Raw genomic sequence first — 144,179 nt, 5'->3', positions numbered from 1 at the left:
TGATCATGTTCTACCCTGCTTCTCATTCACACATTTTTTTCTGGAACATTGCTGATGGGTGTGTAAAATGTTGAAGCTGATATGAAAAGCTGTATAGGTGTTCCTCGTAAAATTAAAAATAGAGGTATCATAGGGTCCAGAAACTCAAATCTGGCTATATGTCCAAACTATTTTAAAAACAGAGACCCAAACCAATAGATGTGTACCTATACTCATAGCAACATTATTCACAATAGCCAAAAGACGGAAGCAACCAAAGTGTCCGTTACATACATACAGTGGAATATTACTGAACATTCAAGTGGCAGAAATTCTGACATTTTAAATCAAGGATAAAATTATGCTAAGTAATATAAGCCACTCACAAAAGACCAAATACAGCATAATTCCACTTATATGAGGCTTGAAGCAGTTAAATCACAGAGATAGAAAGTAGAGTGGTGGTTTTCAGGTACTGGGGTGGAAAAGAATCAGGAGTTACTGTTTAATGGGCACAGAGTTTTAGTTTGGGGAAAGAAAAAAATTCTGGGTATGGATGGGAGTGATAGTTGCATAACAATGTGAAAGTACATTTGAAAATGGTATATTTTATGCATTTGCATTCATGTATGTATGTATATATGCATGTATATTCATATCATATATGTGTGTATGTATATTGACAAAAAATGTCAGGAACAAAATATGTTGGGTAGCATTAGCTTAATGTTAGGAGGATATAATTAGAGTTAATGTAAGGGAGGTAAGATATGCATGCTAAAATCGATTAAATATGCATGATAATATTTCAAGAGAAGTTATTAAATGATAGTTTTAAGGGCTTTGATTTCCAAACCACTATAAAAATAAAATAGGAAAAAAGAAATTTAAACTAATCCAAGGAAAATAACAAAGAAAAAAAATACCAGTATAGAAACTGCAAAATAGAGGAAATGTAAACTGTAAAATAGCACAACAAATCCAAATGTATCAATAGTTACCTAACTGTAAATTATTTAAAGTTGGTACCTAAAAGAATAGAGACTATCACACTGGAGTAAAAAAAAAGTAAAACAAACTTAGTTAGATGGTATTTTAAATACATGTTTAAATAATAAATTATTAAAAATTTAAATATATAGAAAGGGACATACCAGGAAAATTTAACCCAAAGAATCCTGGGAAAGGTAAGTGAATATCATCAAACAAAACAGACTAAAAAAAAAAAAATCAATGTTATGAATAAAAAGGTTACCATGTTATGATAAACGTTTCAATTCACCTGGGAGATAACATTTGAAACATGTATAGATGTTAGGAATTAGTCTCATTCTCTACAGTGCAAATCTGAAAGATTTACTAGCCTATTATGAAATTTTAAGACAGATTAAAGGATCAAGAAGAGCTAAGATGCTCCTGAAACATGATAAAATAGAGGGACTTTCCCATTGAAATATCAATATTTAGTGTACACATTTTAATTAAAATATTATGCTAGTGGGCAGGGATAGAAATGACCATTAGACTGTATCACAGTGTGCACTTATTAATGCAGTGATAGAAATATATAAAACAGATAAAATTAGTAATCAGTAAGGGATGAGAGGAGTGATCAATATGTGGTACTAAGGTACTTGGATATTCATATTATTAGAAAAAGAAAATAACTTCCTGCTTCATGTAATGATTTCCTACCTCATACAATCCTAAAAATCAATACTAGGTAGAATAAAGCATTAAGGTTAAAAACAATATAAGCATCCCTTGCTTGTGTTGTTATATAGAACCATAAAGATAACTAAAAAACTGAAACTGTGTAGAATTATCTTCATAATCAATAGACAATATTATCATTGTTCTATGACCTTTACATTTCTTTCCAAAACGTTGAAACTCTTACTGTTGCTTATACATGTATATGGAAGAAAAACACAATAAAATTAAAATCTATTTAGTACAATGTTAATGTAAAACATCAGGAACATTGTGAATACAGTGTTTTATTTCATTGTAAAAAAATTAATAGTTGACTAATGTTTTCCTCTTCATTGAGTGTGTCCAGTCTTTCCTATGTGTTGGTGAATTGCCAAAAGTTTGGATTAGTTTCCAACACAAAATAGTATGTTTGTGCTTTAAAGACTATGAAGAGTCTCCAGGAGTTCCTTTAATGTAGGTATTTTGTTAGTGTCATTTTTTCTGGGTCATCATTTTTGTCATCCCTACTGCTTCCCTCATTTACGTTGATAAGTTGGCTGTCATTAACTTCCTGTGGCTGCTTATCTAGTCTCTAGCATGACAGCATGTCAACATTCCATGTCAGCTATTTTACCTGTAACTCCATTGCTGTTCAATTTGAATTTCACTGCCAGTGTCATCACTTTCTCTCCTTTCCCACATTTGCATCGTTTTTGGCCATTTCCCTTGATCGGTTATTCATTCTTATAAAATATCACAAGGATTTATTTCTGGGAGACAGCACGCCTGTCTGCTTTGTTGTCTGTGCCTGAGCTGAATAAGAGGCACATGCTGACCAGTCATCAACAGACTTGGAGAGCCATGACATGATTATCAGTGATCATGGTATACATTTTTTATTTATATAGCAGTTTGTGGACTAAGTAACTACAGTGAAGTTTGTGCAATTCTTCACAGTTAATATGCCATATAACTGAAATTTGAACCATGTTGGGGGGGATTAGTGCTAGTTAACTGAGCCATCATAACTGAAATTTCTGCATATCAGAGCCATGCAAAGCAAGGATGTCTGTGTTTTTAAATATTTTTTTAATTATAAAGGATATTTTTATGCTTTTTGGATAGAAGATTATTTTATAAAAAAAAACTCTAACATACCAAAAAAAAAATCAGCAAATTTTCTACATTAAGATAAAAAACTATCATTACTCAATAGCCACCATAAATCAGAGACATAATAGCCATAGCTAGAATAGAAAAAGCTTGTTTTAAAACATAAAATAAAAAAGCATTATTGTCCTTTTGAAAGAGAGTCTGCAGGATAAACCTATGCTCATTTGACAGTGTTGTTTGTTCTTTTTTCCATAGTACTCTGAAGATGTTCTTCCATTATATCCCAGCATTCACTTTTTTCTGATGAGGAAACAGCAAACACCTTCCTACTTTTTCCTCTGTACAAAATATGACTTTTTCCTCTCCTAATATTTTCTCTTTACCACTGACTTTAAGCATTTGGTTATGCTGTGCTTTGGCGTAGTTTCCTTTATGCTCCCTTTGTCTGGGGTTTAGTGAGCCTCTGGGAACTGTGGGTTTATACTTTTCATCAAACTGGAAAATTTTTAGTCATCATTGTTCAAATATTTTTTATTCATTCCCCCTTCTCTTCTCTCCTTTGGGGATATAATTATATATAATTACATATATAATTAACCACTTTAAATGGCCTCTCAGCTCACTAATGGTCTGTTTGTATTGCTGTTTGTTTTTTCATGTACTTTCCCTCCTGTATTTTGTTTTGAATATTTTCTATGTCTATGTGTTAATATTCACTAATTCTTTCTTCTGAATTTTCTAGTTTGATATTAAATATATCCAGTGTCCTTTTAAAAGTCTTGGATATTGTAGTTTTCACCTCTAAAAGTTAGATTTGGCTTTTTTCTTTTGTATCTTCTATACCTACACATAACTTACTCGATTTTTTTCCTTAGTTTCTTGAGTTATGTTGCACTAATAATACCTGTTTTAATGCTATTAACTATTAATTCTCTCACATGTCATTTCTAGGTCATTTTCTAATGATTTATTTTTCTCCTCATTATGGCTTGTACTTTCCATTTTGCATTATACGTCATAATTTTTATTAGATACCAAATGGTTCTGGATATTTTCATTTTCTTAAATATATGTAGAGCTTTGCTGTAGGATACAATTAAGTTACATGAATTCAGCTTGGTTCTTTCAAGTTGTGCTTTTAAAAAGGCTTCTTAGGTCATATTAGAGCAGTATTTATTCTAGGGATAAATTTTACCCCCTGTAAGGGAAGATCCTTTTTTAATACTCAGATATTATTATTAAGTGCCGTTACAGTATTAGATACTGATGCTTCTTAAACTATAAAATTGTCTACTTTGCCTTGGGAAGCTGCATGATCCCTGACTCTGTGTGATCTATCAGTCTTGTTTCCCTTAATCTTTTGGCCACCCGCCTCCCCTTCCCCAGCTCAAGTGATGTCCTCCTGTATGTGCTGATTCATCAGCCCTCAACTGAGCGCGTGAGAGGGACTCTGCCCCTGACAGGAGTCCTCTTGCTGGGTAGCTCTTTCTTCAACAGCAGCTTGGCTTCTTCAGGTCTCTGACTCTAATCCTCCCTGTGTATGATCTGAGCACTCTCCTGAACGTAAGATGGGCTTTCAGAGGTGTCACCTCATTTAATTTCTGTCCCTCATGAATCCCCCTTTTATTTTCTTGCCCAGTGATCCATGTTCTCATTGCCAATGTTTTTTTATTCTTCTTTTCTCTCTCTCCCTCTCTCTCTCTTTTTTATTGCTTGTTTCACATGAGAGTATATCCAGTCCCTGTTACTCCAAGTTGATTCAGTGTGTCGATTGTTGATTACAGAGGTTTGCTCTGTTTTTATTTACTACGTAAAATGTTATAGGGAACAGCGTGCCACATAACTCAAAATATGCTGCAGTGGCTTAGCAGTCAGGCAGCTCACAACAAGGACACAGACATTGCAGGTTGGATTGCTACCTAGCTATGTCAGAGAAAATATTTTCTGAAATTGTCACTTTTGATAACTTGGATAAGTTTGCAGATCTAGAGAAACATTTATATATTATCAGAATGTCGATATGTATCAGTGGTTCATGGAAGATCATAGCAAGGCACTATAAAAACAGAGATGAGTTTAGGAGAAGTTGAATGCTTTACAAGCAAGCAATAGGAAGAGTTCTTAATTTCAAGGTCTTTAGAACTGGAAAGCTAAATGCAATGGCATTGCCTCCTGATTAGTGTTTCCAGGAGCCAGAAGATATACCCCTGAGTGTGTGTTTGTGCGTGTGTGAGAGAGGGGAAGAGAAAGTAGGGCCTAAAAGTAAATAAATACAGCAGGCATAAGTGTCATGTCTAGAAAAGATTTTGATGTGATTACTAGCACAAAGATCTCACTGTAATCAAAATTTTTTTCAGAAAACTATTCTATTTTTCAGAGAATCACATTACTGGTGAAACTTCAATCTTGGCCTAAAAGGTCTATGCTTACTTGACACAATATAATTCTTTGGATCCCAAACTTACACTGCTTGAAAGTAGGCTATAAAAATTTTTTATATCCCCCAAAAGGCATATTGTCCTGTGTCTATTATATTGTGGTATTAGAAGGTTATGGACGAGTAAAGAACATCTTAGAAGGTGAAGTCAGAGCTAAGAGGAGTGATAGATTTTCATTGTTCAAGGTACTTTCTTCATTGATAGGGAAGAATGTATTCCCCAGACCTGTCCAACAGTATTCTATTATTGTCATGATTCAGTTCTTTCTTTGTTTCACATGTTCTCTTTCCTACCTGAAAATTATGTTGCTATTAATAACATTAATTCTTTGTTGGTCTTATACATTGGCAAATATTTTTACTTGACTTTATTAAATTTCTGAACCATAAAAAATTCCCTTCCTGACCTGGTGGAAAAGAACTGAACGTCACCCAGAGATCTTGAATATTGAACTGAGTGCAATGCCCCCATTGGATTCTGGGTTGGCTTTCTTCAAGGAGAGAGTTTGTTCTAAAGGTGGGAAGAATGCAGATAGGCATTGGGTGGCCAGAGAGCATATGGTGGCAGGGACTGCTGGCTGACAACCAAATGCATCCTTGCTTTTTTGAGCACACAGATAGGCTACTCTTTCCGGCTTCCCTTGCACTTAATTTAAACTCTAGGCAATGGAATGTGGTTACAAGTGATGTGTGTTAATCTGGGTTATGGTTTTTAAAGCACAATCATTTTCTGACATACTTTCCTCTTCTGAAAAGGCACATAGACAAGACATTAGAAGCTGGAAGAACTGTGTAACAGAAAGAGGCTCGGTTCTTGAATCACCACTTGGAGTAAATCTATTTGCCTCCTAAATTCGTGATCCCAGTTTCTCATAAGAGAACCTCTATGATATTTGAGCTTTTATATTTTGTACCTATTTGTTATAGTGGTTTAGCTTGTAACCATTTTCTCTAACCTCTAACAATTTCTCACCTTTGAGAATCTGTGGCATATGTGGACCAGGTCATACATGTAAGAATATTCATAGTACAGTGCATAGAGCAAAAAGCTAGCAACAATTCAGTGTCCTCTACAAGAAAGTAAATAACCAGTGGTATATTGTTAAATAAAATATGCTATATCTAGGATAAAAAACAAATTTGAACTAAATATGATACCTTGGATACATCTGAGATATATTGTTTAATGTGATGAAAGTCAGACCCAGTTTGCAGTATATTATTTTTAAATGTTCAAAACAACCATGACTAAATTTCTGATGTTTAGTATTACATACATAATTTAATAAATTGAAATATAAAAAAGAAATGAGTAAACACAAAATTCACATGCCTATAGAAGGAGACAGGACAGTGAAATAGTGGAAAAAAGCCTATCGATCTAGGTAATTTGTGAGGTTATAGTTATTGGGTGATGTATCGGTTTCATGGGTATGAATTATATTATATTTAATAATTCACATACATGTTACATATATTACTTAGTGCTTAATCAGATATTATTTATAAAATTTAATAAAGAAAAATTAATTCAAAAATTTATTGTAGATGCAACAAACTAGAAGTTTTTGCCACCAATTTGCCCCCCATTTTGCTGCCTCACAATTCCAGTGTGGAACTGGGCGGTTACCCTACACAAACACACCAAAGCTAATAGGCGGGAAAAACGGAGGTGCACAGTGATGATCAGGCCATCATCTGTGAACAGTGTGGACAGATGTAGAAGAAAGCACACTGTGGTGAATGAGAATCGAGTCAGAAAGTCCATCCAAGTCCTAATTCTGTTCCAGAAAAATTATATCTGCCTCCTTTTCCACTCTTAAAGATTGTGAAATAATAACAAAGATATCTTAATGGAATAAGTTTATATACACACTGTTAAATTAAAAGAGTCCCATGAACAAATCATACATTTGAAATTCCTGGAAAAAGGAAAACCGACTATAACAGGTGGGGTAAAAAATTCGTGCAAAACACAGACAAGTCTAGGGTGAAGGAGGGACCGATTCTGGAGGCACTCCAGGTATAGAATCAGCAGGCGCAAAGCAAGGGGAGCCTTTGAGCAATCTGGAGCTGCCCCACAGCCTCTGGGGGCCCCCCTAATTCCTGCCACCATTTGCATTAGGCAGAAAGCGGTAATGTCTTTACCCACGGTTAATTCAGTGTCTTTAGACCCTGAGGCCAGCAAGGTAGAACATTATTATCTATCTTCTTTTTAAGTAGGGATTTCCTCAAGGAAAGGGAACAGGGAAAGTCTATGTGAGAGAGACAAGGGACCGTCATGGCTGGTTTAACAGCTCATCGTACACCGGGCTGGGAGTAGAACTTTCGTTCTCAGTCAGAAACATAAAGTTTCTCAAGCATGAAAATGAGCTCATCAAGCATTTAAGCTTTTAACATTTAAACAGAATAAGTGCCAGAGAAAGACCTACTTACACTCATTCAAGAAAATAGACACAGTAAGTTGGTTGAAGGGGAGCTTCTTGAACTGGACTATTTATTTATTTATCTAAAACACATAACCAGGGGTAAAAAAAATAAAATAAAAGTGTGGAGATAAATCTAAAAAGAAATCAAGCCTCCAGATTGAGAGGGCATACTTAGAACTGAAAAGGGTAAAAGGAAAACAGCCTACACCAGACAAATTACAGTGAAAAGAGGCATTTTAAAGAGCCCTGACCCATGTGGCTCAGTTGGTTGGGTGTTGTCCCACAAAGTGACAAGTTGCCAGTTAAAGATAAGAAGACCCTAAAAACTTTCAGACCATAAAACACACACCAATGAGCTCCTTGCTAAATAAAAAGAGAAAGAACTAAACACTTCAATGACAAAAGTGTGAATGTAAGAAGCTCTAAACCTTTAACGATCTCTTATAAAATTGTATTTGGTTCAAACAAAGGATGCGCTCGGAAGTAAGACCTCAACAGACGGAGAAAATAATGCTCCCTAGAATAACAGTTTGTAGCTTATTTTATGCATTTGGAATTAAGGAGGGAATGTAAGGAAGCTCACGTGAAGGTGGAGAAAGCAATGCTGGTTTAGCAGGAGATAAGATGCCATAACTTTTGAATATTTTCTTTCCCCAGCTTAAAAGCATTGTTTTGTGCTTAGTGATCTCCATGTATGGGCAAAAAAGAGCGGGTGTTGTCCGGGGGTGGGGAGGAGGATGAATAAAAGCAACCTCATAGTGTGATCTGATCATAAATTCCTAATTGGGAAAGGCCATGGTAGGTTGTCATACCCCAGGCATATGACTTCTTTAGTACTGGGCTTCTCTTAAGCAAGCCATGTCCACTGTTTCTGTGTATCTAGGCTAATGCATCTTTAAAATGCCTCTTTTCAGACCTCTCCTTCCAAAGCATAACCACCCTCAAGAGAGCAAGCACATCATCTTGTTAACTATCCTGGAATCCAATCCCCACCTTGGTTATGTGTTTTAAATAATGTATCTGACTTCCTTATCTTTTAAAGACTTGAAAAACATAGAAAATGAAGTTATAATATCACTGACACCCATCTAGGATGATAGATTATTATATGTGAACTAGCCTATCTCCTTCTGTTCCTGGCAAATCCTTGTGGAAATTAATATCTCCCAACCCCATTGACTCTGAGTTCACCATATAAATGATTTTATTCAGAGAAAAGCTAGTGAAAGCAGTAGTGTGCCAGGAAAAGATGATTGTAGAATGCATTGTATGGTTTTGCTTGCCCTTTTTGGGACCACAGTCTGCATTACCAAGAACATTGCCCAGGTAGCTCTTGCGCCGTTAGCCTGGGTCCCGACACCAGACTCTTGGAGTAGACTTGAACCTAACCAGCAGCTGTCTGGATCCTCAATCTGAGTTGAGCCAAGTTGTAGCTGACCCACCAAACCTGTGGCAGGAAAACAAATGTCTGTGTTTTACGCCACTGAGTAGGGTATTGTTTGTTATTCTTCTTTGTTGTGGCAGTAGCTGACCAATACACTCACTGAAATCCAGGACCTAGATGCGGTATTGCAGGCACATGTTTGTTTCCACAACCCAATACTTAATAAAAATAGTGTTTCCAAACAGCAGAGCTGACACTTAGTAATTCCTAAATCAGTAGATAAAATGTGCCAGTTTGTGGACTTATATGGATGCTGTTCAGTTACATCAACTGTCCCATACCCACATTTATGTAGCTAATTTGGGAAAATACTCCTTCAAAAATTTTATTATAGTATAATTTTATATTTTTAAGATAAAAATTCTCTTATGTAAAACGTCATCTTTTACATAGAGTGGCATTTGAGACATTGCAGCCCCGTTACAAAATTTAAAGTTTTCATTGATGACAGCTCTGTGCCATGGGTCTTATCTGACATAAAATTCTCTCCCATTCAAATCATGTAAACCACTTAATTTCATTGTCCCTCTTAAGCCCAGTGTTTCTGGAGTCCTAGTGTTTGTTGGGAACAGTAAAAAGGACATCTTGTTGTTGTAGCAGAGGTCATCATCTTTCACCAAAAGCCATTACCTATCAGCCTGCTGACATTCCCTCTTGGTAAGGAGCACATCCTGGAACTGTTTACTTTTCTCTCTTTTTGCCCTCCCCCCACTTTGCTCTCTGCCCTTGGCGTTATTTTTTTCTCCTAACATATTAGTTTTGAGTCTACCAAAGCATATAAACACCATTCCAATAAGTCTTATTTTTCGTTATCTTTCTGAGTCATAATTCTACCCCCAGGAATATTTCCCCAATGATCAGATCTTAAGTTAATATGTTTTGTAATTCCTGACACTAAAAAGCTTTCTATTGATCCATCTTCCCTTAGAGTTTAAATTTCATGAATTATCTCTCTCAAGCCCCTATAATAATTACATCATCCTGAAAGTTACCAAAAGCTCTTGTGATTATTTCTATTTCCAATTCTTGAGCTTTTGGAAAGGTCAGATAAATGCAGTGATCTTCGCCTCAGTCCTCTCATGGAGAATGCAGATTGGTTTCTCCATGATCCCATTCAGTCCTGCTTCCCCAGGTCTGCCATTGGCCATGACAGTTAAGCTGCAGTTTGAAAGTAACAAATTCTGTTCTTGCCGCCAATGCCTGAAATATCTCTATTAAAAAAAGAAAAAGACTTTTCCAACCTATACCTGCCTCAAAATTTTTGCTTTTTACATGTTCTCTTTCCTATCTGTTTCTCAAAGCACTTGGCCCTCTGCACCAGATAATAGTTTTTGACTAAATTTAACCGATCCCTAACTAGTTAGAGGCTGTAACTGGGAAACTTATAGTACGGAGAAGGTCAGGGGGTAGGCTCGCTGTGTGACTTTATACATGTTCTGTGTTTCTCCTAAACTCACCAGTAAGATAATGCCCTTTCTTCTGGCGGTAATAAGAGTATGTTGGGTGTGTTGGAGCAGCTAATTGGAGACTCTAATAAATACAGTCGGGAAGACTGCAGGCTGGAGATCCCTTTGTCAAGGGCGACATGGTTAAAACAAAGCTGCGCATATCTTTCAGGCCAACACTGATTCAAAGAGGCTAACTTAGAAAATTATTCTGAGTGCGTACCAGAAGTATTTACTAACACAGCTCATTTGAGCATTCCTTATTTGAAAAATCACTCCCTTCCCCTGCGACCACAAACCCCATTGAATAGATATGTAAGTTCAGATGTAGGAAGATCTCTAGAGCTGATTTTTTTTTTTTAAGGCATGCTCTCATTTCTGCAAAGGAAAAAAAGAGGGGAAGGGAGCTTTGTATGGAGAAGTACAAGCATGTACGAGTGTGCAAATGTGCGAAGAAGAGCTTGACACAGCCCGTCAACTGCAGGTGACTCAGCCCTACTAGAGCCCACATTATGCACCCTGAGACTTCTGGCTTTTCCCAAAACTAAAAGCACCTTTGAAAGGGAAAAGATTTTAGACTGTTGATGAGATTCAGGAAAACACAATGGGGGAGCTGATGGTGACTGGGAGAACTGTGTGAGATCCCAAGGGGCCTTCTTTTAAAGGGACCGAGGCATCATTGTCCTGCATATAATGTTCTTTGTATCTTGTATCTTCTTCAATAAATGTCTCTCTTTTTTCATATTACATGACTGGATACCTTCTGGACACTCCTCATATGGTGATTCTGTATACTATAGCTTTCCAGTCAATATAGCAGAGGGAGCATCTACACCTCATATACTAAAGAGATACCAAACGGGATTTCAAGAATGAGTATATTTCTCATATATTATATATGATCACTGCTGTTTGTTGTGAATATTAGTATATTTGAAGTCCTTTAGTGAGCTGAAAAGTAGGTTGCTGAATGAATATGACTATAGTTTCAACTAAATATACTCAGAATGTCCCAAAAGGCTTATTTTGTTGAAAAATGCTGTGACATAGCAGTCTAACCCATTGGCAACAATTGCTGCTGTGACCAACCATGCCCCCCTTACTTCAGCAGTCAAGCGTGACATAATCCAAATGAAGGGTCAGCAGGAGAGCTGTAAAATCACACTGGTGTCCTCAAATATATTAATTTTTAAAAACTGCATGCAACAATAAAAATAAGCATTTAGTTATAAGACAATGAATGGCTATTAAAATGCTTACCTTAAAGTTTTAAAAATATATGAATAGTAAAAGGCAAATTCTTTACAACTTTTTTGTTATATATCATCCTTTAAAAATCTGTGTAACTGCCTGTTTTTGAAATAATTTTTAAAAATCAATGCAAAAATCCTTTTGGTGAATTGTGTTTTGATAATCTCTACAAAAGCTGTTCTGGGCATTCTTCACCACTTGCCTGTGTGCATTATCTGTAATTGTCTTTTAATAGACCGAGACTAAATTATTAGAAAAAAAAATGCATCTCCAGGGAGGAAGGGTTGTCAGATACTGCTGAGATGTAATACATCAAATGCTCAGGTGTTCAGCTTTATCTCCTCGGCTGTTTGTTTTTAGGACGCACATTAAAAAAAAAAAAGTTTTCAATCTTTCTTACCTGTTCTGATTTCAAATGAGCAAAGTAATGAGCAGTAATAACCAGGAGAACAATAGAATTAATGAATCCTGAACATAAACAACATATTAGATACAGGATTTCAGACTAAAAGGAAGATAATCAAGCCATTTTTTTAAACCAAAGAACAAACAATTTACCCTCAAAACTAATGAAAAGTTCTCAATGAAAGCGTTTTCTTAAATAGTCAGGATTTACAGTAGCTTCACATTTTTTCAAGAAAATATGACACTTCGTAAATGCAAAATTGTGTAATTATCAAAAATCCATTTTTTGTCTTACTCGTATGTGGTATAACTGTAGACATTTATTTTTATTTGATTATTTTCCTTTGGTTGAAGACTACCTACCTTGATTATATTTAATCCCTCGGACATTTTCTACTACTGATGTGAGGAGCAAGTGCCTGACCATAACTTTTCCTCCTTCATCATCTATTAGAATTTCATTCATAATTTTTTATTAATTTTCTCATGTTTGATCTAGTTCTATTATTTATTTCCATGACCAGAATCACTTCTTTGTGTATATCAGATGACAGCTTCCTTGTCCTTTAAAACACAGATCATCTTTCAGCCACTCAGTCTTGTAAGGAGTCTATTCCAATCCACAATCTCTCGCCTCTGCTTTAAAAAATGCTAATATGAAAAGTCTCAATATTTATATTCTCCTTGAGCCCGTAATTCTACTTTTTGGAGCTTTCCTTATGAAAATGTATGCAAAGATGTTATTAAAGTGAGTTTCATAACATGGTGTTATTAAATAGGAATAACTGGGAAACAAATATTTAACAAACATAGATAGGATAAATGGGATGATTCATTAATTTATAAAACTAAGTAATGAAAATAATTTTAAAATAGTTTTTACCTGTAAATATATTTTAACTGATTAAAGCTCAATGAAAATAAATTTGACATTATGCTATTTCCGCTAAAAACACAAGTTTTCAAATAAGTATATGTTTCTAGAGAAAGATTGCAAAGTATTTCATCATACTCTATATATTCTTCAGTGGGATTAAATGATACTTTTTCTTTTGGTTTTTCAAGTTCTCTATTATCAACAGCAGATATATTTATATGGACAGAAAGTGATATTTAAAAATATATGCATTCTAGATTGTTTTCTTTTTCCTCCTTTTAACAAAAGCTTTTATTTTTAACCAAAGCTCATCAGTATAGAACAAACTCTTGATGACTTTTTTTTTTCTTGCAAAGGACGTAAGTAATGTATGCCATGGATGAATATTTCTGTGCATATTAATCCTCTTAAGTCTACATTTGGACTCGAAAACCTGAGGTAGAGGAACTGTAGTGCTCTTAATTTTTATTTTAGTGATTTTTTCATTGTTTTGAATATTAATTTAACAAGAAGGATTTTAAGGTTGTTTTCTAGACCTACCCATTTAAGAAAACCCAAAGATCAACCCTGTGTGTTGCTCTGTCCATCAAATTATTAAAGGCAAAGACAAACTGCTTTTATGTTCAATCTCATACCCAGACTTATGAGTAGTAATGTGTGTTTAATTTAAAATATTAAGGATATGATTAAATTTATGCCAATAATTTTTCATTACAGAATTATTAGATATTTTAAAAAATCATGTGTAATGCTCCTACCCTGAGTAATAACTTCTACTATTCTTAATGTTTTGGTTCGTAAATTGCCAGAGACTTTTCTATATTCATTTATAAAATTCTATGTTTAATATATTAAATGCCTTTATAGTGTTTAAAACAATTTAAACAATATGGTGTTTTCAATTTTTGTGTGGTGGAATTCATTTTCCTCTCATCATTTCTATAGGGGATTGGGATCATGCTTAGAAAAAAGAAAAAAAAATCCTTATATGGTCTATTATATTTGTGTAATTTTCCCTTTCATAATAAAACATATAAGTTTATAAATGTTTCCATACATAGGAAGTAGCTATGACTGTTTATTTTTTATTTTAAATAGCTACCTTACTAGTATTCATTGAATTATCAATGTTATAAACAGTTTCCTTAACCTCATCATCCTGTACTTTCTCAAAAAAAATGTGCTCATCTACTTCTTCATCCCAAACAGTGAGTTTATCAAATAATCTTTTTCATACTTCCTCCCAGACATATGTTATGAATGGACATGGGATAGATATTCATACCCACTTATTGCTTACCTCCATCAGTTTTGGAGGGTGGACTCTTTAAACACTTGAATGGCATGTACCATGAATTCTCTGGCAGCAATTCAGCAGTCAGTTTTCAACTTTTAGTTAAGCATGTTTCTAATTTTCTTCGTTTTAATGAAAAGAAAAAACTGGAAATACAGCTTTTGAAAATATATGCTTTTTTAAAAAAAAAGAAAAAATTTAATAAAAGAGATCTCTTGCATGAAGTCACTTCTCTTTAAGAAGTTTAAGAGTAACTAACTAAGTGACTGATCAAAGATACATCTGAGAAATGTGAACTCCGTTTGGTAACTCAGATGCCTCAAAAGCTTCAGTCTAAAATGGCAGACACTGTAACTCAGGGAAGGCCAGGCTATTTCTTTGATTCATCAAAAGAATTTTCATAGCAAATTATACAATCACAGATTAAACGTGGACAAGAAAAGGGGCCACATACTAAACCTGACAAGCTCAGGGAAGATCTGTGTGGTGGCCTTACAAACTCAGAGACCTAAACTAACCACATAGGATAGTCCGAAATGAAAACGTTCTAACTAAAAGCGGGTCAAGGCAGGTAGTCATGTCCTAGGCCAGTAATTTTCCATAACAAGGGCCAATCTTTACCTTAACGGAGACTGTCTGCTGTCTTTTTGCCTCTAGGATTACAAACCTTTGGAATGTCAGATTCCCTTTATCCAGATCCCTCAAACCACAGGCACCGCACCAGGGGGGGCCGTGCATCTCCTCATTGTTTTTGTTACCATGTCAGTTGCTCACTGTTAACTATCCTCTCCCCACCTGTGTAGAAGTGAATGTTTATCATTTTACTTTCTGCCGAATCCCAGGGATTCCCCCGCTTTTGTTCCCCCCCCCGCCTCCTTAATCTACCACCAATATATTTCATGTAAATCCCTCACACCTCTTTTGACTGCAATGTATAAAATAAGGTGCCAAACTGCTACTTTCCAGAGCAGTTTCTCAATTCATTGAGGTTTTGTTTCCCAGCAATTGTTGTTAGCTTGGTTCAAATAAACTCATAAAAATTCTTATGGATGTGGACGTTCCTTATGTTGACCAAAGAAATGATGAAACTGGAGTAAGTTTCTTCCATAGACTAAAAAATTTATATATTTCCTTCTAAACAATGATAGTTCATAAAATAAGTTATAGGGGAGTCTATTTACTCTATCAATCTTGAGGCAATGCCAATGGCAATTTTTTTCTTTTAATAGACTATTCTATCAGCGCAATTAAATTGTTGAAACTCACAGAAAAAATACAGACATATTTCTCCACTAATAATTTTGCTTTTAGTTTTTCATCTTTTATTATCCCATACATAAGTGCTTCCATTTTTTTCAGTAGATTTTTATTAGTGTCGTCGGCAGCCGTCCGTCTCGAGAGACGATGGTGTAGCTTCTTAAGAGTCTATCTGCACCGCCGAGAATGGCTGTGCAGTCCGATTCGGGAGTGACATGGTATCTGTCTCCTCCCGTGTTGAATCGACATCATGCGATGACGCTGAAGCTACAGAGCCTGGGCAGGGTAATATGGAGGGTCTGCTGTTGCCCATGCAGCAGACCCCCCCTCTCTTCGCAGCTGAAGGGTCCAAGGGAAAGACGGAGTCAATACAGCTTGGGTTCAGGTGCGCCGCAGGAGTTGCCGGTGTTGACTACAATGTCAAACCGCCTTAGGGACTCCGGCTCCGGATTTTCTGTCGGGGTTTACTCCCTTAGCCTTTCCCCTGAAGAGGTATGCCACAAGGCAGCGGAGGTTTTTTGGAGTCAGAGTTTTCCTTCTCTGTTTTATTAGTGTAATATTGATATATTAATGGATTGATTTTAATTCCTGACTTTTCATTTTTTGTGCTCCTGGCCCTTCCACCAAAATAGACCTTAAATTGAAATATTCTGATGATAAATAATATTTTCTTTGAGTACCAAAATAGATTCTTGAAATTCAAAGCAGAGGAAAGAGGAAATAATCTCGAAATTACAAGATTTTAACTTTCAAGAGTCCTACATTAAATCACAAAAACATAAGCCAAAGAGAAATCCAGGAATAACATGTGACATAATCAATAGGTTGATAAGAGGGTATAAATATGGATGGAACAGGAGTGATTACATTTTGACCACCAACAGTTGTATATTTACTCAAAAAGTGCCCCCATATAATAATAGGATAAAAAAGGATGTTTGAAAGCTGCGTAAAGTAGAGAAAGAGAACAGAGAGAGGATGCATTGGATTTCTTCTGGGTGGATTTATACCAAAACCAATCTTACTTTATTTAGAAAAGCCAATTTCATCTGTTTACTATGAGACTATTAAATGGTTGTATTTACATGCTATACAATTGAAATGTGCTGAAACCCAATTTGACAAATTATAGTTTTGGGTTAAATCAACCAAAGCAATCACGCTATGTAACTGGAATCTCTTTCCATTACTTGTGAAAAGCACAAATGTTTGATTTTATTTTTTTTAAATCACTTGTAACTATTTGAAAATGATTGAACTATAACTTATTTAAGCATATTATAAATCAGAATTTGGAAAGCTGAACACTTGAAATTGTACAAAATAAGAATCAATGATTTCTGCTTTGTGATTTCCTAGAAACTAGAGAGTTTCTATGAAATTAGGACCCTGAACATAAGTGATTGATTATATAGCACTTCAGATTTCTTTCTTTTTCTCTAACAATTGTGAAGAGGGGCAACATACTATTAATGAGATATATAAATTATTTCACAGGATAAGATGACTAGTCCTCCTGAACTATCTGAAGAGTTCTCAATGTTATGAACTAATAAATGCCCTTCACTGTTAGGATAACATTAAACTTAACCAAGTGCTGTTATCATTTTACTTTAAACCGTTATGTTAGAAAACATATTTAATTCTGCCAATAGTTCCCCAAATATTTAAAAACAATCAAACGTAAGTATAAAGTGTACTTGGGGTGTTATAATATGTACTATGTCAGAAATTGTGTATGAAAATGAAGTTTGAGTATTCATTATTATATTATATAAGAATTCATAATTTAATTTACTATGGAATGGTTAGTATCTATCTTAAAGAAAAGATGATAAATATTTGGAAGTTGCAAAAACAATTTTTGCTAAGTGACAGATGCATGGTTAGAAAACTAGGCCCAACATGCTACAAAATATTTTCCAAATTAGTAATTGAGCTTGATTTTTCAAGCATGTAATTGTCACTTCATAAACTCTGCACCAGTGCACTGATGATGCTCTGGCCTTCTGAAAGAGTTAAAGCAGCTTCCAAAACTGACTAATTGGCTCCCAAGTTATAGCTTATGCTTTGGGAAAAATCTGGATCATGATGCACCCCAATGACGAAGTTATGTATTGCCAGAGCCAATGATGGGTCATTAAGTTCCCTCTTTTCCCAACATGGCTATATTGTAAGAAAACTAGAAGGAAAACTTTCAATAAACCAAAAATTTCTTTTTTATTAATAAGTAAAAATATTTATTAACCCATTTACATTTCCAATGTAATAAAAATAAAAGTTTATTATTCTTGCAACATTTTACTGACCCTTGCAATTGAAGTATATATGAATATCTGCTTTGTTAAGAATTATAATACCTGATATTATAGTGAAAGCAGAGTGTAAAAGAATTTCATTTCCAGTTTCACATTTCTTTGTAAAGGAGCACCAGAGTAAATCATAGCTAAAGTTGTAATTCCAAAGATATAGTTGCCAACTGCCATTATGTTTTGATGATGGTCATTAAATTGATGGGAACAACATTTTATCAAATATTGCCTTAACTCAAAAATGTTAAGTTAAATTCTGCCCTATTTTAAATGTATAGCAATTAGCTTATGGCATATAATGGAACATAATATTCAGAAGCAAATGAAGCCTTTACCCCTTGAATCAACTTGCTGTTTGCAACTAATTAAGAGAATTCAAATTCAAAATGTATTTTATGTGAGAATTTCTCAGAAGGTGGCCAAAGGTATTAGAGATCAACATTTCTAATTTCCCCATCAAAATATTATGGAATGACCAGAAGCCAAAATCTAAAAATACACATAATTTTATGAAAGACTATGAAATGTAATAAAGCAATTATAAATATATTAAATGTTCTGTGCAGCACATGGAGCAATATTGTGTTTTATTCTAGGCAAACAAATAAATAAATAAAAATAAAAATTTCCACTTGATGACTAGTGCTTCAGGCAGGCTTGTATGGATTTTGATGCCACAGAGATTTTGATCACATCCAGGCTCCAGAATATGACGGCTACCTGACATGGAATTAATTAATTGCCTTCTCTGAACATTGTGCTTCATCATTACAATAGGAACACCCTATCTCCCTTCTAGCTTCCTGGTAGGAAAGAACTGAGCTTCCAAGTGCACTGCACCTAATACAGTCATTAGACACAATAATATTGAGTTGTAATTAGTATCAATCCTCTTTTTTTGCCTCATAGACCAATGTGAGTTTTTTGTGTTATTGAAGAAATTTTCATTCTGTTAGAAAAAATACCCTGGAAAACAAACCAAGATAGATGTAAAATGTTAAATATAGTTAATGAATACTAATTAGGTAAGTAATACCTAGTATGTGAACATAGACAAGATTTATGATAGATGTTATATATAAGAAGTAATCTAGTAGCTAGTAAGATATGATAAAGATAAAATAAATGCAATATAAGTGAGAACAAACAAACCTTTTCATTCTAGATGAAAAAGGGATAAAAAGACTAAGTTACAAGCATGCCAGCTCTGAGTGTCTAAATTAACCACCTATGGGTAACAAAGAGTATTGTTCCTTCTGGCTCCAGATGTGCTCTGCCCAAAACGTTCGGATAAAATTTCTGCCTGTGAGCAACTCCAGCTACAACCCAGTGCAATTGCCTTTATAACTCTCTGATATGTTTTGGCCAGAGTCATGTTCCTTCAGTTGGGCCCTCTTTCTCACTTCCTCCAGACCACGTTCCCCCATGTAGTAAAGGTAGAGAAGTACAAGGTCAGACCATGGCCCTCCTTCTGTTCCAAGCCACAGATCAGCTCTGCACTAGGGAAATGGTTAGAGCTCTAAATATGATGTGAGATTTCTAAAAGTTAAGATGAGAAATTTAAAATGATGGAATAATTATAAGTTTGAAACTCTCTGCTGCTAAGAGACCAAGTACGCAGCAGTGAAGGAAGTATCAACATTGTGCATTTGAGAGTAGCAACTGATAAACAGTAGAACATTTCATCTCTATATGTAAGGAGTTGAGACTCCTGTAATCATTAGTTACACAGGGAACAAAACCATGATTAACCAAAGAACCAACAATAGCGACACAGGTTCTTAGAAGCTTGCGAATTAAATTTCTGAGATTCACCCATGTCATTGCTTATATGTGGGTCATTATTTTTGCTGTTATATAATGTTCCATGGTTATGGCACAATTTATTCCTTTTACTGTGTGCCAATGCTAATGCAGATGCGGGTTGTGCCCTGTCTGGGGACGATTACAACTGATGCTGCTCCGAACACTTGGGTGCATCTCTTTTGGGTTACGTATCCACGTATTACAGCTAGATATAATCCAAGAAGTAAAGTTACTGGGATAAAGGTCATAAACTTGTTCAATTTTAATAGAAAAAAATATTAAACTGTTTTCCAAAGTGGTTGTTATCAAGTGAAACTGGCCCTCCAACTGTTTGAAAAATTCTATTGTTTCACATGACTCCTAACATTTATATTGATTTCTCATTCAGAAAATTTGAATAAAACAGAGAAGTTCTTAGAAAAAATAAGTTCGTAATACTGACAAGAACAAAATTGAGTAAGCGAATAATCTCATAGCTATTACAGAATAAATGTGAACTTAAAAACTTCCCATAAACATACAAAACACTTCAGTTTCAGATAGTTTACTTGTGAATTCTAGCTTTCATTAAGAGGTACATAATCCCACATAAACTCTTTCAGAGAAGAGAAAGTAGGAACTATTCTACAAGTCATTTATGAGGCAAGCAGAAGTTTGATACTAAAAACAACAAAGCTACCAAGAAAATTGGAAGCGAATCTTACCCAGGAATGCAGGTACAAAATTCCTATACAAAGTATTAGCTAGTTGAATCCAACAATTTATTAAAAATAGTAACATGCTAAGACCAAATATGGTTTATCCAAGGATTACAAGGCTGATTTAACATTTGAAAATCAATCAATACAGTTCACCATATTAAAAGAGTGAAGGAGCAAATTCATATGGTCAAACCTGAAATGCAAAAAAAGCATCTGATAAAATTTAACATCCATTCATAATAATGATTGCAAGAAGACCTCTTAGCAAAACAAATTAAAAAGGCACATCATTAACACAGTAAATAGTATGAACAAAAAAATCCTCAACAATGATCACATTGAATGGTGAAATACTGAAAGCTTACCACTGAGCCTGTGAACAAAACAGTAACGCCTACTATCACTGCTTCTGTTCTTTCTTGTATCAGAAATCTTCAGAAATGCAGTGAAGCCAGAAAAAAAAAACCATTTAATATAAAGATAGGAAAGGAAGAAATAAAATTGCCATTACTGCAGATTATATCATTGTGTTAAGTAGAAAGCCCAAATAGATATTAGGCTTGATTCTATTATTATCACCATTATAAAGCTTTGAAATATTACTATTCAGTATTATTATCCACCAATATAAGTGGTGAATCATACCTAACTATGGCAGCTAAGAATCCTATGCCCAGAGGGTTTACTGATACTCATTTATCTTATTTAAATACTTATTTATCTTATTTTTGCTTTGGATTGCAAAATGTTTTGAAACCTTATTGACAGCATATAGTTTCATTTAATCTTTCCCACATTTGTACAAACACATTATTAGTGGTAACTTTTTAAGGGAAGGTACAATTAGACACAGAGCATTGCCATAATTTGCAGTATTTAGACTGACAATTTTATTTGTTTAACAACAAAAATAAAACAATTTCATTAATTCATAATGAAAAATGCAATTGTCACAGAGATTAAAACAATTGAGTCATCATGATCAACACATTTTATCTATACCAGGAGGTTATATAAATTCCTTGGTGAGTACAGATTGAGAACAAAACAGGTTAGATGGATCAAATGATGAATGATACCTAAGATAATCAGATCCTCTGTTTAACAGTGGGAATGAATGATATTCCCAACAGGACAGGACATAGTTGAAATGGATTATATTCTCTCTTCATTGCTACACTAGAGGCAGTCTTGCGGTGGGGTCCATAAATACCCAGACTCTTACTGCTAAGATTTCTCCCTTAGGAAAGACTTAGATGTTTTCAGTGTTTGTCTTTGGTGGTCATGTAGGTATACAGTACTACTGAAGATTGAAATACAGTATTTATTTTTTTATTCTTAATCTTCCAACCAGTCATAGCTATTGTACCTTAATGGCAGAATGGGAACATAAATGGCTTTGCATTTTAAAGTGTAGGACATGCATTCTTATTAAAGTAACACAGATTTACTTGCATTTGTACTTTTTTGTCATGGTTGAGACTTACCCGTCATGATCTTTTTAAATGCAACAGGACTGGTCAGCCTATGAGAAACTGTAACCTAAATTTGGATGGTCCATTATGCACTGACAAGGCCTGAGTAGAACTGGATGTATTAGTACCAGGAGAAAAATTATGGTGATACTTAGAATGTGACACCATAGGTACATAAGTTTATGACCAGTCTATTAAAGGTGGTCATAACTAGTAAAATCTCTGAAAATGATTCAGTCTGAAATCCTCATCCTCATTTTTGACAAGAATGCTAAACGTGCACCTGCTCGTCAAAGGTGCATGCCACCAAGCCTGAGGAAAGGTATAAGGGAGCAGGTATCCTAGCAGGAATATAGTGTACCCCAAGGGCTTGATGGGAACATACCTGTGGCAAGTAGGAATTCCAGGGCAAAACACGTATTAGTTGGTAGTGAAAAGAAAATGATGAAGTCCATGGGATGCCAGATTTGCAAAATCAGAACAAAATCTCCATATAAGTAGTTGAGAGAAATGTTCAAAGACTAAAATAGGAAGATCTTTAAGCTCCTTAGTTATCAAATCTGAGACTCAAAATGGATTTGGAATGCTGCAAGGTGACTTGGTAATACACCCTAGAACCCTTATGTAAATTTAAAGGTAAACTTGGCAGGACTTAGTTTTCATGTTTGGGATTAGACTAGATGTGGTTTTAAGAAGTCTTTATAGAAAATTTGTAGCGTGTCTGTTTAATTGAAAAATTCATTTCTGTGACAAAGTACAAGTATCAGCCAGGGCTGCTTGAACCTAGTGAACAAGTATGAATTAATTCAAACCAAATATTATGTGGAGAGAATACAAATCTAAGACATTTGATCAAACCAAACAAAACCATAACTAAACAGTGATTATTTCTTCATGGTGAAATTATAAGTTGTTCTTGTTTTCTTCTTTCTATGTTTTCTATGATTTGGATTTTCCTAAAATATAAATAATTCTTTTCCTCATTGATTTTACATGTTCTATCACATACCAAATTCTTATCTTTAAATAGTTTTCAGACATTTTATTATAATTTTTTATATTTCTTGTCTATCCTGAGCAAATAATATTAGCTAAGAAAAGTCTTCCTTCATTATTTTTATTGGTTTGTGGTTATTGGTTTTATTGGTTTGTGGTTCTTATTCTACTAGACTACATTATGATTACTTCATGAAGTTTTAAGGAAAACAAACTATACACAAACAAAACATTCCATTTCTAATATAATTAGAAAAGTATTACAAGTGTTGGCATCTTGCACTATTTAATCTCTTCATCTAAGTATGTGGAATATTTGCATAATAATTCAGTACACCTTTGAATAAGTTTTATGAATACTTCTTGCAATTTTGTCAATTTTTAAAAACAATGTTCTCATTGCTATTGTGAATGGAATCATTTGCTTCCACATTTTTCACTCATCACTATGGAAAACATATTTGGCTTTAACATAAAAGAGAACAATAGTGCAAGGCTGTTTTTTACAGAAATGGCTATATTTAGATATATTGTCATAACCCTCCCTCCAGTTCTGTCTGTGAAGAATTAAATCCTAGAAAGTTATTTGCTCGTAGCCACATATATGTCGCTGCCCACTATTAGTAGACCATAAACATTTACCCCTATATATAGTGTTTAATACTTTTTAAAGCAATCATTGGTTATCAAGACAATCTTAAGGTACTTGTTTTTAGTTTTGTTAGTTTGAGGCTGTTATAAAACTGTGAAGAATTACTACCGTCTCAATTTGAGGAAAAGAGAGATGCATGGCCAGAGGGGAGAGAACCGAAAAGCCAGAAGAGGCAGCACGTTTGTTTGGCTGCTGGGGCGCCTTCACTTCCTCAGCCAGTGAGCTGCCAGCCAGTGTCATAATGAAGCATGCCGGTGCCTCCCAGGGCCTTACGTCGCAGACATCTTCTTCATCTGGCTTTCCACAGTTTTCAGCTGGCACGAGACAAATAGTTCGGGCTTTTGTGTTTCCATTGTATTGTTAATGTGACTGTTACATTTACAGAGAAAACGACCTTTGATATAACATAAAGCACTTTTTTTATTACTTTCAACTAATGTTTTATTTGTTTTGAAGGCCATTCATCCTAAATTGACTATATAGAGCCTCAAGTTCAACTGACAATATAATTTTGCCCATTTGCTGATTAATCAGGAGTTAAAAACAATTGAGGAGAGAATTGGCCAAGCCCTCCAGTCAGAGAAAAGAGGGACCTTCCCTATCATATAAATGAAGACATTTTCCATTGAAGAAAAAGAGTCAGGAAATGAATAGGCATTATTGTCATATTACCCAGGTCATTTAATTTTGTTTTCTCCCTCATAAAATCTGTCACAAAACAAGTAGGTGACACTGGGTGAACATGCAACTTGCTGGTAACATAACTCCCAGAATGCTTTAGAGATTCTTTTATAGCAGGGTGTGTCTTTTCCTTTGATGCTTAAAATGTTCAAGCAGATTCTGTCACCTCTCCCGAGTCATAGTCATTTGCATTTTAGTTTTCTCTCCTCACTTACGCAAGTTTAGCAGGGATATGATTTCCAAGTTCAAGGAGAAACAGTCTCTGTCAAGATGTGATGTTGCATTTCCATAGAAATAAGTTGATTTTAACATTGGTTTACAAGCAGAACAAAAACTGTGGGTAAATTGAGATGTCACATTATACTATGGGATGAATGTAGCCACAATCTTATTATAAGTGCAAATAGAATTGATATATGCCTTCAACAGCGAGTGTCTTGTCTGCCATTAAACTCTGTTCTCCTATAATCAAGAAGAGTATATATATCTTTCCAGTGTCATGAAGGCTGTAGTGACTTTACTTCTCTCTTGGGCACTTGAAGAATATTTTTGAATTTAAGATTTTTTTTTGGAAAAACGGTCCAAAGCAGTGGGATAGAGGTAAAAGGATTACTGTCCTTTATCAATAGGATGCATACTATAGATAACGTTGCTGTCAGTATGTGCGGGTCTGGTTAAAAAGGCCAGCCATGGCTGATCTGCAGCTGCATACAAATGAAGCCTGAGTTTGTCCAATTGTCAAACAAGTGCTTAGAGTCTCCTTTTTGTTTTCTTATTCTCCAAGATTTACCCATCGTGAGCTGCCAAGTCCTCTGATAGTTACGTGTTTTCCTGTCTGCTGCTATTCTGCCCCAGCTTCTTTGCATCCGTTAGACGTAGCTTCTTATGAAAGCTGACACTGTGACTTGCCTTATAGCCTTCTGGGGCTACTCATGCCCACCCCGTCTCAAGTAATTTCATTTTACCTGCAGTAAAGCAGCTGCTGGTGTCTCCTTTTGTCAGCCACCTCCACACATGAGCACGGCTGTATATTTCAAAGGAATAAAAAGTGACTTTACTGCTAATAGGAAGGCTGTATTCCAGGAATACATTTGTAAGGGACCTACCCGAAACTTAAAAATTACTAGAACTTACAAAGGACTTCTGTGTTATCCTAATTGTCGCCGTCATCATGAACAGCGATGTCAGAGACATAATAGAGCAGTTACTTCTTGTTTTTGCCAGACACCGAGCTTAGACATGGAGGGTTTTCCAGCATCATCTCTTGCCATTTTCTCTTTATTAAAAAAAAAAAAAATTTAAGGTGAGAGAGGAATGATGAAAAAAACTCATGATTAGAGCACATAAGTATCTTCCCAGGAGTCATAAAAACTGGTAAGCATGTGGCATCGATCTATGTGCGAGTATTAAGTCACCTTTTGAGTTATTAAAAATACAAATAAAATTATCACTGGAAGCAAATATTTCATTTTTCTATGCCTAAGTTTTCTCTTCTTTAAAATGCATATAATGTAATGTTTTCTTCATAGACTTGTTTAAGATTCAACTTAGTTAATATATTTAATAGGTTTATAACAGTTCCTGGTGCATTTTATAAATGTTAGCAATTTTAATGGTTTGGAACTTTATAATGATGTAGTTATCTTTCAGATATCTAAAGGACAACACAAATCACAATAATTTTCTCTAAGTAATATATTTTAAGTTTTATTAATTACTTTTCATTGGTGCATTTATTCAGCAGAGGTTTTGAGTGCCATGATGGATTAAAGTTTAGGTGCAGATTTTTCATATAAGTGTAATAGCTCTCTACATCTCTTTATGGTCAGATTTATTTTCACTGTCACTTGTTCAACTGTATCTACAGAGTGGTGTATTATAATCTTGATAATGCCTCTTTAAGTAAATGTTACACTGATCATCAGCAACAATTGCCATCTTGATAAGAAGTTAAAGGCTTGTTGAAAATATGTGTGATCCACAAAGTCATCATCAGAAATTTAAATTAAATTACTTAGCATCTAAAGTATTGTTGTTTTGACAAAGCACATGGATAAAATATTCTAAGCTTACATTATTCTGATTTACTTTGTTGGAGGCAAAGAATGCAGCAGATGTGAATGAATTTGAATGGTGAGTAGCTTTCTGATACATCAGAATATAATGGTGCTTTCAAGTTTGTTTGCAAATTCCAGCTCTGCTGACAGTATCAAATATTTCGGTAGTTCATTTTAAATCAAATGTGGATAGTTATGTGGAAGCAAAGGGTGCAATAACACAGAGTAAAGATAAATGCTTTATTGTGAAGAAAAAATTCATTCCAACAATCTTACTATATTATGCTCCTTTTCTTTATAATAATAAAAATGAAATGCTAGATATTAATTTCTACAGTTATGCCCATTAATATAAAAATATTACTTAAAACACTCACAATTAATCTTCCTTGCTGCCATCATTTATTTTTTAAACTATATATTAATCTTCATACTTTTGGATAAATAATTATTTAAGATAATAATACTACCATACTTAGATTGATAATTTTTTAAATTTCCTTTTTTCATGTGTTTGAAGCAATAGATTCATGTTTTTAAAGTGAAATTAGTTCAAACAATATGATTAAGAGTAATTTCAGTGGTTTTGGAAAGCTCTCAACCATTTTCCTTTCATTATTGTCTCTTTCTTCTGAAACTCCCATAAGGTGGATATTAAACATTTTATTTTCAATATCTACTGACAATTTTGACTGCCTTTATAATGCATCCCTGTACTGAATTCTTCTTAATTTTTCAAATAAATCTTTGTGTTCAATAATTCTCTGTTCAACTGTGTATTATCTTCCGTTTAACCTATCTATTGAGGCTTCATTTTTAATTCCAACAATTACAGTTTTTTATTCTGGACTTCCATTTGATTCTTTTTGTATATGCCACCTCACATCTCTTCAATCATTTCCTACTTCATTGTTCTGTGTTCTCTGACACTTTCATTCTCAAAATTCCTTTGTGGGCCTAATTGGTTGTTTACTGTTTGTGGTGATGCTTGCTCTTGGTGACTTGCCTCCCTGTGTTCTTGCTGATGCTTGTGAACTCTTATTTGCTTGTTCTCAATCTGTGTGAGTAATGAGTAGAGTAGCAATATCAGAAATATTTTCTTACAGAGAAATTTCATGTCCAGCTTTTGCTAGAAGTTGGGTACCTCAAGTCAGAGTATTTAAGGAAGGAAAATGGCAGCACCTTATCCTTCTTCAAGTGCCTTTGCATAATGTGGGCTTTTAGACTGAGTTCCCATTTCTGGATGCTGTCCAAGGCCCAATGTTTGGGTTGGAGCATTGTCAGTAACATTTGTCATCAGACAATCTCTGTTCTCTAGCTTCTTTGTTGCTGACCGCTACTATTCTAATTTGGGTGCATAGTTTGTTTCCTATTTTATATCTATCCAGAGGAGGTCTTTGGAGATTTTTCTGACCAATTCTGGTCTCCATTTGTTAGCAAAATCCTTCTATAATAGCACGCCCATTGAACTTAGGTCTCTAAGTCCCCTGTGAAACATTGGACATTGTACCCTTGATAAATGCCTACACCGAAAAGGCAGGACTAATTTCTTCATGGCTTTCTTTCCTGGTTCTCTCTTTCTATTTGCCCCATCCACCCATGTTTCCTTGCAGTTGAGACTGTGTAAGTCATGACAATAGACTGTGGATTAGTAGAGACTAGTTCTTGCAATAATCATGATAAATCAATATTTCCATTTGGTGGTATTCCACTGGTCCACCTTGGAATTAAATTTCTAAAAGGGCTATGGTATAAGCTAAATGTGCTGATGTTGGCACAATATTACAATATTACTGGGTAGTTCACAAAAAGTACATTACCTACCCAAGGAAGTACAGGTTATCTAATTATTTTTGGAATGAAGAAATACTTGAACTTCTGTTTGGATTATGCTCTGCTCCAATCAGGATAGGAGGAGCAGCATATTAAGGCAGGGATGAAGGGACAGTTCTCAACTTCTCATGTATGTATTTGAGAAAATTGAAGTTAAATTGAATAAGAATGTCATATTTATTTTATATTAAATTGTTTGGATACTGATTTTATTTTTTATATTTTTACATTTATTTGTGACCCCATGGCAGGAAAAAAAACTAATAAAGTGAAAAATCAGCCTCACTGATGATTGCCTAAGAGAAAAAGCAATTATTTATAACCCTCTATAGAGATTTTCAGAATCCTTCTTCCTCTTTTTAATTTTTCAAAGTTTTGAAGACATTAGTTTTGCAACATGCATCACATCTTGGTAAAATAAATAGTTTAATAAAAAGATATATGTCATATTTCTTTAAGAAATGATAATGAATGGGATATCAGTTACATCTACCTAAGGATAAAATAAATAATGAAATACCTGTCAGAATATGAAGGGAATAAAAATATGTATTTTTGTAGCAATTCTGAACACCATGTTGAATTAATGAAAAGTAGAGAACTAGCTTAGAATAAATGCATGTTCTTTTAAAACAACATCTATGATACCAAAAAAGTACATGTGTTCCTGTCTGAAAGTTTTCCAGTATTTAAACTGTACAGACAGTTTAAAGACAGCTGGGTGTAGAATACAGATTAATTTCTTTCCTTGGAAAATGTGGTACCTCCCACCAAGTTCACATTTCTTCCAATCGCTTGTAGGTGACAGAATAGTGATAAGTGCCACGGGTTGACTGAAACAAATATGGCGCTGTGAAAACCAGGAAAGCAGAGCACACTCTCCCCTTTCATCCCTGAGGAGTTCATCACCTGCAGACGTAAGTGTATGTTTTATCGTATCCATGGAACTTAGTGCTATTAAATGGATGATAAATCACATGCATAGGGAAACTTGATATTGAGACAGTAGATAAAGGATGAACTGGCAAAGGAGACCAGTGAAATTGTGCCAAAGTTGTTGAAACCATGGAAAACATAGGGTCAAGAAGTCAACAAAAGTGTTAGAACTGGTAAACGGTGCAAAATATTCTAAAATTACAAATACGATCATGACTGGAAGGTTTGAACAGAGAGTGGCTGAATGCAGGCCACATGGACGTTATGGAGCATTTAGGTGGGTATGGAGGATGGGTGCCAGACAGAATTTGGCTGCAGAGGGACATGAAGGTAAGAAAGTAGAAAACATGCCTGTGTCTTCAACTCTTCCAAGGAATTTGAATCTCAGTTAAAGCAAAAAAAAAGTGGGAGCATGACAACAAAAAACACAGAGTTAAGAAGAGCCCTCCTTTCATCAATACAGTCAACAAATATTAATTAGGTGTCTCCTATGTTTCAGGCCCCCTTACGGGAAATGGGGACACAAGACTGAGAAAGCCTGTTTTCTCACGGAGCTCGTTTTCAGGTTGTGGGAGACAGAAGTAAACTAGGTAATGGAGTAAAATAGGTAATGTGTTATCTGGTGATTAGTACTAATGAGAAAAATGAAGCAGAGAATCAGAGATGGGTAACATGAAATGCCTGCGGAGATGGAGAACGGTCTCACTGAGAACATGGCTTTGGAGCAAGAGAGCTCTCTGCGGATACAGGAGAAGAGCACCCCAGTCAGAAGAAAATTCAAGTACAATGTCACTAAAGAGAGAGTGTGTTTGATGCACCAGCAACATAAAGGGGGCTGAAGGGAGGAGAAAACAGAAGAGGAAAGATTGAATAGATAATAAGACACAGAAAAGGCACATTTTAGCATTCTGGTGAGTCACAGGGGAGTTTTTGTCTTGAACTCTGAAACAGGAGGACACTGGAGGAGTGACATGCCAAGACTTAATTTTAACAGGATCACCATGGCCTGGTGTTGTGAATACTCTCCATGGGCAAGGGCAGAAGTGGGGAGATCAGTTGGGAGCCTGTTTCAATAACTGAGGAGAGAACATGGTGCTCGGATCAGGGCAGTCAGTGCCTGCTGGGTTAGTAAGAAATGACAGAATTCTGTGTTTATTTTTAAGGTAGAGCTGACAGGGTTTGCTGGTAATATGGGGGAGGCTTTTGAGGGAAAAGAAAAAGTCAAGGTAGACTAAAGGTTTTTAGCATCAACAATGGAAAGAATTGAGCGACCATTAAGTAAGAGGCGCATGGTTGAAAGAGGAATGTTCTGTAAATGAATAGGGAATATCAGGAGATCAGACTTCATTAAATTGATGACGATCCTTAGGCATCCATGAGACAGCTGTTAGATTATTATTGGATATGTGGACCTGGAGTTCAGGGGAGACATAATAGCTGGAGATATAAATGGAGGAGTTCTCAGGTTCTGTGTGATACCTGAAGCAGTGAGATTGGATGAGATTGCCCGTAGAGTGAGCACAGATAGAAAAGAAAGGACTGTAACTAGGACCACCAGGGTTACACCGAATTGAGAGGTTAACACATGAGAAGCAAGTAGCAAAGAGGTGTAAATAAGAATAACCAAAAATGTAGGAGAAAATCCGGGTGACGCAACCATCCTGTGTAGGAAGTGTGTCGAAAAGGGCAAAAAGATCAATTACATGAAATGCTGCTGTGCTGTATGAGACAGAGACAGCAAAATGACACTGGCTAGAAGAGCAGGGACTGGGGAACTGTAAGTTAAAATCTTACAGCATTTTAAACAAAAGAAAGGAAGCCTTTTTTGGTTGGGTTGTCAAAGATTCCTCACATTTGAGGTGGACCTGAATGAGGAAAAGGAACCAATCAAGCAAAGATGGGCAAGAACAACAGCTCAGAAGGAATAGGAAGAGATGTGGCCAGAATTAGCTCAACCAATTCAAGGCTAAAAGGCCGTATGGCTAGAGCAGTCTTAGTGACAGCAATCAAGGTAAGAGAGACACAGACAGAATGGATTGTGTAGGTTTTACAGACCTCATGAAAAATTAGGACTATGTCCTAGTTGCAGTGAGGTGCCATTGAAGAGTATTAAGGAGGGAAATGACATGTGCAGAAGGGATTCTAAAGGCACAAAAGAGGAAAAGAGTACTGTAATCACATTTGTGGGAAAGGGTATCAGAATGACAATGAATCCTGGTTTGTTAGGGATCCTCCTGGTTTTATCCATGTTGTCCCAGAAAAATCATTAATATTTCCCATGTTGGATAATAAATTCTCTGGCCTTTCTTTTATCAGTTTCCATATTGGCAAGACTTTCTAAAATACTTATTAAAATGTTGCAACACAATGTATTTTCATCTCCTTCTGTTTCACGGAAGATAAGAGAATAATTTCGAGGAGGATAATTTTGGCATCACCCCACCTGGATATAAGACAAGACTTTGTACTAGGCCTTCTGAATGCTGCTCCGGTCTTAGGATTTTATGAGTTATAGTCTTTCATATTAGGCTGAGACTTACGAGACAGTTCTAAACCTGCTTCAAGAAATTATTCAAACGTATTACAAGTCATCTTTTTATTACCTTCACAGTTGCTGCTGAATTGTTTAGATAGGAAAGAGATATCAGACTCTTTTATTAGCTCAGACAAAAGTGGAAAAGCAATAAAATGCCCAGAAATGTGCCACACAGAGCAATAAAGTTGTGATAAAATTGACTAGAAATTTGTTATTCATATTTGCTGTTTGACAGCCAGTGCTCAGAAACAAACAAGGGGGAGCCTATTTTATAGACAATAACTTATTCAAAACCATTGGGTTGTAAAAGTTAAAGCACGGAAGTGCTAAGTATTCTTTTATTTTCTGCTCCTGCTCTTTCCTACTTTCCTTCACTATGTGACTAGAACTGTATTTAACATGGAATCTGAGAAGGAAAAGCAAATAAAGCATCTAGCAGCTTGCTTCCACCAGAGCAATGAAAGATAACAAAACTCTAGTCATTAAAACCTAGAGGTTTTTTTTTTTGAATCTCAGAAATCCCATCCAATGAAAATTTCCTAGCAACCATGCCACCTTCTTGCTCTTGGCAATTTTGGATGTTTTGCTGTTTACATATCTACGGCAGTCAGAGTAACAGAATGTTTCTTCCGCATTTTTAATATTTTATCTGCATTGTTGTAAAGAGTCTATCTAAAACACAGAACATGGATGTAGGGACTAAAACACAATAAATAAATTGTGAACACAATGGTAAACAAAAGGGAAAGCATAAACGTCACACTCAGCCTATACATCTTACAAATACCTCTTGCACTTTACTTGGAAATCCCTATTCTGGTCCCACGTGGGACCCATTAGCCTCACCAATTTCCTCCTAGGAACCCACCTTTTCAGGACCATCGGTTAAGTTCTGAGATGACTTTACTACTATGAAATGACTGACTCTAAGGGATTATTTTAGAATTCACCTGAGGTGGGAATGATCTTTCTAAAACATTTTGCAGCTACTCCAAGGCAAAACCTCGTAATATTCAATACATTGTATATCATAAAAATGTTATTTCACAAAATAGTCATGCGTCTTCCACCACTGTCCCCACAGTCAACTCTAAATTCAGTCGCACTTTGTATACATCCCACTTTAGCCCCTTTTATTCCTTATGATGCTGTATTTTTAAGGCCACATTAAATGCCTCCCATCCTTGATGCCTTCCAAATCTGTGAACCCCTGGCAAAATTGAATAAAATCCAATCTCTCCCCCTGTCATTTTCCATAGCGCCCAAATTCAGGGAAATAGCATAATCTGCCATGAGCACTATGCCTGGATGGGCGGCACTGGCTTTGTGACGGCATTAATCCTCAGACCGCATCGTGTGGAGTATAGTTTCCACCATCTCACAGTGAAAGCCGTACAGGCTCACCAAGCCTAGGAGCGCTCAGATCGCTCAACAGAGCTACGTGGAGGACAAGCCACGGTCCACTACCAGCCGTGACCTACGCCAGGCACTGTACACTCCCCATGATGCAGTTCTTCCCTATCCTATTTCATTACAGTTCTCTTTCTACTCACCTCAGTTGGCTCATTGAACGTTAGTGCGAGCCAAGAGGCCCACATACTTATGTCCTAAGTATTTAAAGTTCTAAGTTATCTCCAGTGTCCAGCCTAGGTTTCAATTCAGGGCCCTACCCTCAGCTCAGCCAGCATCACCCTGTCACCCCCAGGTCACTGCTCAAGGAGCTGAGTTCTACCCTTCCTGGACTCCCTGTGGCCCCTGCTGCCTATGACCCTAGGGTTACCCGTTACCTGCTGGGGCAGGGCTGGCCAGAAATGGGCTGACCCAGCACCAGGACCAGATCTGCCTGAACCAGAATGGTGAGCCAGGAGATGACGGGTAGTTTTCCTTCCCTAAACTTTCCCTTTTTGAACAAGTTCTCCAGGCAATGCTAAGTGCCTCCACTTGGGCGGAGAGGAGGGAGGTACATGATAATTATGGAACTGGTCTGGTCTGCTTAGATATTGCTTTGGGTGATTTTGGGTGAACATCTAGAAAAGAACAGTCTTTTTCTGGGCTGAGCTCGACCACTCACCCAGGTATTGTGTATCCTCCTTTCCCTGAACTTAGTACCTAATCTTATTGCGGGGGGCCGGGGGGGCACTATTGCTCACTGCATTTTCTCCTGGCGCAATGGGTTGCAGAACTCTCACATAACTTTCTCATGAGACCAAATTCAGTGGACAGAATGCCCTAGGTTTCAACGAGAAAAAAGCGACCCTCTGACGCGAGGCGCAGGGTGGGCGCGCTCGCGAGCTGCCTGAAGGTGGCGCTGCTCTCGGCTAGACAGTGATGGCAAAGATGGGGCTTGATTCACCTTTTCTCAGAGTCTCTAGAAAAATTAGGGGCTGAACGATTGTTTGTTAAATGAATTTTAATGAGGTAAAATATGTTTTCTATTTTAATCATCATTAACGGAGAAGCTACATTATCCTCAGGGACACACACATACCAGATGTATAATTTCAGAGAAGTGTAATAGTCAATTAAAAATTCACACGCTGCTAATGCTGATTCATACGACTTGTAAGTTAATGGTGTATTTGGGTCATTTTCTTGCTCTCTTTTTCTGTTTCTTTCCTTGTGTGTATTTTATCAATATGAGTTAAGTGAGGTTGCTCAAATCACAATTTCACATCCCCAGAAATGTTTATTACTCATGCAACTCACAGAGATATTTGAGACTACATATTTTAAAGGTACACACCTTTAAAAACTGTTCCTTTTGAAACACGATTCCACAGATTCCTTTTACCTGTTCTTTGTAACCTGGGAATTTACTCATTTCTTCACTTAACAAATCCGGAGCACCTATTATCTGCTAGATAGACGCTGAGAGGAGAGCAGTAATAAGACAATCTTCTAATGATTTCTATCATTACATTTTTCCTCCTTACAATCCATTCATTCCGAGCAGTCTGGGTGAGATTTTAAAATCACAAATCAGGGCCCCGACCAGGGTGGCTCAATTGGTTGGTTGATGTCTCACAAACAGAAAGGTCGCTGGTCCGATTCTGGGCAGGGCACATGCCTGGGTTGCGGGTTCAGTCCCAGTAGGAGTGCGTGCGTGAGGCAACCGATCTGTGTTCTCTCTTACATGGATGTATCTCTCCCTTGCTCTCTCCCTCCTTTGCCCTCTCTCTAAAATAAATAACTGAAACCTTAAAAACAAAACATAAATCAGGAAATGCCATTCCTGTTTCTAAGCCCTCCAGTGGTTTTCTTCTGTGCTAACCCTGGCTCTTGGCCGACATGGTGGAGGTCCTTCCTGATCTCTGTTTCTTTGAAGCCTCCGCTACACATTACGAGTTTTTCACCACCCTCCAGACACCTGGGTCTTGCACCCCTTTAACACACCGAGTCTGTTCCTACCTCAAGACCTTTCCATGTGAGGTTTCCTGGCCTGAGAGCTCTTCTCCCAAACTGTCACAGAACCCCAGGTTTAACCATAAAGCCACCTCCTCAGAGACATCATAATGCATGATCCACCTTTCAAAAGTCGCTCTCCACCCACACCTTAGCACCCCCCTTCACTCTGTAACACGTCCCGTGTTCTGCATAGCAATTATACATATATGACACTATATTACTTATTGACGATAATTGTACATAAATTCATTGTGGTTTCTTCCACACTGGCCTTGTTTCTAATTCCAGACAAAATAATCTGTGCAATGGAATCTGCTATTGTGCTTGCTTGATATACAAACGTGGAATTGAAGTCTTCACAGTGAGACAGGATTAAGGATGCCTTCTACAGGTATGTGCTATGGCGACATTGCCATCACTTCAGGTAATGACATTTTATACAGTGAAATGATTTCAGCTCTGCTTTTCTCAAGTCAGTTCCTCTGAATATGAGGATATGTTTTGTTTCTTCTCTTTGCTGTCTTTGTCTTCCTGTGTTAAATGCTTTTTTAGATATCACTTGAGGTTGTGTGCATTCATATATATATAATATATATATAATATATATAAATATGCATAAATATTTTTAAAATATTTAGGCTACAACTCAGTGTTATTTGAAATATCATTATCTAACTTTCAAAATGAAAGCAGCCTGCTGAAGATCTCTAATATACATTTACTGTTATCTGTTATGGTTTATTAAATAGATATATCCTGCGGGAAGGCGGCCGTAATACTCAAAGGTACATAATGTGCTAAGATTATGAAATGAAAATAGCTTTGCTGGCTTCCTCAGGAGAATGTTACATTTTGAATTTAGTTGCCCTTGGTTATGTTTTTCCTTTTCTTTTTTCTTTCTGTTTGTAATCTTACCTTATGGAATGCTGTTGTTGTTTATTTCTTCTTCTCAAAATGCTTTGCTTACTTATGTATTTATAAGAAATTAGTCATGGATGATCCATATCTTTCTATCTAATCATGTTTCCAAATTTCTTTTTGAATACTGGCCTCATTTTAAAGGAAGACATAAAATAGTAAAATAATATATTTCAAAAACATTAAAATATTTGGTAGCTTCAGTATGAAAAGTGTTTATGTCTGAAAACTGGTGAAAAATTCTTTAATAAAAAACCAATGTATCACGTATAACCTCCGGGAAAAGTTTATATTGGCTGTTTCAGTTTGCTAGGCCTGCAGTGACAATGGATCACAAAGTGGGTGGCTTAAACAACAGAATCTATTGTCTCAAGTGCTAGAGGCAAGAAGTCTGCAGTCAAGGTATCCACAGGCTTGGTTCCTTCTGAGGGCTAGGAGGGAAGATCTGTTTCAGATCCTTGGCTTGCCCATGGCTCCCTTCTACCCATGTCTTGTCACATTGTCTTCCATTTCTATCTCCAAATTTCCCCTTTCAGTATGATCACCTGTCATACTTGATCAAGCCCACCCGAATGACCTTGTTTTAACTTGATTACCTCTATAAAGATCCCATCTCTAAATAAGGTCACATGCTGGGTTACTGGGAGTTAAGAGTTTATCATATGAATTTGGGGGGTACATAAATGAACCCATAATGTTACCTTTTTACAAAGTTCTAATTTTAACATCAATGGACTTTGCTTAAATTAGTAATATTGTTATGCTATTTTAGATGTATTTCACATTAATTTATATTTTATTTCCTCAATATAAAAATAGAAACAGATTCTTGCTAACACAGGGACTTCTCAATGGTTCTATATGGAAAGAACCTTCACTGAAATAAGAATGTGATGTGAACAGTTTGGTCAGTGAGAAGTGAAGCATCCCTTGCTCACATTATTTCACTCCATTGCCCTCTATCTGGTCTTGTAGTTGTCATGTCTGTTCTAATAGAATGTCTTCCTTATTTACATGAATTATGAAAATTCATTTGCTAACTAAAATTTGTAAAAATTCTCTTAGTGACATAGTAGAGACATGAAGATTTGGTATCAAATTCCATTAAAATCAACTTACACGGTTTTGTTTGGTTTTGTTTTTTGATCACAAATTGAAAATGTTCAATTTAGTAGATGGCAGAGCAAGCAGCTTTAGATCCAGCAACTGGGATTCACCTGAAGTCATCCTTATCTCCTTCCACTGAAAGACCTAATGGAAACAATTTAATCTAATGTTAGAGTTTTTATTATTTTATCGTCGTCGGCAGCCGTCCGTCTCGAGAGACGATGGTGTAGCTTCTTCAGAGTCTATCTGCACCGCCAAGAATGGCTGTGCAGTCCGACTCGGGAGTGACATGGTATCTGTCTCCTCCCGTGTTGAATCGACATCTTGCGATGACGCTGAAGCTACAGAGCCTGGGCAGGGTAATATGGAGGGTCTGCTGTTGCCCATGCAGCAGACCCCCCCTCTCTTCGCAGCTGAAGGGTCCAAGGGAAAGACAGAGTCGATACAGCTTGGGTTCAGGTGCGCCGCAGGAGTTGCCGGTGTTGACTACAACGTCAAACCGCCTTAGGGACTCCGGCTCCGGATTTTCTGTCGGGGTTTACTCCCTTAGCCTTTCCCCTGAAGAGGTATGCCGCAAGGCAGCGGAGGTTTTTTGGAGTCAGAGTTTTCCTTCTCTGATGTACCCTGACTGGAAGATCGAACCAGCGACACTTAGCTCGCAGGCCGACGCTCAATCCACTGAGCTAAACCAGCCAGGGCAATTATTATTTTATATATATATGATTATATACTATATATAAAAATTTATTTTTTCTGGGGTCTTTATTCTTTTTCAACACTTTACAATCAATTTATAGTTTAAGGATATTATTTTGGTCTTTATTTTCTGTCCATTTAAGAATCTTCCTGGCTTTCTTTCCTTAATTTACATTTTATGTTTTAATATTTTTCATAAAGGTGACAGATTTTATTTCCAAATGTAAAGGATAATATTAATGATGGAAGTTCACCCCACAAGTAAAAGAAGAAAGTTAAAATCATTCTAAGTCACCTAGAGGCAAATACTGTTAACATTTAGATGAACATAATTTTAGATATTATCTGCTTATCTATCTACCCTCTGTCTCTAGCTTTATATCTACAAAATCGTAGTGGCTAAAAATACAGTTTTATAACTAAGCTTTTTTCCTCTAACAATATTCCATAAAAAGGTTGCATATTAATAAATATACATACATATACAAGCATATAGATACATATGTACATACATATAGATATATATTTTTATTTCAACAATTGCCAAATACATATATACACATACATGCTTATGGATAACTTGTGAAATATATAATAAATATGTAATAATGTGTCTAATGAGTAGAGTTTAAGTAATTATAATAAATTATATAATGCGCCCCTATGTTTAATAACATTATTATTTATAATAGCCCACACTTCGATGAAATCAAGATCAATGCTTTCTGCCATTCTCCTATGCAGGAGATTAGATAATCCTAAAAATCTGTACTTAATCAAGATTAACCAGATTGATATTGCTGCCAACTCTGTGGGTCAGTCCTTTGATAGAACTTGATGGCCTTCTCTAGAGGCTCTGGGTTGTTGGATTTCCTAAAAAAGTCAGGAGGCTTTGGTTAAAACAAATGATAAAGATCTATTCATGGGACTTATGGACTGCAAATCAGAAACACGACTAGGCAATGCCCAGAGTGTTCTAAAGAAGAAAGAAAAACTAAGAGCTCTCATAGTAAGAAGTACATTCTTGAGGAGAGTCACTCCTGCATTCTTAGCCTCTGGATTGGTCCACGTTGGTCATCCTCCAGGTAACTAGTAGTTTAAATAATAGATGTCAGGGGATCTGGATAAGTAAACATTTGCTCCTTAGACCTTTACAGGGTAATCAGAGGGTTATCTGGAGGTCCCATATACATCCAGGCATTAACATAGGACTGAAAAGTTCAAAGGTTTAAGTTAAAACAGGCTAATTAAAACAAGAATACAATAGTTCTCTCATTCCTCAGATTACTGGATGTTAGTAAATTAGCAGCTTGACCATAGTGACTCCATTTTATTTCTTCACTCTATTCCTCAGGGTAAAAATTAATGACAAGAGTGAGGTGACTGCTCTAGGAAAGGAAACCAGTAAATGATTATTCAAAAGGAAAAGCCTACATTAACTTGGTGTCCTTTGAGAGGCTAGAAACAGAATGATATTATCTCTTAGCTATACTTACTGATGCCCACTGGGATGAAGCTTACAAAACCACCTGATTTGTTTGGGGCTGAAGATCCAATATGGGCTGCAATTGATTTAAGAGTCATTCGCTCTGGCACCATCCATCTTTATGGGCCAGTAACACTTAACAACACCTTGTGAAAGAACACTTAAACTCATTCTAATGTTGCTTCATCTGCCCAAGGTCAACGGCCTGAGGTTATGGCAGCAAACGCACAAGAAATAATTTTATGAGAGGCTTATGGTCCTCTAACTTATAACAATTCATAATTGGACAATGTAATTTGCATAGATGCTCTCTAACTGCCAAGGTCCAGTTATTATATATTCATATTCAATAGTGCAGTTAGTTGGAATTGGAAATTTATCAAACTTGACTAGGATTTTACCAGTGAAGAAAAATGGGCATTACTTAAAGATAAGGCTCATTTGGAACCCATATTAGCAACTTTATAGCATGAAAAAAGATATATGACTATGCCTGTAAAGGGATTTGGAATTCAAAATTAGCTGAAATTTCACTTTTTGATTTATATCCTAATCCATGACATTTCTCATATGGATAAGAGCTGCTTTTGTTGGAAAGGATGATAAAATGATATTATATTTAAAACTAATTTTCTGATAACATTATTCTAAATCATAATGCAACTGCTTTCCTTCATAATACTTGTATAGCTAGTACAATTAAATTGGATCAATAGTATTAATATCAGTGATCAGATGTAATGAGAAATTGAATTAAAACCTCCACAAAATGTTCTTCTGTTGGAAGCTAGTTCGATATAGGAGCAACTAGATTTGGTGAATGTGTAAATAATTATTACTTCTTTAATCTGTTGATACCATTGCCAAAGTTCAAATTTTGATGGTGATAGGAGGTAAAAAAAAAGTTGTCAAATTTTGCAAGGTTACAAATGAGTTTCAGTTGGAATATTGGAAATGGAAATGTTTCTTTGAAGCATCACCATGCTTCATTGGCTAATACAGATAATTAGTATCTTGCTTATTCTTTGCCTTTTCTATTTTATAAAAGGTGAAAAATATACAGAAAATATGCTAATGAAGAGTTTGTAATTTTAAAAGTTTGAACAGGATCAGCAGTAGAAAATGGATAAGTGACAGCTTCCATGCTCATTTTGGGAGACACCTATAATCCTGGTAGTACCCCTTGGCTAAGGGTAGGATGAGATGTCCTAACAAGTGATTGAGGAAGTGCTGTTCCCCTTCAAAACTATCCTTAAGACACCAGAAACTACTCTTTTGACATTATTTTAGGATATATGAAGTGATGACTTACACCTGATTTTACCTATTTTACAACCTGGCTCAGCTACGTGACCAGTGGGGTAGGAAAGATCCCATTGGAATTTTTTTGTCCAGGGTTTTTCATAATCTGATGATGAATCGCATCCTCTGTGCCCAAGAAAGGGCTGCACCTGAAAGTCTCGCTGATGCCAATGCTGCCCTCAGTCCCTATCCCCTCCTTAACCCATCCTTTGCCTTTGTTAAGAGCCTTACGTGTCTCAGTTCACACTGAAGAGTCTGTGAGTCCTTTTCAATTCTCCCACCCAGAGTAATTGACACACTTTAGCACAACTTTCTCTACAAAATGTGTTTTTGTAGTCTATACGATTACATCTATTAACATCTTATGCTTTCTGATTTTGTTAATATAAGTAATAGCACATATTTACTGAATGCTTATTATGTGTCAGAGCCTATTCTACAATAGATACTTTAAAATATATTAATTCACTTGATCTTCAGAACAGCATTGCTTGAAGGTAAAAACACGTTTTCTTCCCAATTTTCACATGAGAAAACTGAAGTGCTACAGCTCTGGGAACTTAGTTCTCTCAGGACACTCTTGTTAGTTAAGACATGAACAGTGCAGTTGGGCCAAAAGTCTCTGTTCTTCCCATCCATTTTTGTTGCCTAATATGCTGTGCTGATGTCAGAATTAGAAAGCTTTTCTCAACCCAGAATTATAAAAAAATATGTTATATATTTTCTGTCTTCCTTGTTTTTTCCATACAAAGTTATTTGCATCTTCTTAAACATTTTATAGTTTTTATCACTATCATATTTTGATTTTGTCTTTCTCTCCCCACAGAAAACCTTTTTCTATCCCATCATCTTCTTTGATTTAATTCTGTTATCTAATTAGGACTCTCCTCTTCCCATCGAGTGTGAGCTCAGCGTCCCTGTTACACCTTCCAGTCACGAACGCTGCACTCCTGTGCTTTAGAATGCTTAATGATAGATGTTAATTTTCTTTGTTCCCTAATGGGGATATGTTTTTCTAATGTGCATTTTAACCACAAAATGTGAGCTCCAGCAGTCAGGATTATGCCTTACTTTTTACGTCTGCAGGGCCCAACACAGTTTCTGAGACATAGTAATTTAATAAATATGTCAAGGTCTATATTTTTCTGAAAACATTTCTGTCCTTTTGATGAGTTTTGCTGTTTACCTTTATTATTTGGTCATTTGCTTTCCGTGGTTTACACTTAATCAAATAATAGGACTGGTTTACATCTGTTCCTCTCTATGAAGATGCCAACCACTGCACCATCATAATCCCTTCACGTTTTTGTTGAAACAAATGTGGCATGCGATAATATATAAAAATAATTTTACCAAAAGGTTAAGCAAAAAATAGCAGGACATAAATTGGTATTTAGTATATGTTAAAATTATAATATTTTAAGAGAGAAAAAAAACATATTCTATGTCCTTCTTTGGAGGAAACGCTAAACTTCCTTTTCTCTTCCAAACTCTCAGATGCATCTTTTAGCTCATTCCAAGAACATACACTTTGAATTCTCCAAAAAATATTGTCAGTGATCTCTTCTTTAAGAAAGGTAAAATGAGAATCCTCATGAACATGATTAATGTCACTTATATTGTTGCTTGACTTAGGATGCTAGGTCTTAAATTAATAAGTTAGAGGTAACTTTGGAACTACCATATTTCCTGCTCCCAGTCCATATCCATTAGTAAGGAGAATCATCTGCCAAAATTTAGGAAGATTTAGACCTTGAATATCATGGCCTCTGTTAGATGTAGCTGTGTGGTGCCCAGCAGAAAATGCCACTGACTGAGGTAAAAAGATTATGATTCTACTTTACTTATCTAAGTGTTCCACAGTGACAGATCCATTGATTGGGAAACCCATACTTCCTTAATGTCACCTTGATCTTTTGTTCAATTTTATTAATCTGTTTCATAGGTTGGAACAGATCACAACATGAATTCCCATATGCTGGTAGAAACCTAGGCTTTCCTTCTACCCATTTGGGGCACTGAAGCCAAAATTCTCAGTCAGAATTCCTAAATTAACAAATTAAGTTTTTAATTATACTTGAATAGTAGACTTTATTTCAAATGCTACCATGTGTCCTATAGAATTCAGTGAAATTTATTTTTATATTTCTTCTTCATTCATATAATCTAAAATTTCACTTCATCTTGATTTAATGTTAGATAGAGTACAGCATTCCATAGACAGAATATCTGACATCATTTAATGTGAGAAATGGATCCATTTGCTTAGATTTCCTCATTTATTCTTATCACAAACTATATTTTCTGAAAGCTAAAAAATGTGGATAAATACTCAATTGATGACATAATAGAATGTAAAATTACATTGCAAATTTCCATTTTAATAAAAGTATAAAGGAACAAATCCAGATTCTTCTATTCCTTTGGATCAGTTCATTTTTCCAAATCAGTTCTCTCAATCACCAATTGCTTTTTCTTGATTATAATGGGAAGGGAACATATAAATGTATAATCCCATACAAGATTGTCATTTTCTGAGAACATAAAATAAAATTGCATTATGAGTCACTGTTATTTGCTTTTTTATATCTAGACCGTCATACTAATGGTTTTCACACAGAATCAATCAAATAGTTAATAGACACTCTAGCCCAGAAAGTATGTGAAGACATGCTTTGGTCTAAATAACAGATTTTTATGAAAGTTTTAAAAGGCATTTCTATATTTTTCTTTATATAAAATTTCGCAACAGTGTTAAAAGCAGACACACAAAAAAAGGGAAGGGCACCATTCACAAAAAGAGAAGGTCACCATTCAAAAAAAATTTTTTTTCCAAATAAGGGAATTTTCAAGAAAGAATTATTGGTGGGTCAAGGATGTGACATTAAAGAGCAGGCCTTAACTGTATTTGGATACAGAGTAAAGAAGCAGCAGCATCAATAACTTCTTGCTCTCCCCACTCCAACTCAATATGTTACAGTCTCTGCTGAATTTACAGGTTGCATAGTGGGCTCTGCTTTGGGTCAAAGCACCCACGATTCTCCCTGTACTTCATCCGAACAACAGCTGAGGCAATCGAGGGGCTCGTCCTGCAGGCCCCCTGTCTCGGGATTCACTGTCTTGTGCTAGTTTGTGTCTAAAGTCTGAAATCGTTTTCGTGTATTTTACCCAGTTTTATCATTATTCTGCGCAGGAGAAGAAATCTAGTTCCTGTTACTCTATTAGGACTAGAAGTTCTATTTATCAGTATTTTTTCATCTTAGGAAAAGAAAAAGACAAGAGAAAACTAAAAATTACTCTAACATTTTATATTCATATTGAAACTGACAGCTTCCTTTGACCCTTGTGTCACATACAATATTGGGAGTTTTTCTGAGATTAAAGTCTAAGTTTCTTAATGCAAGGGTTTGGTAGTAACATCTTTTTCTTTTCAGAGTATTGAAATTAACATAATATTCCTAATTAAACATATATCATCTAATTTTAACTACAATGAATGGTCACGTGTTCTAAAAAAACATCCACCAGGACAAACCTCATGTTCAAAATAATTAAGAACGAGAGAATGATAAGAGAATTATTTAATTGTTATGTCTAGATATGAATTCTTCATCAGCTAAATTGTGAGGCAAAAACCTTGACAACATAAACATGAGAAGTTTTTAAAAAATTAAATTATCGACTATTCTGAAATACAAAATCACATTCATTACTGTGAAAAATAAATCATATTGTAAATGGAGTCTATGAAATATTAACTAATAATACTGTGAAAAAAGACTCATGATTAACAAAACACTGAAGGAATAGGACAGAAAGACCAATAGCACAGAACAGGAGCCCAGAAGCAGACCTGTACATAGAGGGTCATTTGCTTTAGGGCACAGGGTACATTACAATGCTGTTGGAAAGGAAATGTCTTTTAAATAAGTTGTGCTATGTTAATTAAATATCTACCTAGAAAATGTTTAAAATCTTCAGAGAAATAAAAGGAAAAATAATATCCATAAAAATAAACAAAAAATGTTATTACCAAAAAGCCCAAGTCTACTTGTTTACATATTTATTCCATACTCATGTAAGGCTATAAATAAATGTGACAAAAATAAAACATTAAAATTATATGAACGATAGACTTAGAAGTTTCAATAGTTCCAGAAACAGAAAATCAGAATTCGAAGGGCTAAGTCAGAGAGTTTTAGAAAGAGAGAATGATGTGAGTCTTGTAAGAACATACCAATAATAAGTGTTAGAAAAAAATGACACCCAGATATATTTCATAATACTGCCTACAAAACATCAAGAAGGAAAAAGAGAATGGTAAAAAGGTTATCAAGGTAGCAAAAACAAAAAAAGTACTGTATACTAGTCATCTTGTATCTCGGGCTCCTCTAATACTGGGTGACACACATGACATTTCTTTTTTACAGTTCTGGAGGCTGGGAGTCTGAGACCAAGGTGTCGCCTGGGTGGTTCTTGGTGAAGACCATTTTCTGTCTTGCACATGGTCACTGGCTGGGTGTCCTGCAGATGGTCACTTTCTGGGTGTACCGCATATGATGGAGAAAGAGCTCTGGGTTTTCTTCTCCTTCTCGAAGGGCACTAATCCTGTCGTGGGCATTAGACCAAATTCTTCCTTCCTCCCACTTTGAAACTCCTGGGTTAAGGGTAATACAAGGAGCAGTACACATTCCTCTGAATGCATTTTTGAATAACATTTGAGGTTTTAAAACCAGCATTGAAATAAAATACATTTTTATATAGTTAGTGTGTATAGACTTTCAGAGTCTACTTTAAATATTTATATGACAAAGGAATTAATTTTATAAAAGGGTAGGCACTTGTGTAAGAAATCCTCAGCAGAAAGCAGAAGCCTGGAAAAAACATTCATACCTGAGCAAAAATCAGAGCTTAACAATCCTATGACTTAAAGCAAGCTGGGGACAAAACAATCTCAGAAGCTAGGGAATTATAGTCTGACTTTTAATCTACGTGTACACATCTGCTAAATGTTGAGCAAATGCCATAGTGGTAGCATGGGAAACTGTCAATATTGATATTGCTTATAGATAAAGGAAACTTACAATGTAAAAACAGACCAAGCAAACCAACTTAACTATGTCAAAGAATTCTGATTAAATCATTTTCAAGAACTACACCAACTGAATATCTCTTCACTATGCCTTTGATTAAGTGTATCAGTAAACTTGTATCATTTATAAATTGGTTTAAAAAGATGTGTTTATCTTTCAGTTTCTTTATCATGGTATTTTAGATCACAACTTAACAGAATGATACCATCTTGCTGACAGTTTAATCAAACAGAACAGTGTGTTTAAATAGTTTTCTTTCTATCATTCTGTCTCGTATTTAGGAGGAAATTGTCTACAAATATTTTCCTTCGTGTAAATTGTCATTATTATGTCTTAATTGCTATTATGTTTTCACAATATGTACAGACTGTGAAATGAGTAAAATGGCATTTTACTGTCTTATAAAAACAGCCACTTAAAATATAGGCAGTTCAAAATTATATTGTGGGAGGTAGAAAATGACTATGCCAATTAGAAATGTGATAAGCAAATTTTGGCAATGAGAAAAATTACAATAGCTTTATTAACTACAAAATTAACTTTTGTCCAAGCATTATAAAAACTTTTTTTAGTCTAAGTTATAAATGTATAAGAAAATTAAAAAGAGTAAAACTTACTTTTTAATATATGGTAATTTAAAACATCGAGATTTACATGCTTTTACTTCTTTGTCAAATATAATGTCAGGAGTAGTCTGAATAGTGCCTGCCTTCAAATTGCAGAACATCATAGAGAGGAAGCATCTCAGTTTTGCCTTGGCAATTCTTCATACTCTTTTCTACGATTGGATCAGCTTTCAGGATTTTATCCTTTTTCTTTCAAGTCTGGCACTGTCTCTGAGAGTTCCTTTAATGGGAAGTTTTTGCCAGTGTCAGTTCCTTTAAAACATTTAAATATTTTTTGTCCATACTGTTTTCTAATTTTGTTAATAAGTTTGCCTTCTCTGTGTCCCTCTAGCTGAATATCCAGAGCCTCATGAGCAGCGGTAGTTTCAATGTCGCCACAGCATCTATTTCTCCCTTAACCCCATTTATGTCGGACTTGAAGTTCACTTCCAGCATCATCACCTCTGTCCTCTTGTTTCACTTTCATCTTTTAAAACACACACCGATCATGTAGAGATAGACAACATTTGGAAATGGGAAACAAACAAGTCTCAACAAATTAAAATATTGAAACCATGAATACTATTAATCATGCAAGTTGAAGCCATTGAGTAGGCAATGAGATATTTAATTAGAGGGCAGAAGTGAAAATATAATTTTGGAACAGCAGGGGTTATGGGGAGAAAGTCTTCCTCTGACAGTAAGGCAGGCGTGATGAAGACACCAAGGGAAAAGTGTGGGTGTTGGAGTCCGTAACTAGAGGAAATTCAAGCTTTATCTCATTTTTCTCAAGGAAGTGTGCCCTTAGATATTGATATTTTGCTGAGTATCAAGGGAAGGGGAGGTCTGGTAGGAGTTGAAAAGACTGCCCAAAGCCTGGATTCGATGCTGAAGGGAAAAAAATAAAGACCAGTAAAAAAAGACTGGCAGGTTAGGAGGGTTTAATCCAGTTGGAAATGATGAATCGGTAATAACATCCCTCTGAGTTTTAGTCACCTGCACCAGCCCTGGAGCGGGAGCTAAGCAGTTAGGTCCTCGATTTAATTAAAGTTTGGAGATTTGGACAGCCACTGAAAAGGTAAAGGAAAGTCTGTTGAAAGTGTCACTGATCAAGTAGTTCTAATGGCTAAACTTTTTCTTCTGAATGGTCAGGAATGATAAAGGCAGTAAAGACTAAAAAATTAAAAAATAAATAAATAAATAAAAGCCCAAAGATTAGATCGCCTGCAAATGTGAAAGAACTTGGGATTAGTCTCAGGTTAACTTGAATATTTTTCCGTTCTCCATTTCTGGCGGATGTTTCAATAGCCCCAGACTAGACTGGGCCCCATTCAGCACTTCTAACAATTTTGTGGATACCTTTGTTAACTAAAAGCTAAAGACCAAAGTAAAAGGCAATGGGTATTTCTTTGAGATCCGAAAGCAAAGCTGTTTGGAGAGAACTTATTCAGGAAGAAGCTTAACTTGTGTTCTCATTAGAAGCGAGGGTAAGCGGTGTTTATGAGAAAAGGAAGGGGGAGAATTACATGGAAAGGAGGATGAGGTTTCTATAGATGCAGATAAACTGATAGGCCTGCTGTCTTGTTATCTTTGCAAACAGTTGTTTGGGATGCAAGGAAATAGTCCAAAGGCTCTTTGCCCAGTTTTAACAATCCAAAGGTTTGAGGAGTAAGACAGGAAAAGCAGCGACTCTGAGATGTCTGTTCCAACTTCATTTTAAAGTGGTTCCATTTATATTATTTTTCACACTTTATTCTCTGAATTAAATACTTTTCTGCTTAAAACATAGATTTCTGTTTTGATGCATTAAACTCCAAATTCAAAATATTTAAAAATTGTTAAATTAAGAGAATTTTTAAAATCTATTAGCAGAGGTTAGCAAACTTTTCTCTGTAAGGATAGTACATAATTCAGGCTTTGTGGGATATATACTCTCTGTCTCTAGCACCTAATTCTAAAGCTGCAACAAAAGCAGCGATGGGCAATATGTAAACAAATGGACATGGCTAGACAGTAGACCCTTTCTATATCATGGTTCACTTATCGCGGTCTCACTGTATCGCGGGATTTTTAAAAATATTATATTTAATTATTTATCACGGATTTTTTGCTATATCACTGGATTTTGCAGTACTGTATATGTATGTTGTTAAAGTTACGTAGGTTTAAGAGTGTAGAATATGTTTAAGAACATTAGTGTTTATAAAAGTGTGGAAAAGGTTAATAAGGGAGTGGGAACGGTTAATAAGGGATTGGGAATGGTTTATAAGTGTGTGGGAAGGGTTTATAAAACCTTAAAATATATATAAATACTAAAATAAATGTAAGGTTCCTACTTCATATATTTTCACCTATCACGGGGGGAGGGTGTGTGTGTGTCTAGAACATAATACCCTCGATAAGTGAGGGAATACTGTATTCCAATAAAACTTTATTTATAAAAACAAGTAGTTGGCCATAGTTAGCTGACCAATGCTATAAGGACAAGATAATTCAGGTTTTAGTAGACATTTGATTTAAATGTCTTGAGAAACTTGACTGTATTGTTTAAATAAAATTAATTTATTTTATTAAATCCCATGATTCAATATTGATACACATACATTTCAACAATTTTCCTTTTGTTCTGGTAAATAACAGAAAATATGGTTAGAGTTCCTATGATTTATAAATAACTTAGCATTCTTTTTCATTGAATCTATGAATATCATGAACTTGATTCCATTCTAAAGATGTTTCAAAACATCTTTAAGAGTCCTATAAGATATTTTATTTGTAATTTTATAAACTGTTCTCAATTACATTCTGTGAAATTCTCAAAAACTTTAAAGTGTTTTGTTTGAAAAGAGACAAAGTTTCTACTCTAAGAACTTGTATTTCAAATACTAATTTAAATGTATTACGTTTTTTTTTTTTGCATGGTATAATGTTATTTTTGATATCATTTACTTTGCAATATGTAATCCAATGTTGAATAATCTTTACAATTCAAAGGTTCTAGCATGCCTTTCCTCCTTGAGTTTATACTTTCCATTACCTTAACCCCAAAGTGACTCCTATTACTGATTTCATACTTTATCAGCCATAATAGTCACAAGGATCCACAAGTGGGCTGAAAAATGTGATCTCATAAATACTCAGGAAGGAAAGGAGCATCTGCTGTTGATGAGTACTAGTGATGACTTCTTTATGCCCCTTCCAGATTTTAAGTCTAAACACAAGGAGTGTTTTATTGTATGTTTCTTTTGCCCGTATGTCTGTCAAAGTGACTAACTCAAAACGCATCCTCAGTAAACATATTTTTGACATATGGGCAATGTCAAAGAGTAGACATCTACCAAAAATTATAGCAAATACACATTTCAAAGGCCCAGAAATGGATACCAAATATTAAATATAATGATGTCACAACAAGAATTATTATTATAATACCAGTAATGATAATGAGCCCTTATGAAGACAGAGCTGTAAACTCATTTAACTTTCACAGTGACCTGTGAGATAACTCTCTTTTATCCTTCAGAGATGAGCCAAACTGAGGTGCAGTGAGGTCAGAAAAGTTGCCCAAATTCTCAGAGCTAATAAGAGTCGATCTCGAATTTGAAGCCAGTTAGTTTGGTTCTAGGCTTTGTCATTTCCCCCCCGTGATGTTATAATGCTAAACTTCTTGAGCAAGTCAATCAGGATGATATACATACAAGAATATTTCCACTCTATAAAATGTAAATTATTAATTTAAATTGTTGAATTATCAATAATAAAAAGTTCTGATAAATAAGAGAATAGAAAATATAACAGCCCCTCTCGTTTACATCAAAACCAACTCCACAATTGAATTTGCTGGGTAAAACAACATGCCAATATTAAAAAATCAGCTAGTAAAAATGAAAGAATATTGCTAATCAAATATTATTTCCTAAGAGATTGCTCTTTTAGGAAAACAAATTATAATATCAATGAAGAATATTCAGCGTTGGTTTCACATTTTTAAATTTTAACATTTCTACATATTTGCTGTTAATAATACATTACAGAGGGCTACTATAAGCCAAGCACTGTTATATGTGTTTTACAAATACGAATTTATTCAATTCTAATAGGTTCTTTTCTAAATTCTCATTCTGTTGATAAAAAACTGAGGTAAAATAATTTGCCTGATGTCACAGTAAATTCCAGAGGCGGGATTCAGTCTCAACAGCATGGGTTAGCATCAGCACTTAATACTCCATGCTATTTAAATAAGAATCTTGTGTATAACAATGAGGAAATTATCATAAGCAAAATAAAATGTTTTGTTCCAAGGAAACACTGAGAATTCTATAATGTGTTTCTTGAATAAATAACATCACGTTTCCTTCCTGAAGAGGTGTTCACTAGCTGGCTTATACTCTATCATTAGAGGTCTCACCTTGCTCATTTTCTCCTGTGTTGTGTGAATATAGAGAGTGATTTGGATGCAAGGAGTTTGTGTGGAAACGTAAACATAATAACATCAGTAACCAATTTTCTAACAATTCTCCTTAATCTGACTTAGCTAGTGAATATTTTAAAATGTAAGAAATGGAGTGTTCTGGGTATAGGTTTTAGAAACAAACTAGAATATTTGATACGGTGGTGTCTACCACTGTAAAACAAAATAAATTGAACAAATAAACAAACAAAAATCTCTTCCACATGACGTAAAAACAGCCAAGGAAGGCTGTTCCCTTTGCTTAAGATCAATGCCATGTGTGGCTGTGTAAAAATTTTTTTTTAAGCATCATGACAAATGGGAAAAAAAAACAACCTCATTTAAATTTCAAAGAATTTTTGCTTGTGATCTTTAAGAAATTTTTATTCATATCTCAGTAATAGAAGGCTCAAGATTAAGCATTGCCATTGTCATTTATATTATAAAGTAAAATGCAGTCTTGAGCACTTTATATTAGTTCAATTTCTTCATTTTTCTGAATCACCCTCTTCTCTGAATGATTATTCAAAAGATAGTGTTGCTTTTTGTCCTTTGTGGGCTACCCTTCCCATTGGTAATGATGAAAAGGTGCCATTTCCTTTCATCCTTATTTTCATATTCACTGCTCTCTTAGTTGATTGCTTTTTGGACGACACCCTCATTCTGCAGGGAGCTGCAGGACTCCATCAGATCTGTTCAGTCATCTGAGCCTCATTAGTGAAGTTTTAACTATTCTTTTTATTGTGGATTTGGCAAATTAAGGTGATTACCTCTAAGTCATTCAAGATTAAGTGAATATTTTGAAGTGGAACATTACTAACAGTCGCAAAGCATATCTCATATTCATATGACATATCTAATAAAAAGAGTTAGAATGTGACCAATTTTCATGTAAGAATCCATTTATTCATGCTGTCCGTGATTCCATAGAGATAGCATGCCATTTACAAAGTTAGCATTGCAATAGGATAAACTATTAAATTTTGAACTCTTAGCAACTGAATTGGAAAATAAAGAAAGAAGAAGTCCTAGGTAATGGTGATTAGCCAGAGAAGAGTATTCAATATTTTTGAGACGATCTTGTTTCTCTACATCAGCTTTTTGTTGTTTATGTCAAGTATCATCACCATTGTAGTAGTAAGAACTCTGGTTAATGCCAGAACCAAAAAAATTTACTGAAAGACACTTCCACCCCTCCTTGAATCAGTAGGAAAGCCGGAGAACCCATTGAGTAAAGGGCAAGAAGTAAAAAAGGCTAAGCGCACAGACCCAAAGCCTCCTTTATTTAAGGATGATACGCACAGCATCACCAACACAGGATGCTTGATAGTAAATCTTCCTCTGGACTCTCATTCCTACCATTGCTATAAATCACTTCTTACCTGTCCCAACATCTTTGTCTTATTTTCTCAAGACTCAAACCCAGGCAGGATTAAGTCACTGGCCTGGCTTAACTCATAGCCTGAGTGATAAAGCTATAATGAGTTATCAAGGGGCAGAAAGACAGAGAGCTTAGTGCCTCATGTCCCCTGCATCCCAAAAAGATACTCACAATGAGGAAATTACCAGAAACAGAAAAGCTCTGTAACGCTATTAGTCAAAAGACAATGGCTTACTTCAATCATCATTGTCATAGTCACAGGTAGTGCAATGTTGCAAAGAATGATCAGTTAACGAACAAGTTGCGTTCTAATTCAAACTCCGCATTTCCTGTCCTCATGGTCTTGGCTAAAATGTTAATTCTCTGAGCCTGTGTTTCCTCAGAGGAATGGTAAATGTTGAGTTGAGTGTAATCGGTATGTCACCAGATGATTGGCTGAGCCACATAAAGAAGATTGCAGTGGTCACCCCTGCTGTTGACATATTGAAAACTCATTAGCAACAACATCCAGATCCTTCTTGTTGAACTGAGGAGTCACTTATCATCTCTGGTGCAAGGTCACATTGTAAGGTGTACCTGGTGACTTTTCCCAGAGAATGACCTTGGACCAAGGCATTCCAGGAGCATCCAAAATGGCTAGTCCTGAGCCTCTGATTCCCAAGGCCCAGTCAGTCACCTGCGTACATTGCCTCAGGACCCTCTGGGTATGGCGTCAGGGGAGGTTTATGACGGTTCTCGTTATCCCTTAAGTTGTGCTCCCCTAAAATTCATGATAAAACCCGAAGCTCCAGTGCCTGAGAATTTGACCAGATTTGGGGATAAAGTCTTGAAAAAGGTGATTAAGGTAAAATGAGACCTTAATCCAACCTGACTGGTGTCCTTATAGGAAGAGGAAATTTGAATAAATAATGACACAACAGAGGACTGTGAGCACCAGGGGATGACCGTGTGCAGAACAAGCAAAGGGCAGTTATCTGTAAGTTGAGGAGAGGCCTCAGCAGAAATCAAGCCTGCAGACACCTTGGTCCTGGACCTCAATCTCCAGAACTGTGAGGACTAAATTTCTATTGTTTAAGCAACCCAGCGTAGTATTTTGAATAACAGCCCTAGGGAATGAATATAGTCTTGTATTAATTTTTTCTCTTGCTGCAGTAACAAATGAACACAAACTTAGAGGCTTAAAATAACATGAAATTATTTTCTTCTGGTTTTATAAGTTAGGTGTCCAAAGTGGATCTCACTGGGCTAAAACCAAGTGTTGGCAGGACTGCATTACTTCCTGGATGTTCTAGGGGGAATCTGTCCTTGTCTTTCCAGCTTTTAGAGGGCACCCCCATCTGGAGGGGCCTTCTTGCTTCACTGCCAAGGTCAGCGACCTTGTATTTCTCTGGCCATTCTTCCATCATCACATCATTTTTTCCGAGTCTCTTCTGCTTTCCTCTTCTACTTTTAAGGATTCTGATTGCTACATTGGACCCATTCAGATAACCCAGAATAACCTCCCTATTTTAATTTCAGATGATTAGCAATTTTACTTCCATGAACATCTTTAATTCTTCTTTGCCCCGTAACACAATGTTGTTCTGGGAGTTACGATGTGGATATCTTCCTCGGGGAGAGCATTATTCTGCTTAACACAAGTCCTGTCACTTAGGGGTCCCTCGAGGGTCCCATTACTCATAAATTAGTGGAAATTATTTTGAACTGTTACAGTTCTAGAACTGGGTAAGGTATTAAAATCCACATACTAAAGAGAATTAGATTTCTGCTTACCAGACCCAGACATTTTCTGCTTATATGTCAAGTAGCTCCTATAACTTCTCAGACAATAAATACTCAGTTTTATTTCTAGACAATTGACATTAAGAACTAACTCTCCTTCCTTTCATGAATCTCCTGCTGGGCTGCCTGTTTGCCAACCTTCATCAGAAGCCAGAGGTCAAGGGAGCTATTGATTTTAGTCCGAAAACGGTAGCCTGTTGGGGAAACAGAAGGGTGAAGAGAGGTCAAGAGTGGATCTGGAGTAGTAGACTTTCTCATTCCCAAGGCCCCCCATCTGCCACTGTTGGATCCATTCCCAAGTGCCATTAAACCTGCCTTTGACTGTCTCTGTCCCCTTCTCCCCATCACCACCGGCGCCACCCAAGTCCTGGCTGCCCCCAGCTTTGCACAGCGCTGGCACGTTAACTTCCTGACGAGCCCACTCCCCCTCAGCCTAACTTCCCACCTCCATTTCATTCACCACATTACAGAGCTAATGAATCATCTTTAAAATCCAAATGTATCTTCTTAGTCTTGCTTCAAAATCATTAATGTCTTGCCACCGCTCTTAAGATAAAGGAAAACGCCTCAATCCATTAGCCTATAATTTTCAGACTTATCTGGAACCTTGCTTGCCACCTTCTGTTGTTCTGTTTTGTTTTGTTTTGTTTTTTCTCTCCAGCTGCACTGGCCTTCCTTTGGTCTTTGTTGCTCTTCCTGTTCTTGTCTTCTTCAGGCATTTGGATGCCCTGTTTCCTCCACCCAGAATTTTCTCTTTCTTTTCAGCAATTCAACGTCCACGCTCTCAGATGGTTAAGTGTCCTTTCCTGAGTTCCCAGAGGGAAGGGGTGTGCAGTGATGCTTTCTGCCTCCCTGAACAGCACAACTCACCTGTTTTTAGTCTCCTTTCTCCCTTCAGGAGATGCTAGGAACGACATTGCTCAGATCACCTTCACCATGCAGCTCCTGGTTAAGAGTTCATCAGCAAGGGGTGTGCTGACTGGCGTGGCTCAGTGGGTTGGGCGGCCTTGTTCTCCGAAGTGCAAGGTCACCGGTTTGATTCCTGGTCACGGCATGTGCCTGCGTTGCGGACCAGGTCCCAGGTTCAGGACGTGTGGGAGGCAGCTGATCAATGTTTCTCTCACACATCGATGCTTCCCTCTATCTTTCTCTCCCTCCCTTCCCCTCTCTCTAAAAAATAAATAAATAAAACCTTTTAAAAAAGGAGAGAGAAACGTAGAAGTCAAAAGAAAAAGAGCCCTTTCTTCTCTAAAAGCCATTGCAGGAAGATCAAACAGCAAAAGACAGATCTGAGCTTCAGAAGTGCTCCTACTAATTACCAGCAGTGGCTTCTGAAGATATAAGAGGAAAAATGGAGATGTATATAAAATCTAAGTATCCATGTTGCAGAGTGGAAAGGATATAGATTTAGTTCATGCTCTGTCACTGGCCAGGTGACCCTAAATAATTTTTTGAAGGGCCTTTAAGGTCACTCATTTTAAAATGAAGAGGCTTTGCTATGAGAAGAAAAGGGTAGGGAGCATGTGAAATTGCTATTAAGTAAATGATATGCACTTTGCTACAATTCCCTTGGCTGTAAGTCCTGTTCTCTTCTGGACCCCCTAGGCTGACATCCCATGAGGATTTCAGAAAACTTCTGGGTAAGAATTTGCTTAATGAGCTCAGACGGAAATTACTTAACACTTCACCACCTTTAAGTTTATTTAAACTCCATGGATCTGTCACTTTACTCCTGATGCCTCACTTCCCTAAACCCAGTGCAATGTACATGGATGTTTTTAAAAATATCACTTAAAAATGAGCTCCCATTCCCTTTTCTGCTTACATGGCATTTTGGTGTCTTTTTATTAAGACATGACATACAAGAAAAGTGTAAATTGTGATGTTGCTTTGGAGAGTCAGCTGAGCTTGCAAGGAAATTAGTCACTAGTATTTTGTGGGCAATCTGCCCCCTGTGCTTCCCCAACTGGCCAAGTAGCGTGACTTTTAGGACTTGGGATACACTTCCCTGTTTTTAAGCAAAATTGTAATTTTGTATTGAAGGACAGAAATGACTTATCAGGTAAGAGGAGCGGAGATAAATAGGCCTTGGGGTGAGGTTTTATGATAACCTGGTCAGCACTTGGGCTGTATTTAATGTTTGTTGTAGCTGTCAGCGGCTAATTTTTTTTCTAGCATCCTTGTTTTGTCTTCTCTGTTATCATTTGGGGTTCCCCCACATACTTCCTTTAAAAAAGAAGCTTGCAACTCTGTCAGCTCTAATCTACTGTTATCATGTGGTAACATATGGGGAAGGACTAGTGTTCTATAATTTTAGGATTAAATCCCAGTCTTTCAGTGAGCCTAAGCCCCTGGACTATGACTTTCACAGGTGTTTCTTTTTTTTTTTATTATTTTTTTATTTTTTATTTTTTTTTTGGTCTTTCAATTACAGTTGTCCCCTTTTCTCCCAATTTCTCTCCCCCACCCAACCCACCCCCTCTCCCGCAATCATATTCCTCCCCGTTGTCCATGTCCATGAGTCTTTTATACGGGTTCTTCGACTAATCCCTTCCCTTACTTATCCCCCTTCTCTCCTTCCCCCCTCCCCCCTATTGACTGCTATTCTGCTCTTTGTTCTATTTAGTTCTTTTGTTTGTATTGTTCTTTAGTTTCCTGTATTAGGTGATATCATATGGTATTTTTTTTTTCTTTGCCTGGCTTATTTCACTAAGCAAAATTCTTTCTAGTTCTTTACCACGTCTCCATAAAGCGGTACAGCCATGAGGCTGGAGCTGGCTAATGGCCCTTCAAGTGCCTCCATGAGATGAGTCTATTCACTGGAGAGGAAGCCTTTGATATGGAAAATGCTCTGGTTGTCTGTTAAACTTGTTACTTTTCTTTCTTTTTTCTTTCTTTCTTTCTTTCTTTCTTTCTTTCTTTCTTTCTTTCTTTCTTTCTTTCTTTCTTCCTTTCTTCTTTCTTTCTTTCTTTCTTCCTTTCTTTTTTTCTTTTTTCATGTATCTGAACAGTTTTCCAATCAACATGTATTGAAGAGACTATCATTTTCCTATTGTCTATTTTTTTCTCCCTTGCCAAATATTAATTGACTATAAAGGTGTGGGTTTATTTTTGGGCTTGCCATTCTGTTCTGTTGGTCCACATCTCTGTTTTTATGCTAGTTCCATGCTGTTTTGATTACTATGGCCCTGCAATATATTTTAATATCAGGTAGTATGATGCCTCCAGTTTTGTTCTTTTTTTCTCAAATTGCTGAGGCTCTTCGGGGTCTTTTGTGGTTCCATATACATTTTTGGAATATTTGTTTTAGTTCTGTGAAATACACCATTGCTATTTTGATAGGAATTGTGTTGAATAAATAAATTGCTTTGGGTAGTATGGACATTTTAATGATGTTAATTCTTCCTATGAACATGGTATATGCTTCCTCCTATTTGTAGCTTCCTCGGTTTCTTTGTTCAGTATCTTATAATTTTCTGAGAACAGGCCTTCTAACTAGTTGGTTGAATTTATTCCTAGGTACTTTTTTTGATGGAATTGTAAAGGGCATTGTTTTCTTAGTTTCTCTTTCTGACAGTTAATTATTGGTGTATAAAAATGCCACCTATTTCTGAATATTACTTTTGTATTATGCTACTTTACTGAATTTATCAGTTTTAACAGTTTTTTTTTGTGGCATCTTTAGGCTTTTCTACATACATTATAATATTGTCTGCAAATAGTACAGTTTTACTTCTTCCATTCCATTTTGGGTGCCTTCTATTTCTTTTTCTTGTCTGATTGCTGGTCCTAGGACTTCCAGTACCATACTGAACAAGAATGGGTACAGTAGACATCGTTGTCTTGTTCCTAATGTTAAGGGAAACAATTTAGTTTTTCCCCATTGAGTATAATGTTGGCTGTGGGATTGTCATATACGGCCTGTATTATGTTGAGGTATGTTCCCTCTATTCCCACTCTGCTGCGAGTTTTTGTAGTAAAATAGTGTACACCATACAGAAGATTAAACTGAAAATGGCTTGAAGACTTGAATGTAAAACTTAACTGAAATATTCCTAGAATTAAAACATAAGCAGTAAAATCTTAGATATTTCTCACAGCAATAATTAGATATATCTCCTCAGGCAGGGAAACAAAAGGAAAAAATAAACAAATGGGACTATATCAAACTAAAAAATTTTTGCACAGCAAAGGAAACCATTGGCAAAATGAAGAGACAAGCCAATGCAATGGGAGAACATATTCACTGATGATATACTAATAAGGGATTAATATTCAAAAATTTTAAAGAACTCAACTCACCACCCAAACAAACAAATGAACAAACAAAAACAATGCAATTAAAAAGTGGGCAAAGGAAATGAATAGCCATTTCTCCAAAGAGGACATACACATGAAAGGATGCTCAATGTCATTAGTCATCAGAGAAATGCAACTTAAAACCACAATGAGATATAACCTCACACCTGTCAGAATTGCTATTATCATGAGATCCACAAACAACAAGTGCAGACGAGAATGTGGAGAAAGGGGACCCTTGTGCACTGTTGGTAGGAATGCAGGTCGGTGCTGCCACTGGGGAAAGCAATAGGGAGTTACCTCAAAAAATTTAAAATGGAACTGACTTATGACCCAGTGATTCCACTTCTGGGAGTATATTCAAAGAAACTCAAAACACTGATTCAAAAGATACATGCACCCCTATGTTCACTGCAGTGTTATTTACAATACCCAAGATTTGGAAGTAGCCTAAGTGCCCATCAGTAGACAAGTGGATAAAAAGCTGGGGTACGTTTATATAATGGAATACTACTCAGCTGTAAAGCAGAAGTCAATCTTACCTTTTGTGACAGCATAGAAGGAGCTAGAGGGTATGATGCTAAGTGAAATTAGCCAGTCAGTGAAAGATAAATACCATCTGCTTTCATTTATATGTGGAATCTAATAAACAAAATAGAAACAGACTCACAGATGTAGAGAACAGACTGACAGCTGTCAGAGGGGAGGGGGGTGGTCTAAAACAGGTCGAAGGGATTAAGGGAAAAAATCCCCAAAACTCACAGACAAAATATGGTGATTGCCAAAGGGAAAGAGGGTTTAGGGGATGTAGAAGAGGGTAAAAAGGGGATAAATGGTGACGTAAGGAGTCTAGGTTTTGGGTGGTGAACACACAATACAATATACAGATGATGTATTATATAGGATTGTACACCTGAAGCCTTAATAATTTTATTAACAATGTCACCCTAATAAATGCAATGAAAGATGGTTACTTTTCCCCTGTACCAGAGGCACCCAGTGATATATATTTTTGGCTCTTCATTGTAAGGACCTGGTGAAATTTCTGGAGATAAAGCCCAAGAAAGTTTTGGGGTCTCCCTAGGATTTCAGCCCCAGGAAATCTCTTGCTTCTCACACTAGTCCTCACTCAGCCTTCAGCGGTTCAGCAAAATGACCGTTAAATGTTCTCTACAGTTTATTCTCCTTTCCAGGCCTTCTGCTCCAGGTAAGCTGGCCTCAGCTGTGGGTCTCTGTAGCCACCTCTCTGAAATTTGGGTGGCTCTTTGCCTTGCGACCTCAGTTCTATCTAATGGCTCCAAGAAAAGTCATTGATTTCCAGTTCGTTCAGCTGATTTTTTCTGTTGTAGACAATTAGTGATGACTTCCAAGCTCTTTAGATGTTGGGACTGGAACTAGCAAGCTAGTTGCAATTTTAGGCATACAAAAGTATCTCTTAAGAAGTGTAAAATATATCTTCCTTTGAGTTCAGCATGTATGTTTCTACCACAATGAGCCCTATGAGACTTGAGTCATTTCTTCCAACTCATTCCTCTATTTGATTGTAAGACTTTATTTGAACACCAGGAATGATGTTATATAGCCTTCACTCTAGACACACATGTCCACAGGCAGCAGAAATAAAATCATGGGAATCCCATGGCAGTAACTGATAGTAAAACCACTATCCAATGATTTGGAATGCACTGATGTTTGCAGAATGTTTTCAATATAATGTTTCTGATAGAGACCCCTGATAATATGACATATACTGATCTTAGATTGAGAAAAATGTATATTTTGCCAAGATTTGAAATCAGACTGTATTGAATTTGAATACCAGCTCTGATGACTAATAGCTCTGTTCTTGACAAGTATGCCTAATATCTCTAAGCCTCAATTTCTCAATCAGGGAAATGACCTGGCAGAGTTATTGTGAAATTAAATGAAACACTGACTATAAACTCCCAACTCCTTGGACATTCCCTTTGTTCTTTCAACTAATCATTAGCTTTAATTGAATATATTTTCTACCTGGTTCCCTAGTAAGGTATTTTACATAGAGTAAGACCTAATAGGTCGTCGTCGGCAGCCGTCCGTCTCGAGAGACGATGGCGTAGCTTCTTGAGAGTCTATCTGCACCGCCGAGAATGGCTGTGCAGTCTGATTCGGGAGTGACAATCCCTGCTGCACTTGGTACAGGTGAAGGCAGATGGCTGTTGTTGCTGCTGCTGACGCTGCTTCCGCCTCGATCTTTTCTGGACCGCCTCCTTGTTGCGCGCAGCCTCCGCGCGTGAAGTACCTTGCCTGACCGCGAGCCTCCAGGCTAGGCGGTCGTCTGCTTGAACTTCCCATGTGTTGAGATTGATGGAGCATTGTGTCATGTCCTTTTTGCAGATGTCTTTGAACCGCAGTTTTGGGCGCCCTGTCATCCTCTTGCCTTCTGCTAGCTCGCCGTAGAGGAGGTCTTTGGGGATACGGCCTGCATCCATTCTGTTGACATGGCCGAGCCACCTGAGGCGTCTCTCGCTAAGAACTGCATGCAAACTGCTCATATTGGCTCGCTTCAGCACCTCGGTGTTGGGGACCTTATCCTGCCAGGCGACATGCAGGACGCGTCGCAGGCACCTCATGTGGAAGCTGTTGAGTTTCCTTTCGTGCCTTGCGTAGGTGGTCCACGTCTCGCTGCCATAGAGGAGAGTGCTGAGTACGCAGGCTTGGTAGATGCGCAGTCTGGTTTTCTCAGTGAGGCTGAAATTGTTCCACGCTCGCCGGTTCAGTCTGGCCATAACTGTGGCTGCCCTGGCGATTCTCCGGTTGACCTCCAAGTCGACTGACAGAGAGCTCGAGATGGTGGACCCGAGGTAAGTGAAGTCGTTGACAACCTCCAGTGTGTATCCGTCGATGGTGATGCATGGGGGAGTCCCCGTGCCTTGAGCCATAACATTCGTCTTCGTCAGGCTGATGGCTAGTCCGAACTCCTTGCATGCGTGGGAAAGGCAAGTGACTAGCTGCTGGAGTCCCTCTTCGGAGTGTGATGTCAAAGCTGCGTCATCGGCGAAGAGCATCTCACGGATGAGCACCTCTTTGACTTTGGTCTTGGCTCGTAGACGGGCCAGGTTGTAGAGCTTGCCATCGGATCTGGTGTGAATGAAGACACCCTCGCTGCAGTCCTTAAAGGCGTATTGGAGGAGCATGGAGAAGAAGATTCCGAACAGCGTAGGCGCGAGGACGCAGCCCTGCTTTACTCCGCTGCTGACTGGGAAGGCCTCAGAGGTTGCGCCGTTGTAGGACACCGTGCTGTGCATGTTGTCGTGAAAGGACATGACCACAGCAAGCAGATGTGGTGGACAGCCAATCTTCCGTAGCAAGCTGAAGAGTCCGCTTCGACTGACCAGATCAAACGCCTTCGTGAGGTCAATAAAGGCGAGGTAGAGTGGTTTATGCTGCTCGTGACACTTCTCCTGCAGCTGGCGTAGGGAGAAGATCATGTCCACTGTTGATCGGCCAGCTCTGAAGCCACACTGGGACTCTGGGTAGACGCGGGAAGCAAGGGTCTGCAGGCGGGCAAGAGCGACCCGGGCGAATACTTTGCCGATGACGCTGAGGAGAGAGATGCCCCGGTAGTTGTTGCAGTCGCTGCGGTCTCCTTTGTTCTTGTACATGGTGATAATGTTGGCGTCTCTCATATCCTGGGGGATGTAACCCTCCTTCCAGCAGAGACAGAGTAGATGGTGGAGCGGCTGTAGCAGGACTGGTTTCCCGGCTCTTTAGGATTTCTGGAGGGATTCTGTCGCTTCCTGGTGCTTTCCCACAAGCAAGGCGGTCGATGGCTTTGCCGAGCTCTGCCGCAGTAGGTGGGGTGTCTAGCTCCTCCATGACTGGTAGGTCTGGGATGGCTTTAAGAGCAGTGTCTGTTACGGTGTTCCTCGTTGTGTACAGCTCGAGGTAGTGCTTGGTCCACCGCCGCATTTGCTGTTCCTGGTCAGTGATGACCTCACCTGTCTTGGACTTAAGGGGGGCGATCTTGGAGGGGATTGGGCCTGTTGCCTTCTTGATACCCTCATACATTCCTCGTGCGTTGCCTATATCGGCGGCTTCCTGAATGCTTCTGCACAGGTTTAGCCAATAGGTGTTGGCACAGTGGCGGGCGGTCTTCTGGACTTTGTTCCTGGCAGCCCGTAGAGCTTGAAGTGTACTGGGAGTGGGCGTGACCTTGTAAGCCAGTAGGGCCTTCCTCTTAGCCTCGATCACGGGTTCCATTTCTTCCCAGTGAGCCTCGTACCAGTCAGCGTTCTTCCGCTCTTTCTTCCCGTAAGCAATAATGGCGGAGTTGTATATGGCGTCGCGGAGACGTGGCCAATTGGATTCGATAATGTCATCTGCCGCCACTCCCTCGCCGAGTGCATCTTCCATCTTGTTGATGAATTGCTGGGTCTTAACTGGGTTGCTGGCACAACTGGTGTTGATGCGTGGGCGACCCTTCATCTTGGAGTGGTGCAACCTCTTCGGCATTATGCGCACCTTGCTTACCACGAGGGCATGGTCCGTGTCGCAGTCTGCACTGTGGTAGCTGCGGGTGAGGAGTGTGCTGCCAATATCCGTTCTTCTGGTGATGACGAGGTCAAGCTGGTGCCAATGACGGGAGCGGGGGTGCCTCCATGACACCTGGTGGATCTCTTTGCACTTGAAGAATGTGTTTGTCACGCACAGGCCGTGGTGACACAAAAGCTCAAGCAGTCGCTGACCATTCTCATTGATCTTTCCTCTCCCAAAGTTTCCAAGGCAGGTGGGCCAGGCCATGTGGTCGGCTCCTACTCTTGCGTTGAAGTCTCCAAGGAGATAGAGAGCGTTACTTCTGGGAATCTTGGATAACGCTTCGTCCAGTGCATGGTAGAACTGTTCTTTCTCTTCGGTGGTGGCGCAGAGGGTTGGGGCATACGCGCTAAGAATGCTGACTGGGCCGAAAGTTGTTGACAATCGGAGGGTAAGTAATCTCTCTGTGCCTCCTGTGGGTGGCTCTATGGAGTTAACAAGCGTGTTCTTCACAGCGAACCCAACACCGTGCTGTCTTGGTTGGTCCGGAGACTTCCCTTGCCAGTAGAAGGTGTAGTTGGTTTCTCTGATAGTTCCATTGTCGGCCAACCGGGTCTCCTGTAGAGCCGCAATGTCGATGTTTAGTCGTGCCAGTTCCCTATCGATGACAGCGGTTTTCCTGGCACCCTTGATCCACGGAAGGTCTGCAGTAAGTCCGGGGCACATGGTCCTGATGTTCCAGCTAGCGAGGCGAAGAGCCGGAGGCTTCTTTCTTGTTGTTTGCTTGGAATTAACTGGTGCGGGTGTTTTGTGGCCCACTTTTCGAGAGGCGCCTCTCTGATCCCCACGCACCCAGTGGGGCAGGCGAGCCATGGCGAGACGGTAGCTGTCCAGTGAGGCGCGATGACCTCTCCCACTGTCAGAGGAGACCCCTGGCGCTCGTTTCCTTCGCCAATCGGATGAGCTTATAACCGGTATCTGTCTCCTCCCGTGTTGAGTCGACATCTTGCGATGACGCTGGAGTGTCCTCTCCAGTGAAGCTGAAGCTACAGAGCCTGGGCAGGGTGATATGGAGGGTCTGCTGTTGCCCATGCAGCAGACCCCCCCTCTCTTCGCAGCTGAAGGGTCCAAGGGAAAGACGGAGTCAATACAGCTTGGCTTCAGGTGCGCCGCAGGAGTTGCCGGTGTTGACTACAACGTCGAACCGCCTTAGGGACTCCGGCTCCGGATTTTCTGTCGGGGTTTACTCCCTTAGCCTTTCCCCTGAAGAGGTATGCCGCAAGGCAGCGGAGGTTTTTTGGAGTCAGAGTTTTCCTTCTCTGATTTTAGAGATGTCCTTCCTCTTTCCTCCTTTACAGTCTTGAGGGCAGCCAATCAACCAGTGAATGCACTAATAAGTGGAAAAACAAACCGATCTCTCTCTTCCTCTCTCTGTGAGGACTCCGACACGGATTTGATGGCCGTGGTTAGTAAGGATCATTCCCTCGGTCGCCATGTTTCCCAGCGCAGTCACCGCACTGACAGGAGCGGGGAGAAGCCGGAGCTTGGAGCACGCAGGCCCGGAGCGCGCTCGCCTTGGACAACGCGAGAGCGGGAGCGGGAGGTGAGCGGGGAAGGAGGGGGAGGCGGCCGCGTGCGGACCGGCCTGCGCCCGGGGGAGGCCGCACCGGGAGCGCGCGAGTCCGCGGGAGGGGGCGGAGTCGGGGCGCTCGACCCGGAGTCTGAGTCGGAGGCGGCGAGCGGCTGGAGGCACGAGCGGTGGCCGCCGGAGGAGAACGCGGGGAGGTGTCCGTCCGAAGCCGGAGAGACCCGGGACGTTCTGCAGAGCGCGAGAGCCAGGCCGGCTGGGTGGCCAGAGACTGAGGGGACCTAATAGGTAATATTATATAATAACATTATATGTTATTTATACACACAAATCATCAAAGAAACACAGAGGGTTTTTATAATGCATAATTAAAAATTTGAAGCGTGTGGAAGTAATCAAACTGAGAAGTAGTTAGCACTGTGAAGGTAAAGGCATACGTATACTATATTACAGAGACATGCTAGAAATATAGCCTATCTGACAAAAATAAACCTCATTAGGCTAGAATTTGGAAAGTTGATGTCTTAGGTGATTATTCCCAGTCTGGCTTATGTAATCACATAGTGTTGACAGGGGTATTCAACTTGAAGCTCTCTTTAAACTCCAGATTTTTTAAAGACCCCCAAAGAACCATATTTTATAAGATATATATGTAAAATAAGATGTACATATATACAAACAATTATAAACAAAATAGAGTGCATTCTGACGTTAGTCAAAGTTCCTCTTCACTAAGAATTTGGTGATACACTTAGTGTGGCTAAGGAATAGCCCAATAGCCTTTTTGCATCTGTCTGGATCCTTCTTCTAGTGTAAAGGTATCCTTCTCACTGCTTGCTTCAAAGTCCCTGTTGCCATTACTATTAGCCTTTCACTTGCAACTTATATAATTTCATTAAACAATGTCACCTCAATCCACTTAATTAGAAGAAGGAGAAGAAGAAAGAGAAGGAGAAGAGGGAGGAGAAGAAGGAGAAGGGAGAGGAGAAGAAAAGAGGAAGAAGGAAGAAGAAGAAAGTGTATGGGACTTGAAGTCAAGTGTTTGGATTTGAATTCTGGCCCAACAATTTGCAAGTGCACACCACTTGACCTTTGAGTCTCAGTTTCCTCATTAATGAAATGATGACACTAACAGTTCCTATTTCAAACACTTGTAAAAATAAATGAGAAATTACAGGTAAGCTTACTTCATATTTCATGGGAATTCAGCGAGTATTTTTTAAAAGCATCTACCATTAAAATGCCATGTGGATTTGAAAAAAATGGAAACAGGTGTCAGAGGGGAGGGGAGTTTGGGGGCTGGATGAAAGGAGGTAAAGGCATCAAACAAAAATACATATGTATATGCATAACACATAGATGCCCACAACAGTGAGGTGATAGCCAGGGGGAAAGGGAGTGTGGGGACTAGGTGGAGGTGGGCAAGGAGGGGCAAATGGGGACAGAAAGAGGTTTTGCTTGGGGTGATGGGTGCCCAGTAGTGTGCAGATGATGTTTTATTGAGCTGTACACTTAAAACCTGTATGGTTTTGCAAACCAATATCACCCCAATAAATTCATTAAAAAACAAGCAATTCAAATATTATTTACCCCTCCCCGCCCCCAAAAATAAAAAAGAATGGCTGTAAGATACTGTTACTTTCTCTATCAAGCACAGGACACTGTCCCTTCATTCTTTCTCCCAGACATAATGTCTTTGAGAGAGTGTCTGTGGCATTTAAGGGTGTGGCAAGATTATTTTGGCCATTTATGGTAGAAAATATGATCTCTCCCTATTTAGAGCAGTACACATGGAATATAAATTAATACCTTCCCCCAGAAGAATTTGATCTAAAAATTAGCTCATTAATTCAATATATATTTCTTATGTTTGTCATATTGAAACTTATTGAATGTGATCAAACACATGAGGTGAAATGTGTAAACTCTGACAGGGTGGTAGAAGGTGAAAGACATTTCTTTCCTCCAACTCCCTACCTGAGACCCCCTTTCTCCACTCTACTTCTGGGGGAGTAAGTCATTGGTTACATGCTCAAAAGAGATGTGTAGATAATGCTAACATCAGTATAGATAGAGCTGAAGTGAAAACTATTAGATTATTACTTTTACTTGATGGGCATCTGTATCCTTTTCTCACATGTTTTGCATTTGCAGCAAGAAATAAGGGATATAGGCAAAAAATTAAGAAAATAAATTCACTTATATATGGAGTTTTCCCTGAAATTACCTAGTATGAAAGAAGACATAAGAGAATCAATAGAAGATAATGAGGTTAATAAAAGATAATACTACACATTTATAGAAGCCATACATGTCATAAGAAGTGAGAGTTAATCTGCCTTATTTTGTACCCTGTTTTAATAGCCCTTGGTTTTTTTTTTTTTTGTTTTTTTTTCATCTACTTCTCTTTTTCTTTTGTAATGTCATAGATAAAAAGAGGAATGAGTTGTCTGACAAATTTAGATTTTGCAAACTGGTGCTTTGGTGAGGGTACTATTGAAATGCAATATTAAGGGAGATTTTCAACACTCCATGTGTCATTTCCTTTCTTCATGTATCAGATGCTGAAATCCTATGTGATAAAGGTTTTACATTTCATTTGTAAGGAGTGGGAAGTGGATAAACCAGTTCAACTCTCTTTAGGACAAACGGTAATTTATTTTAATGTTTTACCAAAATTGCTTCTATTAATACTATGTATCTAATCTGCATCAGGATGTGTGTATGTGGTGTGTGACATATATATGTATATATAGGTGTATATACACAGGATCAATAATTTCTGGTAGAATTATTTATCCCATCTTTAATAATTTGGTTTGATTGTTTAAAAGATAAAAAATAGTGCTGATTTTTCCATGAATAAAAAATGTCTGTGTATACATAGATATATATGAAATATACTAAACACTTTGTAGGTTAAACTGGGAAGAAATTTTTAGCATATAACTATGTATATCTTATTGAAAAATATTGACTTTTTAAAAATGTAATTAAATATTTTAATTAGTCACATTTTCTTAATTTTCACGTTATAGTTTTGGTCTTATCTTATACTTTTTTTTACCTTCACGTGCTCATTGAGGAACTATTATTTGTGCATCTGTATATGTAGTTCAGTGGACTAGTTGTAGGGAAATATACAGTCAAAATACTGTCTTCAGGAAGTTCATGATTTAGGGGAAATATATAACTTGAGCACCTGAATATGATATAATATAATATATAAATATATCATTTGAGTACCTTAACTAGTATAAAAATGTGCAGATAACAACTATGGGAATATAAGAGGGGCCAAAAGAAACAAAGGACTATAAAAAAAAAATCTTCATAGATTTGTTAGAATTTAGATTCATCTTGAGGAATGGGTAAGATTTACACAGCATAAAATGGGGTTGGAGTTCTCACTGGTCCCATGAGAATAGTGATAGAAAAGTTATAGAACTGAGATTATAAATGTTTTATGCAGCAGTTAGATATTCTGGAAGTACAAATCCAAGCTTTTATACTCCTTAATTCTATAACTTCAACTAGTTATTTAAGCTTTTAGGTCTCAGTTTCCTTGCTTATAAAATGGCAACAATACTACTGGATACTTCATAGAGCTGCTGTGGGGGTACAATAGGAAAAGTTCAGATAAAAAGAAACCGGTACTTTAAAAGAAAAATGATTTACTCATTGATGGTTGCCTGTGTACCAACTTATAAAAATTATTTTAAATCCTCTTAATAATTATTTAAATTGAAATTGTAATCATATTATATATATGTATACATATGTGTGTATATAGGTATGTATTTATACTGCAATCAAATAAATTAATATATTTATCAAAGGTCACATAGTTTGGAAATGGCACAACTATATTGAAACTTAGACTTAAGATTCAGATCGGTGCTGTTTCTCCTTCACTACCAAGGATGAGCATTAGTGGTACCAAGCACAATATAGTTGTTTACATGTCTTATTTTAATCTCTTTTATTGATGCATCTCTTAAGTGGAGAGCTATTGGTTTCACAAATATATTAATTATTTTTATTTTGTAACATTTTAAAACTATTCATGCAAAATCAAAGTTTTAAGTAATAAAAGTTACAAAGTTATTATTTACCTCAAAGCTTAAGGATAAAGTTAACCTTAAAAGTTTGATGATGAATCTGAAGTTAATGGTCTTAGAAGGAAGACTGTATGTAAAATATATATTACACATAGAGTTTATTTATATCTATATAAAGATCCCCTGGGGATGTATGAGCAATTGATATAAATAAACAAAATGCAAGAAGAAAAATACATAATTGCATGGAAATATGTCTTCCAGACTAATAACAAAAAATGCAAATAAAAGCCACCTTGGGGTATTAATTTTAAGTAAAATCAAAATGATTCTAAAATAAACATAATTAATGAATAGTGGTGAATTTGGTTTAAAACTGCCACACTTACATTCTGTTAGAATCTTTGTAAATTTTTAATAATCTTTATAAAGAGCAGTTAGGCAGTGGATACCAAGAAGTTTAAAGTAGGTTTTCTGTAAACTGGTAGTTCAACGTATAGTGAATTATCCTAAAGCAATATTTCAAAAGAAGACAAATAAATTATGAAAATATTTACATTATCTATATTAATAAATATTGTCCTCCAAGAAGAGGAGGAACGATTTTAAAGCAGAATCACATTATAGGAAAATGGCTACATGAATAACACTCATATATTTTATGAGCTATGTAGCTCATGAATTTATATTTAAAAATAATTTGAAGTATAAAAATTTCAATATGATCTTAAGGAAAATATGTAAGGCCAAACGATAATGTCACTATGAATTAACCACATAGCGTAGATATGTAAGCACAAGAACTCAAATTTTACATAAAAAGTGAAAGTGTTTTTTCTTACATTAGGGCCAAGGATGATAGAAACTTTGCCCGGTTTATCTCTAATATTGTTATAATGTTTTTATAATTAAAAAAAAAAAACAGGAAAATGTGGAAGTTATGCTTCCAAACAAGGTAACACTGCAATTCTTTCATATGGCTTTCCTGTTGTAGCCTCTTTAAACTTTTCACCCACTTTATTAAAAGCTGATATTGCAAAGATTTGTTTCACTTCTCATGAGAACATCTTTTTGATAGATTATACAGACTGCAAAGACTTCACAGTCCTTTGTCAGTGCGTTGACATTCGGTTGAAATTGTAACTTTATGTGAAGTTACTTTTTCTCTTAACTTTGTAAATGACATTTAAAGACACATTTGAATTATGTAAATTGTTCACTGGCTGCTAACAAAACTTCCTGTGTGTATGCTCTTTAAAATTATTTAAAATTACAATAATAATGCAAGTAGAGCACTGAAGTAATCTAGTAAATCTAATGAATGCCTTTGAGGCAAAGTGGGAACTTGGGGAGTGGAATTTTCCTTTCAGTTTCCTATTTATATGCAATTCAGAGAAAACCTCTTTATTTTCCAGTAGATAGAAGAACTTTTAAAATATCCACATTAGTTAATTACAAACTTTTCTTGAAGCATAACCCCATATATGAAACCTAGTCATTTTGCAAAAAAATATTCTTTCACTTATTTGTGAAATTTCTTATAATCTATTTAACATATTTTTTGCTTCATAAGACACACCTGACCATAAGATGCACCTAGGTGTAGAGGAGGAAAACAAGAAAAAAAAATATTCTGAACCAAATGGTGTAATAAAATATTTAATAAAATATAACAAAATAATATTTCAGCCATGTAAAGTGAACAGCAGTCAACAGCAGTATTAAGAACCATCATCACTGTCATTAACAAATGAGGAGAGACTTTAAGGTTCAAGTACTCTTCTAGTTTTCTGGGAACCCCAGGTCAGGTAATACACATCACAGTCTGTGACACAATACTTGCTGCATAAGGCACACAGACATTTCCCCCCACTTTTGGGGGAATAAAAGGGCATCTTATGGAGCGAAAAATATGGCATGTATTTAATGGGCACCTACCGAATGCCAGGAACTTTCTGGTCACTGACCCAAAGAGATAAAAAACCCTTGAATCGTGGATCTAACTTGGGTAAAAGGAGATAGACAATAGATATGATGGATAAGAAAAAAAAGTATTGCAAGTTAGAGAATGATACGCTTGGGGGGAAAATAAACTTAAGCCAGGAAGGACTTGAGGAAGTGAAAGAGCTATGTTGTAATTTTACATCTGAGGTTCAGGAAATGTCTATGTAAGAGAGTGAGGCTTTAATCTGGACCAGGGTGAGACGGGAAGGTGTCCACACGTTTTGAGCAGTGGAGTGACCTGATCCAACTTGTTTGGTGAGAGGAACACTCTACAGGTAGCATGGAGAATAAATAAGTAGGTAAAATAAAGAGTAAGGGTGAAGGTGAGACACCAGTCGAGAAGGATGATGGGGCACCAACCAGGATGGTAGTAGGGAGGTGACATGGGTTGGATGTGGAGTGTGAGACAAGGAAGACCCCTAGCTTTGGGCCATAAAGCAATCCAAGTAGCAATGTCATTAGGTCATTGCATGTACAGGTCTGGAGTTAAGAGAAGAGGTCTGGACAACAGATACTGATGTAGGAGTCTTCAACCAGCCTTTGAATTTGTACTTCAAGTAATGAGGCTGATAAGAACACCAAAGTGAATGAATAAAAATAGAAAGAGGGAGGAAACTGAGACCTGCCACAATCCAATGCTAGTAAGTTGGAGGATGCAGAGGAATAAGCAGGGAAAAATAAACTTCTCTCAATGTACTGTCTTAGGGCAATTTTCAGTGTCTCTTCTCAACAGAAAAGCATGAGCATTACCAGATTTCTGGTGTACACTCAAGGCCCATTGTTTTGATACATTTACTGTTTCTTGATCTCTCAAGAATCTGCTTCTGTCTCTACCATAAAGCAAAATAGCTCAGATTCCATGTAGTAGGTTATAGATGTCCTTGAATGCCTTGAAAGTCTTTTTTCTCTTCCATGACTCTGACTTATTGTTCTGCAGTAGTGTCAAAGGGTCTTCCTCACTTTTAATACTGATCCTTATTTCTTTACTTGCCCATTAAATGTGTTGGTTCTCAAGTTTACATCCTTTATACTTTTCTTCCTGAAAAATATTTTCTGTTTGAATTTTTCTCCTATTTTTGTTAAAGGGCTACATTTTATACAAGTTTATCAATTCTTTTCATTTCCTTCTCTTTCTTAATACCTCTGGGATTCTCCCCTTTAATTGCCAACTCCATTGCTACTACCCAAGACTCCTAGCTGGGATAGAGAATTATGTGCTAAAGTTTTTTTAAAAATGGAATAAAGAGGAAGGAGTGGCTCTGAGGAAGTCACAAGGTGTTATGCAATCAGATACGGGTCTCCTGGGTGAGAGTGAACTAGAATAAAGCCCTGGCCTCTGGCTTTGCTAGTTTCCCTATATTGTCTCTGTACCTGACTGTATCATATGTGGCTCACTGCACAAAAGTACAAATAAATGATTATATAGATGACATAAATAGATTATATGCCAACACCAAAAAATCTGAAAAAAGGAAAAGAAAAATTAGGTTGATGTGGAAAATGTACCGTTGTAGCTAGTTAGTTGTATTATTAAAAAAAAAAAAAAAACAATTCTGAGCTGCATCAAAAATGGGATCTGGTAATAATTTATAGATTTTAGTCTTCCACATTAGTGTGTAAGATCTTTTGTGGTTGTATTCTGTACACATTGATCTTGGCATTCCAGTGACTTGTGTAGCACTTGACGTCATGGTACATAATAGGAATTTGTTGAACTGGTCTCCATGAAGGGATAGGCATTTTCATCCTAAAGGTATTGACTGAAAAATATCCTAATACCACTTTTTTCATGATGTAGCATCTGGCATTCTAGAGCACCTAAAAGAAAGAAAGAAAGGAAGAGACAGAGAAGAAAGAAAGAGAGAGAAGGAGGGAGGAAGAAAAGAAGGAAGGAAGGAAGGAAGGAAGGAAGGAAGGAAGGAAGGAAGGAAGCAGTGGAATTCTTTGTGTCTTCCAAGAAAAGTCCTTTAAGCTAAGAAGACCCTGTGGGTTCTAAATTGCAAATTTGCTGAAAAGTACATGTGGAGCTTCTGAGTGAGTATATGAATAAAAATAATATTCATTTTGATTTATCGAGGCCAAGATTAGACCATTGGATTTGCTACTTTCTTTTCTCTTTAAAATAAAATGTTTAAGTTTTCTGTAAGAAATATTCATATAAACTTTAACAACAGTTTATAGTGTATATATATTTAAAGGGCTAAACCCACAGGGAGTGATTTGAGAACTATCCCCAAAACAACTCGAAGTATCTGTAATGCTGAAGCACAGGAAAATCTCCATTTTTCCATGTTAATAGTCTAATTGCTTGAGGCAAATATTGCAGAGAGAGAGAGAGTTCCTAACTCCCCACTCACACCGGGGAAACATATTGAAGAGCAGTTCTCCAAAAGGAATGGGTGTTTGAAAATGTGTAGGAATGAAGTTTTGGGGATTTTTTTTTTTGCGGACAAGAAGCAGTGGTATAATGACTAAGAGACATTATTGACATTTAGTGGATGGCAGCTGGGGGGTGATAAACGTTCTGTACAACGAACATAGTCCTTGGCACAAAAGAATGGTCCCAACCAAAATGCTAGTAATGTTCTCCTGAGAACTCTAATGGGATATGGCCATCGCGGGTGGCCAGGTGACCTACAAAAGGAAAATGAATGCTGATTCAGAACAGGCTAGAGTGAGCGGCAGTGTCTTAACCGTATAACAGTCACCAGCCCTGACATCTGGTTCATATTCAAGGAATCCATGAAAGAAATGTGTATAGAATAGGAAAAAGTCTGAATTAAGGACAAAACATATTTACCAAGAAATTCATGTCAGAAGAAGCACCCCTTTTTGGTCCCCCCAGTCTCCAAACATCCATTTTGTTTAAAAAACAAAAGCAAAGCTAATATATGAGACTAATACCTTACAGAACACAAATCCATTCATTTGACAAATATTTATTAAGTTTATTTTACATTCCAGGTTGCTTTATGCTCTGGTAATAAATATTTAACAAAATAAGACATGGTCCCTCCTCTAAGTACCTCACAGTCTATACAGATTTATCAGACTCAAAAGTTTTCTTCTTTTTTACAAAAATAGTCTCATGTAGAAGTTGGAATAATATAACAGATGTGTACTTTGTATTTAAGTAAAAATGGAGTAATACTAAGACAAATATTAAGACCAAAGCCATAGTCAAACACATTGAGAAGGGCCAGTCAGCAGCCTGAAAAAAGAGATTTCTAATTACATAGTAGGCGTATCTAAATTCATACGTGAGCCTTTCTTTTGTAAATGAAGTTCAAAGTTAAAAACCTTTGCCACATAGTCCTCATTGCTTTGCACCATAGTTTTAAAAATAAATTGTTATCTCAGCTTTTAAAATTGTTCATTTGTTTTGCTTGGCAAGTGAAACTGTCATCCAATTCAAATAACAGAGTTAATGAAAAGGGGTAGGTGTTAGGGGAGCCTGGATCTGAATTATCCAAGCTAGTTTCCTATAAGGATCCATTTCCCAGGTAATTTCTTTCACTTTGCCTCTACCTAAAAGAAAATATTTTTTATACCTTCCCCCTCCACTTCCTTCCTCCACAGTGGCCAAATCATTTAAGAACACACTCCTTGATCAGATCAACAGGATTTAAGGATACTAAGACCAAATTACAGAATGATGCATGAACAAAGATGGTCACTGCAAACTGTAATATAAAGAATCTCCTTGGTAATATTACACACACAAAAAAAAAATACATTGACAGGTGTTGAGGTACTTGTAAATACCCCTCCCCAAAGTGGGATGAGCATTGCATGTGAATGATTGTCTTTGTTTCCTGGAGGAGCTTTGTATTTCATGTTCTGGCGCTGCCAGAAGACTCAGTCAGTTCAACTCTGGCCACTGTGCTAAATCCATACTCAGCATTAAAGAAAATAAGAAATGACGAGAAGATGTTGGTGTTATTCTAAATTTATCAGCCAAATGAACTGAATTGTTCCCAAGAAAAAGTCATGTAATTTCTTTTCATGGAAAGTGTTCTTGGGATGTGGGTTCTCACATTGGAAGCTGCAGCATTACTAGAGATCTTGTTGGAATTGCACATTCTTGCCTCTCCCACACCAAACATTGAAAATCCTGGGAATTAGGCCCATCAGTCTGTTTTTCAGTCAAGGGTTTCAAATGATTTGGAAGCATCTTAAAGAGATACAGGCATAGATTGTATAAAAAATATAGATTGTGCTTAAAAAGCTACAAGGAAATATTTGTGATGCTGCTAATGTATAATGAGGAGTCCTGAAAAAGAAATAAATAAGTACCAGGAAGAAAGGAAGAAAATAACTAAGTTTTTCCTGTGGTTCCTAATCTAGTGACTAGATTTTATCTTTCCCATGTGATAAACAGATGCCTTGGCAAAATGGAAACTGGCTCATGAAGATTTGATAAAAGATCACAGGAAATGTTTGCTTCACATTTTGCACAACTATTGGTTTTAAGGGAAATTATTTTTTTCTTTTCAGCTAAACAGTTGTTTTCTGTCACTTGGAAAAATAATTTTTACAGTTAAAAATGACACGCTACCTCTCACTCTCAAAAAACACACATCTACGGACACCAACACACACTTGTACACGGAGAGAGATGAGTAGTTTCTATGTAAGTCTGTCTTTTACTGTTACAATTAAGGCGTATGGGTAGGTATTAATATAATATATATATTGATATAGGTGGTAGATCCATAAATTTAGTTAATTATGTCTCCTTGCTCAAATTAAATTTTAGTTATAAAATTCATTTGGAAACATTGAGCCAAGGGTTCCTAGCCAGGTTATGCAAAATTAATGTATTTTTCCGTGTGTTTGATAGAAGTATGGCCCGGTGGGATAGCTTTCCTAATGAAGTGGAGGACACTGATGGCTGTACAGAATCTGTGAAGTTTGACGCCCGATCCATGACAGCTTTGCTACCTCCAAGTAAGTAGGGGAAGGGTGGGATGCCCAGGGAGGTTGTCCTTTGAGGTATTGACATTATGTAAAGTTACAGTTTTGAGACTTGTCTTAAATGTGTATGAATGTTAAAATAATACTTAATGGATGAGTAGGTCTGTCTCATTTAAATTGAAGTAAGGAAACATTATCAATTAATCCACAATATTAATTGAGTTCTCTGATTTCCCAGCCACTGGAGATGGCTACAATCCTAGCACCATGAATGAATATTTGCAAATCATGGGTGGAAGGTGCTTACATTAGTTTCAGAGGGCTGCTATAATCAATGATCAGAAGACGAGTGGCTTAACACACCAGCCATTTCTTCTCTAAACACATCCAAAGGCCAGAGGCCTAAAGTCAAGGTGGCAGCAAGGCCTTAGTCCCTTTGAAGGCTCCAGGCTAAAAATCCTTTCTTGCCTCTGTCTAGCTTTCTAGTGGCTCCTGGTAATCCTCAGCACAGCACTTTGTCTGTAAGTCCATCTTTACAGGGTCTTCCGCCCTGGTGTCTTGATGTTCTCTTGTCATAAATACATCAGTCATGGGATCAAGGCTCACCCTAGTCCAGTCTGACCACATTTTAACTTGATGATCTCTACAAAGACCCTAGTTCCAAGTAAGTTCACATGGTCAGAAACCCAGTGTTTTCAACAATATCTTTTTGAGGAACACAGTTCAATACATAACAGTGCTGAAACGGGTGTTTGTACAGCTTACTTAAGACCTCAGAATAAACAGTATTTGGCTTTATCAGGACAGGTTCTTCTAAGGTATCAAGGGAGGGTGCTTTCATTCTGCTAAGTGCCAAGGGACGTTTTACCAGGGGATGGGGTGGGTGAGGAAGAAGCCATAGACATATTTCCATCAGAGGAGGCAGCAAATGAAAAGTTACAGGATCTTACCTGAATTCTTACATAGAAAACCCTGAAATACAGACCACAACTCCAAGGCATGATGGATCTTGCAGGCTCTGTTAACAGTAAATGGGAGGGCATGGCAGCAGTGAGATAAGAAAAAAGGAAACAGGAAAAGCTCTCAGAGATGGAGATGTTGGGAGATGGAGGACAGAGTCACTGGGAATAGAAAAAAGGCAAAAAACACACAAAAACCCACACAATTTTTGAGCTTTTAAAAGGTGATTTACAGAAGATTTGTGGTTGTAAATTGGAGATACAGGAGAAGAGGACTCCTGGGTTTCAGGCTTAGTCAATCTAGCAGATGGAATAGCCCATCGTGCTTATATTGTGGGTTGTTTTTTTCTTTTTCCTTAGATCTTTTCTTGTTTTTCTTCCCTTTCTTTTCTTCTTAAAAAATGTCTCTCCTTTTCCCTTCATTTCCTTATACAATATTATTAAGCAATGTCTGAGATCTTGTTTTTAATTTCAGAGTTTACTTGAAGGACTTAATTTTCACCCAGAATATATTCCCATATGAAACAGAAGAATCAAATTGTTCACATATATTGGTATTAATATTAAAATGTATCAACTAATGCTCCAAAATGAGACAAGTACAACATGTAAGGGGCAGTACTTTCCCATGGATGCTTAGTGAACACATTGTGTACCGGGGAATTTAAATGCCTTTTAGAAATGACGAGAATTCTCGCGACCTATATGCAATGTGTTAACGGATGAGTAAGGCAGATGTCCATCATGATGCATGTATTGGCTTAGTCTGTGATTGTTCCTTTTGCTTCCTACTGAATAAACAAGGACCTATTCTTCCCCTTTTTATTTCAATAGGCTTGGTGATAACAACGTAATTGCAGATGACAACATTTTTAATGAAATAAGGAGGTTAAGTTTTCTAACAGGTTGGGCTTTTGTTTTTTAGATCCTAAAAATGGCCCTTCCCTTCAAGAGAAACTGAAGTTCTTGAAAGCTGCACTGATTGCCCTGTACCTCCTCGTATTTGTCGTTCTCATACCTATCATTGGAATGGTGGCAGGTACGGTATTGCAGAGTTCTGAGACCCAGCAGCTCGTCGTCATGTGAATTAGTTACTATAGAAGCAAAAAGAACCATTTGGTCTTTTGTTTATGGACGATTCATTAGGTAAACTTTATATGACAAAGTGTTCCTCAAATTTATTAAATGAAAAAACAGATTTTTCAAAGTTATTAAGTGAAGAAATAGAAAAAATGAAGTAGAATAGAAAAATTAAAGATTAAGATAAAAGTATAGCTGTGGAAAGAATTAGACCATCTCAGAAATAATGTATTATCATCTGAAGTCCTTTAGACATCTCATGGTGGGCCACTGATTTCATGATAAGTATCCTACTTGCCAGCGTTAAAATGTAAACATGATTATTTACATTAACAATGCCTAAAATATAAAAGCAAGCCAGTTGCTGAGGTAAAATTCTTCTACTCCTGGTATTAAGAGCAGAAATAAATATTCTTGTAAGTATTCAAAAAGGAAATAATGGTCTAATCTTCAGTAATACCTTTACAGTTTATATGGCCACATGTTTCATAAAGCCCTTTTTTAAAACATCTGTAAAAATAACCTGATAGTATCCCCTTGGGCTCAAAATGCTTTCCAGGTATATGTACTTCTTTGGAGAGTCTGACTTGAATGGGGATAGATCTGAGGGTTTAGTAGTAGTCCCCTCAGTAGCATTTTTTGTTGTATTTGATTGGCATTTGAGTTTATGTACCTTGCAGTTCTCCTTTCTCTGTGACTAGCAAAATGGACATAAGCTCTAACAAGAGATAGGCTGGGAGTAAGATATATTCTTTGTGTGCATATGAATCAGCTTAACAAGAAATTGCTCCTAAACCAAAGGCCAAAGCCTCCTCCACTGAGAGGCAATCTAAAGAAATATTCCAATCCCCGGCCAAAATTCTGCTAAATAAGAAATGATAGTAAAACAGCAACAACAATGATAACAAACGGTAGCTATTACTTTGAGCACTTACTGTGTGCAGACACTGGGCTATACGTTTTTCACTGATTATCCAAATACACCTGTCAAGTTACCTCTGAGCAGACATGCACTTGTCATCATGATCCACAGAAGGAAACTGAGATTGTTCGGTAGTGAAGCTGGAGTTCCCACCCATAACTCTTGACTCCTGACTTTGATGGTCTGCTGTCTCCCAGTGTAACTGGGTTTTTAGCACAAATTATGTTTGAACAATTAAAAACAAACAGTTGCTATAATTTTAGCCAGGGAAGTATGTTTCACAGGTAAAGATCAGCTCCTCTTTTGGACACTAAAAACCAAAGGAAAAGGAAAACCAACCATGACAAACTAAACCAGTCAGTCAGTCAAACCAACCTCAGCCATTTGGTAAAAAGAACCTGTATATCTGTCATGAAATTAACCTCCTTATGTTCTGAGGTTATCTGTATGCTGTTTATGTATGTGCTTATCTGTAGTTTGAAAGGCATAACTGAACGATGTTTTCTTGTTTGTGATTATTAGCTATGAGCCAGTCATAATTTGGGTAAATTTCATCACCTTTACCTAAACCATGGTCTGCAGAGCCAATCCAAGAGTGTAACTTCTTTCTAATAGGCTGTGCAGAATGTCTGTAAAGAATTTGGGTTTCTAACCAAGTTCAAAATCTCTGAGCTATTAGAAAATACTATCAAGTCAACACATTTGTTTTAGGGTTGACAATGATTGATTTGAAGTGGTTTTGTTTGCTAAAACTACAACAGTTATCCATGAAGAGTGACAAGAAGTTAAAAATGTTCAAATCAAGTAAGTTCATGTTAGCACCCAAGCATCACAACTTGAAATAGATCTTGCTGTGACTATCACACTTGAATAATAAACAATTGACAGTCCATTTATAACTTTAAGTTGTAGATGAGAATATTTTCCAGAATACAAACTAAAATTCAATGCATGATCACTACTGGATATAAAAAAATTACAATTATAGACAAAATATATCCCAAAAGTGATAATAATCTCTTTGTTTTGGCAAATATGAGCTGGCAAGTGAAGTAAAATATTGTACATTAAAACTCTACTTAAACTTAAATGTCATATTTATAGAAAACTATTTCTGAATTATAAAACCTACTGCATATGCTATCTTTTCTTAAAGAAGCTACTGGATCCCTGGCATAGTATGATAACATAATTATGTCTCTGGACAATAAAATATAATTTAGTATTAATCTATATAAATTGTTACTGAAGTACTGAAGATTCTTTAGCTCAAAATAATATTGATTTTTGGCATGAGAAGATATTACCAACATGAAAGAGCCATTGCAATCTGTAGAACCAGATATATCTCTCTCCCTAGGTCTTTGCCCAAGCCAGAAAAGCTTGTCTCCTTTCAAATGTGATAAAGAAAAGTTTAAAAATGCCATTTCTCCAATGATAGTGAAAGAAAGAAATATTTGAAAATAGGGACTCTGGCATTCTTTACCTCGATTTATGATACAGAGTTAAACATTTTTAAAGAAATTAAGGATCAAGTTAGTTTTCATTCAGAATTTGGGAAAATAAGCATTGTCGTGTTTTTAAATTTATGAACAAAATGTAACCTTTATTGTCAATTCATGTTGAAATTGATGTCAAATAAAAGCCCTTGGTCATATGGACCTTTTGTTAAATAAGATCTCTCTTTTATACTGTGAAAAAGAGCGACTTTACCCATACAAAGTAGAAATAGTCAAATAAAGCATAAGGATTTTTGTACTCATTACAATATCAAATCTCCCCCCCCACACACACATTTTTTATGTTACACAATATTAATACTCCCTAGTAATCAATGTTGTGCATGTGGGTATGTAAGTCACAGATAATAAATCCAAAATATTAAAAATAACAAAAAAGCTGAAACTTATCAAATGCTTATTATATGACAGGACGTATTCTAGGCACTTTACATATATTAGCTCATTTAGTTATTTAAACAATGACTATTCCTATTCCATTTATACAGAAGCGAAGTAGAAATATTGACAGATTAACTTGCCCATGGTACAATTTATAAAAGAAAGAGGAAGAATTGCTGACCCAAGGTGATTCTAATCTAGAACCTGGATTGTTTTTTTTTTTAAATTTTTAAAATTTACTTTTAGAGAGAGGGAAAGGCAGGGAGAGAGAGAGGGGGGCAAACAACGATGTGAGAGAGAAACATTGATCTGTCGCCTCTTGTGTGTGCCCCTAATCCCTAATTGGGGCTGGTCCCCGCAATCTAGGCATCGTGACCTGACCAGGAACCCAGCTGGCGACCTTTCTCTTTGTGGTGTGATGCCCAATCCACTGAGCCACATCGATCAGGGCAGAACCTGGATTCTCAACTAAAAAAAGCAATAATCATCATAAGAGGAAAATTTTTAAGGAACAACTTTGAATTTCAGTTGGTCTTCTTCCCAAAGTTACTCGGTGTTTTATATTTAGTAGGTGTTTAATAAATGAATTATAAAATAGATGAATGCATGAGTGATGCTGTCAATCCAAAAATTGCTCCCTATACTTAATTTAATAAATGTGATGAGATCCTATTAAGAAATATGATGTTTGTTCAATTTCTTGATAAATTAAGAAGTATAAAATAATGCATACTTAAAATGATCTCTGTTGTGGACCATATCAAAATGTAGTCACATGTTTTATTAATTCAAATAACCTAATTTTAGAGAGACTGAACTAGGGAAATATGATGTAATGTATTTTTTTAATTGGGGTTTACTTGCATATATAGTTTAATACTTACTTGTAATATAATGTCCATAATAGCAACCAGCATCAATGGCTACTCGCAGTAAAGGTGGTAACTGTTTTCTCTGTAACTCAGATAACACCTTTCATAGTTAGGGTGCTTACATTTGAATAGAACTTTCATACATGTCATCTGTGTGCTATGGGATTTACATGCCTTATCTCATTCACCCTCAGCACCACTACTGAGACAGCTACTACTTGCAGATCTCTGAGGGAACCTAAGCAAGGGGAAGATAAGGGACTTGCCCGAGGACCCAGCTAATAATAAGGAGTAGGGCTAGATTCCAGAGTCAGGCAGCTGAGCTCCACGTAAACACCTAGGTCTCGTTTATGTAACAGACTACGAGCGAAGGGTGGAAACTCAATGTTTTTCACAGGTTATCTCATTTAATTCTTAAACACCTAGAAAACTGGTACTATTGCTACATAATTTTTACTCAGAAAACTGACAGTTCCGGTACAGCTGATTATGTAGATAATTTTCAACTAAAAGTATATGAAGTTATTCTAATTATTGCTTAATAACAATAAAGTATAAAAATTTAATACCTTTAAACAAATATGAATAAGAGACTGATATATATGTAGGTAAAAGGTATAAATAATGGAGGTAGAGATATGGAAGGACAACAAAATCTTAACTATCACTGGTTAGTGGTAAAATAGTATTTAATATTTTCTTTAGTGTGTATAATTAGGTATTATTTTTATCTGCAAAGTTGATGTTTATCCTTTTCATCTTATGAAACTGTAAACATATTGTTCTAGATCCTTTCAGAAGGATAATTAGTTTGTTTAGAGAATACATGTCTATTTGGAAATATGTATCAGCAGCTTTGCATGTTCCATACCACTTAATAGAATTTTTTTTTTCAGGAAATAATTACTCACAAGATTGTTTACCAAAACATTGAATATATTAATGAGAACAGAAACAAACTAATCTAAGATGTTTGTTAATGAAATCTGGTACATCCATATATAGAATACAATGTAGTTATTAAAATTATTTTTATAAAAATTTTAAGTAATATACAAAAGTATTTGTACTATAGTATTAATTTGAAGTGGTTTCCAAATTGTATATAAAGTATAATCTTTCTTTTATAATAATAATATGATAATGAAAACAGAGAGACAGATATGATATATGTACACCAAACTGTTATCATTTAACTTGGGGTGAAGATTTTAATGGTAATTTTTTTCCTAGTTATTCATCTTTTCTAAATCTTCTACTGTGGATATATATATATATATATAATTTCATAGTAGGCAAAGAGGGATTTTATAAAAATAATACTTTCTAAAATAAGAATATCATTGGCCCAATTTTTTGCTCCACCAACTATAAATTAGGCCTGTCTAAACTGAACATGACAATTCTTTGCCAGCTTAATGATAGGATGAGGAAGAGGAACCAAAGAATTTATACATACAGTGGATAACACTAATATTTCTACTTATTACATGTTTTGTCATCATCACCATCTACCTTAGTACTAACTAACATATTCAGCATGCCAACTTCAGATACTCTGTTAGACGTTTTCTCATTTTATCCTAACGACAGATCCGAAGAGCAGGATATAATGCTCTTTATAATCTGTAGAATCTCTTACTGGGAAAGTCAAATGCAATGGTCCAGAAGTTTCTTCTAAGCAGCACTCAGGAAGAATGTTTAGCCCTGGAATAAATTCTAATGTAAAGTGGGAAGAGGAGATGGTCACCTTCTCAGCAGTATGGCTTCTGTGGTTCATATGTTGTCGATTTAAAGTAGATACCTGATTTAGGATAGCGTTCAAAATGTTAGAGTGGAATGCAAAATGTCGTGATACAGAATGGGATGATACAGAATGCATTTCGGGAGACAGACAATGACTCTGCTTATTTTTGCTTAACTATGCAGCTCAGCTCCTAAAGTGGGAATGGAAGAATTGCACAGTTGGTCCAATTAATGTCAATGATACGCCTCAGTGCCTCATGGGAAAAGGAAATGATAGTGAAGATATAAAGTTTCGAGAAGTTGTCACAGAAAACATGAGCAAAATGGAAAAGAGAATCCAGTATATTTCAGATACACAAGCCAATCTGACAGATTTAGAGCAGTTCCAAAATTTCAAAGTGGTGGCTGATCAAAAATTTAATGATCTTCTTGGCGAACTGAATATCGTGGTTTCCTCAGTCAAGGAACATGGAAATGAAGTAGATGAAATCTTCAAGTCATACATAAGTCTGAATGTCACATTGGCTGCTTTGCAGCTCCATTTTGAAACACTGAATGGCAAAGTCCAAGAGACTAAAAGTAAACAACAAGAGGTAAGAGCTTTTGTATTGGAAGGTCTCATGTGGACCTTGAATTCGCTTAAATCTTATCTCCTTAGACAAACAGGAAAACAAACACTGCAAATTCTGTATGAACATCATCCTACCTTCCCTGATTCCTTCGGTAATCTTACCAGAAAGTCTCAAAAAAGATTTACCTAGTTCCTTTTCCAGATTCCCAGCAAAAACGAAAACATTTTTTCCATTGGATATAGCCTTTCTTAAGGTATTTTCTATAAAAAATAAACATATGACTAAAACTTTACTACTTTTGAAAAATAATCTTTATATTAGAAAGTATGTAAGACCTAAGATTATAATTAATGTGAAACCTGTAAAATTTCCATCATTAGCTTAAAAATATTGCGACTTTGTAGTAGATTTTACTTGATAGACCTGTTCTTAACTAATAAGCAAAGAGTAATTGATTATAATGCAAAGAGAAGCCTTTAAAGTTATAGTATCAGATGAAAATCAACTAAATTATTAACTAGAGAATAGACTAAACAGGTTAATAAAGAATATTCTACATGTTTACTATTTGTAAGGTAAATTTACTCAGAACTATTGAATTTTTACTTGGTCCTTGTCTTAAGGTATCAGAAGACAATGGCATTGCTGTTTAAATATGTGGACTCTGTGAACCTCATTCCCACACCAACCTTAATATTCTGTTTCTTTTCCATGTCATGTTTTCCAAAATCTGACTGTTAGTGCTTCTGACATGGTTAATAAGTATCTAAACCTATCAAATAGTATTGGACCATCAAGGACCTGGGCCACGGAGGTGTTGGAGACAATGCACAAAGAAGAAACTGTCCATAGAATTGAAGAATATGGAAGACAGAGGAAAATAAAATGTCAGTTTTGGGAGTCAAAGTGATTAAGTTGGAGGGAAAGAGGGAGAGACATACTACTTTATATAGAAACGGGACCAGAGAAGCAGTGAGACAGGGTGAGGAGAGAAAAAAGATAAACCATATAGAACAGCAAGGACAGATTTGACATTGGCTCAAATCCAGCAGAAGCTATCAAATATTTATGAACCCACATAAATAAGGAGTTGAAACCAAATTGGAATTGTGATTAGTAATGGAAATAATCAAAATCTGGTGATCAGTGAACTGTTTGAGTTTGGATAGATTGCAGAGAAGTGTGTTCTACAAGCATCTATGTTCACTATTCATTTTTACCTATTGTATAGAGAGATGCCAAATAGTCAGGAAAGAGGGAGGTAGAAGGGAGAAATATCCTAATGGAGAAGAGGGTTTTGGGTGAGGGAAGGCACAGGTAGAACAGTGAAAACTGAAAAGCTCCATGCTTGAGTAAGTGCCATTGAAAAGACAAATCTGGAAAAATGCTCATTTCTTTTCAATGGTTTTACACTTTCCCTACACTTTCACTGCCTTGAACCTTCTCACCTCATCTTATCCATTTCCACTTCGTACCTGGAGTAAGCAACAAATATACTACTGGTTCATTTCTATGGGCAAATGGGAAATGAGACTCATCAACTATTAAACATAGAAGTGCTTGGAAAAGTATAGAACATACTGTGAAAACAGAACATGTGATGAAAAGTAAAACAAAGAAACAGAAAACATTGCCAGAATAGATGAAAAGGATTTGGTACATCAAAAAAAGAAAGGCCAACACCCAAAGGAAAACCAAGCAAAAGACTTGAAATTGAAAGTAACAAAGGAAAATATCATCAAAAACGTTGACTTGGTAATTAACCTTATTATAGTTTGAAAACCAAATGAAGTAACAAGTATAATGTGTCTACTCTTACTCTGCAAACTGAAATATATTGTGGACTCTAGTATTTGAGTTTAAAAAGTAGGCACTAATGTACAATTAGTAAGAGTTTCAAATGGTACCAAGTATTTGGAGGGCAGTGAGAGAGTATTGAAGAAAAATTTAAATATGTAGTCCTTTAATCAGATTCACTTCCAGGAAGCTGTCCTATAGAAGCCCTATGTAAACATATCTATAACATGGTGTCACTTATAGCATTATTTTAAGTTGTAAAATATGTGCAGCTCAAAACTCTATCAATAGTGATCAAATTATAAAAACACATGCAATGTATGTTCACTACATTATTAAAAATAAGGCAACCTCTAAGTATTTTAATAAGTAAATATATTCTTTTTTTATGCCTCAGATTAATTTATTTAAGTTATATTTAAATAAAAACCTTTGACCTTTGGAGGGGACCAAAGAATCATAGAAATGACCCACATCACGCCATAGACTGGTCCATGCCGGGCTCATAGACTCAGGGGTAGGTCCAGGTTTTGAGGGACCATCCTTAAGAAAAAATAATATGAAATTATAAACAGAAAATTAGGTACAAAAGTGAATAGTTAGAATAAGGGAAAAAAGCATAAAATTTTAACTATTTAAAAAGCAGACAACTATCAACATTATAAAAACAAGAAATATTACATAATATTTTAACTATTTGTCTGACATTGCACTATAATATATTTATTTTTTTCTATTTTATGTTTTGTAATTGACTTCATTGGCATGACACTGGCTCACAAAACCATACAGATTTCAGATGTACAACTCAGTGAGACATCATCTGCACACTGCATTGTGCGCCCATTGCACCCAAGCAAAATCTCTTTCTGTCCCCATTTCCCCGCCTTTGCCCACCTCCACCTAGCCCCCACCCCCTTTCTCTCTGGCTGTCACCACACTATGTATGGTCTGTGCCTATGTGCTATGTATATATGTTTTATAGCTAATCCTTTCACCTTCTTTCATCCAGCCCCCCTCTCCACTCCCTCTGACATCTGTCTGTTCCATGTATTTACACCAATGTTTCTATTTTGTTTGTCAGTTTGTTTTGTTCATTAGATTCCACATATAAGTTAGATAATATGGTCCTTGTCTTTCTCTGACTGGCATATTTCACTTAGCATAATAATCTCCAGTCCTTCCATGCTGTTGTAAAAGGTAAGATTTTCTTATTTTTTAGGGCCTAAATATACCTCAGCTTTTTTATCTGCTCGTTTACTGATGGGCACTTGGTCTGGTTCCAGATCTTGGCTACTGTAAATAATGCTGCTATGAACATAGGAGATACATTATTCTTTCAAATTAATGTTTTGAGGTTAGTTAGACATATTCCTAGAAGTGGATTAGCTGGGTCAAAATGCAGTTCCATTTTTAATTTTGTGAGGAAACTCCATCCTGTCTTCCACAGCAGCTGCCCCAGTCTGCATTCCCACCAGCAGTGCATGAGGGTTCCCTTTTCTCTGCATCCTCACCAGCACTTGTTATTTGTAGACTATTAGTGGTGTCTCATTGTGGTTTTAATTTATATCTCTTTGATGGCTAGTGGTGAGCATTTTTTCATATGTCTATTGGCTATTTGTATGTCCTCCTTGGAGGAGTGTCTATTCAGGTCCTTTGCCCATTTTTAAATTGGATTGTTTATCTTCTGGTGTTGAGTTGTATATATTCTTTATATATTTTGCAAATTAACCATTTATCGTATGTATCATTGGCAAATATGTTCCCCCATACAGTGGGTTCCCTTTTCATCTTGTTGATGCTTTCTTTCTTTTTTTTTTTTTAATTTTTAAAAATAATTTATTTATTCATTTGTTTGTTTGTTTGTTTTTAGAGAGAGGGGAAAGGAGAAAGAGAGGGAGAGAAACATCACTGTGTGGTTGCCTCTCACTTGTACCCCCAGCTGGGGATCTGGCGTGCAACCTAGTCATGGGAATCGAACCAGCGACACTTGGCTCGCAAGCCGATGCTCAATCCACTGAGCCACAGCAGCCAGGGCTTTGATGCTTTCTTTTGCTGTGCAGAAGCTTTTCAGTTTGATGTTGTCCCACTTGTTTATTTTTTTCTTTGTTTCCCTTGTCATAGGATATATATCAGCAAAGATTGCAACAAGAGATGTCTGAGATTTTACTGCCTATGATTTCTTCTAGGATTTTTATGGTTTTGTGACTTACATTTAAGTCTTTTCTTCATTCTGAGTTAATTCTTGTGTATGGTGTAAGCTGGTGGTCTAGTTTTATTTTTTTGCATGTTCCTGTCCAATTTTCCTCACACCATTTATTGAAGACTATCTTTACTCCATTATATGCTCTTGCCTCCTTTGTCAAATATTAATTGACCATAAAAGTGTGGGTTTATTTCTAGGCTCTCTGTTCTGTTCCATTGATCTATATGTCTGTTTTTATGCCAGTACCAACCTTTTTTGATTACAATGGCCTTGTAGAATAGTTTGATATCAAGTATTGTGTATTCTTAATGTATTATTGAGTAAAAAATAAAATCATGTCCCAGATCAAACAAGTAGAATATCTCTTGTTCACACCTCTCTATATATGCATGCAGGTATATAAATGCTCACAAAGTATATATAATTATAATTGAAAACAAATAATGAAACCTCAAATACAGAGACAATAGAAATTAAAAGTAACGTATTATTAATATGCCAGTTGAGATTGTATTGCATATGAAAAACTATCCTGAATGTTAATTACCACTGAGAAATATGGCATTAAACTTTGTTATTCCTATAAAACAATTTAATATTTAAATCTACTAAATTCACAGAATTGTAATACTATATTTCTACTATAAATACAGTATAAAAAGTTTTACTTCAGATAAATTAAAAACCATATAACAAGCTTTTAAAAATTATTTTATTAACATTTTGAGATCTATATATTTGGGAATAAATGAATACCTTAGATATATTCAATTAGTTGGTGGGAGCACTGCAGAGGGTGTGAAAATTCAGCCATTCAGTCAAAAGAGGAAATACTTCAAAACCAAGGAATTATTATCTTAAAATACTTCTCTAATTTTTGTATTCTTATTGCATAATATTTCTATAATAATATATGAATTTTTTAAAATGTGAATTCCAGAGTTTCTTAAAGTTGTATATTTGATAAATAATTGTATAACAAAAATTGCGGATGCTTGCTTCTGTTTCACAGGAAATGAGTGAATTAGAAGAGCGTGTGTACAATGCATCAGCAGAAATTATGTCCATGAAAGAAAAACAAGCACATTTGGAACAGGAAATAAAAGGGGAAGTGAAACTATTGAATAACATCACTAATGACCTCCGACTGAAAGATTGGGAACATTCGCAGACATTGAAAAATATTACTTTAATTCAAGGTAAAATATCTTCTCATTCTTCCAGAAAATGACATATTAAAATGTACTGATATATACTGAGACTTGGCCTTCTAAATCCTATGACTCAAAATAGTTTTGTGCATATATTTACTATAGATATATAGAGGAAGAAATCTTCAGATCATGGTAATATAACTATCCTGGCGTCCTTTAAACAGAAAGGGATGGACAAATACAACCTCTCTTAATGTCTAATGAGTCATTGTTCCAAATGTCCTGTATTACTAAAGACCAAAAGTGATTTTCTGTAAGATGCAAAGTTCTCTACCTGTAAATCAAGCTTGTTAATTCTCTTTTCCAAAACTTCTAGATTCTTTTTATGTCTTACCCTACTGTATTATTAATTCAAAAAGACTTCAAACTCTCAAAAAAAAAAAAACAAAAAACCAACAACAAAAAAAGAAAACCCAACAACAATGAATTTGTCAATTACTTTTTTAGTTATTTGCATACAAGTTAAGTTGAATATTACTGATTTTTAAACTAATATATATACCATATATATCTCACACTAGCTTCTAATTACTTCCATCTTTAATATTTTCCATATTTAGTTTCAACCTTTTGCTATCCTTCTGTTTAGATTTGTCTCTTGTAAAGAACAAGTTTCAGAAGACTATATAGAGTGCACTTTGTTTTCAGTTCTCACAATTAAGTAAAATTAAATAGTGTATATTTACAGATATATACATATGTAATAAGAATGACTGTTTTTAAAATGCAAGGAAATGAGGTACACTCAATTCATACGAATGTTTTTTTTCTGAAAAGAAACTAGATGAATGAGACTCAGGTATACCTGGTAGATACTTATTTTGGGGGGGGGTTGAGATGTTGCAGGGGTGTTCTCTTTATTATTATGCTTTATAGCTTACTTATGGAGAACACATTGTATGTATTTTTTAATTATTACATTAAAACAGATAACAAAGACACATTTGAATTAGTCAGCATTCTCACTAACAACTGGTCCACTCCACTTAGATTTCAAATAGGGATCCCACACTTTACAAATCCAAAACCAAATCCTTGATTTTTGAGCACCCCACACCCATCTACCCCCAAATCTGTTGCTTCCCGAGTCTTATCTGTTAGTTGCATCATTGTCCAATCTGTGATTTATTCCAACATCTTAGAAGGTATCTTTGACGTTTCTCTTTCCCTCCATCCCTACAGCCAGTCCGTCTGAGTCCTGTCAACTCTCCTTGCATATAATATTTCTAATAAAACTCCTTGTCATTATCTGCTCTGCTGCTATTCTAATTTAAGCAGCCGTATTCCAGTGTGACGTGATATATCAGCTTCCCAATTGTCCTCCCTGATCCTAATCTTAATCCACTCTACATAATGCAGAACAAAAGACTGCTATTAAAAAATGTTATCAGATTTCTTCTCTCTCAATCTTCATATCCTCCAATATCTCCCTGTTGGACAGAGAAGAAAATCTAATTCCTACCTGGTCTGGCATCAATTCACTAATTTGCCCTCATTTTCTAAGTTCTCCTGTGGCATTCTCTCTGTCTAACTTGGACATCTGAAAGGATGATGTCCAGAATTTGTACTAGCTTCCTCTCTCTGCCTTGAAATGTTCTCCTCTTACATCTTTACTCCTTCTTGGCTCCTCTCAGAATCATGTTTTTAGAGCCAATTTTCCCTCCCCCATTCTCATTCTTCTCCCCATCTCTATACCATCATTTGCTTTAACTTCCTCATAGTATTGACTGCTATAGGAAATTGTTTCCCATGTTCAACTGCTTATTTGTTTACATATGTCTTCTCCTATGGAATGTGAGCTCCAAGAAGTTTCATCTTGCCTCTACTGACTATCTGTTCTTACGTAGGCCCTGTTAGAGCACCTGATGTTTAGTGGGTGAGCAACTATCTATGTGTTGAATGAATAAGTGAAACCAGTACTTTTATTTCTTCTCATTCTTAGGACTTTCTCGTTAAGTCACACTTTGTAATTGGCAGTGTCATTCTTCCAGGTTTCCAAGATAAAAAATGTATTTGTTTTTATTCTTTCTCCCAAGGCTATCATTAGTTCTTTTGCTTTATGATCTCTATCCCTTGTGGCTTCTTTATATTTGTGTGTTCAACTATTTTTATCACTACTCTGGCCGACTATTGAAATAGTCTCCCAATCACTTCCTCCCTCAATCTTTCCCACTGTTATTCTTTCTACATTCTTGTTAGAATACAGAATTCCTGACAGGAAACCCTAGATTGCAAAAAGCGTTTCATTGCCCCCTTGTGAGACAAATACTTCTTTCTTTGGCACTCAAGGTCTCTTAACTATTTTTGAATGCCTCATGCTCTTCCTTTTCGCTTTTTGATACAAGATCGTTCAATTGACTTTACTGTGATTCTAATATCCCCAGTACTTTTTACATCCTGCCTCAGGTCTTTTCCTTCACCTGAAATATCTTTCCTCTTCTATTAATATCTGAAAATATCTATCATTCAATGTCCCTCTAATATGTGACCTCTTACATGAAGCCTTCTCTGGTTCCACCACAGTAATATCCTTGCCGAGATTTGTATTGAACATTTAGAAATTTTTTTCCACAGGAGAATTCTTAATATGATTGTCATATCCAAGAGCGTCTCATACTATCTTCTAGTGAAATGTTACATCTTCCTGTAAACATTAAGTTCCTTAAAATGAGGCACTGTTTTTATATTCTTTATAGCATCTAGCCATAAAATAAACTTTTTTTTTTAAATTTTTTTATTTTGGTTTTTCAATTACAGTTGTCCCCTTTTCCCCCAATTTCTCCCCCACCCAACCCACCCCCTCTCCCTTATAAAATAAACTTTTAATAAATGTTCATTAAGCTATAACCCAGGGAGGCATACTGTATAAATTGAGTTCTTTATCACTTGTGGGTTACAGGACCAGTATCATTACTTTCTGTTCCCTTTTTTTATATTAACAATTGCTAACTAACAATAAAGATAAAAGAGATGAAGATGTTTTAATCCATTTTTCAGGTAATTTTAGCAATTATAGTCTAAAAGACTAAACTGTTGGAACAGTAAAGCTGAGTTTGGGGAGGAGCTGAGGACAACATGATTTAAAGAAACAAACGTGGTGAACATTTAGGAAAAACATTAAGAGAAATAAAATGTGGTATGTTTCAGTGGTGAAAAAGATAGCATTATGCTCATTTGGAAAATGCTTAATGTATTTTTCCAGTACCTAATAAATATATTTCATGGTAAAGAAGAATAAGCTATTGATGGTATTTAAATTTAGAGATTTATGTGCAATTAAGTATTGGAATTAAGTAGTAGATTTTGTCTTTAGCCACTATAAATAAAAAAATAATCATATAATCTCAGGAGTAATAGAAGAACAGATGTCAAAAGTGACATCAATTAAGTATGAAATAGTATCACCTAGGATGTCAGGAAATAAGAGTTCTAAATCTGGTTTTACCCAATAATACACTTTAAGACCTTGAATAAATTCACTCTCTCTGACCTTCTATAGGTATGTTTGACTAAAATCTTTAAGGCCTCTTTCTGATTAAATATATCTAAGTCAGTAAGCATGAAAACTGGAAGGATACAAAAAAAGGGGGCAGGTTTAAGCAGTAAGAGCCTAGAAGATTTGGAAGATTTTATGATGATATAAATATGAGGCAAGATTGAGAACAAAGTAAAAAAATTTATGAACATAATGAGTAGGATATGGAGCATAGCTCTGAAAATACAGGCAGATATTTTGAGTGCTATGTTATCATCTGAGCATTTTAAATAAAAATAGGCCTGGGTTTGCTTTGCACTAAACTGCATAATGTTAATCTATGATATTTATGATTACTGATACACTACATATCTTGGGGCTATGTAGAAATCTGATTTACTTTTTAAAAAAAAATTATAGGAAAGAAGTGGATTGTGTATGTATGTTTTATAGAGGGATTTGTTCATGGAAAGTTATTGCTATAGCATTTACAAATAATTCCTGTAACTTCCCAGTTAGGAGAAATTAAAAATGGAAAATAAAATAATGTGAATTCTTATCACTTTTTGAACTAGAGAAAATCATACATTTTGACTATTATTAATCAAGTTTCCTTTGACATATGTTAGCAAGGGAGCTGGCAGGTAGCATTATTTCCATTTGATGCTCAGAGGCAGTTAGTGATGGGATCATGGAACAGAATTTTGAGAAGCCAGATAGTAATCTAAAACAATGAAGGTGACTACAATGGACTCTTAAGTCTCTTCAGTAAAAGTTCTTGATTCTTTTTTCTATAACATGGCAGAATAGATTACTACATTACTTTATGGTTCAGATGGAGATATGTAATACATAGATCAATAAATCAATCAAATAGAGATAGATAGAGATTTTTTAAAAGCTGACTGAAGGAAATCTGAGGGTGAAATAAACAAAATACTTTCAGACAAGATTAAGAAGAAATTCTGCAACAGTCCGTCTGCAAGGTGATGGGCACGTAGCTAGAGCAAGGCTAGCAAAGAGAGCCCTTGTGGGAGGTATCACGGTAGCATTATGTTGTCAATGTTCTCAAAAGTCCTATGCAAGAAGCTAAGAGAAAACAGGTTGATGTCTGTACTTCTACCTGCTCAAACTACCTAAGATGCTAAAAACATTTATTGAGACACTTCTCGCATTTTGGACTTAGCAGTAGAAGAGTATAACAATGGCTAATAAAACAACAACAACAAAAAAAAAGTCATAATATAGTAATTGAGATTAATGCCATATGAAGAACAAAATGACCATAAAAAAGTAACATCTAATACGCCTAGTATCTTTAAAGAAAACATTTACCTGGTTCCCTTACTCTGATAGTCAGATACCTGGTATTCGGTTTTTTGTTCTTGTTATTGTTGTTATTTTAGAAATAACTTTATTAATTCTTGAAATTATTTTTTAAAATTTTTCAGTTGCAGTTGACATTAAATATTATATTAGTTTCAGGTGTGCCATATAGTGGTTAGGCATTTATGTAACTTGTAAAGGGCTCCCCCAATAAGTTTCTTACCCACCTGACAACCATGCACAAGTATTACAGTGTTATTGACTTTATTACCTATACTGTACTTCACAGTTTTGCCACTATTTTGTAACTGCCAACTGCTATCAGTGTTTTTATATAAAAATAGACAGAAGGGATTTTTAATTCAGAATTTTATAAAATAACATGTATTTGTTATGATAGAACTACTGCTGCAACATTAGAGCTGTATACAGCTACTGTATACAGTTACATGCAAAATAACTGAAAGGATAATTAGTGATTATGAGTTTCATTTCTAGAGGCTAGGAGCCTAGATTTAGTCTGTATCTCCCTTGTCCTGTCTCACACATTCTGTTTTTTCCTGGAATGCCTGTGTCTTGCTTTAGAGCCTGAATTGCTAAATCAAAGTCTTTGCTCCTCCACTTAAAAAACAAACAAACAAACAAAAAAACAAAAAACAAACAAACAAAAAAACCCCACACCATTCTTGGGTACCATGAATTTGCTTCCCTTCAGTTTGCTCAGCGAAACTCAGGCTACAAATTGGGTCTTTCTGCTTTGCTTGCTGCCCCCTTCATCTCTGTGCAGAGTCTACTGTGGTCTTTATTGTATGGAAGTTAAACTCCCCTTGTTGGGAAGAGCATCCCACATGGAATAGGAGAGAGGCACACAGATGCCCACTGATATAAACCACAGTTCTTGTGCAACACCTAAACATGTGTTTCCAACATTAAGCTATAGCTTAGGAGAATTTGCTAATTACCTAATGCCCAGTAGTAGATAGTTTACATGATGATTATGTGAAAAATTGAGCAACAACAAATAACACACATACAAATACAGGAAGCATGTAAATGGTTCTTCTCTTAAGATGATAGAAATATAAATTATATTTTTCTTATAATATCTTTTCTAGGCTTTCATATTTCTTATTATAAGTAGAGTGGTTTTTGCAATGAAAATACAATAGAACATTACTGTCCACTGTTGCATATGAAGAGAAAGGGACAATGTGCCCTTGAGAAGAACAATGACATCTTGAAAACTGAGTAACCATGAGAGGAAGGTTCTAAAACCCAAGTTAGACCTTAAAAAATAGAAGAGATCAGAAGAATAGAGAGAAGCAGGGACAAGGACTTCCAAAGAAACAAACAAAATGGACTGAATATTCTTACTCATGAGACAATCTTTACCTATTTATGTGGCCACCTTTTAGAATTCTTCAGTTGTTACATCTCCCAACCTAATTAAAATTTGTAAACAAACAGCTCTAACCAGTGATGCTAAATATAGTTGTGTGTTGTCCGTGGGCTATGTATGTGGCTGAACCAAGCAATTTAATATGCCTCTTTTAAAATGTTGTTAATTCGATTATTCTATGATACATGCAAGTTTGTTTCTTCCTTTTGGAGCTGAATAGAAAATTGCTAAGTGTAGGGAATAATACTTGCCCTGTGCACTCTGTGTAGAAGAGAGACTATTAGTAGGACACCTTTAGGTTCTAAAGACATGCTCAGTGCCATCATTATAAAGAAGTGGTCACATACAAAGTATCTGTTTTGCTGGGCACATAAAACTCAAATGCCTAAGTCAGTGTTGATCTAACTCAGTACTCAGAGACACCTGGGAAGTTGTGAGGATAAGTAGTCAAAATTTTCCCTGTAATCCCTCCAACTTATTTTAGAATGTCTGTATCTATCTAGGGATTCTACTTAATATTTTACTTGAAAAAGAATTCCTTTACTCATTTTCACCTGTTTGCCATTTTCTTTGGTGTCATTTTATTCCATGTTCGAAGTACCCTTCAAATCCCACTCCCTCAATAAAATCTTTTCACATTGCTGTTCATTCTGATCTGAATCTAACAAATACCCAACTTTGTCACTTTCAGCTATAATGTTTTAGCTGTCTACTATGTGTGGTTTAGTTTCCCTTGTGGGTATCACTCATGAGTTATAAGTTTTTACTTATACATTTTCTATACGGCATTGACCTCAATACAGTGAAATCTGCCTATATGTGCACAACACTCATGTGAGTTTGTGCCATCTTTGACTCAGTGTGTCTTCTCTGCCCCCAGGTTCTGAGAACCTAGAAAAGTGCTAGGCACCCATAAATATTTATACACAATGAGGATGTCTAATTTCAGGCTACGTAACCCTTGTGAGTACAGGACATTGTGCTACTCAATAGCAGGGCCTGCCTCTGTTCAGGAAGGCCAGTCTTCTTTATTCGGCATTATTATGTAACAAATAAAAGGCTTTGGCTTTACTTACACAATTGTCTTAACAAATGACAAATCCATTTTGCCTGTGCTTTACAACTATGATCAGTAATTGTAATTTCTTTTTAAAGGCCCCCCCGGACCCCCAGGTGAAAAAGGAGATAGAGGTTTCACCGGAGATGCTGGCCCACAAGGCAGTCCCGGCCCAGTAGGTATGGTAATAGGAACTATGGACTCAAGCTTACTCGTCTACTACAGGGCTGTGTAATACCCCTCCATGTGTGTGTGTGTAGGGGAAAGAGCTATTTGAGTATTTCCCTGTGGGCAGTGTGTGTATGTTGTGTGTGTGTGTGTGTGTGTGTGTGAGTGTGTGTGTGTGTGTGCGCATGTGCATTGTGGGGCATATTACCTGTCCCAACAGCCTAATTGTTCTAATGTACTGAAGAGCAAGCAATGACTCTGGAGAAAGTTAAAGGCTTTAGCCAGAGCAACTACATGGCATTGTTCACAAATCTCATGAATCTAGGGAGTGTTATCTATTTCACAGACTGCAATCAGCATATGGCCGTGATCTAGCTTTAGATCTTTAGATCGCACATGGAGACTATGAAAACCATTTTCATGTTGAATACATTTTGCAAGTTATCTGGTTTTTCAGATACAAACATTATACGTTAATATAAATCAAAGGCAAATTGGATTAGATTCCTTCTCCAGTCCATAAGTGGAATATATCTGTGTAAATCTACAAAATCCAAATGTAAAAACTGACTGGAATGCAGTTGATTTTCACCTCTGTTGTCAGACATTGTCTGTATTTTACTTAGAGCAAAATTGTTTCCAGTTGTTTTCCCTGTCTGTGTTGTAATCTGAAAGCAATATTTTGAAAGAAGATAATATAGAAGGCAGAAAAGGAGAAAGAGCAGAAACCTTTTTGTTCTCAAGAAAATCCAGAAGACAACAAAAACATGATTGTCATGTTAGTCTTGGCTAGAAATCAAATACCCCACATGCTTTTTGAAAGTAGGGAGTATATTGCATGGTCTAATTATAACTAGAATGGTTTGTGCTGACAGAAAGTGTCTAAATATCATGTACTTCATCTTAGTTTTCTGCCTTTGGATTATATAAAATGTTCTTCTTTCTGATTAATGTATTGACTAGCCCAGGTTAGATCAGAAAAATAATTTTTAGAAATGAAAAGCACGAATTTTACAGCGGCCTGGCTTTTGTATAATTGTGTTTTAAAATCCAGTGTATAAAGTTTACATTAAAAAGTTTAAAAAATATTTTAAAGAAAAAAAAAATATATATATATATAATGGGTTGTTTGTGTGTCTTTGAAAGCACTGCCAGGTAAGATTTTTTATTCAGAAAAGTCTTTCTACTTGACTAGCATTCAGCAGATATTAATAATGGTGCATTAATGTCTTGCAAAATAACCAGTATTATGTCAGCTGCCAAAGCTACTATTGTCAAAGGTCTGCCAGCTCCTCCATTATGAAGTGCAATGGTCAACACTTTATAATCAGACATAAAAGTCCAGGCTGGGCTACAACCTACCATGCAAAGCTTTGTCTGGGAGCATCTTTTGCAGCTATTTCTGCACCATGGATGTATGAAATGTAAAGAGGGGTTTAAAAGCCTTAGCTGTAGTTAATACCATACAGATGCCATTACAAAGCTGCTTTGATTCTTGTAGTGAGGGTGTAGTCTGCTGCTGTTGGTACTACTCCTTTACACAAACATGCATGATGCAGGCCTTCACAAAAGAAAGATTTCATTTGTTGCGGTGATAAGTTGACTCTTTTGGATGATTGGGTCACTGTTTGGCTCAGTGTACTGCAGGAGAAGTATTCCAGCTTTCAGGCACCGCAGTTGATTCTTTCTACTTAATTACTGCATTCTATTTCATTTTCTGCCAAACTGCCTAACTCCCCAAGCTTAGAACTGGAATAAGGAAGTCATGAGTATATGATGGACTGTCCTGATAATTCTACTTCCTTATTTGAGTAAGTTCATGAACCTTCCCGCCCAATACATCTAACTAAACCCTTTAAACTTAGCTTGAGAAAGTCAAAGTCATCCAGACTTAACAATGATAGTATGAAAATCTGAGAAACTCAAGTGGTTTATGCTAGTGGACGTAAATAATCAATACCATCACAATTCTTACTCATGTCCATGCTGCATATAATGCTAAAGTATGCTTTACCTCAAAATAATATATCAGAAATTTATTTCAGAGTGTCATTTCCTTGGACTAATGCCAGGGGGAATGACCTAGTGCCTTTAACTTGAAAGAATGTTTATTGAGTACTTCCCCTGTGCCCAGTTCTCTGCAAGGCTCTGTGGATCCTGCTCACAGAAGTAGAGAGTTTCTGCCTTCACAGAACCCACGGTACAATAAATAATTAGATAAGGGCGAGAAATGTCATGATCAAGGACTGTTGGTCTCATCTGAGATCCTTTGGGGACCACTTTTAGGGTTATTCCACGATGACAGCAGGGCTTTGAAGAACACCTCCTTAGTTCCTACATGTCCTTGTGCTGCCTGTAGCCATTTAGTGGCCTGTTTTTGCCCCTTGTGGGATCACAGGTTAGCCTGACCTGTATGCACAGAAGGCACCACCTTCATAAGAATCTTTGAGAGGGAAACAAAGACTACTTTGGCTGCAAAATTTACATCATCAACCGCTGCTGTCAACTTTTCTTACATAGACTGAATTTTCCACCATAGGAGATGTGTCTCTGGGGAAGAAATGAACTCTATCATAACTGTGGATATTGGAATATAGGAACCATAATTTAGTAGTCTTTGTATCCACACACGCCTTTATTCCATCCCACCCCTACCCCCAGACTGACCTAGGAAGGTCTTCCCTCTGGCTTCCCTCAGGACAATGCTTGCTAAAATACAGGTTTGAGTAAGGAATGTTGTGCCAATGAATCCCAAAAGGTCACTGCTAACTATGTGCATGTTGTTAAATAAAACTAAATGTAGCAACTTTCACCAAGAGCTGGTGAAAAGAATAATTATGTTTACTATAAAGAAGGAGGAGAAGAGCCTACACAAAGCATTTGTCATATGGGAGGCACTTTCTCTAAGTGTTTTGCATTAATTAGCTCTTTGAATCATCACATAAAATTTATGATATAGGGACAAATAGTACACCATTTTACAGATGCACAGGGAGGCTAAATGGCTCGCCCAAGATCAAGCTGCAGCTGGTAAGTGGCAGAGCTAGTATTTGAACCCCGATGGACACGATTGCATAGTCCATATTCTTAACCAGTCTGCTAGACCCCAGAAAGAAGCCCGATTGCAGAGCTGGGCGCCCAGAGCATGTGCATAATTATCAGACCAGCCTTACAGAAGCGGCTGGGTCTCTCGTCTTCTGTTCCTGCTTCTATAAAGTGACAGATGCAAATTGCATGAGGCGTAAGGCCCCTGGAAACCCTAACATGTCATAGCTGAGATTCTGTGTGAAATGTACTTGTCTTGCCTGTGGATTAGAAGCAGGGGTCAGACCCTTCCCCCTTGACACAGATTATTGCAGAAAATCAACTAATTGCTAACTGAAAGCCTCAGAGAATCTGGTCTCTTGGAATAAAATTCCATAGTGGTGCCTGTATTTAGGGGTCCCATTTTCAAACCTCATTAAAAAAAAAACTATTCACGTAACTCTATGGGCTATACAAAGTCTGTTTAAACATCTCCCATAATAAAGCTCTAATAACTAGTAATTTCTGGTATCACAGTGCTTCATCGAAGGATTCTTTATTCACCCATTGAAAATGTAACACAACCCCTGGCCGAACACTGAATGTCACTAATCTGTACTCATTAAGCCATCATTGGAGAGGCTCTCTGATCTCCCAAGGCATTCTCTATTACATTTCTTTGTTTTTCTAACATTTTAATCTCCGTAATTACCTTCTATATTTATTCGGTAATTTTCTTACCATCTGTCTCCACACTGGAAGATCTATTTGGATAAGAACCTTTGTAACTCCAGGAATGTGCCTGTACTGAAACAATGTGCTTGCTCAATACATTCTTCTTGCAAATGCTAAAAATGAGAATCACCAGTGAGTGGCACTAAGTGGAGAATGTTCTAAGATAAGGAAATAAGGAAGTTCAGAGTCAATGTTTTTATTTGTAAATTTGAGTGACAGATTCTAAGAATTGCAAGTGCAAAGGGTCTAACTGCCTTGATTGGATAATGAAGAAAGATATAAATATTAACTTATTCACCTGTTTTGAGAACTGATGTTAGGTCTTTATTTGGGTGTATGCTGTGAAGTTCAGCTAATGTATACTGCAAAGTATACACAACTATATATACATACATATATACATATTATGTATACAATATATCTATGTGTACACAAAATAACATATATTGAGAAATTGAATTAAATGGAGATGTTATGACTTTACTAATATTTCTAAACATAATTTATAATTTTATGGCTTTGGATATCTGTTTATTATTAAGTAGAATCCAACTTTTACAGTAGATTGAATAATATTTCTTAACTATTTACAATAATACACTTCTTAATTTGAGTTCTTTTAGAGAACAGTTAGCTCAAATTTAGGGGTCTGTATGAATGAACCTTAATAAAATATTTTTAATGAATTAAATATGTATAAGCTATAAGCCCTGCCTCCTGGAACTTTAACCTAATGGCAATATATTCAGAGCTTGACATTAGCAAAAGATGTATAATCAAATTTTCATAATATGTTTCCCAAGGAATTAACTGAAATTTGGATACCTGGGAACTAATGATGACACCTAAAATTACGTTTTTACAAAAATTTATCTTCAGATACTGAACTTCAGGAATAGAATATTTATTCCACAGGAAAGTAATATTTGCTTTTATATGCAGTTTTCATAGTTACTACAGCAATTTAGGACAAAATAAAAAAGCTGCTTTTATTTAAGTATGTAAAACCATGGTTTTGTATATGTATATAAAATATACCCAAAATGTATGTGTGTATGTGTAGTTATATTGCTGTTTGTGATTACAATGGAATATGTAAAAACAAGTCCATGAGAGCTAGAGTAATATATTCCAGAACTAAGAGCCCAGTTAAAAAAAAATACTCTGATATTTCTCATTGCTTGAGCTGTGCTTTTTCTAGGACAAATCTTAAGAATTCAATTTTCAGCTTAAACATTTAGAATTTATAAATGTTTTATAATTTATAAACAGCAAAATCCTTCCATTTGAAGATTCCTGATTAGATGACATAAGCCTTTTGGTTAAAATGACAAGATTTTTTTCCCTGACATGTTTTTATTTATAATAGCGATGTCACTTAATGAAAACCTACAATGTACTAAATACACTAATGTTTCTATTTACAGTTTATATCATCTGTCAATGGCACACATGAAATTTTAGGACAGATATTTTTACTCTATTTGAAGATTTCCCTATATTATATTTATTAATGAATCTAGATTGTTTCATTGCACTTTGAAGTCTATGTGAAAAATGAATTATAACCACTGTGGTTTTTTATTCATTAACCACGCAGGTCCCCCAGGGCTTAAAGGTGATCGGGGAGCAATTGGCTTTCCTGGAAGCCGAGGATTCTCAGGACCAGCAGGGAAGCCGGGGAGGCCAGGTATTATGATAATATATATTTTCTTTATAGAATATGTAAAATAAATGCTAGATAGTGTTTCAACTTCTTAGATAACAAAAACAATGATCATCATAGTATGACTAGTGGTACTTACATGACATATATTTAGTAACCTGAAACATTTTAAAACGGACTATTGTCCTCCTGAGAAAAGTTTCTGTGTCCCAAAGGAAAATCGTTTTTTAAAAAAGCAGAGGATTTATAAACTTCATATGATCATAAATCACCATGAAAAAATGGTATCTATTTTAGGACAAAGAGTGTGGGAAGGCTGGCAAAGAAGAACAAACATGCAAATTATAAATAACGCTTTAACCAAACCTGGCCAGGTTTGCGGTATTTTGACGGTACCTGTGTTTACGGACTGTGTCAATGCAGTCAGGCCTAGAGGGCAATCAGCCGGCCACAAGTGACCAACCTACACAGTCTCCACCAGAGACCCAACTTACCTGAACTGAATGGCATATGTATGTACCAGCCATCTCTAAAATCATGTAGCTTTTCTCAAGCCCTTTTGGCAATGTGAAAAGAAATGTTTGTTCATTTGTTTGTTGGAAATTATCTGTTTCACTCAGGAACTGCTGAATTTCCTGTATGGGCAATTTGTGTTCAATAGATAAATATATTTAAAAACCTTGAATTTGACAACATTGTAAAGCTACTTATAGATTCTAAAATAATCCAAAATAATTCTGTGAAGTGAGAAAACATATATTGTATCTGTTTTCTAAGTTTAAAGTTAAAATGATGTATTAGTCTGGATCTATCTCAAATAGCTGGCTACTCATTTACCATCCCTGGCAAGTCATGGTAAAATATTGTTTGGAGCTCTTTCTGGTGCAGTTTCTTTGTGACTTCCTATTTACATTAAATCATAATGGTTAACTTTATAAATGAATATCATGATGGACTATCAGTAATCAATATGTATCTTAAAGTGCTTCAAACAGACTTTTTTGAGGAGTTTTATTGTTTTTATTTTGGATTAACAGCTTATTTTTTCTATTTTGCTTACTTTATTCTTTTTTTTTATCACAAAGCAAGATGTTTGTACACGTTGGTTATTAACTGTAGCTTATACAAGTTTTAGATAGTTTTCTATCCTTAAACTCCTGAAGTTCAACAGATGCTTACTAGCCAGAGTACTTGGGAGAGCATTCATTCAATCACTCATTTATCCTGTCAACACGATTTTCTGAGGGTTCACTGTATGCTGGAGATAAATATAACACCGCTGCTGCCCTCAAGATCAGGTGACAGGAAGATGCAGAAGCACTCAGCTCTAATGCAATGTGGTAAGGAATAAGCATTTAGGAAGCAGGACCGAGTGCTGTGGGAGTAGAGAGCAGAGGACAATTATTCCTGTACAGCAAGATGTTTTACAGTGTTTGTGCTGGCCTAAGAGATGCAGAGAATTTCTTTAGGTCTCTGACTTGCGCAGGCACCAAAATCATCTGCAGGGCCTGCGTAAACAGCTTACTGGGCTTGACCTCCAGTGTTTCAGATTCGATAGGTCAGTGATTGCGCTCCCAGAAATTCAGTCACAGCCCAGGCTTGGGATGCACCCCTCTAAGGAAATGGAAAACAAGATAGATAAATTGCAATGGGACTATAAAAACACAGTTTAGATTGTGGTGACAGACACGAGGATTCCTGGCGGAGAAGGAGGGAAAATAAAGGGATGAATAAGCCCAAACCAAGTTAATTGCACCTCGGTGTGGTCTGCTTTTAGGAAAATGGGACATTTAATGCCGTTGTACATAGTTTAAAATTGTTAGGTTTCAGGGGGTTGGTGGAGGTAGAGGAGGCCAGCAGGCAATGCTGAACAAGATGGATTATTAAGTATGCGACGTGGTAAGCTGGGGTCGGGGCAGACAGAGTTTTTAAAGAGTTCTGTGGGTTGGAATACATAAGCAGTTGCCCCCTGTACAGCCAGCAGCCTGGCGGTTGGACAGATGCCACTTCCTGATAGTCGCCTGAGTCTAGGGCAGCCAGGGGCAGCAGATTTATTGGGGGTTAGGCAGTCCCTGACCCCAGCAGTTACTGTGGGGGCTTGCTAACACCAAGCCTGGATTCCCAGAACCCAGGTATTATGCCTAAGAAAAATAACGTGTGTAAAGGATCTACTAAGAACAGTGCCAGGTTTGTAATGGGGCTTCTAACATGATACAATAATAATAAGTAATATAATAATAATAATTATCATCAGCATTATTATATATGAGTTTCTGTAGGTTGTTATAAAGTGATATTCTAGATTACTCTGTGATGTTCTGTCTCCATTTAAAGCAAGCATTGGGAATTGCCCTAATTTTAAAAAGTTTTTTTTTTTTTTTGTCCTCTCCACCCCTCAAGGATATCCTGGACCAAAAGGCCAGAAGGGAGAAAAGGGGAGTGGAAGCAGCTTCTGTAAGTTCATCGTCTTTTGGTTTTTGGTGTGCACCTTCGTAGAAAGCAAGCTCTGATAGTAGTCGTTGGGCCTGGGGCAAATATTGAGAAAGGACCTCAGCATTGATCCAGAGAGGTTTTGTGGGAGTCAGTCACCCTTTTCTACAAGTGAGGTATGTTAATTGGAGTAAAACAAATAGATTAAAATCACGCAGCTCTTGGAATCTCATTACCCATTTGTATTTTGTTTTCGTGATGAACACAATTTTCTAAAAATACCACGTAGAGAATTGTTCAATTTTCAAGCCAATTTCTATCTGGTGAAGGAAAATCGAACTTATGAATAGAAGCCATTACAGCCTCCTCGCCTATTAACTGAGCTAACTGGAATGTTATGTGTAGGAATCTGGACCATCTAAGAACTCTGCCAGACTAATTCTCAGAGGGCTGGGTTTTTGTACTTTGGTTCAGTTTACTAAAAGCTTGAAGAGTGCTATTCTGTACCCAAGACCTTTAAAACTAGAACAGAATAGATCTCACAGAAGGGGTCTCTGCCTGCTGGAGGGTTAACCTCATACTGCAATGTACAGAATCCATAAATTGGGCCTTAAAAGCTAAATATTAAATGAAGTGCCTTCAAAATGCCATGCTGCCACGCAGTCGTCGTGTCTTGGTTGAATCTACACTGATATAATGAAAGGATTATGAAAAGGAATAAGGATTTCCTACTTGACTTCTCAGAATTCAAGTGTTCCTCCCATATACTCTCAACAGGAACTCCATGTGATGACCCGTAAGGGGTCTGTTTCAGGCAGATTATGTCAAGTCCTTTAATATACCAAAAATTAGTGGTTTTCCATTATAATTATTGTTTAGAAATATAGTACTGATTTCTCTACATTAACAACAGTAATTATTTTAACCTAATACTATGTATGGGGCCACCTTTAGACAGCTTAGGGTCACCATTGTGAATGCCAGGCATTAAAGTATGGTGTGACCATATGACTCTTTCCAGATCTGTTACATTGTTGGTCTGTTTGCCCTTGACTTAAGTAACACTGAGTATTGTGCGTATCCTCAGAGTGCTTTGGTGTTATTCAGTGATTATTAGAGTTGTTATTTTATTAAGATAATAGAAACATTAGTATATTTTTTCTCCCTTGATTACTTTTGTCTGCTGTATACTTTTTTTTCTGCTTCTTCCCCCTTCTCTTTGTCTCTCCATTTATTTTCAGTTGTGTTCCGTGTGTATATCTTCCCTATCTTCATGTTTTTCTCTATCTGTATCTCTACCTTTATCTTCAGTTCTTCTTTATCACCTCTTTGCCTTTTCCTGAGACATTCTCTGAGCTACTTAATTTTGAGCCTAGTTCATCTTGGCAAAGACAGGACTTTTTACATTGTGGTCTGTAAACTGAACACACTCACACACTCTTCTGTAGCCTGAGGGGATCAAATGCTTTGAACAATTTTTTTCAGATGTATTCAGAAATGTTTTCAATTACAGATATTTTTGTGGCTATTTGAAGTTTATATGCATCCTTTCTTTAAGAAAGCATTAAGAGATCTATTTCCGTGCACAAGTATACAGAGCCTCCAGACTCCATGGGGAGTATATAACTCTATAATGCTTCAAAAAGAGAGAAAGAATTATATGTACAAACATCTATACAGTATGTTTTGTTTTTTACTTATTGAAGTTAATATGCTAGTCATCTGCCCATATGGTTCTACATTTTTTTTCGAATGGTTATACATTATTCTATTAAACAGCTATACTGTAATTACCATGATATAGCATTCAATCCACTAGTCATGAACACTAGAAGATTTTTGTTTGCTTTAATTTGGCTTTAATAAACAATGCTATATTCTGCATCCTCATACATGATCTTGTAGGAATACTTTTTAATTGAGAATTTTCTAGAAGTAGAATCAATAATTCAAAAATGACATGCATTTTATAGTTCAATGGATTCTTACAAATGGCTCCTAAAAGACTGTATCAATTTATTCTCTGTGAAAGTGCCCAACTCCCCACATCTTTACTTAATTCTGATATAGAGAAATTTATGTTGAATTATTTAAATATACATTCTTTTATATTTTTCAGGCTCAACTTAAATATAATACAAGTAACAATTGATTTCCTCTTTTATGTATGTGTCAGGACCGGTGCCGCTCCCTGATCCTACTAGGGCAGGGCCCTTTTAAGATCAGGTGGGTTGGGTGGGACACCCTCTGCCACCATCTCACTAAAAGGCCCTTCACCTCTGGACAAGTCATCAGCACAGCTGACTCCAAGATCCCTTTGTGGCTCCTCCAAACGACCTTGGTTCCTGTGTGGTACCTGGCTTCTGCATGGCTTCCTCACCTAGTCCTGGGTGTTGTTGGGGCCTCTGTTCTCATGCTCATACCTCTCCCACTCCAGTATCCCACCATCGCCACCATCCCCTGACATCCCTAACTGGGGTGGCTCCCATAACACTGACTGGCATGCTGTCGAACTGACCCTCAGAGCCAAGCCACAGTCCCCTGCCACCCAATTTAACCCATTGGGTTCTAGGAAAAACCTTGTGGGTACTGACTAGCTGTGAGTTCTTTGCATTCAAAAACACTCTTTATAACAGAAAAGAAAATCCATTCACTTATTCATTCATGCACTCCACATATATTCATGCTGTACCTGGTGGAGCTGGACTTTACAAGTAATAAGATAGCCATTATGTCTGGCCTTAGAGAGCTAATTATATTACACAGAACAGCAAAGCTATATTGGGAAAAGAATAGGACCGAATGGGTGTTTGAGATCAAGATTTTTAAATTCCTTAGAATATTAAAAAGGTAAATTGATTTTGATTTTATTAGTTTACCTTCTTGTCCTCTTAGTCTCCAAATTACAGTATTTTTTTTCTTCAAGTTTTGTAGTGAGGTAAAGTGGAGCTTGAACAGCTCATTCAACACATTTGAATCAAAATCAAAACTTTTCTTAAATTGGTTATTTCAAGCAAGAATTTTATATCATAAAAACATAATACTGATAATTTTTTATTCTGAAAAATCTCTTTGTATTTTGTGCTACAATATCCAGTATAGATCCTGGAGAAAAATAAATATTTCAGTAGAACTGGAGATATTTTGAGAAGGTGAAGAAAGAGGCAGACAAAAAAAATTGAATAGGAAATATGTGGGATTCTATCTTAGTTTTTAGTATTCTGTATTAACAGATCACATTTTCACAACTCCTCCTTCCTTCAAGGTTTAACACAGTCCCGGGGTTCTAGTGGAATTCTAAGTAGTGTGCCTGTCTGTATCTCACTACCACTTCCCTCCCCTCCCCTCCCCTCCCCTCCCCTCCCCTCCCCTTCCCTCCCCTCCCCTCCCTCCCCCTCCCCTCCCCTCCTTCCCCCTCCCCTCCCCTCCCTTCCCTCCCTGCCCTCCCCTCCCCTTCTCTTCCCTTCCCTTCCCTGTGAAATGGACATTTAACACCTACCTCACAGGGTTGTTGTGAGGGTCACATAAGATACTGTGTGTGTAAAGATGCTCTATAAAATCATAAAGTGCTTTAAATATGTAAGTTAAGGTTCACAGTACTCTCTCTGAACTGGAACTGCCGTTCCTTGTTGCTATAATGCAGACATCTCAAATCAGTAATTAGAAGGAGTGAAAGCCAAATGAACATTTCAGAAGCCAAATAAATGTCACGGACAAAAAGAGATATTCTAGACAATAAGATTTTACATTGATGGAACAATACAAGTGTGACCAGATCACACATCACGGAGTTTGAGCCAAGCCAAAGAGCAATAAATTATAAATAAAAACACCAACTAAGGAGAGTGCATGCCAGAGGCCAGAAGCTGTCAACGGAGGTCAGAAGAAAATGTCAGTCTAATAAAACAAGAGTCCGGGCGCTGAAAGACAAAGCAGGAGCCCAGGACACTGCTGATGGGAAAGCTGCAGAAGTGCTGAGCTAAATTAGAGTTGTCAGTGGTACTCCAGTCTGTGCCTGCATGACACCAAAGTCTCTGGGAAAAAAAAAAAGTGTAGGGAGGACTCGGCCAGCTGTCAACAGGCCCAAATATTAGCAAACTGCCCACGCTGACTATCCAGTTAATGGAAACATCTGGAGACTAGTTGGATCTCTTTGTTCGCGGTTTAATTGGATGTGACTTCCTACCCAACTTCCTGTTCAGCTCTCAGGTAGAGTGTGACAACTCCCCACCCTCCTTTCACTGGCCAGCAGACCTTGGGCCACATTGGCCACAGAATGGCTCACATCCCAGAGATCCTGGGAGACAAGTCTGGGGGGTTCAACTCACAAGTTACCTGACACTCCAGACTGCAAATAGATTCTTAAGTATCTGAAGTACTAACCTTAACTTTCCAAAATAGTGGAGGAGGGCTTCTCTTTTTAGACAAAAATAGATGCTGAATTCCCAGTTTAAATACACAAATTATACCGACTTTAATTATGTCTAATGCCTGGCAAGACTGAGTCAAGCTCTTCTGCTAGTTGCAGGGTTGGTCTGCTGTGTTCTCGGCTTATCTTGGAAGGGTTAGTGTTTCACTGGAGCAGAAGAATTTCTGCCATGTAATTAAACATTGTGTGCGGCTGTGTTGTAAACATACCTATACCACGCGTGAATTGTCGATATGTTTTTCTGTGCTTTGCTCATGCCCATGAGACTATAAGTAGAATGTGACTTTAGAGTATCATATCTTGAAACTCATATAATGATATGAACAATCAATTTGTCACTCCTTTGATGTCTATTGAAAACTCAACTAAATCATAAATGAATTTTGGTCTTTTTCAAATCATTTAATTGACCAAAGCAAAGCCTTCTCCTCCAATCACTACATAATTATAAGAACGAACATTTAGAGAACATTTGCTGTGCACCAGGGGCTTTTGAGGCATTATCTCATTTAATCCTCAGAAGGGTCTTGGAGGTAAGTTCTCTTATAATTCTCATTTTATAGGTTAGGAGCTGAAGCTTACTGCTAAGAAGGGGAAGAGCCAAGTGTATCAGTTTCCAAAGTTTCTGTTTGTAACTATGACTCCATCCAACAGTCCCACTCTGGTTTTATGTATTTTTGATATAACACCATGGATATGCATTATGGAGGGTATGGAGAGAGGAAGAAGCAAGAGAGAAAGATTTGTCGTGAGCAGTTTGTTTTTCTAGAATGGGCCCAATAATTTGAAGACCAGAAGGAGATAAAAATTTATACAGCACGACTTCCATTAGGTCAAATCCCAAAAAGCATTGTCAATGAACCTTTATTTGTTTATGTTTATGCCTTCAAATACCCCCGATCCATTGCCTCCAGTCTCTCCCCCCCCCCCCCCCGGATATTACTGAGAAATATGGTCTCCCTTTAATGCTCACCAAACTTCCATTATCAGTAATGAGAGTCACTTATGTGCAGGAGAAGGAGCTACCTGATACTATTCTCTCTTTATTTCAGTAATTGGCTCACATTTAACATTTTTCAGTATAATTTGGCCGCTTGGATGTCCCTGTTTTACTGTCTCTTTTTCACCTCCTCACTTTCTCAGTGGCCCCAGTTAAGATTTAGCACAGCAGAGTGAACTTGAGCAGGTGACAGCTCCGGCTATCTCAGCTAAGTGCTGCTTATTCTCGACAGTTATGTAATGTTGAAAGCTTTATGTAATCCCACTAACAGCTGCAAAAACACATTGTGTCCCATTAACACTAGATGTGTTCCCTAGCGGTGTGTATAACAAACACATCTTGCACATTGAAATAGAGATTTCAATCTGCAACGGATCCAGCAGTTGATACCTAACTGTGTTTAGTCCTTATCCCAGCTGATTCTCACAGCCTGGTTCCCACCAGAGCCACTTAGAAGGGAAAAAAAAAACAAACCTCAAGACAGCTCCAGCTAGTCTTCTGCACCAGCAAAATTTGAAATTCATCCAATTATGTGCTGGAATACAGTTACAGTAGAGAGACACACCACCTCCCATTCCTTCACAGCCGCAGGGGACCAAGTAGCTCTCCTGCCCTTCTTCAGGGAACTGCGTCTTCCTTCCTAGTCTGCAGTGAATTTAGTCTTAGACTAATGCAGGATTGTTTACTGAAAGCCCAGTCTGACTATAGGTTCACATCCTATCATGTGCACTCTTCTCTGGAAATGCATCGTCCTGCAGTGTGAATCTCAAGACCAAATTTTCTAGAATCACTGTTACTTGCTTGCACATAAAGCATCCAAGAAATATTCCACTGTGGCTTAACCTACAGACTCTTGACCCTTTCCTGGAATGCTATAATGATTCCCGCTTCCTGATTCCCCTGAATTCTTTCTCACATCTGACCTCATCCCTTGCGAAGTAAAATCCCCCAAACCCAGTGACCTTGCAGAGGCTTATTACAGTGAACTATTTAAAGGAATCATCATCTGAATTCTGCAGCAAAAAGAAAAACAACAGTTTTTCTAATGATATTTATCATAATTTTTAATTTTTATTTTCTAGAAGTCCTGAAAGGTAAATTCTTTTAACTGAGTACAAATATAGTTTTTTTTTCTTCAAAAACTCCACATGGCTTTAAGCATAATTCATTTGTCCCATATAAAGCAACTACATGTTGTACTCCAAAACATTCTTCACCCCAAACTTTTCCCTGGCATTTATTTTATTGTATTTATTTTTATAAAGAGGGGAAGGGAGGGAGAAAGAGAGAGAAACATGGATGTGTGAGAGAACAATCCATTGCCTGTTACTACTCTCCCAGCTGAGGACCTGGCCTGCAACCCAGTCATGTGCCCTGACCAGGAATTGAACCAGCGACCTTTCGGTTCACAGGCCAGCACTCAGTCCACTGAGCCACACCAGCCAGGGCTCATGGAGTATTCTCATTCAATCCTATTACCTACTATATCAACTGCACCTAAAATCATTATTACTGTATCAAAAGAACATGTAAAATATTGATCACAGAGAATAGCCTAATGAAAAATTATTATTATTATGTTGAGACATCTAGTAGGTCCTTAAATGCTTTTGCAACCTTTAAATAAGAGTCTTCTGACCCTTTAAAATAGGTATTTCAGTGACAAAGTAATTATTTTTGGTAAAGAGAGGCTTTTAATGTGTTCAGGTCACAGCATAGCAGGTATGGTTGCTTACTTCTCATTTATAAGTTAAAGGAAAAGCTTACATTTTCAAGTTGGTACCCATTGAGATACTGTAGTTCTCATTTCATTTGGAAATAAAACAAGTGAAAAAAGAAAAAGAGAAGTATATTAATCTGCTAGGGTTGCCAAAACAGAATAACATAGACTGAGTGGATTAACTACAGAAATTTATTTTCTCGCAGTTCCAAAGGCTGGGCGTTGTCAGGCCACCAATCCTCTCTGATTAGGACCCCACCTTATGTCCCACCTTATGTCCTCACTGAATTTTAATGATCTCTTTAGAGGATCTATAAATACAGTCACATTGGGCGTTAGAATTCCAAAATATGAATTTGGGGAGTACGATTAATCTCAGTGTCTCTGGGCAGTCTCATGTCTCAGTCTGAGCAGTACCAGGCCAAAACTGTGCCGGAACGTGTAAGATCCTGCCTCAGTTTTCTTTGCTTTTTTGTCATTTTGTTCTCAAAGAGGGCCTAGATTGTCCTAGAAATAAATGCAAGGCGCTCTGGTGTTTTTATAGTTATGAGAACAAATTCAATTTCATTTGTTTCTTGTCAACACTGCGGTTTCACATTTCAGTGATGTTCTTTTACATCGTTGGGTTTTGTGAAATAAAAATTGCCAAAATAATGCCGTTTACGTAGACAGTAACTAATGATGATGAGGTTAATGACAAACAGAATCACCTGGAAAATCACTTCTAATGTTCTTTGTCAAACAGTGCAATATATGTATCTGTAAGAATTTTTAAAAGTAGAAAATAACAGTCACTACTTTATTCAAGGAACAGAATCTCTTGGTTCACATAATTAAGAATTCCAAGAGCTCGATTTTGTTTCAGGCATGACAGGATCCAGGAGCTCGTTTGGACTTAGTTTTCTGTCTCTGTCCTTTTCTTTTACATGTTATTTTCATTGCCCAGGAAGCTCTTCCTATGCTTCATTATTTGCATACCTAGCCTTGTCTGGGAAACAATGCCTCCTTCTTTCCTTCCAAAGAACTCATGTTGTCTCTGCTTGGATCCTGAGTTTTCCCTTGACTAACAATTTTAGTGTCTGAAGAGTGGGTCACATTCATTGATCTACCAGATGAGGTAAATACAAACTGATAAGTTAGAAAGGATCACCCCTTGTGATTCTCAGAGTGCAGGCAAAAGGACCCTGAAAAAGTAGATCAACCTCACTGTGTTGTCCAATAGTATCTAGTAATACTCTCGCTAATTGCTATTGGACAGCAAAAATTTGGTCAATTTTTCCACAAAGTAAAAGATTTAAACCTAAGTAACCATACTAGATTCTAATATTGTTCTAGCAGCTGTTCCCAGGCTATACGAAGATCTTATAAATGACCTCTAAGGCTTTTATCGTATGTGGATGGCTGGAATTAAGATACAGAAATTATGATTTCAAAGGTCTGGGTTATGATCACATATACGTAAATTCCAAAAGCTCTCCTTGGGATTCTGAAGCTCAAAGTAGTTCAGAAACTTTTTTTTAAATATATGATTATTTTGTGCTGCCATCACCCATCCTAATCATTAGGCCAGAAATCTAAATTTTAAAGAAATAATAATATTAATGATAACAAGCCTATAATATATAGGCACTTTGTATACTTCCTTCACTGAAACGTCACAGGAAACTGTCACTCTTTGCTCTTTTTTCCCATTAGGATTTAGACAGTTCAGTAACCTGTGCAAAATCATATAGCTAACATGTATATGGAGAGTCTGCAGCTTGAGTCATGGTTTATCCAATTTAAATTCTATTGCTAGGTACATTATATTTTACCTTAATCTGACTTTTGCTCTTAAACCTCATCAAGGTATATTTGTGAGCTAAAGTAATTCACACAAAAGTCTTGGGAGAAAATTACAAACATGTCATAAAAATGAAAAAAAAATTAAAGTGAAGACAGTCAAAACAGTATGTCCAAGGTCATAAAGGAAGTTTGTAGCATGACCAGACTTGGGCCTTGGGGTCTTGACTTGCAGTCTAGAGAAGCATCCTGTTTCATGATAAGGACCCTTTCTCTGCTCTAATAAATAAACCCTGAGACCCTCCCTTTTGAAATAAAGCATTTAATTAATAGGTTAACCTTACTAAGAACCCACAGGTTGAGATAAGCCATATTTTATAGGGTTTTTTTTTTTTTTTGGCCTCTTTTATTTTCTGTTATTACCCAAACAAGATATGCCGTCCATGTGTTCTTTCATGTTTCTGAGAATATCGACTTTGATTACACAAAAGTAGTCAAGATGTAAGGTAAGCAAATTGAAGCAATGTTTTCTGGAGAATTTTTGTTCAACTTCTGTGGGATTTTTGAGGCATCAAGTGCTCTGCCCTTAAATAGCTCTGGGCACAGCTGTTAGACACAAATTGCAGCCTCTCCTGTCAAGGACAGAGGTGGTGAAGACCATACACATTGTTGTCTTCTAGCGACCCCAGTAAGTCCATCAGAAAACAGCTTGCAGAACTCTGAATGGTTATAAGCAGAAACAAAATCTAACCCACAGTGCCAAGGAGAATATATATTATCTTTTAGTTTACCTCCCAATCCAATTCAAGGTACAAACACTCAGTAATTTGGAAAATTATTTTTTCTTCCTAAAAAGTCAGAAAATTTGTACTGAGTTGACAATCCTGCTAAAAACAGGACAGATTCAACTTTAGTGGGACAATTTGAGACATTTTTCTCCAAAAGCTCAAATGCCTTACGGTCTATGCTACCACAGGTTCCTAGAATAACTTTTGGAATAAAGTAGAATTAATTATTCTATTACTTCTGTTTATATTGTACTTCACAATTTAAAATACATTTTTCCCCATATTGTCATATTTGAAACCTCTGTTGTAGAAAGTAGGTGTTATGTTTATTTTATTATTTTTTCCTTTATTTTTATTGTGGACACTATTATAGATGTCCCTGTTCCCCACCATTCCTGCTCCGTCCTTGCATCTATGGGTCATGTATGTATGTTCTTTGGCTAATGCCTTCCCCTTCTTTCATTCAGTCTGCCCCCCCCATTCTGTTTATTTTATAAATGCATAAATGAAGCCACATAGAAGCTCGATCACTTATCAGTGTCTCAGGAGCTTATAAAGAGGAACATGAAGAGTACTGTGAGGTCTGGCTGAGGACTACATTTTAAGAAATCAGAAAGAATAATAACGCAATTTATGCTTTTTTATGATGTGAGTTTTCTAAGTTAGCTTTGTTTCATATATTAATGGATGACTTGATTATTTTTATGCCCTAAGGTTTTAAGTGAAAAGCAAAAATTTAAATACCCTGCAAATAGATAAAAAAATAAGTTTCCTTTATATATTTTAAAATAGTCTCTTAAGTAACTCTAGAGACTAAGACTCACTTAGAAATAAAATATTAAATAATAATATTGGTCTAAATGATAACAAATATCCCAGTAAATGAACACTGTCCCTTGAAGAAAGGAGTGTGCTTTTGAAATGCGGATCTTTTTATATAATTGGCATTTTTGAAAATCCAGTGGTAGAAGCAGCATCATAGTTCGTGACACTGAAGAAAACTTATACCAACAATGCTCTGCTTTCCTTGTCGCACCTGATTTTTCAGTTTTGTTTGTTTTTCACACATAAACTTATTTGTAAGCGTCACATTCCTGTGAAGGTCTGTATAACTAGAGAGAGATTCTGAAACACCAGGTTCCTCTTTCATCTTAAATATTTACCACTTTTTAGCAGTAAAGTCTCATCGTATGATTCAATTAAAAAACTGACAAATTAATATTGAACATAATAGCCTTCTGCTACTTTTAAGCTTTCATACATTGAAGTAATATACTCTTAATAATAATTAAGTTATTCCTTCAGTATCATCTGAGTTTAGTACGGTTTAATTTGAACCAGCAGATTCTCAATCTTTATTTTAGTTATTCAGCAGTTGAATTATGGGTGTTCAGCCTAATCATGGTTGACTTTTCCAACTAATTCCCAGTGCTACCAAAATATCTACTACCCAGTTGTTCTGTAGTCCTCAAATCTTGGGGGTCAGTTGGTTCTTTAATATTGAAATAAAATTGTTTGAGCACCAACCTCATGCTCTAAGGCAATTCCAGTGATTGCTGTCTAAAATAGTCTGATGAAAATATAGAAAATTTATATTTCTCTGTCTACTTATTCAAATCCCTGCCACCTCTGTGATAGTGGGTTTAATAGTGTTTTTAAAAATTCATGTACACCGAAAACCTCAGAATATGACCTCATTTGGAAGTAAGGTCTTTGCAGGTATAATTAAGCAAAGGCGAACTCCTATTGGATTCAAGAGGGCCCTAAATCTAGTGACTGACACCTTTATAAGAGGAGAGCATACAGAGACACAGTGAAGATCACATGAAGACAGACACAGAGATTGGAGTGATACAATTACAAGCCAAGAAGCCACTAGGAGCCAGGAAAAGGCAAGAAAAGATTTCTCCTGAGCCTTCCAAGGGAGCATCACCATGCTGACATCTTGACTTCAGACTTATGGCCTCCAGAATTGTGAGAAAACATGGGAGGTCTGTTGAGAAGGTATCCAGCCACGTAATATGAAAAATAGAGACATTTATTGAAGAAGATACAAGATATAAGAAACGTTGTACATAGGACAATGACGCCTCAGTCCTCTTCAAAATAGGCACCTTGGGACCTCACACAGATCTCCCAATCACCACCAGGTGCCCCGTCGTATTTTCTTAAACCTCATCAAGGGTTTGAATTATCTTCTGTTTCAAAGGTGATTTTAGTTTTGGGAAAAGCCAGAAGTCACAGGGCACAAAATCTGGGCTGTAGAGGGACTGAGTCTCCTGGGTGATTTGAAGTTTTACCAAAAAACTCTGCACGAGACTTGATGCATGAGTGGGTGTGTTGTCATCATGAAGCTGCCAATTACCAGTTGCCCACAGCTGTGGCCTCTGAATCATCTGAATAGTTTCCACAGGGGACTGTTCAAGCTTAACACAAAATTCAATGAAGATCCATTGCTCTACTCGCTCAGTCATTTGAATGCGATGGCCGCACAGTACACACGCTCACTCAATGGCATCTACCACCCCATTGACTAGTACAGTGAAGTCTTCATTGTTCACACATGTGCATTCCTGTCCTCTCTCCTTGGCTGCCATGTTACATCGGTGTCATGAAAATTGTCCTCATTATATTAACCATGGCTGGACTTTTTCCAGACAGACTTCATATTTCCATTTTTTTAAGTCACACAATTGTGAGCATTTGTTACAATAGCCCTAGTTTCTTGTCTTTATTCTGTTTTGGGATTTCCAGAATATGTGTCTCTCTTGACATCCAGATAAAGATTCAAAATCCCAGAGAAATGTAACTTGTTTCTCCAGACATTTCATATCTGGTTGTAGCTTTCATAGCTAAGTGCCTCATTAAGATAATTATCTTAAATGAAAAATTGTTCCCTTCCTAGAGGAATTTTATCACATTACAAGGACTTCCAGGTCATCCTGAAATCATTAAATAAAATTTCTTAGTTATATTTGGAACTCAAATATAATAATTACCATTGTAATATATTTAAATCTCAATTTAAATAAATGATATAAAAATGACTGTGAGGTTAACAATATCATAATTGAAAATGAATTACACTCCTCCAGTCATTTTTAACCTTGGTTCTTCACCCAAGCAGCAGTGACAGACACATGTACAAAAGTGCCAGAGTTCACACACTTCCCAACTTCTCTTTCCAAATTACAATGCTGTCTATCTGCTAGTGGTCTGCAGATTCATAAGACCTTTTTTCTAACTTTTAAGGAAAAACCTATATGAAGCACTTCTACAATTTAGTTAGGGCTTATTTATGGCTACATCGATAGCTCTGTGAGTGTTTTGTCTTTTTAAATAAGATATATTTCACATATAAAGGAAAGAAGGAAGACCATTTATAAAAAATAGCAAATAAGTAGTTGTTTACAAACCACCTGGATTTTAAAGATATTGAAATTTTATCATGCAAACTGCAGGTATTTTGTTTTTAAAGATATACAATTTTAACTACCACATTTCTTTCTCCTCAATTTTATAAATTTCGACTTGGCATCATAGACCTATTACAATAAGGATATCGGCCATTACGTATTTTATTAAATTAATCTTAGTTTAAAAATTGTAATTACATAAAATTAAAAAGATTATATATTCAATTTCTGTTTCATATACAGAAAGAGTTACTGTCAATATGCTAAGATGCTTTCTTCCATTCGTTTTATATATCAACATTTACATAATTGAAATAAAAACTTTAATATTAAGATAGTCATTTAATATTATATTATCATCCTCTCCCCCATTTCTACATGATCCTTTTGACAGTTGTGCTTGATGCCCCTAAAAGTACCCATTAGGGTAACTATCCCTCTATTCTAAGATATTTAATATATTTTTGTTTTACAACCTTTTTTAAAAATAAGACTGCAATAAATGAAATAAAAATAACCTCTGAACTTGTTAATTCTTATTATATATGGTGTTATTTCCTCAGATTAAATTGCAAAACATTTTGTAAAATATCTGCTTTATTACATATTTTATTTGGTAATTAAGGTCATAGAAATATAAATGTACTATTAATATAATAAATATTTATATGTGGACTTTTAACAATAAATAGAAATTATCATATTACATTCTTCTCTCCAGAACTAGGAAGTAAGAATAGTAAGATTGCCTTTAAAAAGTTAAATTACAGTGAATCAGGGCGGAGATAATGTCAAATCACCTAACCTGATAGAATGTATTAACATATATAAAGAAAAATGTGTTAACCGAAGAGCTTGCTGTCCAGTCCCAAGGCAAAATCTCACTGCTATGTCTCATTGTAAATTAATAAATTAATTAAACGAATAATTCACTTATTGTGATTTGGCTTCCTATAAAGATTGCCCACAGGGAGAAAATGGCCTTGTCAAGCAGATACAAATATTCCAGTTTTTGAGGCAATTACATTTCTCCTTGCAAATTGAATTGACATTTAGTCCCAAGATTCTGTTTAACATTAGTCTGCCACTAAGAGATAAATCCTCTAAACCTAAAAAATCAGGTTTTGGAATATGTAACGCGTTTGATCAGCCTTCCCACCCGACCCTCCTGCCTTGGGGGGCTTTCGGCAGACAGCCGTGTCATCTTTTCCCGTAATAAACCTCATGTTTAATTCAGTTAAATCAATCTTTTCCTTCACGATTTCCCTTACTGCTTCTACATATGGAAACTATATTCCTTCTAGGACTGGTGAAACACTCCTTTTTATTACTTCTATTGTTTCATATTTTAAGCATTTACCAATTTAATTCTTCCGGTTAATGCAGTTTGTATATCAAGACGAGATCACCATTCATTCCTTCATTCATTCGAATCATAACTTTTTACCAAGTGACCCCTAATGAAAATCTACATTTTGTCAGGTGCTAAAAAGAGACCTGTAAGGATCCCAGTCTAGTGAAGAGAATAAACCAGTTCGCAGTGTTCTGGTAGGTCAGCAGTGCTGTGGGGGCTGAAAGTGAGAAACCCACCTAAAGCTTGGAGTGGGGGGAGGGCTGGAGTTGGAGAAATGGGACATGCGTGCCCGCGGGAGGGGCAGGAGCCGGGGAGGTTGGGGGCGGGGAATTAAGGGAGCAGTCCAACAGGGACTGAAGCCCCGGAAACTAAGGGCAGTGAGGCTTATCTGGGCACTGTGAACAGTTATAAACCAAAAAGAGCAGGGTGCAAGGGCCCAGAGCTCTCCAAGGGCTGGACAGGACGTGACTGGATTTATCCCGGGGGTCACTTGGCGGGAGTAATTCCTACTGAAATCCTAGACTGTTGTGTTTTCAGCTGTCACGGAGGTTGGCAAGCTTTTTTCTATAAAGGGTCAGAAGGTCTCTGTCACAAACTCCTCAACTCTGCTGCTTTCGCCTGAAAGGCGTCCTAAACAGTATACAAACAAGTGGGCGTGGCTGCATTCCAATAAAACTTTCTATACAAACAGCAGGCTGATGTTGGCCATCACTGGCACAAAAAAAGGTTTCTGCAAAATAGCAGATAATCATGTTTGGAAATAACAGAGGTCAAATGAACTCCCATCTGACACGGAAGGGTAGGTTTTATCTATTTGCGGGAGCTTATTCTGGCTCCAAAAAACCTCCGCTGCCTTGCGGCATACCTCTTCAGGGGAAAGGCTAAGGGAGTAAACCCCGACAGAAAATCCGGAGCCGGAGTCCCTAAGGCGGTTTGACGTTGTAGTCAACACCGGCAACTCCTGCGGCGCACCTGAAGCCAAGCTGTATTGACTCCGTCTTTCCCTTGGGCCCTTCAGCTGCGAAGAGAGGGGGGGTCTGCTGCATGGGCAACAGCAGACCCTCCATATCACCCTGCCCAGGCTCTGTAGCTTCAGCGTCATCGCAAGATGTCGATTCAACACGGGAGGAGACAGACACCGTGTCACTCCCGAGTCGGACTGCACAGCCATTCTCGGCAGTGCAGATAGACTCTTAAGAAGCTACACCATCGTCTCTCGAGACGGACGGCTGCTGACGATTCTGGCTCCTTTAGAACCCTTCTTTCAGGATCATGAGCATTAAACAGGGAATTAGTAAGAAAAGATTACTTAATGAATAAGGTCCTGAATAGCTCAGATAACATATTCATCCAAATGCTTTCATCCAAAAATGAAAACCTCAACATGTTTAAAACTTGTAAAAATAAACACTGTATATTTGTGTACCACTTTGAAGAATGCATTATTCCTAATACCCTCAATATGCATGAACCTTGAAGGCAGGATACATATTTTATTCAAATTATTCCAGGAACCCAGGAAAATGCCTGGTACAGAGAATTCATGTTAAGATACATTTAGCTAAGAGTGAATATCATTTTTTTTCCTATTAAATAGCTGAAAAATTTGGTCTTAGAGAAGTTAAATGTTTTAATAAGGTCACATAAATAGTATCAAGGCAGAACTAAAATCCGGGTTATCTGAGTCCTGGATTTTTAATTTCAGTTATACTCAATAGTCCACAGGTATGAAAGAGATCCGAGGGCTAAACATATAGTGTAATTAATGTTGCATGATTACACAAAAATTATTAAAATGTCTTTTATGGAATGAACTTACTGTCTTCGGTTGCTCAAAACTCCCCTTCAACAAGAAGATGCCTCTCACTTGCACTCCAGAAATATCATGTAAATGCAGGTGAAACTGCCTTTGACCCAACCTATTTAGGTCATAGATGGGCAATCTTGCTCCAACTAGGCCTGGGCCCTTAGAACTGTTTCGGAGAAAAAGACTGTAAAATAGAAACTTAGGAGTTATTAAAACACATTATATCATGTGGATCGGGGAATGGAGATATCTAGCCTGCAACAAAAGAAAAGAATGAAACAATTTACAGAGAGGCTTTTGGATAAAACTTGGAGAGAGAGTATTGAGCAGACTTGAATTGGTTAAGCTGTTTCAGGTGCCAAAATATAACCTTATCCCTGGGTTCCATAGGGAATCCTGTGGGCCCTAACATGCATGATCATCTCCATTGTGGTTTGTGTTTCTGCAGTAAGTGCACATATGGTCAGTGTTTATCTGTGTTTATCTGACTTGAAACTAGAGGAAATCTACATTAATAAAGTTAATAGGAGAATTAAGACACCTACCCAGAAAAAAATGCGTAAGAATTACTCTTTTCTGAAATCTTTAGGTACAAGGCAAATATTCCCCACTGGAAAGAATATGTCTCACTAAATGGGTTAGCTTGATACCAAAGAGACCATAGCCATTATTTACATTCACAAAATGAGCTGGCTAAGTCATATGAGTCTGTTCAAATGACAAAATGGAATTTTCTCTATCCCCAAAGTAGAATAGTTGAAAAAGTCCTGGGCTGCCACTTCTCTGTATTAGCTCAGAGGTGGGCAAGAATCAGCAAAGTGTGGTCACATGTCTATAACTGGTTTATAAATGAAAAATATTTAGTTGACAGATAGGCATAAGCATGCGCAAATGTATTTAGCCCTAAAAAATTCATTAGAGGAATCTATTCCTCCTCAAAATCACGCAAGCATAGGGGATTTGGAAGTAATCTACTCCTATTCTCTTTGGAATAAATGAGGCTAAAGGATGGCATAAAAGAATCAGCAGGTGTATCTGATAAACATGCCTCCTTTTTAAAATATATAATGGAATATTCCTGGTTAGTGGTTCTCAGCTTTAGCATCACCTGGGAACTTGTTACAGGCACAGAGTCTTGGATCCCACTCAAGACCTACTGAATCAGAAACTCGGGGTGTGGGGCCAGCCATCTGTGATTCTAATGCATACTGCTGTGGATTGAATTGTGTTCATTTATGAACCCTTCCCCCCATCAGATTTATATGTTGAAGCTATAAACACCAATATGATGATATCTGGAGGTGGAGTTTTTAGGAGATCATTAGGTTTGGATGGGTCAGGAGGATAGACTCATGACAGAACTAGTATTCTTAAGAGATCAGAGTGCTTATTCTCTCTCTTCTTTCAAAAATTGTCTGCCCTGTGTCTCATTCAATAAAAGAAAAACATGTTGGGACAAAATCCAGGGAACTTATTGTAAGAAATATCCTTGATATTTCTAAATAAATGTCACTATAGTTCTACTGTTTCTCTTGCTAGAAGATAGGATGTTTGGTCACCTTTTTTGTGTTTATGATATTATAAAATATCTTCTCCTCCACCTCCTATACCATTGAATGTCACTAAATTGTATTTTCCAGTTTATGTACTAGAGTGTCAGGAAGATCTTGAATCATTTTGTTATAAAAATGTTTCTAAATAGTAAGAAAAATCTATATAACATTTAAAAGTCATAGCTGTTTAATTTTAAAGTCATTAGAACATAATATTTGAACTGTTCTCATTTATATAACTTATATTAATGTTAAAATGGAGAGAATATGTTTTACTCTTCAACTTTGACTAATGCCATGCTTCCAATTAAACTCTTTACCAGTAGGTGATGCTAGAAAGTTGAAAATTTATTCTAATAGTTGATCTTACTGAAAAAAAGCGTTTAAATGATTTTTTAAAAAGCATTATGAAATTATATTAATAATATAATTAATCTCTGCTTCCTTTTGTTGCAGCTCCATCTAGGACAGTCCGGCTGGTTGATGGTAGTGGCCCTCATGAAGGCCGAGTAGAGATTTTCCACAGTGGCCAGTGGGGTACGATCTGTGATGACCATTGGGAATTACGTGGGGGTCAGGTCATCTGCAGAAGTTTGGGATACCGTGGTGTTCAAAATGTGCATAAGGGAGCCAGTTTTGGACAAGGTAATTTTTTTTTAAATGTTTTTTATCTAATATGTAAAAGCAAGTAGAGACAGAAACTTATGGGCTAGGAAGAAAAATTCTATATAGGATGTTTTATCATGGCTTTTCCCAGAAAGTAGAAATGAAGAAAAGGGATATTAAAATCGAAAGCCATATAATTTAAGACAACCTTCAATATTTAAATTTTATTTAGATCCAATTGGTTATTTGGGGAGCACTAACATAAAAAAAAAAAAAAAAAAAAACAGAGTGATTGAAAAAGCAGGATGGATGATTAATTACTTGTGTTAGAATCTATGAAGTGCACAGCTGCAGTTCTAATAGAAGTCTTACAATTGTCATCCGTGCTGACTTGCTCACCTGGTAGAGGACGGCTAAACATTCTCCAGTTTTAGAAATAATAGCATGTGATGATCTGAATTCTTGGGCTGTGCCTTTGCTGACAAAATGAACTCTAGTTTGCCAATTGTCTAGATTGTGGCCTAGCTGAATAGCTCCATTTAAAAAGAGAATAATACTCTAAAGTTACTTTTATCAAGATGACTTATACCTTACATTATCCAAAGAGTTGACAACTCTGCATTTAGCTTTGTATCTTTAAGGAAAAAGCCTGGTAGTTCATTTTATTAATTTCCCATATGTCAAAGTAAACCTTTAATCTTTTACAAAGAGAACCAAATTTAGAGCAACAGCGGTCACATATTTACCTTAATTCAGGGGAAACTAATAAGGTTTGGCAAAATACAATCTGTTGTACGAAAGCAAATTAGATGTTGTAACCCTGCTTTATTTCCTCTCCAAATACGAGACCTTGTTATAGACTTCAAAGCTGTTTTTTTCCATTGAAGTTCCAAACAGAGGTGGTAAAGTCGCAGCTGGATACCACAGTTTTGAGATTGCATTAACTTTAAGGCCTGGTCTCACAAGGAAAATATTCTTTGGCCCCACAGCTTCTATTCATTCCTGCTTCCATCTCTAGAAATCTCCAGTCTAAAAAGGAAGAAAATAAACGTTGTAGAATACTGGCAAGGAAACGTTTTATATTTAATTGAGTAATAAACAATGGAGTTTAGTCTCGTGTGAATTTCTTTTGGCTATGTGGAGGCAATTCCCTTAAGTTTTCTTCAGATAACTGACTACTTCTCTAGATGACCGTTTACTTTTATTGAGACTGTATTTTTAGTAGCTGATGATTCCATAAATTATACTAGAGTTTTACTATAATAAAACAACAAGGCATGTCAGAATTTTGTTTTCCCTTTCACATTTTTAAGGGCCCGCTGAAGTGAATTTGTTAACTAAGGACATATGCGTTGAAACTTTAGTGCAGATACCTATGTCTCAAAGTTTCAATTTCTTTTTTCAACAAACAATAATAATACCAAGCCAGATTTATTTTGAATCTTAAACGAGCTGGTATACAAAAGGTGCCCAGTACAAAGCCTGCCTCATAGCGTTGCTAAATAGTGGTGACTGACTGTATAATTGTAGGCTTATCTTCCATCCTCTTTGAAAGGTGGAAGAGTCAGATCTGTGTCATATTGTACAGTGACAGCAGCGATATTCCAAGGGCCATAAAGTCTAATGTGATTTCCTACTGGGCAGAGAGCGGTGTGCCTGGGTAGGCACTCAGATACTCTCCCCACTCCACCCAAGGAGACCCAGCTCTTGTCTCTGCTCGCCGCGTGGAGTTCAATACCAAACAAGTGGAGAATGATTATGAGAATTTTAAAGTAATAAAGCAAGATGAGCCAGGAGAATTAATAAGACTGAGAGTATTTGTCCCGAAGAAAAAGAACCTGAGAAATACGTTTCACGATCTGCTTCATTGTACGTTTTATTTTAAGAAACAGGCTTACACTGTAAACTGACGTTGGATTAGACATAACAAACAACCTTTTTATGTAAAGCTGTATAAACTCCTCCTTGTTTTTCCACTCCTCCACCTTATATTTACACTTCCACTCGGGGAAAAGAGAAAGCAATTTTGAATGCAGCATAGAGACAGAAATTTGACTGGAAGGGTTGGGGAGAGAAAAGATGCATTCAAATTTTAATTATTTGTCATTTTTTAGGAAAGTAAAAAGAATCAGATTAATACTGTGTGTGTGTGTGTATGTGTGTGTAATTACCAAAATTGAAGCAAGAAGTTAAAAAAATAAAAAAATTGAATTTATCTTCTTTGTATAATTCCCCCATTAAAGGAAGAATACAATTTTCTGGATGATGCAGTTTCTCCTCTCTCTCTCTCTCTCTCTCTCTCTCTCTCTCTCTCTCTTTCTCTTTCTGGTTTTAAAATAGCAAAACCTGGCTTACCAGAGATAATCCTTGTTAGCTTTAAGAAGAATTAGTTTTGCAGCTGCAAGAAAAGTGATTTATAGAAGTAAAGCTTAAAATGCTCCTTTAAGTAGGTTTCCTCATTTGGATGCACCTTTTGCTAAAGTGCAGTGCTTTTTTTCCCCCTTTTTTCCTGAGTAGACAAAAAGGTTAAATTAAGGAAGCACCGAGAGGCTTTTTGCTCATCATTGCAGGGAAGGGGGAGTGAGTCAGCTCTCTCCCTCTCCAATCTCTTGTCCCCGTGGTCTCCCTGCAGCACACTCGGATGAGCTTTATCAGACAGGGCTTGCATCCTGGGAACGTGTTCCAGGCATATCAGAGCCCGTATGCTAATGCAGGAGGCGTGATCCAGACCAGGAGCAGCTACCTCCTCTTCTCCTCACTTTATAGAAGTTTGTGCTAAAGAGCCAAACGTGAGAGCAGAAACAAAAGAAAATTCTAAACATAAATGTCATCTTTTATTCATCACCCCTTTCACGTTCCATAATCAATTTTCTAAGTGGAATTTAAAGTAAGTACAAGAATAAACTGAAGGAGATCAAAAATATAACTTTACCTCTGAACTGTGCTTTAGTAAATGGAAGTAAAAATCATCTCAAAGATAAATAAAATATCTCAATGGGTCAGAGCTCAAATTCTTACATAGGGCACCAGGCACAATAAATGTTTTAAAAGATGTTCACATGTTAGATGTTATGGAACCTGATATACAGCCTATGGAGTTCTCATGGTAACAAAGGCAGTATGAAGTAGGAACGGTATTGTATAGCAAGTGTTTATTACGTGATCTCCTTTAGTGCATGCAGCACCTGGGAGAAATAGGTGTTTACACAGCTTTTATGGCTGTTGGGGGTTTAGATTTATTGTCTTAAAAAAATCTCTTTACCTGACAGGATGTTCTTTATCCTTAAGAACTTCGTGTCTGAAGAACATGCTTCTTCAAAATCTTAAAATCATAGAACTTTAAAGGTAAATAAAATTTTAGAGGTACTTTAGCCACACCCCTTCATTTTGCATATGTCGTCGGCAGCCGTCCGTCTCGAGAGACGATGGTGTAGCTTCTTCAGAGTCTATCTGCACCGCCAAGAATGGCTGTGCAGTCCGACTCGGGAGTGACATGGTATCTGTCTCCTCCCGTGTTGAATCGACATCTTGCGATGACGCTGGAGTGTCCTCTCCAGTGAAGCTGAAGCTACAGAGCCTGGGCAGGGTGATATGGAGGGTCTTCTGTTGCCCATGCAGCAGACCCCCCCTCTCTTCGCAGCTGAAGGGTCCAAGGGAAAGACGGAGTCAATACAGCTTGGCTTCAGGTGCGCCGCAGGAGTTGCCGGTGTTGACTACAACGTCAAACCGCCTTAGGGACTCCGGCTCCGGATTTTCTGTCGGGGTTTACTCCCTTAGCCTTTCCCCTGAAGAGGTATGCCGCAAGGCAGCGGAGGTTTTTTGGAGTCAGAGTTTTCCTTCTCTGATGTGCCCTGACTGGAAGATCGAACCAGCGACACTTAGCTCGCAGGCCGACGCTCAATCCACTGAGCTAAACCAGCATATGTATATAATAAAATAGGGGAACTACATCACTTCTTTAGAACCACAAAACTAGAATCCAGAACTCTGGTCTGTTTTAACCATTCTCTATTCTAATTCCCATTTCATTTTCAACTTTGATCCCCGACCCTGCAAACACAAAACAAAAACATTGTGTTTCTTGAGAAGCTGTTGACAAAGTACTTCCCTATTAGAAGTCTTAAAAGTGATACAAATTCAGGTCCCCCAGCCATAACTGGATTTAATGCAAATTTATGCTGAGATTTTTAACTATTTGTAACTTTTACTTTCCCACATACCTATTCAGCAGCTAATCACAAATCTCATCACTTTCATGTATATCTGGCTCATGTATAAAATCTGATTCCCTTTTTTTCCCCATAAAGTGATAGGTTACTTACTGCAGATTAGATTAAAGAAACTCAAATCCCTCAAAGAACAATATTTTAAAAATAGAGAGATTAAGGGAGAATGGTATCATCTGTGAAGCATAATCTCAAGCATCACAAGCCAGGCTCATAAAACCCTAGACGCCATGGCCAACACATTTATCATCGTCTGCTTTGGGAAACACCAAGTCAGTGGTTTTGAACCTCCACCACCCTAAATTGTTAAAGAGGACTGAAGGTGTATAATCAGCTAGATAGACAGAAAAATAACAGATAGATAATAGATAGGTTTAGAAAGTAAAAACATCTAAAATAAACACATCAATTTTGTATAGGTTTCCACTAAGCAGAAAGGATCGTTTAGAGGCAAAAATTAACAATGAGAGCAGCAGCAACAAAATCCTTGAGTGATAGTTATTACCTAAAGAAATAAAAACAATTTTTTTTTATCTTTGAGGTTTGTGGGAAGATAAAATTTTATTAATTTTATGCTACCTTAGCATTAATTTTAATGCAGAAAACCATTTGGAAGGCTATGGAAAATGCATATTAAATAAATTTTCCCCTTAGGCTCCTGAATATATTAATATAAAAATAAAATGACATATATTTGAAAACTATTTTTAGAACTCTATTTGGGCTCTGCGTAGTCACTATATATCACCAAGTTTTAAGGTCATTATACCCTGTTGCTTGGCTCTGTTCTCTTTGACAAAGCCATTCATCCTCTGTGTGTCTCAGTTTATTTACCCATGAAATGGAGATAATCACCACTATTTTACAAAATTATTAGAAGAGCAAATTTTAAAAATCACATGTGAAAACAGATACAGTATGTTCACTGTTTCTGAAAGCATGTTCACTGTGTCTGAATCTTTTCCACATAGAAAGTACCAGAGTTACTGGGTGGCACAATATATTTTTCAGATCCATGGATTAAGAACTCAAAGTCCTAGATGCAAGTGTCAGCTCTGCCACTAATTACCTGTGACCTCAGTTGCTCCATCCGCCTAAAACAGAAGTGCTCCCTGGGAAGTCAGTCCAAGAGAGAGTGCATTTTGATTTTGTTCACTTGCGTAGGCACTCAAAGCATCTGTTGAACGGCCAGTCAAATCTAATAGTGCAAATCATTGCAGTAAACCATTGATTAAATTAGGTCCTGGCTCTAGGCAGACCCAGGAGAAATGCTCCATCGTGCATTAGCTATGTGACCTTGAGCAAGGTTACTTATTGTCTCCGATTTTTACTTTCCTCCACAGTAACATGTCACTATAAAAGCACTTCACTTTTTAAGGTTATTTGAGGATTCAATGAGATAACAGATCAAAAGTACTTTGAATGTTTCTGGCCACATTGTGAATTCTTCAAAGAGTGGGTTTAAATATTCATTATGATCACCACAGAATGGTATTCTAACATTCATGAGTTCTTCTTCTGTGGTTTCTAAAAACTTGTGCCCACATATCAGCACATTCATTGACTAAATGTTAACTATCTTGTGCTGATCTGTGGGGATGGCTCTGCTGCTCTTACTGCCATTGGGAGGTCTCACTCTTAATTTGCCTTTCCGGAATTGTAAAAATTGTAAAAATTCTGCACTGCTGAGATCTGAATCCAATGACTATGTCTACAAAATACGGAGAGAGGGAAAGCGCCCCAGTACCTGGGGCCAGAAGCCATGTGTCCATCCTGTTCCCATTGTCTCAGTTATGACAGAGCCCCCAGCTGTCACCACAAAGTTTACTCCTGTTAATTTGCACAATTTATAAATGTCCATAGATGTAGTAAATGCAACTTATAAATGTCCCACTATTTTGATTCCCTTCCATGTTAACATGGGAGTAGTTTCACTGTTTGTGCAATTGTTACTATTTGCCCATATTTTTGAGTAGCCCTTAGGAACTTCTAGAAAGTTGGCATAGATTTTATATATAGTATTGTTTTTAAAAACATGCATAAACATAGTCACCCATGCAAACACTCACAAAGGCAAAAGGGACCAATATTTGTAACTATAAGAGCAATTTGGGAACTAAAATGCGTTCCTGGAAAGACTGCTGATTTTGAATCATATACCCTAAATCTATTTTTTTTTAATTTTTTAAATTTATTTATTGTTTTTCTATTACAGTTGTCCCACTTTTTCCCCCACTGGTCCCCCCCCAACCCAGCCCACCCCTCTCCCACAGTCAATCCCCACACCGTTGTCCGTGTCCATGGGTCATTTATACTAGTTCCTTGACTAGACCCTTTCCTTACTTACCTCCCTATTTTTTAAAGTGTAAATGTCTAATAGCATAGATATAAAATTCACAATTGAAACAAACAAATTATTTTAAATAACATTTACCCTAGAGGTTGCTAGGGGGAAAAAAATAACCACTTAGTTATGTAATTTGAGTATAAAATGAAATCCATCTCTCTGTCTTAAAATTTCAAGTTGAAAAGCTCAATACTGGTGTGAACATGAACAGATATGAAGGTCTGTCCAGAAAGTATCCAGACATGTAATATGAAAAATAGAGATATTTATTGAAGAAGATACAAGATATAAGAAACATTGTCCCCTTCAAAGTAGGCACCTTGGGACCTCACACAGTTCTCCCAATCACCATCAGCTGCCCCGTCATATTTCCTGAATCTCATCAACATTCTGAAATCTTTTCCCTTCCAAAGGTAATTTTAGTTTTGAGAAAAGCCAGAAGTTGCAGGGCATCAAAGTCAGGCTCTAGGGGGATGAGTCACCTGGGTGATTTGATATTTCACCAAAAAATTCAGCACAAGACGTGATGCATGAATTGGTATTGTCGTGATGGAGCTGCCAATCACCAGTTGCCCATAACTGCGACCTTCTGAGTCATCCAAATAGTTTCCACAGAGGAATGTTCAAGCTTAACACAAAACCTGATGCAGATTCATTGCTCTACTTGCTCAGTCATTTTGAATGTGACAGCCACACAGTACACATGCTCACTCAATGGTGTCTACTGCCCCACTGACTAGTACAGTGATGCTGTCATTGTTCATACATATACATCCCAGTCTGCTCTCCTTGGCTGCCAAGTCACATCGATGTGGCACTAACCATTCTTGTTATATAAACAATGGCTGGACTTTTTCTGGACAGACCTCGTACTCTTACAATTGATTAATTCAGGATAACCTTTGCTTTTCTAATAGAAATATTTTTTGAATCCTAATTATTTAATTAGTTTTATATTAAAAGAAAAATACAATGTTCCTAGTTACATTGATAATGTAAACCACAATATAATTTTGTCTTATATTTGGATCTTTCCAGTTAAGGCACAGATTATTTAAAAATTAACTAATTGTACCCATTTATTTTATATGTAGAAATAAAAATTTCCTGTCTAATTCAAAGAATAAATAATCACATAAGTCATCACAGAAAATGTCTATATTGACATCCTATTAACTTACAGATTCCTCTACTATTTAAGGTTCACATTTCTTCCAGACATAAAATTCTAGAATTGTAGTTCTGATGGTCATTTCTTTTTGTGACTCACAATATAAAATTCAAAAAATTTAATAGCATGGTTCCAGCTCTCTATCCAACCTTCTTTCTCCCTCATTAATATACCTTGTATTTAGGCGCCAAGAGACTATTAACTACTCTAATACCTGATACATCAAGCACTTTCCTGCTGCCCTCACTATACGGAATTGTATCTTCTTTTTTATACACAGACACCTCTATCTATTTTTTAAGTTTGGGTCAAAATTTGTCCACATTGTGATTACAAACTCTCAATATCCTCTAATTTATTCTTATATGACATACTACTATACATTGTACACATTATTAGTCACATACATATTATTAACTTATATATTGAGCTCACAGAATATCTGAACAATCAGTAAGAGCAATGTCATTATATATGCTACTACATATATGCCTTTGAAAAACAAGGCTTTTATTTAAACTGTTTTATAGCTACACAAAGATCTGTTTCTAAGTTGAATTTAGTATTTCTAAATATATTTTATATAGTTCTTGTGGCTGAAATGAAACCTTTTAACATTATATTGAGCCAGATGAAGAAATGATTTCTTGATTATGCTTATAGTATTAACATATTCATTTATCCTCCATTGGTCTACAAAGAGGTTTGTTGAAATTTAGCTGGTTAATCATCATTTCTTTGATGACATGAAACGTTCTTGAAAATTCATTAGGAGGTTGGCAATATTGTACGTATAAAAAAGTCCAATGAAATCATTCATTCAGAAGTTTTCTGTTTCTAAATGCTTTGAGCCTAAAAGAAAGAACTTTAATATATGAAACACAGAATATTTTTAGAGAATATCATAAAACATTTCCAAACATTCACTTTTCAAACTTTCTTGCTACAGATTCCTTAAAAAAAAAAAAAAAAAAAAAAAACAGTTGTTTTCTTATTCATTGATAAAATAAAGTCCTTATCTTAAAAGTGGCAGTTACGTTTATTTAGAGGAATATTGCGGGGCAGCCTGTCGCTGACAGCTGTTGATTTTCCTTCCGAGGCATCTGAGGAAGAGTTTAGAAAAGAGAGTGAGCTTTGCTGTTTTCTTGTTTGCACGCGCTTGGAATTCATAACCCACGGTCTTCTTACTGGACACTTTGTAAGTCCATTGCTGTGCTGGTTGTAGTCATCTCAGCTTAATTAAAAATAGACCATGTATTTGGTAAACCAGGCACATATAAACTAAGAACTCTAGGATCCCATACATTCCGGATACACTTCATACCCATGCACTTGGATCACCAGGTCATTGCATAGATCCATTATAGGGAAGCTTATTTTTCCCTTCATATTTAAAAATAAAAATTATTTGTTTAATACATAGAGAAAACCAGTCATTCTTTAATCTATATTTTGTAGAACTGTGTACCTTTATTATAGTACTTACACTTTGGATTTTAGTACTTTACACATTGACAAGATATAGAGTTTTCTTGGGCAGGGGTTTAATTTTTGAATCCTAATACGTAACTCGTATATAGATAACGATCAATACATTTTGTTAAGTGAGTGAGTAAATACCTGGCTTTGTTTCACTCAAATATAAACACTAAACTGTACTTACTAATGCCAATGTATCTGACTTTCGTAGGCACGGGTCCAATATGGCTGAATGAAGTCTTTTGCTTTGGGAGAGAATCATCTATTGAAGAGTGTAAAATTCGACAGTGGGGTGTCAGAGCCTGTTCACATGCGGAAGATGCTGGAGTCACTTGCACTTTATAATGTGTCTTATTTCATTCATATTTATGAGATTGTTGCAAAATGATTTTTATCACTTTGCCCCATTAAAATCAGTTTAATTAATATTTAAGAGATTAAGAATATTGTCCAAAGAGAAGGGATATTTAAAAATCACTGCATAAACCTACTGAAGACCTTCATACATACTATATATCTGTTTTTGAACCGTTTTAACATCTAGGTTGTCAAATGAAATTTTATAATGACATATATTGAATTGAATGCACTGTAGTTCAAGGCTTCTAGACTACAAATGTCAGTAATAATGGAAACAAATTTCAGTCAATGGCTCCAGTTTATATCTTCACCGTAAGATGATAGTTTTTGTCTTCTTTTTTTTTTGATGCATTTTGTTTATTGTAATTAAATTAATTTCTGAATAATGAGAAGTTTGCAAAAATCTCCAATCCATGCATATTTTTAAAGAAAGCATCTTATCCAGCTGTCAAGATCTCTGATGAGCAATAATTTGGATGTTATATAACAATGTGAATGATAAATTTTGGCCATGTATGATTTTTATCAGAAGGTTTTACATGCTCATGTACTAACGTGGTCAGTAATAACATGGTTAATGACATGGTTATTAACAATAATAACGTGGTTATTTTGCACAGTTGTGTATTGACAGGTTTCTTTGTTTCTGTTTGTTTGTTTACTGAATCATAACGGTGGTTGAAGCAGGACTGATGAGAAAAGGCACAGGCCCACCATTGCTATATATGTCTGAAGAGTTGGTGGACCAGAAGGTCATGTTCAACATGGAGCTTAGATTGGTATGCATTTAACTTAAGTTGAACAATTACGTTGTTACAATTCTAACAGACCGAGTTTAAAATGTAAATAGATCTGCTTACTCCATTTAAACTAACAGCCCACAAATGTCTTGAATACAGAAGGAAGTGTCAGCTAGCCTTTGCAGTCTTTTGTGAAAGACTATTGTGCTGGATTTATGTTGCATCAGCGTAGGTATGTTACAGAACCCCTGGGCTGCTCCAGTTGAAAACAAACCCGCGGGCTCTTTAGTTAGGGGCCCGATTGCCCGCCGCCAAAATTATAACTCTCAATACCAGAGTTTAGTGAAAAGAAAAAGAATAGTTTATTTAACAGTTATATAGATTTAGTTATTTGCGGATTTCTGTTGTTAAGTCTTATGTTCTTTAAAACACCCATAAACACATATCCTTGCCTCCCTCCTACCAAACCAGGCTAGTTTTAGAAAAGTCAGAGAAACCCTTTCCCTACTTTCCAAACACAGTTCAGCTTTACCAGTAGCTGCCAATCATTCAATTCTGATTGGGGAGACCTCGTCTGTGTTATGGGGTCCACCAGCTTTAATCCAGAACCTCATGGATTCTCAGCCTCCTTGTAAACTGTATAGTTAGTCCTTTTGTAATCCGCACAGTCAGCCTCAGCCTTAGTCCAATTCGCACAGTCCGCCTTAACCTTAGTTAAATCCGCACAGTCAGCCCGGCGAAAATGTCTGCCGCTTATTTTTAAATCCCTGACTACGTCCTTTGATGTAGTGGGTGCGGTAACCAGTTCTGACCATTCACAGAACCTTACGCAGGATCTGTGTGCTTTCTCCGTACCATCCCCTGGTTCAAGTCCCCTCCCATCTACCTGAGGCTTTGGATGCATTAAAGCCATTTTGCATAAAAAAGACACTAGCCACCAGCCTCAGGCGTGTGGAGGCATTCTGAAAAGCTGCTTCCTTCTCCCCATTCCCCAGCTGCAAACTCTGGGGTTTTTTGGAACACCCCTGTTTCTGTAACAGGTATGCTACAACCTCACTTTCCAGAATGCTCTTTCCTCCATTGCTCTGGTTTACCATGGAGCACAAAAGACATTTGCGTGCGGTTGGGAAACTGAGTGTTCAGCAGCAGCCACGTCTATGGTTACGCTCAGGAAGTCCCTGCAGGGGCTGCGGAGCACTGCCGCAGCAGCACAGGCAGGCGGCCCCTGCTCTGCTGTCTCACCTGGGCTGCGGGCAAGCAGTGCCGGGACCTCCCAACGTCCCTCCGGAGCCCCTGTCAGTTTCTCGCCCTTGTAGGCCCGGTGCACATTTAGCTCCACGATGAATTCATCACCTTCCCGTGAGGCCTCTGAACCATCCACATTGGAGGCGGTGAGAAATTAGTGCAGGTTCCCGCTCATTCTCGTGGGTTCTGTTCTGTCCTTGCCTCTCCAGGTCATGTCCATCTTCCTTTCTAAAGTGCCACCCTGCTGACTTCAGATGACCTAGCACCGGCACAAAAGGAACAAACAATTCTTAGACAGCTTCAGCAGCGGCCCAAATGCACAACCACGTAGGATCAGATATCTTGAAAGGAACGAAGGGAGAGTTGCTCTGGACTTGGAGACAGTGGCTTTAGGCAGGATAGGGGCATACAGGCCGTTTAATACTTGCAATGAGCTTGATATTTAGAATCTTCCAGTTTATAAAGACATGAAGTCCTTTTTACTTCTTTGGGCTGTTGAACTGTCCTATCTGAAGGCAATGCTTTGCCGAGATGGAAATCCATGGGCCCGAGATTTAGAAGCATCGCATAAAGTATCAGACTCTTACGCTGTAGGTTTTTCTACACAAATGTCAAGTACACAAGTGATTTTTTTAAAAGAGAAATGACTATAATTATTTATCGTAGATTTTTCGTCATATCACAGGATTTTGCAGTACTGTATATGTATGTTGTTAAAGTTACATAGGTTTAAGAGTGTAGAATAAATGTTAGGTTCCTACTTCACAGGAGGGTCTGGAACGTAATACCCGAGATAAGTGAGGGAATACTGTATTATTGTTAATAACTCTAGACTTGAATGTGACCCTTAAAACTCTTTGGGATTCCCTGAATGAAAAGCTTCAGAATTACACTCTTAGCTAGAGTAATGTTAGGTTACGGAGGGGGAAAAAAAAAAGACTGGAATGCATTTGTTAAATCATCCACTGAGAACTTCCCCAGGGTCAAGTAAGTTCAATCAAACCTGGAAAGCATTTCAATTATTTCAAAAACATCTTTGATGCTTCAGTTTACAACATTTGCCTAAAAGGGCTAATAATATTAATGACATAAATTATTCTTTTCTATTCTTTTGTGAAATTCATAAAAGAGTCCCCTTCTAACGGTTCACTGCAGAATAAGTAAAAACACAGCGACTATTATGAATAAGGCTGATTAAGGAAGCCAAGGCCTGCTTACTTTCAGAGAAACCAATCTGTGATAAACTCAAGTCCGCTGCTGGAGTGATTAGAGGAGTAAACGGAATAACCTGAGAGAGTTCAGAATTTAAAAAGAAAAGAAAAGAAAGGGAGGGAAGGAAGAGGAGAAGGTGGGAAGGAAGAAGGAGAGAAAGAAAGAAGGCAAGACAGAAGACAGGAGATTCCAGGAATAGCAGATTTACCAATCATCACTTCATCATACGTCAAAAGTTCTGACATCAAAGGTAGGTCAGTTTGCGATATTTTTAAACATCTTACGCTGAAGAAATGAGGAAATCAATTAATTGGGAAAAAATGGCTCCTGGGAATGTGGTAGTATAAGACAGATATTTCTATCTTAATCCTTCAAAATCTAAAGTTGACTTCCTACTTAAAAACAGAATTTTATTGTGTATTACAGGTAGTAAGGGAATCAAGGAATTTAAGAGAACAAGTTTATCGTATAAATTACTTCCTACCAGTGGCTGCGTACTCAAATTATAATCTGAGGAGATCGCCACCTGTGTACTTGGCTTATGTTTACGTAGACACAGAGACCGAACATTTCCTATGCTAGCACACCATGGCTTCTCTTTTTCATTTAAGAATAGAATTACAATATTATCTTCTAATCAGTAACATTGAAAAAGGTTATATCATATTAAGATAAAGCACATGCATAATGTTCTCTGTAGTTTATGCTTTTCTTGTAGAGATTTAAAAAAAACTTAAATAACTCATTATTATTTTATGTGCCTTCTCATGAACAGAAGAGCTAATATTTGTTAGAAAGTCAGGTTGTGGTCAGTGTACCAGACAGGCAGGGGAAGACCCATCCTTCTGTCCTAGCGGCTGTGCCTTGGGCTTGCTGCATGTTCTTTAGAGAAGTCACATTACCTCTAATCCTCAAATCCCAGCAAGCAAAATAGGAATGATTATACGGCTTACCTAACTCAGGTGTGATTGTGAGAACTGGCGGTGACCACGAAGTATAAACTGAAGTCACTCATTTTCCAGTACCTGTAATATTTTCTAGCCGCTCACATTTGATGGTGTTAATACAGTAAAGAAAATGAAGTCTTTTGAAGTTACTTTTGTTTTCTAGACTGTGTTGTGTTTTTTTCGTTTCTGTTTTTTATTTTGATGTGACTTTGAGACCCCCACCCATTATAGCTTTATTAGGGTTAAAAATGGGGTAGCACTCTCTGAGCTAAAATAGAAAGTTCATTGTGTATCTAGAACTTTTAATTGACTCAGATCTTTAGGCAGGCAGAAATGCAGTGTCTTATTTAGTGAAGAAATTATCTTGTTAACTAAAAGGCATTAGAAGATAATAAGAAGAAGGGGATCATTTCCAAGGCGGCCTGGAGTCCTTGGCTCATCCACTGTAGACAACCAGCTCTAGGCCTCCATCGGCGTTCAGAGAAAGAAAAGAGAAAGGAGAAAATGAGTAGTATTCAGAGACTGGTCTGAAATGGAGTAACGGCAGAAATCAAGGTCAAGACGCTTTGGCAAAAACGCCCCTGATGAATCTACACCCCCCCCCCCCTTCCCAGGCTTCATTCCCTTTACCGAGTTTTCTCTCTTTACATCAGTTTTCTCCTATCTCTGCTGTTGTGTTTGTTGGTTTGTTACTTTCCCCTCTCACTCCCCCAGAGCCCTGGGGTTTAATTTAAAAGCCGTTGGGTAAAACTGGCTGGTGCGAGAGAATGCGGACAAAGCCTTAAACCAACCACTGGCCCGTCAAAGTCGTCAGCCAGCACCGGATGCAGCGCACACGCGTCCGGCTGCGGAAAGTTAGGGAGAAGCGGGGACCGAGAAGGAAAGAAGAAACCCGGGCCCTTCTTGGGAAGTGGTTATGATCTGAAGGAGAAGAACGTGGTTTGGCACAGAGATTTTTATAAAACAGTGCCACAAAAACAAAACTTGAACAACCCAAGTAGAGCACTAAGCTGAAAACCACTTTGCTGGAAGACCAGAAACTCCAATTCAGGAGCTTTGAATTGGTTGTAAGAGACGCAGGTGAGCCCATAGGGAGGGAAGGCGTACCCCATGAAGGTGGTGGCTAGAAGAAACGCTGGTTACCTGCAGGCTGAGGGGCTGGCGGTGCTCACAGCAGGCAACAGTTGAGCTGGAGAATGTGCCTGTTTTAATGGAAGGGGACACCCCTCTCTTGCTTCACAGCAACTGTGAGCAGGTCACAAAATCTGGACTGAAGCTGGATTCACGATGCCACTGATGAAAATAAGCAAGACAGGGACACTTTCTACGGCTAACATTTTCATCTTTAAAATACGATATTTGCACCTCAACTCTACTTCACAGCGTCCCTGTTGCGATAAACTAGATTCTGATATGAAAATCTGTGTAAGCTACACAGTATAATGTTTAAATAAAAATAATAATAGTTATTATTATGTAGGAAGAAAATGTGAGGGAGAGGCAGAAGAAATATTTCTATTTTATACTCAGGAATGAGTCTGGCTTAGTATAATTTTGAGTATGGAATAATAAGTATGTGCAGGACGAAATTTTTATATATGATAACATATAAGTTTCTTAGTAGTTGTGATTAATCATTTTGGCATAATTACTTGCATTATTGTGTAATGCATGTTATGACATTGCCAGGTACTAGCTTAGTTACTAGAGACTGCTTCAATTTCCATGTATTTCTTTAATGGCTGAAGCAAGGTGCGTCTTGGTATATAGGAGGCACAGTGTCATATGGAAAATTTTAAGGGAAGAATTTGGGGTACAGACCTTGATGGCCGACTCCTCCCTCACTTACCAGTAGCTCCTGTTATCCGGTCGCATGGTCAGCTGTGAATCTGGTGCTGCTTCCATCACATATGAGTTTAAATTCCATTAACGTCGATTGATCAGCATCAATTTTCCCATTTGTATATATGGGGATAGTAAAAGTTCATACAGGTCTGTTGCTAAAATTAATAAAATAATGTTAGGGCAACTGAAGGTATGTTGGTGGTCTGTAAGAAGTCACTTAGAAAGAAGGTTTTCTCAACATTGAAAGACAGTACTGAGGGGACCTTTATCATAAGCTTTAGTGACAAGGACAATGGGCAGAGTTCTGTATGTCCGCTTTAACTCTGGGGGTTTGGAATTCTAGAGTCTTAAAAATATACTTTTATAACATGGAAGTTTACAGTAGAATGCTAATTTAAGTAGTTCATAATTTTGAAGGATTGTAAGTATGTTTTTGTAGTAATCAGAAGTTTTTAAGATCCAGATATACTCATCATACAATATGTAATGCCGGATTCTTACTGAATTACAAAGTGGGAGAAGAAGCTGTGTAGACAATTTTTGTTCTTTGCTTTTATGGCCCGAACAGGGAAGTTTTATAAAATGAGTAAAACCTTTAAATTCACATTAAATGGATTGATTTCTGTCTTCCCCAGCAAAGGGAGGCCTTGGTCTCTTCCAGGCTCTCCAGAGACTTTGCTAGAGTGAACAATGAAAACTGGCCTGGTCAACCTGAGGTTTCCACTCCTCCTCCTTCTTAGTTACAGGTAGGGTTCCTACGAGTGTTCCAAGAGGAGCTTTCTTTACCTCCATTGCTTCATTGTGGCTGGTACTCAAATTCCATTATGTGCAAAATATCACACACATAAATCCTGAGGATTCAGAGAATCGATTAAGATTCCCCATAACATGAGCAACTCAGGACCAAATATTAAACGTGCAGTTGTTGATGTGCCCCACCACTGGGACAATGTCATGGGTTGATTTTACCTCCCCTTGCCTTCCTAGCTCCCTAGCTTTCCCCAACCCCCTTCCATCCTCTCAGGTGCCAAGTTAGTACCCAATGTCTAGGAATTGCTTGAGCATCACAGGTCTTCAGTTTTTTTTTTTTTCTTCCACTATGTCCATGACTAAGGAGTCTTAATTTCCTCTTCTAAATCTACCAACAAACATATACCTAATTATTATCATCCTCTCTTAAAAGATCTGTTACGAGCAGCTCAAACAATATTCTTCCCCATCTTGCAGGTTAGTTTCAAAAGGAGAACATTACCATACACTTACTAAGAATTCAAAATAGGCAGAAATATAGTTGCATGCTGTGGGGAAAACCAAAGTGAATAAGATACAACTGGTAAATAAGGGATGGACAGGAAGAATCACAGATAAGGAGGTATTGAATGTATTATTCATAATCTGCAGAAGGCTGTAGCAAGTAAATAGGTTCTGTTACTTAATGACTCCGGCCAGATATTGAAATAAGAGTGAACATATTTAAGAAACCCATTCCCCACCAAGCAGGTGTGACCGCAAATCATAAGCAGAGCTGTAATCCTAGTATCCATCCTGTCTCCTGATAATGTCCCTGTGCCTTGAAAAGCTGTCTTTTTATTGCTCCTCTTGCCCAGGCTGGCCAGATTACTGCATGTTTGCCTCAGTGATGATTTTTGCAGGGCTTCCTTGCCTGCCTAGGGGTGCAGGGCTGTCTGGGACCCTGCCCAGCTTGCTCGGGTCTTATGGTTCCAATTCGTCCAAGCCAAGATCCTCTTCATTCTGGTCCAGCTGGGTCCTCTGGTCCAGAAACCCTAATGTATCTGCTCATATCCAGAGAGACCAGGAAAACTACACCCCATCCTTCCTGGTTTCTGGTGTTGTGACTTATTATTTGGACTCAGTGAAAATGTCAGTCCTGTATGTGTGCCCTACACAGCAATCAGAGGGGCGGGGCTCTCCTTACCCACTCCCTGTCTGTCATACGCTTCAATCTCATTGATCCTACAGGGTCTCTCCTGCTATCATTCAAAATAGTTCAATTCCTTTATCACTTTATTCTACTGCTAATGTAACACATAACATCACAGTCCAGTGCTCCTGAACAATGCGCCATTTAGAAGATAATGTGAATGACTACTAGTTCAAGCATAGAGTTGTTAATAGACCATATAAAGGTATCCGTTCATATAAAGTATCAGTCATTGCTTCCCTCTCATACCCTTTGTCTAAGCACCGTGTTGATGTCTCTGTGCAGTAATAATTTCATTTTTGAACTTTAAAATAAGCCTTTGAATGACTTACAAATCTTAGCTGAGGAGGCCTAACCTACCCTGAGTGTTGACACCAGGGCACATCTGCTGGGCTCTCTGGACATTTTCTGACTTTTCAAGGCATGTTTTATAAATTAAATCCAATGGAAAATAATTTATAACTTAAATAGTTGACAGAAAATATAATAACATGGTTAGAAAACTTTTTCTGTAGCTGAGTATTCTCTCAAACAGTAATGATGGCCTCCCTGAATCACTCACCTTTAGAGACTAGAAATAGAAGGAACTAGAAATAAAAAACGTTGTGAAGTAGAGAAAACTGTTGATTTCCCATGAGTTGTCATTCTCAAGGATTTATCAAGAAGGCAGAGTAGGAGGGCAAGGTGAAGGACACCACCCCCAATCTGGACAGGGCAGGATGGGACATAGGATGGGCCTGGCTGAGAGAGATGTGTCAAAATTTAGTCACGCACTTTATACCGAGGCATCTGAAATAATGCAATAAGGAGATCCAGCTTGCAGACTGAGCACAGTCATGGTGCATTTAAGTGCATACCATGGTAGATGAAAAGGCACAATGGTAGGGATACACCACTTGATGTCCAGGAGACCTGGGTTCAAATCCTGCCTCTGCATTTAATGAATTTATTACTTGTAATCTTTGGCAAATTATTCAAACTTCCTTAGGCTCACTGGTCTTCTCTCTCATATTAGTGGAATAATCATTATCATGAAGAAACACGGCAGTCTTCTAGCTCACTGGCAGCCCCACTAAATGTTGTGCACCATAGTCTGATTCAGTTCTCGGAAGAGCAGACCAGTGATCAGTGTATGTGCTCATGAATAATAGGATTGAGGCTTCCGGACCAAAGGGAAGTGGGGACCGGTCTAGCAAGAGGATAGAGCCTATTAGAACTCAAACTGGTGTTAGAAATGGATTAAAACAGATAGCTCTGGGCCACCTAGGAGCCTGCTGAGTTCAGGCAGAATCTGAGTGGGATGAGCTAAATTACCCCAAATGGGGGGAGCCACCTGGCGTCCTAAACTCAGCCTTGTGACATGTTGAGCCGCTGAGCTCCTCGGTAAGGAGGCCTAGATGCACCGTCCCCACAGGATCCATGGAGTTGCAGCTGTTGCCATGTTCAGGTTCACCTAACGAGCACACACAAACACACAAAAAATTTTAAGATTTCTCTATTCTCCTGCCTGGAGGTTATTCTGGAACATCCTGCCTCAAGGTTAGATGGTACTCAAATTGAAAATTGTTTTGTCAGCAAGAAGAGGTGATTACTCATTCTTGATTTCCTTGTAGATATATGAACAAACTCATCCAGCATTTCTCCACCAAGCCCTAAGAAAATGGTCTCCATTACTGGGGAGCTGTTTGCTAGATTGTGCTACTCTGCAGTGGTTTCTTGTCCAGGCAGCTAGGTTTTGCTGAGGCTCCACCTGCAGAATCTGAGAAAGTAATCCTTAGAATCTGACTCAGGATGATAATGATGATAATGTCCTAAACAGGTGTTGATATGTAGAGAAGCTGAAAGACTGATACTCAAACTGTGGTTTTTTAGTTCCAGGTTTACAGAACCAGATTTGTGTGCTATGTCTGAGCTCAGCTGCTCTGTGATTCCATTCAACTTGTTCCTTAGTCTCTGCAGACAGGAATCCAGAATCCTGCTATTTTCCATTTATTATCCCTCCAACCTAAACCTTAGCAATGGAGGGTGATGGAAGATGGCCAGTATGGTTCCATATGACCACAAAGAGTCTAGCCCAGCATGGCCATGATCGTCACTCTCTCTGCTTCTTTTCTATGTATATTAGGTAGGAAATAGCATAAACGACTGGCGCCTGAAGTGGACCAAGGCATATGTGGAGAGGTCATATATGATAGAAAGTTGGAAAAGATAGTCTCTGTTATACTGAGAAAACTGGTCATCCATATATGGTAAAAAAGAAAATTGGTTCCTGGCTTATAACAAGCACAAAAATCAATCCCAAGTCAATTAAAGAGTAAACTGTTTAAAGCCAACCTTTAAAACTTGGAGAAAAAGTAACACAGGCAGATATATTTATAACATCCTTGTAGGAAAATATTTCTTGAATGGGACAAAAAATATAAACTATAATGAAAATATTGATGAATTTTGCTACATTGGAAAATTTTTATGGACTCTGAATACATAAAACAGAGAAAGAAAAATCAAGGCAAAAATTGAGATAAGATGTTTGCAATGTACATTATCAGAAAATAATTGGTTTTCATAAAATGATAGAACATCTAAAATCAATGTAGAAAAAAAATAGACTCAGTAGAAAAATGGGCAAAAAACATGATTAGCAACTAACAGAGAGCAAACCAAATAGTAACTAAGAAAAAAATTAAACAACAATAAGATAACAATAGCTTTGGGAAAAGTTTAAAAGTCTAAAAGTCGCAAGTACTGGTAAGTGTGTGGAGAAAAGAGAATTATCATAATGGTCCAGTGGGAATTTTAAGTTACAGCAAATCTTCATTGTCTACTAAATTAAAAAAATATACATTTCTTATAACTATCTATTGCAGTTTTATGTTCTTAATCTTTAAAAACTGGTATGACAGCATTGTTCTCAGTAGCATTGGAAATAGTCAATTGACAGAGAAATGGCTTTTTACAAATTGTGAGGAGAACTTTAACACAATATCACTGTGCTATGCTAAACAGTACTTTCCTGCCCCCAAGTTAAATAAATGGAGGTGTATTAACAATAGCTCTATGTTAAACAGTATTGAGGGCAAGTAAAATAAGGTAATTTGCTACAAAAAAAAAGTTCTTGCTCCTGGAAGTAAGCCTGTGAACCACGTAAAGCAGCCTGCTTTAACATCTAACAATTTTCCTACCATCTCAAGACTATCAGTCTCATCAAGATGCCCTTCAAGATCCTCACTCCAGAGACATAATACCATAAACCCTGTCCATTCCCAAACTGTTCCCTGCCTTGTAAGGCCCACCTTAAAATCACCCAGCCCAGTTTCTAAAACTTCATAAACGTCCTTCCTTTCTTTCCACCCCTTGAAGCACTGTGAAAACACTGTCACCACTGTGTTCTTTTTTACTGCAGTGAGGCAATAAACTTTACACAATTAGCAAATTATTCAGGTGATCTTTTGGACAGTTGACTGAAGTATATTTTATTTATTTTTTATTTACTTTTCTTTCATAATTGAGATTTTATTGGTTGTTCTGAAAATAAATACATTTCAATTTGTACACAATTCCTAGCAATGAATATACTACATTTAGACTATAAAGAAATAACCTATAGCTATGTATTCCAATATAAATACATCTCACAAAATATTATTGACTTAAAAAACTAATAATAAAACTAATCTGCTATATAAATACAAATTACCTCAGTGTATTTAAATTTTAAATAAATGCAAATCAATACTATAAGCTATTTAAGGATACATACAAATGTGATAAAAGTTGAAGAACTAGATATAGATAACATACACCAAGTTGAAGATTTGAAAAATGGGTATGAGAGAGATAGGATTACAATCAGAAAACATAAGGGAGGTCAGACTGTATTTGTAATGTTTTAACTCTCAAGATAGGTGGTGTTCATTACATTATTATTTAAACCTTTTTGCAATTCTAATGATTTCTTAAATTGTATTTTATTATTATTTTAAATCCTCACCTGAGTATATATGTATTGCTTTTAGAGAGAGAGAGAGAAAGGGAGAGAGACATGAATCGATTGCCTCTTGTTTGCCCTCCAACTGGGAACTCAAGCCACCACCTAGGTATGTGCCCTGACTGGGGATCAAACCTGCAGCCTTTTTGTGTACTGGAGGGTGCTCCAACTGACTGAGACATCTGGCCGGGACTATTACTTAAATTAAAAAAATAACAATACAGGGGTACAATATTTGAAGGTGATGGTTTCCAGCAAGAGGGGATGATAGTTTCAAATGGTGTGGATTATTCAAAATTTTAAAATTAAAAAGTGTCCTTTGCATTTTAGAACCTAGGATGTTTTTGTAGCCTTGCTGACAAGAGAGTGAAGTTGTAGGAATGGAGAATGAGAATAGATTGGAACTTGTGGAGGTAGAGATGAGGAGTACGAGACTATGTTTATGAAAGGTGT

At 36.9% G+C, this 144,179-nt stretch overlaps 1 protein-coding gene across 2 annotated transcripts; it reads left to right on the top strand.

Moving 5' to 3' along the window:
- The first annotated feature begins 66,790 nt into the window (after positions 1 to 66,790).
- MSR1 (macrophage scavenger receptor 1) lies at positions 66,791 to 132,338 on the top strand. 2 transcript variants are annotated; one of them, XM_090258556.1, is made up of 11 exons: positions 66,791 to 66,889; positions 70,103 to 70,107; positions 75,147 to 75,253; positions 77,105 to 77,218; positions 82,884 to 83,293; positions 88,288 to 88,474; positions 95,845 to 95,925; positions 101,274 to 101,363; positions 103,740 to 103,793; positions 122,075 to 122,263; positions 131,659 to 132,338. In XM_090258556.1, the coding sequence occupies exons 1-11, from the start codon at positions 66,791 to 66,793 to the stop codon at positions 131,790 to 131,792; spliced, it is 1,470 nt and encodes a 489-aa protein (XP_090114682.1). In that variant the 3' UTR covers positions 131,793 to 132,338. The 2 variants fall into 2 exon arrangements, with proteins under 2 accessions (XP_090114682.1, XP_090114681.1); XM_090258555.1 differs by lacking the exons at positions 66,791 to 66,889; positions 70,103 to 70,107 and having other exon boundaries at positions 75,151 to 75,253; positions 131,659 to 132,337.
- Positions 132,339 to 144,179: the final 11,841 nt, after the last annotated feature.

This window comes from Furipterus horrens, unplaced genomic scaffold, assembly GCF_987537825.1.
Source record: "Furipterus horrens unplaced genomic scaffold, mFurHor1.1.pri manual_scaffold_12, whole genome shotgun sequence".
NCBI lineage: Eukaryota > Metazoa > Chordata > Mammalia > Chiroptera > Furipteridae > Furipterus > Furipterus horrens.
The sequence above is the reverse complement of the archived record's forward strand: the minus strand, read 5'-3'. Positions and strand labels throughout refer to the sequence as shown.

Coding starts and splice junctions, on each gene's coding strand:
- MSR1 (XM_090258556.1), top strand. CDS start 66,791: ATGTATCAGATGCTGAAATCCTATGTGATAAAGGTTTTACATTTCATT. Junction 88,475..95,844: donor AAATATTACTTTAATTCAAG/GTAAAATATCTT, acceptor TTCTTTTTAAAG/GCCCCCCCGGACCCCCAGGT. Junction 122,264..131,658: donor GGGAGCCAGTTTTGGACAAG/GTAATTTTTTTT, acceptor TGACTTTCGTAG/GCACGGGTCCAATATGGCTG.